We start from the raw sequence: 137,249 nt of genomic DNA on the forward strand, positions 1-137,249 counted from the left end.
TCTGGTCTGCATTCAAAAAACGAAGAATGGAAAGTCTCGCGAAGAACATCATATTAGCGCAGTGAAGCTAAAACCTCTTACTCCGTCTAGAATTCGTGAAGATCATACGTTCAATCTGGATTGACGATAGGCTACCGGACTGGTTGGGACACTGGGACTAGCTTTCACAATTACATTACGTAAGAAGCTATCATTTACGACGACGAACCATAGGAGAATATCTTCCCTGCGATGAACAAGATGTTACAAAATGTATGATTCCGGCGTTTTTTCTTCTTTTTTTACTTTCGAGTTTCTGCTTTGTCAAATAAGAAAACCTGAAATCTACATAAACAAAACGCTCGACGGAAATTGCACATTCAAAACCACTGCTATCTGGTGCTGGTGTCACACATACTGAGAGATTTTGACACATCGAAAACGTTGCGAGTAGTAATGCAAGGTTCTTCTTCATTAGTAAATGAGCTATTGAAGGGCATCTGAGGAAGTCACTCAACTCAGTTTTTATGTTGTTCTCACCCTCTTTGATTTATAACAATAGCGGTAGAACAAGAGCACAGGTGGAATCACGGTATTATCAATAAAAAGTTAAGTGTAGTGGAATTGAAAGAAAAGTTAATATAGCGACGTAATGAACTTTCTGCTTGAAAAGGAGGTGCATTATCGGGCTTTATCACGACATTAAGTTCATGAATTAGAGCACCATAGCTCCGAAGCCAATGTATTCCGATTTCTCTATCCCGCGTCAATGAATGCCACTGAATGGGCTCCACACGCGCTCACGAATCTCAACCGATTTTGAACTCAAACTATCAACTCAACAGTCAAGTCAGACTTTTAGGAGCACCTCTGAAGCAGCTGATCAACAACTTAAACTTTATTCTTTATTTTACTAATTAAGTGCTTTATTTTAAAGCTAACGGCTTATCATAAAATTGCAAACAAAGAAAAGCAAGAACGGCAATTCTTGATTATTTTTCCCCTTTTTTTGTCAATTGAGCTGATGTCCGATCCATGACAGCCATGCAACTACTACAGGCCGGAATTTGTCTTCCAGGCAACTGAATAACATTTCTACCTCTAAACACACAGAAATCACAGAAAAATCTCAATCAACACTCTAGCTTGGTCGATGAAATATCGTCTTTTCAATGCCTTTTACTCACCGACAGTTGTCGCAGCTGGAACTAGCTCGGCTGTGTTGTCCTGAATAGTGAGATCTGTGACATCGTTTGTTGGGCTCTTATAGTCGTAAGATGATGACGATATGGGAGGTGAACTTAAAGTAGAAAGAATTTAACTTTACCAGAGTTTTAAGGAACAACCCATAGTCAGTTTCTAATGTTATTATTAATTTTTCCAGCTACTAACAAGGGAAAATGGTACCTTGGGACAGGTGGTGGAAGAGCCGGAGACGAGTCATCGAATGTGACAATAGAACTATGGTCTTGCGCGTCAGTACTGTACGTGTTCTGAAACTGACGAGTCCTAACGACTGCGGCGTTCTTTGTACGTGATTTCTTAGGGCTTCTAAGAGTGCAAAAATTTTGGCGCCTACAGACTAGCGTCTTCTTCCAGAGAACTCAAAACTAAACTTTGACCACTACAAGAGCAAAACGTATTTTTACGGCAGAGAACCGGCATCGTTTTGACTACTGCAATAAGAAACAACCAAAATGATTTGAGATAAGAAATATGTCTTTCCCTCCACGTGCTCCGTTGTGATCCAGCACAGTTACTTGCCTAAAAAGCTCTCGATAAAAGGTCCTTATTTTAGGAAGTATGTCTCTGACCATGACAACTCACATTTCTGGGAAAAATGCAAGTGAAGGAGCACTCGAAAGTTAACTTGTAGCCTTTTTCTAGCAGGCTTTTTTTTACGTTTTCTGACAACAGAAAAGAAACTATGTGTTGGACACAAATTACTGCAGTTCAGAAAGGCACGTATTCTGTTCTTGCGAAAGAATTCCCAGTGAAAAAAGATAGAGGTGCAAAAATTTAAGATATTAAGAGGTCATTATCGCCTCAGCATTATGATAGCATTCAAGAAACGGATATGTTCATGTAAGTTAAAAACAAGATCACGTCTCAACGGAAACTCTGAAAACTTGCCAGTGTAGCTGGTGTCGACTTCAGTGTTGAGTACTGACTTGAACCTGACCCACTGCAATACATACAAGATACAGGTGAAGTCTGTAATATGTTATATATTGTTCAACGTCACCTACACATCATCAATAATGGACACTGTCTGGACGGGACGAATTGGCTGCACAGGATTATTGTAATGAGACTCCGAAGCAGTGTAAGCGGCTGTTGGTACGGGTACAGAAGGATAATACACCGGTTGCACCGTCTGGTAGGCAGAGGATGAGGAATAGTACGTGGGATCTTGGGATGGTAGTGGTTGAGGAGCGCTAGCCTAAACAACGAATTCTGCAGGCAACACTGAGTGTACGAGCGCCAATATTTGTACAAACCTCAGAAGTTAAATAGGTCGGGACTGGAAGCAGCTGCTAAAACAGTTAGATTTCATAAGAATGAAATCCACGTATTCCAAAGAAATGTTAAGAGTCAAAGAAATGCTTGACACTCCTCTTTTGGACTTCCTGATGTTCATGTGGCAATTCGAAACTCTCACCATGTCATTAGCACGAAACTTGGACTCGTAGTCTTCGCTTAAATGATACCCTTCCCAGAATGTAAGGCTTCACAAATCTCATCTATTAATTTTGTGTATTTACTCAACAATCTTCGTGAGAGGTGTCTTTTTTCACAACTATTTTTACGACTTATTGTAACTGACAGATGTGAAAGTGAAACAATACGTACTTTGCAAAATTTTCCTCTTTATGTTTTCCACGAATTTTTACAGAAAAGTACATAATTTCTGAGTTTTGGGCGAAAGAAGGAGCGCACTAGTACTCACTAATGCGCATCTTCTTTTTGCCATTTTCCTTTTGCCGTTGTGAAGATTTTCCTCTGCTTTTTTCAAAAACTCATGTAGTATACAGACTGATTTTTTCTGATTTTTTATAACTCTTCTGCAATGGGACGACAATCAGCTAGTAATTTTTGGAAAATCATTCTAAGGAAGCATATATAGAACTGGGCTGCTGCTGTATAAGAAAAAGAGATAAAAAATGCGGACCTGTTGAGCAGCAGGAATTGCAATTTGTTCAGATACCGATTGGGCAATGGGTTGCGTTTGGTGATATGTTCCCTAAAAATTACGGCATTTGTAATTGTTGTGGGGCTATTCATGTAGGTAACCCTCGCCTGGTAAAACGACTCGGCTGGAGTCGCAAGCACAGCGTAGTTTGATGCTGTAGGACAAGGTAACGGAATGGCGCAGGCTGGCGTTGGTGGACAGGTGGCAAGCTGCGGACATGTAGCACATTGGCATCCACCACCTCCACCCACAGGGAAGAAGAAAGCGGCCGATTGTCCAACGAGCAGCAATCGTAAGATAATCATGAATATTACCTATGAAATGATGCAATAACTGGAAAATGTAAAATAACTTCAAGAAGTAGTTGCGAACCTACGGTGTGAATAAATCATAATTGAACGTTTATCCCTCACTTTCTAATAAGTAACATATGTTGCACGTTTTTACTATCGAGCAAATTGAGCAAATTGGTTCACGCGCGAAACAATGACGAAAGGTACGCTGCAGTGCAATGACGAAGGAGTATTTGATACTATGATAGGAGAGATGTGATGGAGAACTAAACGTGAAGCTAAAGATAATGAGGAAAGCGGCAAAATTGAGAAAGAAGAGAAGAGTTGAGGAAAATGGTTGCATCATTTACCGTATTACACTAGCAGAACAATTCTGTGCGTCTTTTTTCCAGGCGAAGTCGACTCTACTTGTTTACTTCTAACAAATTGCGGTGTACTATTCATAATCTCTTTTACTGCTTCACGAAACTGTTTTGTCATTTTCATGGAATTTAGTTGTGCTCAATTTTCAACACTAAGTGAGGAAGTCTGTAAACACAAAAATGATCATTTTCGACACCCCGTTTTCGACTTCAGCTTGAGGGGATTCTGCCAAAGCAAATTGCGACATCACAATCTTTAAGCGCAGATTAAGTTATTCCAATCCTAACGCTGAGAAATGCAAAGAAGTTTTAAAATCAATGAAGAATAAATTACGGCAACTCTAGTCCTCTTTCCTAAAAAGTAACCGTACCAGAAGAGAGCAGATCAAAGAGAGTAAAGAGAGTAAAACTTACTCAAAATGGCTGTTAGATTGTTGCTCGGAGAAAGTTAGAATTTGGATATCTTTTTTTACTGCCACCCTAAAAAAGCATAGGGTTCCTGAAACCTTCGTGGAAAGTAAGAGAAAGCGAACGTGGGAAATTGAAAAGGCGCCTCGGCACTTAAATGTGAAATGAAACGGTGAGATAAGAAATGCGCGTCAAGACTTGCTAAGATTTGCAACAGATGATCTTTCCGATGAAAAATCAACGACGGTTATGGATGCTTTTTTGAATTTGTTTCCATCCGTGAACATATCTGTGTTATATAACTTGAAAATGGCGAGGGAAAACTTTTTGTCGGTTTATTTCTACCTTTATGCTATTGGTTTAGCTCACCTTGAAGAAAATAAACAAAATTAAAAGAGCTGGAAATCGAAGGAAGCTATGACCCAACAGCAACCAGATACAGGAGGATTAATTGCTACCGTCGTACTTCTTATTCATCCTTCTCGTACCGAACTCCCACCACGTAATTTTGAGTGCCTGCATCTAATTGCATTGGATACGATGTAATTGGAAAAGTTTATTGTTTACTTATGATTTCATCACAAGAAGGGTTGGAAGAAATGAGTACAAATAAGGCGGTGCTCAGAATCTGCCCAGATGGACAGATTAAACATAACCTATAAGGAAAACAGGAAGTGAGAAATGTTGTTTTGAGGCCATTCTCAGTAAGTGTCCGTCAATGGTTCGATAGTCAATCGGAGCGAGTTCATAAGTTCAAGTGGAAACAGAGCGACACGACGGACGATTCCACCTGAGCGTGAGTTATTGCAACAATAGTCCGGATTCTACTGTGCACAACGGTGGATCCGATAATATAGGTTAAGGCGGATTTGTTTGACTCCGACATTTAAACTGAGGTGGTGCATCTAAACCGTCGTGTGAGAGGACGGATTAATTTCTGGACTGACTTCTTTTCGCCTGCAGATTTTCTGGAGTAAAGAGTGGTAACTTAAAATTGTCCAATCACAAATGTACGTCTCGAAATGTAAAATGTACGACTTGTAAAACACAAACCTCTATATATTTTCGTGGGGGAAGATCTGTTTCTCGTAATGCGATGCAAATTTACTCTTCCCTCCTGGGAACGTCAGTGAATCGTTGATCCCAATGCATAGGATCTATGTATACTGGATGTCGTTAAAACCGTGTTAGGTTTCATACTGCACACATGGCAGAGTAATTCTCTCAAGGTCATTTCGTTCAAACTTTTACGTACACTTTCGTCAAAGATTAAATGAAGTTGACTATCCTTCAATGCAAAAAGGATAAAAAATAAAGTTTCTGGCGTTAATTAATCCGCTTGGGATGCGCCTCCACCCTCACTTCAATTCAGAATCGTTTGTTTACGAACGTGTAACTGGCCTATACAATCACTTGCGGTGGCCGGCCGATGTGTCAACTCAGTGTTTCATCCTCCCAGACAAGTCTGGTACGAATTTATATACTCCAGAGGGATGAAGAGTTTGGTGAGCACTAGAGCGGATTCGAACCTCCAGTCGATCGTGCGGGAAGCGGAACCTCTCACCGCTACACTACAACCAATAGTGTAATTTGCTGAATTGATAACATACGTAACTTGTTAATTGTTGCCTGCCTGCTTAGTTCAATCCTGAATCAAGGTTTACAAGAAAAATCTTTTGTTAGTGAAAAAGCAGCTACCGTTCATTTTCACTTTCTGAAAGCTTCGAACTGCATACCCCCTGTAGTAATAGTACCTTGTGGCTTCTATTAGCGAGGAATTTCTATAGCTTTATATGATCTCATAAAAAGGGAGCCGATATGTGTATACCTGAAAACTGAGTCAGAAGTACGATTTCAAAACTTCTCTGTCCTGCAATCTAGAGATTTGAGCCGCTATCAGCCCAAAATGAGCGGGAAATTTGCCAGTTCCTGGACTTAATCGTACAAACATCCGTGACTTATTGATGTCCAAACGAGTGGTCCTCGCTCCGCTCCCGTCACTAAAAATTCAAAGCAGATGCACTCTCTGTAAATTTCTGCCGCAGAATTAAAACAGTCTCGACCTCGAGGTCCGCTCAGATCTCTCACACATAAAAGTACATTAAGTGGAACTCTTTCTTTCGGTTCTACTCGCTCAATTCTTTTCTTTTCAGAACAGAAGGGGCAAAAGGGAGAGTTCTCAACACCACATTTGCGTCCGTTTTCACAGCATTTTTCTGCATTTGATCGAGACTGCAAGGCCATTGAAACTGATATTGCTGCTATTCGTGGAAAAGGGCGATGCTTGAAAGTAACGCTCGTCGTTTGTCTTCAAACATTAATTTTGTGGGTTTTGACGTTGAAAACGGAGCACACAGCGGACGGGATCAATCGTAGCGGGTTGAAGGAAAACTCCGTCTTCCCCTTTTAAAAAGCAAACAAAGTTTCAATTTCATCAAAATTATTCTCTCCAGTGTTTTTCATTCCTTCGTTTCAACAACATTATATTATCCATTAATTTTTGCTTCTTACTGCTTTTTCCACCTTTTCTTTCGTTCACGTCATTTTGTTCACGTCATGTCTTTTTTGTTCTTTTTTTTCATCCTTTATACGATGCTCTCCAAGCACAACACAAATCTCACAAACAGCTTTATCACCTCTACTAATTGCAAAGAACGGGTGGCGAAAAAAGGGGTATGTGCGAAGGAGATGAAGTACGTTGCGGCAGACGAGTACCGCTCACCACGTTGAAAACATTCGTCTCCAATTACATGAAAGCGACGAAAAAAGCCCTAATGCCTTTCTTCTTTGATGAAAATTCCATCAAATTAGGTGTGTAGTGTGGTAAAAGAATTTCTATTTTCACCGTCCGGAACTATCGTGTATGACACTATCTTCCCATTTTTATTGCTGAGCAGTTATGAAAAATGTAGCACAGTGGGACCTGCGGAAGACCGAGATAAATGGGAAGATATTTATTCCTCAGATTTAGCTAACAATATATTCCCTTCCTTCTTCTTGGAATACCAGCTCCAGATTTATAGTTCCAATGTCCATAGTCGTTTTTGGCATCTTTGCGTTCGTTATGTATTTACTGGGAAGAATGAATGAGACCTTGCGGCTTCCAGGCTAGAAAATAACACTGATTCACCAAATGAACTCCACTATTTCATCAGTTAACACGAGCGAAAAAAAGCGTTCTGGCGGAGAGAAGATCACATAATCACATTGAGTTACCTTCGGTACTCCCCCGACCTGCGTGACATCATTGCAGTCGTGGTAGATTTTCAAAACGGGATCAATCTGTGTTGTTTCTGATGTTCCTCCTGATAGCATGAATTCACCCTTGGCATCTGTGTAACCTTGGCTGAGGAGGTCGTCTGGTCGTCCTTGAAACAAAAAATAGTTCTCGGAAAATCTAGCACTAGAAAACATCATTATTCCAATAAGTGAGCTAACCAGTGTCAGTATCCCACAGTTTCACCCTCACGTTCGATGCCGGTGCAGTTCCACACAAGAGTCGTCCTTTAACCGCAATTGACTGATCACGTATTGCTTCGCACACTGCCAGCAAAGTGGTGGCAAGGACCACACGATACATATTGGAAATGGGATGAATCTGTAATAGTTACTTCCAACTAAAACAATGCACCTTTGCGTTCGTTTTCTTGAAGCCACTGAACAAAACGTCGACAAAGCTGACATGACCACAAGTCTCGTCTGAGGACTAACCCAAGTAAGTTATGTAAGAACCAGATTTATGGATATGTCAGCCGTGAGAGTAAGAGAGCTAATTGATGGCGAGCGAGCGAAATTGGAAGGTATTCAGTTTGGAAGCGCTATTTATCGACTCTAGAGCTATGAAAAACCTCCTTGAATTCTCACAATTATTCATTCCCTATATGACTAACGAAATAAAAGGTACAATTTGAAAGGGCACAATCGTTATGAAAGAGTCGTTCTTCTCATTTTGATGTTAGCGCTTTAATAAACATGAGTCACAGAAGATCCTGATATTTCTCACTGACTCATCAAAGAATGTACGGAATAGTTGAGAGAGAATATAAGTTCTGTAGAGTAGTTCTGAACCCGAAGGAAGTTGTTTCTCGTCTATACCACACTTTTATGGAATTATAATTAAGCAAGAGTGTAAAGTTGCTACAGCAGACTATGATATGCGAAACTTGTTCCTTGTTTGTGAGGCTTTGGATAAAGCCTATCAAACCAGAGTTATTATAAGTGGAAAACCTGCGTTTTGTGGTGGCATTTATCATGCGCATTGTTTGCAGGCAGTGTTTGTGGCTTCCACAAATGGCCCGCTTAGTGGGCACCATAAACAACGTTTTCATATCATGAAGCAGACAGTAATCGTTGCACAAAAAAAAATTCTTCTAGCATTCTCGCGCTCATATGTACATGCCGCTAAAATGGATTGTGTAGCCTATGACTCAAACGCAGGCTGAAGAAGATTTTTGCGAGACCACTCAACATTTCGTTGCGTTTTTCGTTTCGCCTGGATCTGTTTTGATCATTGCGATGTTGTCATACGTTGTTCAAACAGAGAGAAGGGGCCGTTCGAAAATCAGCACCATTTAAACAACGATGTAGAGGATAACCGTTGTACGTGATTGAGTGATCTGCTTGTCTCCACAATTGTGTACGAAGCGCGCCTCCTCCGTTGGGTACCGTGGTGGGGACGCGGGGATGTAGCATCTCGAGAATGTCGCAAAACGTTCTCCACTAAGTTTGTTGTGATACTAAAACGCATTGGAATCTGCAGAAGGTGATATCAAATAGCACACAGTAAATACAAGTTTAAAGTAAAAAGCAAAGAATAAAGTGCTCGTCGTTGATCAACCCTACGAGTATGCGCCAACGCGTTCGACATCAATGTCATTTAGAAGGCGTGTGCATCCTTACAATGTCTTGTAGGGGCTAACTGGTGTGTGAAATGAGTGTTCTTATTCTCCCAGGGAAGACTACATCAATTCGCGAATCGTACAAGCAAAAGAAGTATAAAAAGCTTGTTTGGCTTTAGGGCCGATTCAAACCTCTGATCGATCACGCAACCTCAGCGGAATCTCTTGGCAACCGCGCCAAACCGCCCCCTTCGGTAATGATTATTTAGAGAAAAAAGCTAATTGGGGGAACCAAATAAGGTTAATAGGTTAATTTGTAGAACATATTGTAGAAAGAATTAAAAATGGTGAGGCAATCTTATATAATCGGAATATATATGTCAACACCTTGAATCTTTATACTTTATCTACTTTTGGAACAAGGCATATTTCAGGGCCGAAGAACCCGGCCACCGAGAAACCACCGAATGAGTTGGAGGCTCTGATCTTTCTATAGAAAAAGAAGTGGAAGTCTGGCAGAGAATCACGACATTGTCGATATTTCGTTGTTCATTTACGAGTCGCGAGATGACGAACATCATCCATATTTATCGACGAAAGAGAGGACAGCTGAATTATAAAGGAACGTTGTTATAATCCCCCTTCATAAGACACAGAACCAAAGAACAGTCAAGCAATTCTGTTTTTGTATCTAACATACAAGCTTTTAGGTCCCACTGTTTTCTGGAGAGTCCATCAATCATTGCGAAGAAACCTCTCGATGAGCGATGAACAAAGTAGCTTTTATTTTGCTCGATTTACGAATAAAAAGGTGTTTTTTGTCTCTGCTTGAAGAGAGAAGTGATCGTAGAAATCAATGGAGATGTTTTTTTGAGCCTCGATGTCGTTTCAAACTCTCTTCATCGAGGTTTGTCAGCGCGCTTGCACTGATGAAATCTCAGGGTTGCTGGTCTGGTGATTGACGGCATGAATCAGTCAACTGCTGCGCTTCGAACACCAGCCAGATGTAACTCAGTGTTCAAGGAAAATGATGGAGCAAGAGAAGGAACTGTATATAAAGCCTTCCTGTTGAACTCTGCATTCGATAGCATCATGCGGAGAAGAGTTGGGCCGCTCTTAGTGTGATGGTACGAAGGTCCGCTAATATCGTCCGAGCACTGTCAGAACGTTCACTGGTTGATTTCGTGAAGGGCAATTTTCACACAAATTTCCTCACACGAAACTGCTGCATGTTCCCAACAGACCAAGGAGTCTACTGACTACTCCTCCATCACAATGAACTTGAACAGATATTTCCTCCTCGAAACCTTCAGCTGCACCAAAAGCAGATTGAAAGAGTGAGTCAGTTTTCTAATGTAGGGTACCGCAGCGATGAGTTATTATAGTTATGTCTGCTAGGACCAATTTGGTATTCTTCAATTCCTCAACGAAGTGTCCTTGTTCGATTTCTGCCCTAACTTAGTGAATGTGTGAGCCTATTGGTCCGCTATTTATCTTGAAATGCGCACGACAGACACATGACCAATCCACGTTTAATAATAACGCTCGAAGATGCTGTTTAGATGGCTTCATGGCAACTACGGTTGTTTTCTATGAAATTAGAAATCAGGGTTTCATGCAAAAGTGGATTCTGTGTATTAGTGGATAGCGCATAAAAACATCAACATCTTCTTTCCTTCCTCATGAAAATCCTTATGAAAAACCGCATTTTCTTTCTGTCACACTATATGAAGACTATCAGGTGAATCTGCTTAAAGGCATCACCCCACGAATCTGAGGTGGTGCAGATTTCAGGTGGAGTATTCGTATACAGGATGGGAGACTACGGAGAGGCGGGTGATTCCGTCCATTTCTTCCTAATTGCCGTAAAAAACGGCCCGGAAGATACGGCTTCATTCGTTTTGGCGCACCATTTTGTACAAGCGGTTCGATTGGAGCGCGCCAGTCTTGTGCGGCGCCGCATCTTCTGGGCCGTTTTTTACGGCAATCAACAAGAAATGGACGGAATCACCTCCCTCTCCGTAGTCTCCCATCCCGTATACGAATACTCCACCTGAAATCTGCACCACCTCAGATTCGTGGGGTGATGCCTTTAAGTTTCTCTGAGAATACTCTCATATCAAAGGTAGATAACACCGACTGTTCGTAACTGGAGATTCTCTAGAAGAAGAAGAAAGGACTTCATGTATTGATAGAGCGAGGTCGTCTTTTCTGCAGATGATGGAACGATTAAAAATGGATAGACTTTCTTTGAGCTCTTACCGTAGTTTTAAAAAGATTTGTTCGGCTTTGCTGAAGGACGATATACTTTGGCAAAGATGATGGCTTTAGATCGTAACATTACACGCCGATTCAGTCAAGTTGTGAATACATCTCTACACGTCACGCTACACACTAAGGAGAGGAACTGTATGATAGTATATTTCTGTATATTTATGTACTACTAGAACAAAATTTATGTAGTACAAGGTAAAAAAGGTGTAACTCCTGCTTGGTGCATTCATCTGAAAACGGGATAACGAAGGTATGATTGCGCATCTGCGCCCGACGGCACTGAGACGGGTGACTTCAACGGTGTCAAATTATTTTTTTGGGGCCAGAAAGCAGTAAACCAGAATGAGGCGGGTTCCACATCATGAATTAGCGTGCCTGAATTAGAACGCATTGAGGCAGGTTTCGCGTTCTTAGGATTGTGCAGCAGCACCAAAAAGATTAGAAATGGGATGGTGGTTTGCGTTTAATGGCATTTGGGATAAAAAACAATGGAGTGGAGTGAGATCTGAGAGTCCTATAGCATCACTTTGAAGCACAGAAGTTGAAAAAAGTGAAGCATGTGCCTCAGAAAGTAAAGCGACTAATGAAACCGCTGAACATTGTGTGCCGACACTGGAAGGTGGAATCGTTGACGTTAGTAATATGCCATAAAATAGAGTCAAATAAGTTGTAGAGGGAGATGAAAGGTTAGTAGGAGCCTCACATGCATCCAGGTGTCCCGATGAAAATACCACCAGCGAAAAATGCGACAAACGTAGACAAAAAAGAGGTAGAGGTTGAGAGCACATGAATATCATCATCGGAAAAAAACAGAAAGCTTATTCTGGAAGCTCTAAATTGTTATTCAATGCCTATTATCATTCGTATAAGATTTTTTCCCTTTTGATCCCAATGAAAGTTTAGAACAGTCCATAAATAATATGGCACCATTCCGTGTTGTCCCACAGGATTGATGATTCAGTTTGATGTTTCGGGCGACAATACAACACTTACACCTTTGAAGAAATGTATTTCATTATAGTAGCTGAAAAAATAGTTATATTCATACACTATGTCGTTTTTTTGTACATAAAAATCACATTTCTTTGACATTTAGAGAGAAGAATTGGATCTAATAGTCTAACAAACAGAAATGGAGAAAATATGGATAGGACATGGGATTAGCCCGGCGTCAGTTGAGTCGTTATAGCAGCCATTGTAGGTGGCCTGGGGGAACGGTAAAGAGGGTCCCGGCGGATTCTTCGCGAATGCCTCCGAGACGTAACCTGCCCAGTGGATATGCTGGCGGATACGCGAGCATCTCGAAGAGGTCACGTTCCAGTCGTTCATGAAGACGCAGACAACCGTCATAGATGTTCTTCTACCCACAGAGACGCAGAACACTGAGCAGTTACGAGGAAATATGCAAAGAAGAGTGGTGTGAGCTGTCGAAATTAGCGAATAAGTCAAAGAATAATAGTGTTAGATAGAAATACATGGGACTTGTATGGTGATCTAATGAAGAAAGAGAGTGAGTTTGTCTTTATATCGCCTTCAGAAAGTCTAGAAATCTTACGAAATTTGAACTCTTTTTCTTCCTGTAAGTTCCGAGGAAGTCAGAGATACAGAAGGTCCCTCTGTCCAGAAATAAATTAGGCTACAAAAATGCTTGGGAGTTACAGGATAACGATAATTCTCATTACCGTTACTTTTGAAACCTGGAATGTTCCTTCTAACGAAAATTTTTATGCACGTATTTTGAACCTATTAGATACATCCTTATCTCATATTTCACGTGAGGATTTCTCTGGTACGATTACAAAATTGAGATCACCTCACGTCACAAAATTGCAGCGAGTGTGTCTGATTCTCCAAAACAATTTAGTAGATAGTGAATTATATCCTAACCGGTGATGCAGCGTATGATTAGCGGTAGGTAAGCAGAGTCAGCTATTTAGGTGCTAACGAAAGTGAATATCTTTAGGACACGCACCATCGCTAATTGCTCTGACGAGGCATGACCGGGGCATGCTCGAAATCCCGCCGGGACCCTCTTTACACGCACCCGGCGGCCTGTTCACGGCGGTTACATGGTGCCTGAGTAGGTTAGTCCACAAAAGGTCACCACTGGGTCGATCACGACTCAAAGCCGAAATGACAGCTATCCCTGCAGCATTTACACGTCAAAATAGTTTTCTAATCATATTATTGCACATGGACGCTATTTCGCCCAAAAACTGATGTCGGAAGATGGTCAGAACACATACAAATCCAAAGATTTTGTAGGTAACATATCCATGGATCATAACTGTTAAGTAAGAATAGAAACCAACCCGAGTATAGTGAAAGGGAAAACTTCGATGAAAAGAAATGTGCTTGGCAAATGAGTGCAACATAGCTGCGAAAAGGCACCAGTGCGTCTGATCCTTACATTTGATAATAGGAGGTTGATCGTTGCTCAGAAATAAAAGAATTGATTGCACATGTGAAATTACTGTAGTTTCCTTTGTCAAGTTATATCACCGCATTTTTTAAAATTAATAGATAGTGAAGTACGACGTATCATAGAATAATTTGGGAGTACTTCAACGTTAACATCTGCAGCACTGAAGAAAGAAGTGCAGCTCCTCTTCAACAAATATGACAAGAGAGATCTCAGAAGCATGTTAAACGCTCTTCTAATGCTCTCCTCTCTCACGTTATTGGAAAGTTGTAACAGGAAGAGGAAGCAAAGACTAGCCAACCCAGACTATTGAGTAATCTAAAATTCTAATCTGGCATCCGCTGGATGTGTGTGTCTTCTAGTAACATGTGGCGAAACTTTTCTTTGTGTGAAATGCAATGCAGTTTCCAAAAGCATACAAGTTTTCAATGAAATAAATAATAAGTATGTCAATGCAATGGATTGTCAGTCTGCATCGTTCTTAGAAACATAGGTTCAACAGAGATTCAGATTGCATTATCGAGTGCTTGTCTAATGGTAAAATAATCCCTCCTATGGGCAAACTTTTTCTGCACAACGTCATTAAAAAATGTGCATAGAGATTATGGAAAAACTTTGGGTCTCGCAACCACTATATTGTGTTTTCGAATAGTAACGGATTTTTTAAGGGAATTAATTTCACACGAGTGAAAAAAAATCGATTAGATTTCACCTCGAACAAGACTGCCTAAAGAGTTGAAGAAAAGTGATTTGAAGCAAAACTCCAGTTTTATCAAGCTTTCTGTTCTTAGAACACACTGAGTGTCTAGTTTCTGAGGACAGTAAACTCGATGGTGTGGTGAGTCAGTGGTGAGCGCGCGAGAGAGTGAGAGGAACCGCAGTTTCCACCTCACGAACGGTGGGTGGAATCGGATCGCAGACACTCCTCCCGGTCAGATGAGTGCAGAAGTCTACATCTGAAAGTGGAACGTGAAATGAACAAAAACCTAGATATTAGTATGAGAAGGCTCGAAAAATCCTTAAATAAGTCAGACACACGGCCTTCCTATAGATTTTCTTAGAAGTCTACAGATCACCTTATAAAGTGCGAAAGTTCTTTGGCACATGTAAAAAATGTGATTTGTGTATGTAAAGTCCGTAAAAAAAACATTAGCTGTTATGTTTCCACTGACCATGTAGCAAAAATGTGTCGATAATTGTCTGAAGTTGCATCCAGCTTTAACGGTGCAAGAGAAGCTCAATCGTTGTTTGAAGCAATGTTCCACGACTTTCTCACTTTGTTTCGACCGCTCACTACAGCCCTGTCGAACATGTTGCTTCGTCCTCTCTTTGAATCTCTCTCAAATCTTATCACGGTCTCTTCCCCGAAATCACTCTGCTGCGACGTACGGCGCCAGCTTGAGGCCTTCAGCGGCCCATGGTAGGTCATGCATGTTGGAATTGGTGACGGACTGGCGGACAATTTTGTGCTTTTTGTATGTAACAGTAAGTGTGTGGTGTTTTTGTGTCTCTTTTTATTTATTGGAGTTAAGGGTCTTCGTAGGTCGTCACTGTCACAACTTCAACATGCTTCAATTCTGTAGCTCATGTGTAGTCTTCGAGATTGAACCTAAGACTTATAGCATACTACCAAGATCAGAGGTACATTCCTCGTTCTGAAGGCTCTCTCTGGATCATATAGATTCTGCAATCCTTTTCTTTACGAACCAAACACAACAAGAAGTACGTGAGTGGATTTATTCAGGTGGTTGCGTGAAGTAACATATTATGTTATGTACATATAACCATTAGGCTGAACGGAATACAGATAGAAGAAAATTCGATGGGGATTTTGCTTACTACCAATTCTAGTCAACAATGAATTCACGTCCCTCGTCTTGGAATTCTAATTCGAGGTTGATAACGCCAATATCCATCGTCTTCTTGGGAACCATTCCATCACTGATGTATTTATCCGGCAATGAGAACTTCACCTTCCGGCTCCCAGGCTGAACATGTGCGTATTCGTACATTCAACTAAAATTTGTCTAAAACCGAAAACTAAAAGAATAATTCTGCGTCACCTTAGGGACACTTAGAAATCCGGTTACGTCGTTACAGTCATGATAAACTTTTAAGACTGGATCGATCGGAGTCGTCTCTATGGTTCCACCTTGAAGTTGGAATTCGCCGTTCGAGTTGGTATAACCCTGGTCGAGCAAGTCATCTGGGTCCGGTCCTAAAAGAATAGCGTGTGAAAATAAGTATTAACATTTTGGGTTGCTGTTGTTGGATTATGGATATTATTCATAAGTATTCTTATTCATACGTATATGTACGCTTGCTAAGACATTTTTGCCCTGTGTTGAACAAACTTCTATTTCTTCGCGCAGGTCGCCGCTGCTAGAGAGAACATCCCATCAGCAAACAAAGCACAAAGTGCAGTAGTTTGTCAATGCATCTCCACTAATGAGGGATGCTGGGTTTTCTCCTTTTTTCAAAGCTCGTCTTCGGTATTTTAGCAGAGTACTGAGAATAGTAGTGCGTAATAAAAAAATATGAGTAGAGTTGCAGAGTTATTGAAATTCGTAAATGCTAGTGGAAGATCAAACATCCAATGAAACAGGTACATTTGAGGGAAGAATTGCAACATTTTTATGTCTTTGTCGCTTTGAGTATTTTCCAGTTTTCATTAGGAAAGAATAATTGGGTACACAGCTGTAGGAAATAGATCGTCTGCGACCGCGGAAGAAACCTTTTTCCAACCATTTCCATCCTATTATCATAACTGTCTAACTAAAATGAGGAAGCTTCTAACAGGGAACGAGAGAGGGAACGTTCCCTGAAATCACTTTCGAAATCAACAGTGTAAGACACTTCAGACTGATTCCTAAGTAAACTGAGCACTATCTTGTCCTTCACTGTTTAGTTCTTTTTTATTTAATCCCCAGTGCTTGTAGAAAGGATGGAAAACTCTCAAACTGGTTTTTCCGCAGCTCATAGTCGTCAGCTCGTCACATCAATCTCCTCACGATGACTCACTCAATAGCTGAACTTTCAAGGATGGGGAAGGGGCCAAAGTTCACCACTGATTCTTGCGGCCTATGATTCATCCTCAGAACCTGGTTAATCTCAACAACTAAGAAGTGTAGAAGAGTAGCCCAAAATATTGGGAAATTTGACCTGTGTCCTCCTCCCACAATTTCACTCTGACATTTGCTGCTGGTTGTTCGCCACATAGAAGTCGTCCTTTAACTGCTATTGACTGTTCCCTTACGGAAAGGATCAATGGCAAAAGTGCGAGTGACAACAATAATTGGAGCATTCTGGAAATAAATACTTCTTTAATCTGGTTTTAACCAAAAAAGGCCCAGAAAAGAATACGAACAAGAGAAATAATTTGGCGATGAAAGAACTTTTGAGTGTGTTCAAACGAAATCCCGATAGTCGCCATTTTTTGTGAAGCGTCCGTCCTGCTAAACGTAGGAAGCAGCTGCGGAGAATTGTGAATGAAGAATACTAAAGCTTTTTTGTAAAAGAACCAGAATTTTTGAAGGGGAAATTGATATGTGACATGGAGAGATCGTCACAGACATAAATGATATCGTTTGGCAAAAATCCATGGCGGCTCATGTTACTCTCGTAAACCACCGATGTTATGAACCTGACGGCGACTATATATACACATGGGATAACAACATAATATGACGTTAAATGATTACTTTAAGGACAACATTCGATGAGTCAACTGTCTACTGGAGAAGATGAATGGATGAGAGAAATGTGTTTTCAATGAAAGAAGGAAGAGCTCGCGTGTTTTCAGCAGGTGCATTGTCTTCTTAGTGGTGTTATTTTATTGATGTTCAACGGGCATGTGTCAATAAATTCCCGATTTTGCGAAACGAATTCTATCTATTAGTCATAGTTGAGCGTCACTAAGATAGATAAATTAATTGACAAGTTAGCAAATGAAAAATGAAGTGTCATGCGTATCGAAACCGAGCAATTACTTGCAAATCATACACTTGGAATTAGTTACTTGTTAGTCATAGTAACTAATTATAGCATACTTGGACATATATTTCTGGAACAAGTTCATGAAAAAGGTGTTGTAGATTTTCCGCAGGACGATAGAGGGGGGGGGGGGATAGAGGGATGAAGTAAGTGTGGTCTGACTAGTCATATGACAGTAAACTTTCGTCGTGGAGAAAGGGTGGCCTCCTAGGTTCAATTTCAAAGATGACATGTTGTGCCTAAGCTTAATTCCTTCGTTGATGGGATATAGTACAATTAATTCTCTTTTATTAAAATGTCACAGAAACCTAGGAAATGCTAGAAATCTCTTCCCCCCCCCCCAAAAAAAAAAAAAAAAAAAACTAAGACTAGAACTTGTCAACAAATGGAAGTGAAACAAATGGAACAAAACATCGTAGTTGCTTCCTTCCAGCAGCGCAAGAAGGACCTTACTCATTGAACGACCGTTCACTTCACGCGTTTTCCACCTTTTCGGGAAGTACAAGGCCATCTTTTCGAGAAGAAAAAAGCTCCGATAACATAAAACATTTTCAGGTACACCTAGACCTCGATTTCTTTTACTTTACTTAAAATGGAGAACATTAGCTGCTACTCTTAAAATTTACCTTAATGTGTTGCATACATATGTGCACGTACTGTGCATTTTCTAATTCAAAGAGGGCGGGGTGTTCGGAAGTGGGCGGTAAATAAGGAGATTCATGCTACTACAAAAAAGTCGTCATTGTTAATTTCTACTTTAGATCACACAACAACTTACGCGTAACCAAACAGAGATCCGTTGAATGAATGTTTTACGAGGCCGATGATAACATTTAAACACTGCGCCATCTGAAGATCTGAGTGATTTATAGAAAAAAACTATCTGCGTGAACTTTAACGAAAAACTGGCTTTAGAAGGTTTTAACGAAGGCGAAGGTAGATATGGAGAAGATTAAACGATCGCTTAAGATATGATGTACATACATATGTGCGTATGTACATACGTAGCGTGATATGTGATGCACATCCATCCATAGAATCCACTCGTTAAACCGGTACGTTTAGCCGCGTTGATGTTTATGATCATCGTGCGTGCATACAACACAACACAACTATGTAGGTTTATCGCAGCAAATCACCGACAAATGAGAATTTTAAAGTCAATTCGTTCCATTCTCGTTGTATGCCTTTACCTTGGTACATACGTGCGATTCCGATCCAATTCATGGAGCAGATGTGATTTTCTGTTTGAAAGATATGTAAAATAAACAATTAAAATATTATTGAGTGGACAGCTTCGCAACCAATTACTCTTTCTAGTGTTTCTATCCAACGTTTCGAGCAGATTTTGAGTGAAGTTGTGCATCCCGGAATGTATTGTTCTCGTCAACAATGCGTTTCCCACCGGAACTATTCAGGATATCTTGGTTCGATGTGGACTTCAAGGGTATTCCAGTTTGCATGAAAACAAGTGGAAAGAATGAGAGACTTTCTTGTGGCTGAAAGTGTGCGTAAAAGTAAAATGAAAACGGTAGTGCGAATGTAAACAGAACATCAGGAAGTGCTTGGCAAACGCAAACAACACTATTCGTTATTACACGGTGCGAGCCGACACGATCAAGGACAATGTAGAGACCTGACAAGAATACATTTTCATTGTTACAGCGACAATGTGTTCGGTGTTTAACGACGGTCAGATGGGGGAGACTGAAAAACAAACCGGAAGGAAGCAGAATATACTTCTCCGTTCGTGACTGTTTTCTTTTTTTTCTGAATTTGCATTTTGCCACTTTTATGAAACGTTTTCTATTTGAATTAGTCATGGTCTGCAGGAAATAAAGAATGGTGGGATGGAAAATGTGAACGCATTTCTTCGAGAGAAGTTGAAGAAGGTCCGAATGTCATTGGTCTCCTCGTCGTTACCTCACGCAAACAAAGCGTATCCTTCAAAAACCAGATCCGAATCGCGTGTAGAGCCAATTATGTACCTCCAATTGATGATTCAGACCTCACCGCAACGCCAGCAGAATCATGGATAGTTTCGCTGATAGACACTGACGATGGAATCCCGCGGTAAAAAATGTCAGATGCTTTCCGTAACGTTTTCCTACAAAGTTGAGAGAGAAAATAATCATAAAGAAATCAGTAAAAAAAAAGACTGAAAGAACATTATGAAACGAAGGAATATGCATGGCAAATATTCTGCTCTGTTTTCGTCAGTGGGTTTTCACCTCATTATTGCATTCCCAGAGAAACTGTTCCATCAGTCCTGTAAGGGTTTTATTCGTTTCAGGTGATAAAAATGAAAACGTGTAAAATTTCATTGGAGATTAATGTGTCCAGGTGGTGAGAATTCGCCATTCCTCTGTTGTTGTGCGATTGGTTATCGATTAGTTTCTCCTGCTTAAATTGGTATTCCATGAGAATAATTCGGTTCTTAAAAAATTTTTATACATGGAAATATATCTTTAATTACCACAAGTGATCGTATCGTAATAGTTCACAAACAATCTCCTCAATTTTAAAAATGAAAAGGTGAAGTGCATTATTTAAATGTCCAATTAAAAAGTCATGGAAAAGAGTTGTTCGCTTCACAAGATGGTCTATCCTGACTTTTCGATCTTGTTGATTTTTGCAGTAAAATGAGTGCCAAATGGGCAAACCAGAGCATCTCCTAAGCGTTCTGCTTTCTGCATTTAGTTGAGGCATTAACTCATGGAGAGCATCGAGGGAAAGACGAAAAATCAAAGGGAAAAAAATAAAAAAGGAGCTCAAGGATTATTGAAACTCGGAGCAAAAACAATAACGGAAAGGGAACTATTGATTGGTTTGTTACAGCATTTTTTGTGTTTAAAATAAATGTGGAAGAATACTTATGAACACTCAGTGAATCATAGCAAGTTGCAGTTTTTCTCACCTCTTCTGTGTTACAGAATTGTCAGTTAGATCTAATTTCCTTGTGATATTAATTTTATCTTATTAATTTTCCTTGTGATGTCGCCGAGTTCCTGGCAGCTTATCAGGTTTTACAATCGACGGTAGAATGTAATGAAGTTGTGCTTTGTTTGGAAATTTGCGGTTTTTTCTTTGGTTTTTTGTAACTTTCTTAGACTGCGTTCTTTAAAAAACCAATGCATGTAGATGGCAGTCGTGGTTCTGTGCAGCTTTTGTTCTTCAGGGGTGCGGGACAAGAGGTACCCGTGAAAACCGGCTGAAAAACGACCTCTCCTGCCCTCCCTTCAGCACCGCACTCCTCCGCTTAATTACGGCTGCCTCTCCACCAGCTAGACATTCTCCACGACCGCCTGAGATCACCTACGCCCCGCCCCCTATTGCCCCCTGATCAATGCTGCGCGCGACGTTCGCGCCGCGACAAAGAGGTGGATAGTGCGAATTTTAAAGGGAGGGGGAGTAAAAAACGAATTGCCGCAGCGAATTCTGATGTACGGATATAGTAAACTAAGCGCATATTATTGGGAATAAAAGCGAAGAAGTAGATCCTTCTCCGCAATGTAACTTTACATAAGCAAACATTATCTCAAAAAGATGCTCCAGGGGAAATAATAACATGCATATATTTTCACACATCTCATTATTTAACACATTCTATATAAACTAGCAGTGCATAAATATGCCATCCTACGAATTCGTGTTCACATTTCAACTGCAGCAGCTATAATAACAGCAACTTTATGCGCTTATTACTTTGTATACATTCTTTAAACTCCTTTCTTCATTTTACCTTTTCAAAATTTTGCTTAGATATAATGTTTATATAAGGTGCATGTCTAATATTTCAATACTTGCTTGTACGTTTTATACAGTTTTATATAATAGAACTTTGTATGGCTCTTCAAACTTCTTTCAACATCGTTTTATCGCTTCGTGTCTATCTATTCTCTACATAAAATCAATATGACAAGTTAGGCGTATTAGTGGCGAACAGAGACCTTTGTATCTTCGAGATATACCTTTAGGTACAGTGTATGTCTGCGAGGCATTATTCGCGCCTCGTTAATCGTTGGATGCCAGTTTTACCCAGCTAGATAAGGAAAAAGAAATTCTTAGAAAGCGCAAAAAAGTAAGGAAGTTAACATAACACCGATCAGTGAGACAATTTTTGAAGCATCTCTTAAATTCCCAGAGAGGAATGGGTGTATTCCACCTAACAACTCGAAACTGGATAATTTCGATTTCACTCGCATTTTCAAATCGCATATCACTTATACAAACCTATTTCATTCTTTCCTTCTTTTATATTAACTTTATGTAGACCTTCGAACAACATCTAACACCAGGTACTTTCCTTTCCGTTCGATTTTAAAAGCGCATCATAAGAGCTGTAGACGCAGCAAAGTGGGAGAAAGGGTGGTGTGGGCGGGAAGTCTTGAAGACATAGCGCAACAGGAGCAATCAGGCTACTGTAGCGATTATGACGGTATCAGGAGACGCGCCGTGCAATTAACGACGCTCATTAGCCTCCCGGATATGCGGCGGCACATCATACGGGTACCTCTTGACCGTTCTCCGTTCTTCAGGGTATAATTGAGAGAGAATCATCTCCAAAGTCTATGCAGTTGGCAGCATGATTCAAAATTTGGCAGGAATTCTTGAATTTTGTAACAGAAAGCAATACAGCGTAGATCATAAGGTGCTGATTACGTCTGCTTTTTTTAAGTGGGCGCGATTGAAGGAGCTTGTAAGAAGGTCGGGAAAATAAGCGAAAGCGGATTCGCGACTATTGCTTAAAGGCATCACCGCCATCATCGCCCACGAATCTGAGGTGGTGCAGATTTCAGGTGGATTATTCGTATACGGGATAGGAGACTATGGAGAGGGGGGTGATTCCGTCAATTTCTTCCTAATTGCCGTAAAAGGCGGCCCGGAAGATACGGCGCCGCACAAGGCTGGCGCGCTCCAGTCGAACTCCCTGTAGGAAATAGTGCGCCTGAACGCTTCAAGCGCGGGGCGATGCCTTTAAACTCATAACATCCCACTGTCTGGACTGGATGATGTTCGGTGAAGAAAATTCTCAACGTTTGGCACGTACATATGTAACTCATTAGTAGCTGGCATCTTGTCAGCTACGTACGTATCTACATAGTGGTCTGAGGAACCACTCGTGGAACTATTTTTCCTACTGAAAACTCCAGAAAGGAGTGAAAACTAATAGTAGGATATGATATGTTTCAAATTTCTTGTATTTCGCCCTTTTAATAACATTCTTCTTTCCTCGAATCACTAAGATGAAAAAAATCAAGAGAATTCAGGTTTTCTCGACAAGCGACCAATAGTTGGCCGGCGTGTGAACCTCCTTTGTGGTCAAAACTCCTATTTTTGAAATGGGAAGGTCAACGGTAGGCACTTCGTTGGAAGACTGTCCTCCCTTCATACACAACGCGATTCTCAGCTTTAGCGACCTTATCTTCTCGATTGAATACAAGAAAAAATAAAATGACCTTCGCGTAGCAGTTCGAATGTTCTCTTGTCTTGAAACCTCGGCATATTCTGTCTATGTTCTGTGATAGTGTGCCTGCGAGGTTGTAGACGAAAAGAAGACAGCGAAAAAGCCGAAACGTCGGGCAAATGGAAGGTTCCATCTAAAAACCTCGCGGGCACACTATCAGAAAAATGACCTTCCTTGTTTAGTTGACTCTCCATATCAGTTATAAGATCTAAGAGAGCAAGAACTGACAAAATTAGAAAAATCTTACAGTTCTTGTAGATCGAAACATTCTGTATTAAGTGGTATACAACATTTTGACTACACTTCCTATTTCTGTGTCTTAGGCTTGAAGGCAAAGGCCGCAAAAGCTCGAAGAAATCCATCAAATTCGACCAATTTAATCCGACTGACTTCTAACTCATCGCGCTAGATTTTTTCCGAATCCGAGGAGTTGACAGGTGTTGTTTCTTTGATAGCTGGTATTCGGAGCACAACAATACGACCGTTACATTCGTTGTGCATGCCTAATTTTGTGGGTCCGCATCCATGGAGAACACCTGTCGAAGTGTTGTAAGCAGCCAAACGGACTGCAAACCCAAAAAACACCACACCGGCCAGCGCTTCACTCCATGCGAAAAATCTGGTGATGCAGCAGATCACCTCGTACCACAACTATGAGTTGCAAGGGTTCCTTTAAGTAACCTTGCAGACCCACTCGTTGATCAAATCCCAGAGAGGTCTTGATATGAGGACGGTTCTTTTCTGATCGCAGTGCAACAGCGAAAGACAAACGGCTAATAAGGAAAAATCAGTAGCGATCTTCGCTGCACCTCAAGCAAGTCAATGAAAAAAATATCTTCTTTTGACATTCATTCATCTTTTCGAGTTTGATGGTTCTTTCAAACATTTGTGAATTGAATTTATTCTCTAGACTTTTCCAATAATAAACAGAGAAAAATATATTTGTAGTAAAAACAAATATGTTACCGGTGTTTGAATAATTACAAACTCACACATTCAATTATTAATATTTATTGAACTACTTCAAAAACTGACGATCCGTAAATGTGAACTGCATCCTGAACACTTCTCGTATATCACAAAAGGTTGATCACGCCAATGTCGACTATGTGTTTTGCTGCCTAAAATTTAAGTGTGAAGCAAATCACTGAGAGTGAAGACACTGGAATTTTTAGTAGTACGATTCCATTATTCACTGGATGTCCAAAGTGTTGTCCTTGTAACGAAAAAAGAAACGTGTTTACACACAGCCGATGTCAAATGTTTTGAACCGGGTGAGCACTGCGCTGCTTCGCAAGAAACGCTTTTTCATTGCGTGACGACACGCACTCTCTAGATCTTTCCGCTGCCGCACCGCACTCGTGTTCATCCGGTTGAACACATTCGGCGCGGACCCTGAACAAACAGCACCCACTTTTCCCCATTCCACCTGCGATTTGGCATTGGGGAGTTTCACTTTCTGAGCCTGGAAAAAAATGTTTTGGCAACGAACAGGTCCTCAAATTCAGTTGATTCAACCGTTTCTATTTATGTATTTGTTAGAGAAAAAATGCTGATACATGGAACCTAGACTTAAAGACAAAGAAGCAGTAAAAAACCACTTCTCAAATACGCCAAAAAGTTGTCATTTTAAGTTCCGCAAGTTTTAAGCTACTCAAATGTACAACGAAGTTGTAAAGTACTAAAGTAACTGTTGAGTAACAAGCAGAGTTAAAAGATAGAGAAGGAGAGGTCATCATCGAAAAAAGTAATCGGTTGAATTAGCAGCGAATATCGGTGCGACGGAAACAAGGTAACAGCTATTTCAACTCAAAAATTTAAAGTTTAAAATTAAAAAAGAAACTTAAAACGCTCTATTCAAGGCGATCACTGCTCCGAAAAAAATAAGTTAAAACCTGATAGGTGTTCGTTTACCCGTGCACACCTTAGTGATGTGGAACAGAAAAGTATACACAGGAACGAGTAGTTGTGTCGATGATATTGGAAGTAACCTATGGAAATACTTTATAGAATAGAAGGTAAAAGACATGAGTCATTCTGAATTTGTGTTCGCGTTTTTCTTCATTGAACAACACCTACATAGATCAGTAGCAGGTACAATCAAACATTAAGGCGTGCCAAAACTAACGAGAACTCCCAACATCTATTTTGTTGTTGTTTCCAAATAAGTATTTTGTGTTACCTAAAGGTATGCATAATTTTGAAGAACCTTTGTAACTTCACTGTAACGATGTTGCTGTGACAATTTTTTGCAGTCGCTATTGCTTTTAAGATCATAGAAAGAAAGAAACAATCCGAAAACTTCTGCGGAAGCAAGACGTAAATGCTAAAAAGCTCTCTAGTAATCTTGAGCACATTAATGTTGTACGCATCACTGTTCCGTATACGCGTAGCCCTTGTCAGCAAGGTGTTACTGCACCAAAATAACTCCCGAACCATATGGATTTACATAGTACTCAAGCAAGTGATCTCTTTTTTCTCTTCTCTGATTTTGCGCTCTCCGACTGCATTTCGGTCTAACTGGTGCCCTCTTTTCGCCAATGTTTGGTTACCTTCATGAACTATGGATGTAGACATTGCGGCCAACGAGTTATCAGCTTCGAAACCTCTGGAATGATATATAGCCGGTGCCTAGATTATAGAACAGAAGATCAAGGTCTAGATATGTGGGAAATTTCTTGAAGATTAAGTTGTTTGTGTCTTTGTCACTGCTTGTAGTTTTGCTAGAGAAGTTCTCTTTAGTTTTGATCCATTTTGCATTCAGGTTAGTTATTACATAGGACACCAGCACATATTAGGAAATTTCCGAACCCGTGACGTACCCGCCCTTTGCAGTCACTGTCAATGTGCAACATTGGAGAAATCGGGAGAAGACGTGATGTGGATCCATTCAAGTAAAATTCACCATTAGCATCTGTTTTGTTCGATACCATCAATACATCGCGTAGGGGCGCTTTTAAAATAGCTTTCAGATGAAAGAGACGAGGAACGATCCAAGGAAATCAGGAAAATGCTTCAGAGATCAAAATTACTCACTTTTTCTCTTCTCATAAAGGTGTACCCCCATGTTACGAAGTGGGGTGGTTCGGCAACGGAGAACACCACGGATTGCAACAGATTGGTCCAAGATAGCATTCAGGACTGCTGAACTAGTGAGCACCAGAAACAGAGCTCTGTGCATAGAGTGGACTTTCCTAAGAGCAAAGAACATTTCCCAGTTGCAGCAATGAAACAAGGCTATTTCGTAAAGCATGAATTGATGGAGCTAATGGGAAAGAACGTGTTCGGCGGGAAAGAAGTTGATATAATCAGTCATTCGAACATGTAATTTGTCGGATGAATCATAAAATGCAAATAGACAGAAGAAAGTGCATGAAAGGCGTGCTGGCTTGAGACGTCGGCTGTTCCCCGGCCAATGTATTACACTGCGGTGGCAGTGTTGTTGTATGTGCGTGTCAAGTAATCGGTTGTGTTTGCGTACTCAAAAATGAGTGGTCAATTCCAGTCACAGGATTTTGCGGAGCTTAGTAGAAAGAGCACGGTTTCTGATCCTCGGTTCGGGGATCAAAGCGTTGGTCCGCACCCTGCAGGTGAGAGTAATTGTGCGATGTGATTGGAATAAAAGTAGGGAGGAACGATAGGAAAGAAAGTATCGATAAACAAATTCAAAGAGAAACACCTCGCGTGAAAACGCATGGCAGAAGTCACTTTAAAACGGTGGGATATAACACCGCTGATAACTTAATCGGTTCCAGACGCAATAATTCGTCTCAAACCGCCGAAATCCATGGAATTGGGCGATATTAAACTTTGAGAAATCAGTTTGGAAGTAATTGAACGGCTGTTTTGAAACATGATTCCGAAATTCGGTTTCGAGAAATGTTTGGCCTGAAAACAGGCAAAGTTTCAGCAACATCTGTAAATTACTTTTACACTTCCCATTTCCGTCGTATTACATCTCCATGTGACGAAAACGCGTTCGAGGGAAGGTGCTATTTTCTCGAAATTGAACAAAAGTTTCCACATATTTGTAATGAGGAGGCTACTCAGAATAGTTAGCTGTCCCATATCACATATGGACTCGAAATCCCCATTGTCTTCGGGAATTGACGAAAGTGCCACCTATACACCCAGCTGTCAAGAACTTATTGAGAGAATTTCTCAGCGAACTATTTGCTCCCGACATTCTTTCGAATTGTGTAAGTTTCTAGTTCAGAAAATGCTTTGTTTTTCGATGTCCAACTTAGAACTTTGTATTCGACACTTGCTCTAATGCGTTATTTGTTCCAGTGTTTGAACAGCAGTCTACGACCTACAATGAACGCTTGAAGGCATCACCCCACGAATCTGACGAGGTGTGCTGTCTTTAAGTCGCGAGTATTCGACATTTGCTTTAAAAAATGTCGGCTGTTTTCACAGGAACATGATTTTCGCACCTTCGCACCTTAAGATAGTCATCTCTTCTAGGAGAGAGACAACTTTCTCAAATTCACTTCGATTTACAGGATTCAAAATTTCTATCCACTGATGCATACATATATTTTTTATTTACATGCGCATGGAGATGTATCCTCAGGTTATGCCAATTGCAGGTTTGCGGAAGTGTGAAAGTAATCAACGAGGATTGGCGGAACTTCGCCTATTATCGACTCTGTCTTCACGTTGGTCAAAACTAAAGTATTTCTGGAACCAGCTGCCCACCACTCCCATTCGAGAGTTATCTTCCAGATCTCATTTCGCCCACCCCACAGATCCCAACTGACTAATCCGTCCTCTACGTCACAGAAATTGTCAAAATCATGTTCTTAGACATTTCAATATTTATTTACCAAAAAAAGACAAAGGTTTTCCTTTTTTGTTTTCTTTAAAAGATGGGGAGCTAGGTAAGTAACCAACTAAGAGCAACATTTAGCACCCGCATCTACATAATGGGGTATAAAGGGAAGGACTGTTTTATGGCTTAATACGGTCTATAATAGTGTTGATATGGGTAACGTGGAAAAGAAAACTGATAATTTTTCCTTTTGCGCGCAGAACTGGTAAGCAAGCACTGCGCAGTCCTTCCAGCCTCCAGCTCTGTGGAAATGATGCTTATTAAGGTGACAAATCATCAATAAGCCGTATGCTATGTATGTTTGTATGTTTCATGGGGATTTGAACTGCAAGGATGAAGATCGATTGCTCCGAAGCCATCTTGTTAAAGCTGTGGAGGCCGATTTAACTCTTTTTTTCTATTGATGATCCCCTGAGTCCATACAGTGTTAACAGCCATCGGTCTCCTATTTCTGGATCCTCCTGGAAATACCCTGTTCATGATACTGTAGCGAATTTTGCACATTATAAGCTTAGAATTGCGCAGAAACCTTGAGCGCTCTGAGGGTTCTCATCTGTATTAGCATATATGACAAGTGGCTCAGTAAGGACTTCTGTTCATAGCTGACAAAAGACTGCCTAACTACCCATACAAATTTTAGAAATTGCCTAAATAAAATTCTATGGATTGATTCATAGCTTGGTACTGATTTATTCCTTTTCGATTTGAGATGGTTCAGAGATTCACAGAAATCTGTCTAATCTTTGTGCCGTATAACACGGTTGTCGGTGATGCCCTAATTGCAAGTGGTGACACAATTCTGCTTCATTTCGACCTACTATCTTAGGGACACTTCTATTAGGGTAATGTTGATGTTTACTGTAGTTTTTTGGTTTTAATGGGCCAGTAACTTCCAACTTTCGAACTATATTTCTAATCTCGTGTATAGTCGTGTGGTGGGTAGTGCACGTCGCTTCACCGAGACATAAATGTGTCTGGCGTCTGAATCGGGTGCGTGTAAAGAGGGTCCCGGCAGATTTTCGACCATGCCTCGATCATGCCTCGGCAGAGCAATTAGCGCTGGTGGGAGAAAGAGGTTTACTTTCGTTGCTACCTAAATGGCTGACTCCGCTTACCTATCGCTATTCATACGTTGGATCACCGGCTAGGATATAATTTACGAGCACTTGATAGTTTTGGAGGATACACATACATACATACACATCCACTGGGAACTTGTGATTTGAGATGACCTCAAATTTGTAATCGTAGGAGAAGCAAGGGAAGTAACCAAAGGGAGGCTAAAAGAGCTTCTAAGACGGTTGTCTGCGCCATCATAAACGACGAGAGCGTGACCTCGTCGAGATATGTTTGTGTATCTCACGGGCATATCCACTGGACACGTAATGTCTCGGAGGCATTCGCGGAGAATCCGCCGGGACCTCCGGGATGATTGTCAAACTTATACGTATCTGGTGTATTAACATTCAAAATGTGTGATCATCAAGGTCTCATTGAATCATGACTGTGTCCGAACAAGCACTAAACGACCCATTTCTTCTGCCTGTTGCTGTTGTAGAGACCCTAGTGAAGATAAGAGAAGTCGAATCAGAAACATAAGTGCAAGCAGTCTGGAACAAAATCTTGTAAACCCCCTACCTTCTCAAAACGTTGACCCCATAACACGTAAGCATAACAGGTTTATGCGCAAAGAGATGAACGATTCCAGTTTTTGGGCTGAGACAAATCTTTCGGAGACCAACCCTGTAGAAACCTTAAGACTCGCATGGATCTGCTACTTACTACTACTTTCAGTGTGGCATTTTGTAAGTTCCAGAATACAGCGGAAATCTTGAATCCACATGCGATGAGAAGAACCAATATATTTTATGTAACATTCTCACTACAAATATATGAAAACTTCTCTGGAATTTTGAGAAGCAAAGCGGAAATCTTACGAACGCCTCTTTGTTACGTGGAGATGTGGCCGCGGATATGCGAATGGCAGGTTTGCGAAGATGTGAAAGTAATCAACAAAAGTTGGTGAAATTTCGCCTGTTTTCAAGCGACACATTCGTCAAAATTGAACCCTTGAAGTCTCAAACTCTGCTCAAATGCTTTCAATTGGTATTTTTAAAACAAAACCAGCAGAGAAAAAATTTAACTAAGAATGATTCTGCCCATTTGCCGTGAGTGAATCTTTCTTTCTTAAGTTTGTTTCATTGTTTGTTGTTTCTTTCAAAGTTAAACTAGAGTTAAATTTGTATCTTTGTTTGTTTGTAAAATAGGCTGCCGATAAGCTAGAGCAGGATATCCTGGATTCGCTGTGATCGGTATTCGTGAAAAAGAAGACACTGGAATATTTAGAAAAAAATTATGAAGTAAAGATTAATCATTCCTGACATTTCTCGCAAATTGTTTTTCGGAGTGGCAGAAAATCGAATGAGAAGAGATAATATCTTCGTTTCATTAGTTTTAGTCTACCAAAAAGTAAAATATTTCCATCTTCATAAATTTAAATGGTAGTTAGCATCTTATCGCCACTACAAGCTCTTGAATTCCTTGTTAAATCTACTTAATTGAGCTAGTTCGATAAAATGGCTGGTTCCTAGGGCAGGAGCAGTAGTGCAATGCTATAGTGAAACTACAGGCTGACAATGTGGTAGAGATGATTTCTAGAGATCATCACTCAGCAAAGAGCCGACAGAAATGGATGTGTTAGCTACAATTTGATGGAGTATAAAAGGCTCTTCAAAGTGTAGGTTAACAATTACTTCCAGTTTCGAGCCAGTTCCTTTCCTGCCACCATGCCGCGCAATTTCAAACTGTCGTCACTCCATCACCGCAATGTCATACTCTTTCTCCATTTATCTGGCCAAGAACCCGCGGATATCGATGGACGTTTAAACGAAGTTTACAAGGAGCACACCTTCGCTAGAAGTACAATCTACAAGTGGCACTCGAAACTCGCGTCGGGTGACTATTCCATTGAAGATGAAGACCGTTCGGGACGCCCGATGGTGTTGGATTTAGTCTTGCTGCGGAGAAGGGTGGAAGCCGATCCGCTTCAAACCACTCGCGAACTGACAGCCGCTCTTGGGATGAGTCAAACCACAGTTGTTGGCGGATTGAAGTCAATCGGAAGGGTGCGAAAACTAGGTCGATGAGTACCACATGCTCTGACGCAGTATGACGCCGTGCTGTATGGCACTTTCTCTCCTCACGCTCAAGCGCAAAGACACTTGGCTTGGGCATATAGCCACCGGGGATGAGAAGTGGATTCCCTATTCTAACATTCTCAAAGGTACTGATGCAGAAGACGTCCGTTAAACGCAACATACACGCCAAAAAGGTTATGCTGGTGGAGCGTACACGGCGTCGAATACTGGGAGCTGCTCGCTCAGGGATGTACAGTGACCGCAGACGTCTACATTGAGCAACTGAAAATTTTGAAGACCAATCTCGAAAATGCACGCCCGCAGCAGCGCGAAGTCTACTTCCAGCACGACAACGCTCAACATTGCAATAATGACCAAAGCCAAACTGATAAAATTTGGTTGGACTATTTTACCACACCCACCGTATTTCCCAGACCTGGATCCCTCGGATTACCACCCTTTTCCATTTTCCTTTTTTTTCCTTTTTTTTTTCTCCAACGTCATCTGGATGGTCAAGACCTCCAAACAAGCGACGACATCAAAAAGGCACTCAAGCAGTTCTTCAAGGAGCAGTCGCCAGCGTTCTGGAACAAGGGCATCTACTATCGGCAGAAGACCATCGATGCCAATGGAGCATACATCAAATGATTTACAGTTATCGTTAAGTTGTAAAATAAACAAAAATATTGTCAATTTGTCCGAGAACCTTCGACTCAACCTAACAACGGCTTCGGTATTTGTCTTCTTTTAATTTTCCTTTTATCTTCTTTCATTTCTGTATTTCTTTTTACTATATTTTGGTTTTAATTACCGGAGTTTGGGGGCTGGATAAAGTGCTTGCACCGTCGCGTGAACGAAACCACCGAGCCATCCGATAAAAGGTGTGAGTTCTATGTGAAACGCGCCCTGAAAATGCCAACGAGCTCGAATTCCAGTCAAAACGCGGTGGTGCATCGCAAACGGATTAATAGGAGAAATTATTGCTGAAGCCGCGCTCATGTAACTGAAGCAAGCGTTCTAAAAAACTAAGTAGGTGACTTCGCATTGTAGCTAAATCAACATTTTCAGCAGCATTTTGCCTGTAATATCCACCTGAGCCCCTCGCCTGGACAGAGTTGTGCGTTCGATCAAGACGGAATAGAAGAAAGGTGGACGTATAGGTGGTGTCTTGTATATACATGTGCATGTGTGCCGAACAGAGTTGAGAAGTCTCTTCTTGCCTTCTTTGCTCTCCAGGATTAACTAAGGCTGATCTTTGCAAATACCAGTAAACAGTAATATTGACAACACTCTGGTGTCAATACCAATACAACTAATCCAAATCTTCTTAGCACAGTTTTCAAAATTGTAGTGAAAGATTTGGACTCATCTCTCACCGCCCATCTTCTGGAAGTGCGAGGACTATTTATCGTGAGCAGTGCTGTTTTCACATCACAATAAAGAAATCAGAGAACCACAATCCAGTGGAATAAATAGTGTATAAAGTCTATTTTCAAAAACAGTGCTTTGCTGATTGAAACATTCGAAATAAACAATTCGAATGTAGAGTGACCATATCATTAATCCAGATGGAAAAAAATGGTTTGAAAGCGTGTTCTGTCTTTCTTGCAGAACTACTCTCGAACATATACTTCACCAAAAAAAAAACCATTTTACTATGAAAAACCCCAGCCAATCAAGAAGGAGTACGATGGAGTATTTCTAGATTCTTTTGTAGAGTGAAGAAACCGATTCTGCACTATCTAATGAAATAATGACGCAAAGAATAATAATCCAGTGAAGAAACCCAGTTTTTATCCCAGCTGCTAATTAAAACGGGTTAGATCTAGCTATTCACCTTTACATTATATTATTGCTGAAGCCACGCCCATGTAATTGAAGCACGCATTCTGAGAAACTGAGTAGGTGACTTCGCATTGTAGCTAAATCAACATTTCCAACAGCATTTTGCCTGTAATATCCGCCTGAGTCTCGGAGAAGAAAAGGCTAAGGATAAGGCAACAAATAGGAATCAACTCAACTAGTCCAACTAATAGCCACCCGACCTGTTGAGAATGTTGACAATTTTGCAGAAGTCCTATTGCCCCATTAAACACCAACGAACTCGTTTACGGTAATTTTTTAGATGCTTAATCTTCTAAATGGTAAAGGAACAGATCTGGAAAGGGTGGAAAGGAAAATGGAGAATTTTGGTCAGAGGCCGAAAGCACACAATCCATTTATCCACTCAAGTAAATCACACAGTCACATACATAGTTTCATAATCATTTCTGTGTAGGAAGATCTATTGGTCGATGGTGCCGCTATCACACCCGTTGACATCTTCCACAGCTGTTCTTAGGATCGCACCCATGGAGTGACGAAATAATTCGCTGACTCATTTGTAGCTCTCTTTATGTAATTCACGTGAAATGCATAGATGCAACCGAGGAATACTTCATTGGTTACCGACAAACGACAAATGAGTTGCTACTCAAACGCGTAGCAGCCAGTAAAGGCCCTTAGTATCAGCTAGAAGAGTGTCCAACAATTATTATATGTGTACAAGTTCAACTTATGGAAACAGTGATGCATGGGCGGTGAGATTGTTGCGTAATAAATTATGTGTTCTTGGGGTAAGTCATAATTGTATAAGGAACGTATCGACAACTGCGTAGCCAACAAGCATGGCATGCACACTTTTCAAATGACTTTTGCTTGTTAGAAAGGAGAAAAGAAGGAAAATAGCCTTGGAGTTAAAAGCACTGATTCCCGTTAAATTATTTCCGCACATTGACGGCGCTGGGCTGCGTTCGCTTCAATGTTCTCCGAATCTCATTTCTTCCCTCTGTCTCACACGCGAATAGTAATCGAACGAGTCTGAAAAAAAAACATCGACAACAACAACACACGCCTTGCTACGTAGCAAGCGATTTGTACAAGACCAGGAGCTCGGCGTCTTATGCACTTTTCGTGTTTCCTCTAAAATGAGGGACAGTTTTGCCGTAATGACAAGCAACTACAACATTTAAAGATGCGGCGCTACCCCAGTGCCAGTTGGCTCACGGTGATCCCGGAATTCTAGCCTTAGGATCAAATTGAAAAAAAATAGTCCAAAGTTCACATTTTTGAAAAGTTCTAAGGACATTTTAACCAGTGAATAAGCTGCATTGTTCCTTTACCAAGTGTTCTTCTTGGCTGATGCTATTCAACGTAGCATTTAAGAGCTGAATTCTTATACCTTGACATACTGATTCCGAACTTTCCACTGATTTGTTAAATATTTACGGCTCATTGTAGAAAATCGCCTTTCTAACGCGTCCATAATTGATGATGAATAGCTTCTCGAACTGCTACCTGCACCTGTGCAGGGCGAGTGTGGCGCAGTCGGTAGAGGTCCGTTGTAGCCACACGTTCGAGGGTTTGAAACCGTCCTAGTGCAAACCAAGGCCTTCATCCCTCCGGCGTCGATAAATTTACCAGACTTGGCCAACACGCGTTTCAAGACCTCAACGATTACGAATTCCAGTAAAACGCGTTGGCGCATCCCAAGTGGACTGATACGCCAGTGACTTTATCCTTTTTTAATGCAGAGCTCTTCTGAGTTCTTAAAGTTTTTCGAAAACTGCGACCTACATAGTTCAACATATCTTGGAACCAATTCTATTCTCGATCTCGTACACCTTTGTCGCCTTGTTTTCTGTTTGTCTGTCTGTTTTTCGTGGTTTGTCTTCTTTCTTCCCATGTTCAGTTTCATCCTTTTTTCCATCATGTGATTACAGAGTGATGAAATTCAGGGTTCCTAAGGAATTGTTGAGTGAAGGAAGTGACTGTATTGTCATTAACTGATTTTCACAACGTTGACTAGATTGGTCTCGATAACCACCTTGGTTATGATTAACATTGACAATTATAATCGACAATTTGATCAGTATGAATCATCGTTTTTTTTGGCGCGTTATGTATCATGTGTTTTCGAAATTTGTTCCACTGAAACCCGCTGAACACCATAGTTCCCGATATCCACAACATAACTGCTATTTTCTACTACGGAAGAATCGGTTACTCATGAACTTTATGTCTCCTTTGTCGGATATCCAAAACAAAAAAGGTTTCGTTTGATCCTGATTACCAATTAAAAAGGTTTCATGCAAACCCTGAAGGAGTGCTGGCAAAAAAAAAAAAAACCATTTTCCAGATTTTGCTTTTCCTATGTAAACAATAAACTCAAATACGGAAATATGTGTTGTTTTATCTCTGACGAATTTGGCAGCACACGTATTCATGATTCCGACGAACCAAAAGCATTTTGTGAGTATTTTGCAAGTGTGGCTCACGCTGCAATTATTACAGTTGCAGGATAAAGGTGAAGTACTTCAGGGAGGAACCCGTGTCCCCCTATTCCTGCAGTATACAGCAGATCTACCAGCTTTCCTTAGAGCTCCACTTAACATCACACCGCGAATATATGAAGAGTAAGGTTTGCTCTTATCTCTGTAGTAAATACCGTTAAGAAATGCACCCTTTCTGCACTCAACCGTAATCAAAAACTGTCTTATAAGCAGGCATCCAAATGAGGCCTCACTTAAGAGTGACTTAAGAGATTGATGGATCTTTACTGAAACAATGCAAAACTACACAGGATTTAAGAGTTCTGTTTGGTTCCTCGCTGAAGTTTTCTGATCACATTGATAGTATCTTAACGAAAGCTTACACAGGACTGTTTACGTTCATAGGAGATATTCGCTGCGATGATCCAATAATCTTGACGTTGTTGTGCAAAATATTCGTTTTACCTCACTAAGAACATTGCTTGAAAATCTGGAATATATATATATATATATATATATATATATATACGTAGCTAAAATTGACAAATTGACACAAAAAAATCTCACAAGACTCGTTTTTTATAGAATTGGTTATTCGTGTAATAGTACGTCCATCAATTCTTCAAAATATGAGGATTTCGATAATTTAGCAAGGTTTGAGCAGAAAAGTTTCCAAAAATTCTTCAGTCGAATTGGGTTTGCCTCCTTTCTCTGTACGGACTTATTGACGAAAACAGTAAAACTTTCAAAAGCAGACTGAGACAAGTTGATTGTGTCCGTTTTCTTCATCTTGAGACCACGTAAACGGTTCTACTTTACGTGATTTCAGCATTTCTCATTGGAAAATTCAACTGAGCTTCTACAAATAGCGGTTGTTGTGAGTGCAAACCAGCGCAATCCCAAGTTTAACTGCTTTTTCTCTTCGTCTTGAAGATCTTCTGAACATATTTCTCAAAATTCAACTGCCTATCTGCCCTTCTAAAGGTATCACCCCACGAATCTAGGGAGGTGGGGGTTTTAGGTGGTTTATGCCTATACAGGGTCGTAGATCATGGGGAGGAAAATGATTCCGTCCATTTCTTCTTAATTGCCGTAAAAAACGGCCCGGAAGATGCCGCGCATGTAAAAGGCTGGCGCGCGCCAATCGAACTCGTAGAAAACCCAGACTACCACAGATTCGTGGGGTGATGGCTTTGAGTCTATAATATTTCCGTTTTATTGTTTTGTTTTATAAGAAAATGCTCTGGCAATTAGATCTTGTTTTGGCCCACCAATACGTTTAAATCAAACAATTTTCTCCCCACTTTATACTTTATAAGGAGGTATTAGACAAGCACGCTATTATTCTAAAGCTTTATGTTTGAAAAAAAAATGACTTCAGCAATTTCTATGCTACTTATTTTATTAGCGAGCCTAAAATATTAGCGCTTCCATTTCTACACACTGACTGAGCTGTGAGCCGTTATGCCCTTTTACCGAACTGCCGGTGTTGCGACTACGACATTGACGAAGAAGGGCATCTTGCTGGCTCATGACCCTAACACCTAAACCCTGCTATACGTTGACACTTCAACTGCTCTTAGATATTTAACTTCCCTACGTAAGTCTAGCCCACTGACTGGGACCTCCCCAGCTGGGACATAAGTACTACGTTACATCGGCCAAGACGGAACTGATCAATGCTCATTGCATTTTTTTCTTCCTGTCTTCCATCATGTATTAGTTGTATGTTTGCCCCTGCAACGCACGCCACTAAGCGTAATATATGCATAAATAAATTTGAGATTTTTTTTTAAAATTTTTTAGAGTGAGGTTTCCACCCACGAACCTGAGTCATCCGATTCTTCTTCCTTCTGCCTGCGTCTTCTCGATACTATCAGCTCCCGTTCTTCCTTAGGAAAAATAGTTTCGAGATTCAGCACTCCTATGATCGTTGTTATTTCACATAGGTCTAAAATACTGCGAAAAGAAACCCACCTATATCGAATTCCTTTTTCGGTGTCTTTCCTGAAGTGATGTAGGATTTAGGTAGATAGAACTTGACCTTGCGTTTTCCGGGCTTAATATAGAGGATCTCAGTATATTCACACTGCATTAACTGCTAGCTGAGCTGAGCAGCTAAACGAGATCTCCAGGTCTCTGAGTAAAGAGGAGAGTTCAAGTGAATTTCTGGAAGTATGTTCTCCATGTCTCTCTATATGTGTATATGTGCTGCATTAGTAGGTATTGATAGAAGGGTTGTTCACAAGTATGACTCACTATTGACCAAACTTAATGGAAAAAGGGAGTTGGCCCAAAAGAAGCAAAAAGTGTCATATTGGCTACTTCTTGAACTCTAACGGTGAAGCATCACTTACTAGAGTAACACCACATGGTGCCATTAGGATACCATTTCCAAAATCTTCATGTGAAAACAACGCCAACACCGGTGTCATAGTTGTCTAGAGTAGGCATTAAATTTGCAATCGAACCACTGGGTTTGCGCAGCTTCTGCACTCGCTCGATGTCCTTAAACACCTCCGTAGCCATCTTTAATATTAGGGATTAATCAGGGCGCGGTGTGGCGCAGTCACGAAGAGGTTCTGTTGTGAGTGTACGATCGATCCAATTCGAAATCGCTGTGGCGCCTTTTGTCCCTCAGGGACCAATAAACTGGTACCAGACTTGTCTGGGAGAAAAGAAACACTCTGCAAGTCGCTGTATAGGCTAGACATGCCTTTGTCAACATCGAACTACTCCAAGCTGAAGTGAAGCAAGATCTGAAGCTATTTATTTTTTAATGGCTAGATAAGCAGGTTTCTTGAGTTCTGATCCATTAGGCAGGGTTTCCTGGGTCTAGCAATTGCGTTATTTGGAATCATTACCTAACACCTTGGTTTGTAGCATTCGATTTTCTAGCGCATCTTCAGCGCTCGCTTTCGCCTGTTTCGAGACCTTACAGGAATTCCCACAGATGGGTCATAGAAATCCACGAAACGTTATAGGTTCCATAGTAATCCACGATTAGCAAGCCATTCGCTGAACTCTTCCTTGGACTTTTTACAGGTCCCAGCCACATAGTAACCAGAGTGAAATTACGAAGAGTCTGCAAGTTAGGAGCAATTGGAGCTGCATCGTTGAAGAAAGAAAGAAAGCACAAGATTTACTAAACATGCATTTTCCTGGATTTGTGGTGATGGACTGAGGTGATATCTCGCGTATTCGCGAGTTTGATTAAAACGGTGGACGGAGTTTAGGTCCTAACTAGGCTATTCACATCATCGTCGGGTTATGTCGTACAAAATACATTTAAGCAAATCCTCTCAGCTAGGCTCGCAAAGAATCTATCCATCCGTCTCTATTCCATTATCGGCGATAATTTACGCTTCGATTGAACTGCCTGTCAACGCCAAATATCCAAAATCTCCCTTTACCACCTCGTCCAGAACTCTCTTTCATGACCAAAAGGCTTCTTCCATTTTGGATCTGAAGCATTCTCAGACAGGACGATCAGATGATCGCATTACGTGACCAAAGAATCGAGTATGGTTCTCTATGGCTGCTTCAGAAGGCCAGGAAAGATGTTGATGTTTTCTGTGTCATTCTCCGGCACATCATATCCACTTCCGAGTAAAGTTCTTTGTCATGGCAAACCACAGGTCAAGAATAGCCTAACAGTCGTCTAAACAGTGTTCTCTCCATGCAGTCAAGCTTCTTCATCACCATCGACAGCACTGCACAAGTCTCCAACCGGTACATTATGAAGGGGTAAAATGTGAATGGGTAGATTCCTAGCTAGAATTCGTTGGCGATGTGCGATGACACTTCGTTAAAGATTTATACGACGCCGCCTTCATAAATGTAAGCAGATGTAGAGATCTTCGTCAGGAATTAGGGTGAACGAACAACCATGCGACTTGTGGACGAGTTCTTGTTATTTGAGGTGCATGCTGAGATTTCGTTAAAGGGTTGAATGCAGAACTAGCGTATCTTTGCTGAAAACATTTCTATTAGTTGCCGTCGTTTTTCAGCATACACTTCAAAATGCTACAACTCGTTCACAAGTCCACATGGTTGTCCGTCCACCCTAATTCCGTTCACGGTCTCGACGAGACTTATCAGGGCGGAGTGCAGGCCGCAGGCTGCAGTTAACCTTGATACACAGACCCGAACTTACGGCTCGATCGTGGTTCCTCACCAACCAGGCTGTACATTGGTCGTTGCACATGCCGGAGTTCAGAGACTGATGGCATTCGTCAATTCAGCAAGACATTGGCGACTTCGTTGGCAGTGTTGAGGGCAAGCAAACACCTTTTCTTTTTGCTATACTCGCTTAGCACACTTAGGTTTCTCTCGGGTTCTTGTCCTCACACTAATTTTCAAAACTATTTCGCTCTTAAAATGCGTTCGTTCCCACAATCACGCCTCAACTGGCGGCGCAAATTCATTCTCAGACGCTTCGCCTGGCTGAAGTCAAAGTAGTGCGGGCTACACATACATAATTGAACGTGGGTCCTGTCTCCGCAGATGAAAGCTCAAATTTCTTTCTTGGTTTCAAAACCGCAAACGTTTTCCTTGCAGCATTCTGAATACATTTAGTGAAAGAGTCAGCATCATGCACTCACTTCGCGGTCCGTATTTTGACACACATTGGCGGAACTTCTTTCTGTATTCATCGTCTTTAAGACCTACCAAGTCGAGCTTCGGTTGATGTTGAACTGATCGGAGTCGAATGTCCCAAACAGCTCTAGGTTTTCGGGTGTCTGAAAATGGATCTCAGAACATTATCGAGCTGAAGCTTAAGAGTCCGTGTTTTCCGCTTTCGCTGCAGTTTTGGCGTTAACTGGATTGTCCTCTGCCATGTAAGCTGATGACATCGATGATTACTTTTAAACGTGACAGCAATGGTGAGCTGCTCACAAACGCCTACCAGACGTATTCGTTTGTCCTATATTTGCTTCGTGGTATAGTACCATTTTCCAGTACATCGTATCCTTGTTCAGGGCCCATCTCTGCATCTGCATCAATTTCGACGATTACTGCCAGCTGGCTAGGTATGCCGGACATCAACGCGTTGACTTCACCATAAAAAGCGCCCTTGTTATGATCTTCCTCGGCTTCCATATGTGCGTAAGCACTTACAATCCATACGTTAATTCCTCTGCGATCTCACAATCGTACCAAATCGCGTTTTGACGACGATTACCCTTACTCTTCCATCAGGTTGTAGTCGTTCCTCACAGCTATTGCGCAGCCTCCTACTTTCTTTTCATCAGCATATTGTTGTAATTATCGATGCTGATGATTATTATGTGTTTCCTGCAGTGCATTGGACGGTGCATACAGATGCCGCAGCAATCTGGACAGAGCGGCTTGTTGGAGTTTACTTGCCAGCGACCAGCAGTTCAACCTTACAAAACAACGTTCAAAGCGAAGGTACGACTCGGGTAGCTCTACAAGTTTTATTGCAGCTGCTATAGCATGTGATCATGAAAAGCGGGTGCCCCTAGAGTAATCGATAAATCGAGTTCAGAAAATTAGAGCAGTCGATGACAAGTACGTTTATATATTTACATTTCGAGCATGGATGACAGATGATGCACGTTGGAATTTTTTTCTGGAAAACTTCCAACAAAGATAGAGAATTGGGACTCTGTTGGTAATTTTTTGGTCATTTTACAAAAACTCTCGAGGATGTTCAACACGATAGCCTCTGCATATTTTTTGTTGGTCAAATACCATACGCTAAGCTCACCAGCTAGATGCAAACTGGTGTGCCCTGATCACCGTTTGTTCTTCCTTACCGGGTTTTGAGACTATGAGGTTTAGAAAAATATTTGCGCAGTGAACAACAACAGTGCAATAAATCCATTAAATTGGGGACCTACAGCGGATTATGGTGGAGCAAAATCACGCTTTGAGGGGAAAATGAATCGAGTTACCGAAAACACGAAAAAAAAATCGGGTGGATCCGCATTTTTTTCGAATTACCGTAGTTAATGTGCCAAACATTTGAAAAGAGCTGTAGGCTTTTTATTTCTTCGTTTCCCACGATTTTAAGCTGACAGGGAGAATGTTATAAATCAGTTCAACTTTGCCTATTTTAAGGAAATACAATTTTAAGTGCAGCAATGACCTAGTTTTTACAGATGCCAGTTCAGCTGGATAGTTTTTTGTGTGGTTTTTTTGGGTTCCATATTGAAAACCGCAAACTGGCTACTGCTGCGATGATCGTTTTGGGTGGTTCTGGTCGAACAGTTCTCTGAAGTCAATATTGTTCTGTTATCTGCAAACATGGGAAGTTACCTTACAAAAAGTTCCATAATAGACACATTTGCGAAAGAATATGTGACAAAACGATTTAGTCATATTTAGAATGTGCATCGTATACCACATAATGCACTTCTGACTTTTGAAACTCTGAAGGGATAGATGGGCCTACCTTGATTCCATCATCACAGTCGTGGTAGACCTTAAATACCGGGTCAATTGGAGTCAACTCAGCGGTTCCACCACTGAGACGGAACTCGCCGTTGCCATCTGTGTAACCAGAGTCAAGAAGGTCATCGGGATCTGGTCCTGAAAGCAATGAACTATTGTATTAGTGGTTTTTCTTAATTTCCTTTATCTTCCAATTTTATTAATTTCATAACTTAGAAAAATGGAAGCCAACGAGAAAGCGAATATTATTCTTGTTATTGGATGGATTTTTCTCCTATTAGGTGTCGCTCACCAGTATCCTCTTCCCATAATTTCACTCTAACATTAGAGGCAGGTTTTGCTCCACAAATAAGTTTTCCTCGAATTGCTATCGACTGATCTCGCATTGCGTGGCAAATGCCAAGTAACACGACCAGAGTCAATATTCGAAGCATGTTAGGATTCCTGAAAGGTATTCGAACACGGAAAGTGTTTCATCAGAAGCATGTGACACAAACAAGCCAAAACTATTGGGTTCGAAAGGAGAAATGTCGATGTTCCTTATCGAGGTGACAGGCATTGGCAGACTGACACGAGCAAACAAAAACACGTTGATCAACGTTGACGCCTCAAAACACAACTTCTGATGGAGTACCTAAAGGGCGATTTTTGGTGCTCGCGAGGTTTTCCCGTCTACGACAAAACTCGGCCCATTTTTTCGAAATTCTAATTTGTACATCTTTCAAGAGCTTATCTAACCTAAGTTGTAGTGGTGATTTCGTAAGGAGCAGAAGTGGAAGCTTATTAAGAGGGCAGTTGGTTCTTTTCTCCTGCGCACAATCAGAGAACCAGAAGATACATTATCTCTCAACTCCCTATTGATAGCAAATGTGATGAACAGACATAGGATCTGGTATATGAAAAGGGTTTGAGATATAGAGAAGGTCGTACCTTTTCTCAAATCAACTGGGCCATTCAGAAATAATCTTACTTTAGGTCATCAACAGACACACTGCAGTCAGCCGATTTCAATAATATCATGAATTCGAGAAGATTTCCTTCTTTTTCCTGCAAATCACTTGAACGCAAAGTGACTGACCGAAGTGACGGCTTTTTGGCAGTAATCAGAAGTCCAATAGATAGGAGATATGAGGTCGAAAACGAATGTCTATGTGAACTAGAACGTGAACGGAAAAATTCAGTACAGTCGAGGTCAACTAAGCTAGCTTAATTCTTTCATACCGAAGGTGAGCAGCGGAGCTCTGATCGTCTGATGCTAAGGGCGCCTGTAACTATAAGTGCTCGCTTCAACGCGGACGTACTTTGTCAGCCTGATTGAACATATTTGTCATTAACTGAGTGTTGGTACCACAACGTACAAGTGTCGCGCATGTGGCACACCGAGAGACCGCAACGTGCTTGTGTTTGCTGCGATTCTGTGAAAGCATGTGTTGCGTGAAGGAGGGATATTGATAAGATGTACAAATTAGAGAAGAACGGGTTGGCTCTGCAGGGCAACATATTTTCTCTTTCCCAGACTCTGATTATTCGAGGAATCCCAACGTATGTTGAATGAGTTCCCATTCCTCGTTCATCCTTTCATTTATCACGCTCGCATCCAATTTTATGATGCAATCTATGCGATGAAATTAGCTAGGTCCTCGTGAACTCTGAAGGAGTTCTATTACTTCTCATCTTTTACTAATAAACCACCTTCACAGGTGAGTTAGTCTACTAGGAATTTCCAAGAAGCCTGCGAGAGTTAAAAAAAAGAAATCGAAGTCTACCTTTGCGATCACATTTTGTTTTTACTGCAGTGCGAGAGGCTTAAGGTCTATCAATACTTTGAAAAAGGATTCCATCGTTTCTCAGAGTTCACGCGGATCTAGTTCCGCGAAATTTGCGTATTTGCTCAAAGAATTCCGTTGTATCGTTCACGATAGTTTCTTGATTTATTTTGTGTACTAGAATCCAGGACCCTTGAAATTGTTTAAGCTAAATCCAAAGAGCAAGAGAGTGAACTATATTGAGATATTATTTAAATCATGCTGAGTTTGCTGCAAAATCATTGGCATATAGTAAGAAAATCTCTCTATCGTCCCATTTGGCTTCCATATAATCGTTTTCCCCTACTTGGGCTTTTGGTACCTAAAGATTGTCCGACTCTTTTTCGATCTGGTACGTAGAGCTCCTACAAAAAGCAAGTCACGAATAATAATTGTTCAGAAAGCAATTTTCGGCGAACAGAATTGTTGGTCGTAGAATAGTTACCTTATCATTTCCCTCCTTGTGAATCAAATCTCGCTACTGAATTGTAATAATTGGCAGGTGGATTTTTCTCCGAAACATATTTAACAGAGCTTTATGTGTTGAGTCAAACGGACTAGTGCAACCACAAATTCTGGGATTTGAATCTCATCATCAAGTCTAAGGCTTGGGTTCAGTGGGTCCCTGTTTGATGACCGCTTTGCGTAAGAAGAGACCACGTGACGGCAAATTCCCAGAATTCAGAATGGACGACAGGACATCATCATTACAGTGTAACTCTTCTATATTACGGCAACTGTTTCACCCGCGATGGTAAGATGACAGATGAAAAGCAGTGAGTTTCGAGCGCTTACTTCCGCAATTCCTTCAAAACGAATATTAACAGAAATTGCTCCTTTTCGCTGAGCACTCTAAATTATTGCTGCGAAAACCTTCCTGCAAAATCGTTCTGATTACCTCACTTTTTGTTTACCGCTAGCTACCTACTATTTGCCAGCCGCACACTCTGTAAGGGCGGTAGATGAAAATATTTTGCATCATATCTGTCGAAGTCGCTGGGCTAATTCAACATGAGGTGGAGGACTGATTGAATGCAAGGCATACCTGATGAGTAGAAAGGGAAGAGAAGTGGGAGGGAAGCTTCGTTCTCTTTAGTTTTATTTCCATCCTTCGACTATTGTTGTTACACCGTTTGTTCTATGTACACCCAGGATCATGGATCATTCTTAAAAAGCATCGAAATGTATAGATTGACAGTTAGAGCTCAGCTATCAATAAAACTCTAAGCCGGGCGAGAGCCGTTCTTCAATGGCACTTGAGAATGAGCCGTTTGTCCTAAGGTTTATTTTGGACCCTGCTTTTTAACGCAACGGTGATGACGTGCCTTCTAATTTCCCTGGGTTATCGAACCATGGTTTTATTTTGGGCCTCTTATAGTAAGCGAGCTGTACTGCCCCTTAATATGTTAAAAGCAGTGCATCGCGAAATGTAGGAATCTACGTCTATGTCGGAATCCCTACAGGAGTAGGCGGCGGCAGAGATCGCTCCCCCAATCCTCAAGCGTTGGAAGAGACCTCTGCCCAATCAACCTTACCGAAACGGATAAAATATATACCGAAACGGGCAGTCCGTATCATCTCTGTGATTACACAGGTAAGGCTGTTTCTGCCGCTTGTTTGGCGCAGATGTTGGACGCCCTAGGGAGCTACTCGCGTTCTACCGCGTAATAACTTGGAGACGCAATCACTGCCTGCGCTGTTCTGGATTTGCGAAGGGATGGACTCCAAGGTGATCTCTTTATTCGATATTTGTGCCCCTACCCCCTACAGGTACAATCCTACAGGTGCAAGGATTCCCGCCACATCAGTAATTTCGTGATACGCAGTCTTCAACTGAGTCTCCCGCTACTGAGTTCTATAGTCGTTTCAGTTCACCCAACAATAGAATATTGGAATCTTTTTAGCTTGCGTTTCCAGGCATTATAGTTCTGCGACTGGTATCGCCGTTTGTCTCCCCACGAACGAAAATTAATATGTTTTCCACTTGCACAACTGTTGCATTCGCGAAAAAAAACATGAGCAGCTTTGACGCATTTGTTTCACCTTTCCACTGCTAGCTACCACCAAATTTACTTAAGTTTTCCAAATCAGAAATTGCCTCTTTGATCGCTCTTCTGACTGCCGTATACGTATGTGTATGGAGCATGCATTTATCAGGAGACAAACCAGATTGTGGTCGAGGTTGCGCAACCATCATTATTTCGTCGGGTCCTACTGCAGAACTCATTCCATACGCATGTCCACATTTTAACTAATCGAGCACACTTTTCAAAACTTTTCCTGAGCGTTTTAGTTATTCACTTGTAGCTGGAAATCCCTTCATTCATCATCTTCCTCAGTTCATTCATCAAGTTGGCCTCTTTAGCAGGATGAATCTGAATACCAGTAAACTGCAGCAGTGGAAAAGCTACATTGCAAATTTTCAAACACTCTCTTACTTTCATGTGTTACACTGAGAGTTATGACAGTGAGGAGGAAGAGGGAAATTTTAAAAATGTTCTTTCTGAACCAACTCCAACAGTTTTTTTTTGTGAATCGTAGCAAATTAATTTTTTAGTTAGTGAATTATAATACGAATTTTCTAATAGTTCATCTATGCATGGCTACGCAGGGTCTATAGTTTTTATTTTACAAAGGTTCTGGTAGAGATTCTAACTTCTCAGTTCTCAGCATTGGTTAATGTATAATTGCAAAATACAGGAGATATTATTGAAAGAAGGTACGAATCTGGTTTGCGTTGGTGCTGAAGAATGTGAAAAGAAAATCGTTGAAAATGAGAAGATCGCGTGAATTGGACCTACAGCTGTAAAGTGTACGAAAACTATTGGCATACGATTTGAAAGGCTTTCTTCTGATTCGGCTCCTATCAGTTAGAAAGGTCAGAAGTTGAAGAGGTTGTTTGTAACTAGTAATACGGATTTAAGGGGAAGGCTTATCGCCTTCTGTATCATATTTGCTGTTAACTACCAGTTTCTTGACAGCATTATCTAATCAGTGGTGTTTCGCTCGCATTTCCTTCTCCTTCGTTTCTTGTGTATAGCACCATCTCTTTCCTCTCTAATAATACTTTTATGAATTGCAGAAATTGTCACAGGAGTCTCTGATATCACATTTAAGCAAAGAAGTAATGTTAAAGTCTTCTTCTAATTTATCAGAGTACCACTTTCACGGAGCAAAACTGAAGAAGAGGATCTGTGCGATGACAAAAAATTAACAAATAGTTCCAAGATGTTCTTTTTTCTTTAGTCATTATCTGGAGGTCTCCTCTGGAAAAATATGCAGAGCTTCTTTTTTTATTTCCAACCGATCATTGTTTTCGAATAGCTTCTTTTTGGTCCGATTCTTCGCTTGATCAAATACGCTTCAGTCTATAGCATTTTCTTCAGCGATGAGATACATCGTTGTTGTCGCTTTGTTCGGTTGCACGTTGGCGATGCGGCAACAGGCTGTGGCTGTTTCCGGAAAGCTAATGTGTGGAAATCAACCAGCTGCCGGAGTAAAAGTCAAACTGTGGGATGAGGATGACGGTTAGTGTTGTCAAAAAACGCGATGTCACTTTTTGACAAACAATTGCAACACAAAAATAGTGTATTTAAACCATTGCCAAGGATTTGGATACAAAGTTCACGTTAATCCAAAATTTTGCCAAAGAAAATTCCAATGCCTTTTCTAACCAATGATACACTTTTTCCTTAATTTCTTTTTCCTTGATAATTTATTCTTTAACACATATAGGTATTTACTAAAACCAACTCATTTTTTGTGATTGCTCAATTTATAAAGGGCATTGCATGGGATGAGCATACTTACCTCGAAATGCTGTGCACAAAATTACTAAAATAAAAAATAGACACAAAATAAAAACGAAATAATATAAGTAGTAAGTAATGGGTAATTTAAAAATAATATAACATATAAGTTGAAGAAGTTGAGGTTTCATTAGGTTCGTACTCTTTGGGATAGTAACACCTCCGTTACAACTTCAGTACCTCAGGGGAAAACCAAGCACGGAAATCGTACTACAGCAATAGTTGATAACTGTTTAGGACCTGACCCAGACGATGTGCTGGATGAAGGATACACGGATTCCAATGGCGCTTTCCATCTCAAGGTAATGTTTATTTGTGCTCCTTTTTGGCTCATTTCACACAGAATTTCTAGTCACCAGAAAGAAGAATTTCTTTTGTTGGGGAGCTTTTTTGTGTGCAAAATGTGAAAAGAGTTCCTTATTACGTCACCTGCATGCGCATTCATTTAGGATAGAAAATTGCGGTGCCATCTCGATCAAAGGGGTGTGGTTCACTAAGGCGAAGTGCAATAGAATTTCAGTGAATACCCCGAGATGAACCAGCCTAACATAAGTATCTATGGCTTAATTTAAGTAAAATAAACAAATGAAAATGACGTATCTACAATCAGCAAGGAATTGAATCAATCTTTTTTGTTAAGGGTTCCGAAAGAGAGTTGACGAACATTGATCCGGTCTTCAAAGTTTACCATGACTGTGATGATGGCATCAAGGTGAGACGAAAAACTTTTTGGACATAAATGAAGCTATTTTTGGCTTGGTCCGTGTACTGTATGAACGCTTCCATATATTAAAGGCATCACTCCACGAATCTGAGGCGGTACAAATTTCAGGTGGAGTATTCTTATTCCCGGAGGATGTGGCGCGCGCACAAGGCTGGCGCGCTCCAATCGAACTCCTTGTAAAAATAATACGCCGGAACGCTCGAAGCCGTGTCTTCCGGGCCGTTTTTTACCGCACTTAGGAAGAAATGGACGGAATCACCCTTCCCTCCATAATCTGCCATCCCGTATACGAATACTCCACCTGAAATCCGTACCACCTCAGATTTGTGGGGTGATGCCTTTAAAGGCCCATTCTATGTAAGAAAACCATTGTGATAATTAGTCCATTTTCTTCAAAGGCTGCAATTCTTTTCATTTAGCCCGGTCAACGAAAAGTCAAGTTCCGCATTCCTGACTCCTACATTTCTTCGGGAGGAGTAGCGAAGAGAGTCTTTGATATTGGCGTCCTCAATCTGGAGACAATATTCCCTAAAGAAGAGCGCGATCTTCTGTAACTTGATTCCAAAACGGCATTGGTGTAGTTCCTCAGTGTACTAGTACAGCTTCAGATAATCTCTTTCTTGTTATGCGTTACGCAGGCCAACTGTCAGTTTCTAGCTTTGAGCGTATGTATGTTTTTATGGTGAACATGTGATTCAGATAAACATTCGTACTTAACACAGCTGCTACTTGCAAAAAATGAAAAATTGCTTTCCTTGTGTTCCACAGCACGCCAGCAAGTAGCTGATCAAATGTTTGGAAATGCTAGCGACCTTCACATGCTCCATTTCAGAAGTTTGTTGAATAATCCTGCCCCCCAACAAAAGTTCATCATATTTGCTCTTTGACCATCCCAATGAGTTGACGTTTTAAATGACACATAATGATCTAAACATACACCACAGCATACTTGGTAATGTACTTTTCAAAACCCTCATACGCTCATCTAACTAGCTCTCACTTACTTATTTACCTATTTTTTATGACTCGCTTATTTGTGATGGATTTTTCATTCAATCCTCAGATCATTTTTACTATCCCTAGGACAGAACTCAACAGCTGTTTTGTGGGTCACAAACAATAAGAGCAGCTGAGAAGGACTACTGTTTGCGAACTACGTTTTTCCATTTTCTGCCGTTTTCATCTGAGAACTGATCAGTTAACAACTATGTATGTGTCTTAAATATTCTCGTCGCTCGCCAAATTCCTGCGAACAATTTTTAGTGAATTTATGTTTTTTGATGGAGAGGGAGAGAGTACAAATAGAACAAAATGGTTGAGATACAGTGAACTCTTCACTCCTTCATGTGAAGTTCTTCGCTCTCAACTTTTCCAAGTCACTCATTCCTTCGCCGTCTAATTCACCATCTGACACCCAAACGCGGAAGAATGAAGGCTGGGAATAACGTTCGATACTAAGTAACGATTGCATGTCGGAATTTACCATTATCCATATTTTGTATACAGCAGATACTGCCAGGTCCTTGCTCCATTTCCTGGCAAACTGTTCACCATCAAGTTACAGTACAAATAAATTAGAGTTGAGCGAATACTTTTCATTCGCCTCTGCCTTGTCACATGAAAATTGCATGGAGGGAGGTCTTCGAGCAAGCGTCCTGGGTGCGCAACCACTCAACCATGTCATATCACTCAACTTAATTTGCGACATAGTCCATGAAATTGAAATGGTACTTCGAAACTATAAGACACTACGAAATAATCAGAGTTATTAAATCCCTCCGTTTTAAGGATCATATTGGCTCGACATGAATCATCTTACCAGCTCCTACAACAGAAAACCTCCACAATTACATACAGAGTACACGTTTTCTGCATTTCATTCTCAAAATTCTCGTAGACCATATTTGTTGTCGTCACGGTAGAGAAAATGCCCATTAGCGAAAGTAGTTTTTTCCGCAAAAGATAAGACGAAATCTTTTATCACCTACCACTTTCCTGTCTTTGAAATGGGCTCTTCATTTCGATTTTTGACTTTTCTACCACATACATAGTTTAGTCCCTTCTTAAATTCCGTTTGATTTCGACTAGTTTTTTGCTCTCTTATCTATCTACTTTTATCTGTTCTGTTTCAAATAATTTTTTTCCTGATTTTGAATAACGTGAACCTTTGATTATGTTCCAGATCCTAAAAAACCGAAAAAATAAACGAAATCGAAAAGCTACATCCTCTTCCCATCACTTCAAAACATAACATAGATTCTAAAAATATGAGAACAAGGGAGGAAATCCTTTCTTTGGATTTCTTCCAAATATAATGGACACTGGAATAATCCTATAGTGAAATTGTGTTCGTGAACTCGTTCGTTACGCACTCGGCTCACAGATTTGTGGCAGTTTCTGGTAGACTTCCAATTCTCGTTCTCCGGTGCAATTCTATCGTGAAAGCGCTTCAGATATGAGGGACATCGTCCTGCTGTTGGCTATGGTCGGACTTGCCTCGGCAATGCGGCAGCAGGCTGTGGGTGTTACTGGTCAACTGATGTGCGGGAATAAGCCAGCAGCTGGGGTGACCGTTAAACTGTGGGATGAGGACGACGGTAAGGTTTTCAGCGAACTTTAATCAATTCCCGTTCACCCTTGAGGCACTTAATGCTGTCAACGCCGAATGTGTTCAGTCGGGTAAGCGCGAACGCGTTTGTAGCAAAGCACGCTCTTTCCCTCCTGCGCACGTACTGCATCGTAATTTTGCCACGCTTTTGAATACTCATCGCGCTCGCTCTATGAAACCCATCCACTGTAACTATGCGTTTAGGAATAGATCCTGATGACCTTCTAGACGAGGGATACACCGACGCAAATGGAAAATTCACCCTGAAGGTGTGTTGTACTAGTTTGCAGCAATCGAAAATCGCAATACTTTTTCGGATAAAGATTTGATAGAACTGGGTGATTTTGTAATACTCGCCGTTGGAGAAAATGTGAAGCAAATCTCCTGCACCTTAAAGGCATCACCCCACGAATCTGAGGTGGTACGGATTTCAGGTGGAGTATTCGTACACGGGATCGTAGATTATGGAGAGGTGGGGGGGGGAGGGGGAATTCCGTCCACTTCTTCCTAATTGCCGTAAAAAATGGCCCGGAAGATGCGGGGCGTGCACAAAGCTGGCGCGCTCCAATCGAACTCCTCGTAGAAAATAGTGCGGAAACTGCATCGTCCGGGCCGTTTTTTGCGGCAGTTAGGAAGAAATGGACGAGATCACCCCTCTCTCCATAATCTACGGTCCCGTATACGAGTACTCCATCTGAAATCCGTACCACTTCAGATTTGTGGGGTGATGCCTTTAAAAAAGAAATATTCATCTCTTTTCAACTGAAACGAGTATTGTAAGGGCTCGGAACGCGAACTCACCACCATTGATCCAGTGTTCAAAGTGTACCACGACTGCGATGATGGTCTTAAGGTAGTGTTGATTACATCTTATGTTACATTTCCTTTCGTTTTTTTTTACCTTCTTCTAGAGATAGTATGTTTAGCCGGGGCAACGAAAGGTGAAGTTCCGCATTCCAAACTCATATATATCTCCTGGAGGGCTACCCAAACGCATTTTCAATATCGGCACTCTCAATCTGGAAACAGTTTTCCCGAAAGAAGAACGAGACTTGATCTGAGTTAGCTCTCTTCGAAGTATTACTGTGTCGTTTTCATGAACAGGATGATTATTTCAATGAATGAACTTTGAAAATGTATAAAATAAATGTGCTACACCGTACCAACATACAATGCGTGCAGAAACCCATGGTCAGCATTAAATATTCTCAGAGAATGGGCGCAGTTCGCATCTGAAGAGGGCCGGCTAGAAGAAAGAACGAATATAAAACAGAGGAAAAAAGTGTTTTGCAGCAGACACGTCGCAACTGAACAAAATTGGCAGCAGGTCGTGATTTGTTTCACTAGCAGACAATCACGATTTCGAGAAAAAGTTCAACTTCTGAGAAGGGAAAAAGATTCGAAATTTGACGAATCACTAAAATCACCACGACCTATTAATTAGTAATTAGGATGAAGCTGCGGGACCTGACGAAGCTTCTTCACCAGATGACTGTTACTTAAGCTGTTGTGAACTGTTTCTTACCTTACCCACTTAACCAGCAGTGTCCATGCACAATAAGACACAAATTCACAAATTATCTTGCATCGTACACTAAAAGATAGCTGCACGAAACCAACCACATGCAGAAATTCCTTGCAAAATTCATTCTACTTGAAAATTCTGCAATGCGAGTGGTAAACGAACTGCAACGCAGTCCTGTGTGGTACATCATATTTCGTACTTTGTCACAAAAGTAGGAAAAGTTTATCTGTTCCAAATCTGTTCTTCTTCACATCACCACAAGGTTCCAGTTAAGATTTCAGCACTTTTGAATATTTTGACGAAGACCTGGCGTCAAAAAATGTCTCACCAGTGAAGTCGTGGATCCCCAAAGTGACGCTTTCTCGTTGTTGTACCTCTCGTATTCGTGTGACTTCCTCCTGCACCTCTCCATTATCGTATTCGTATTCTTTTGCAACTGAGTAGTTAACAGCAATGAAAAGCTGATTCGGACATGACTGTTCCAGTTCTGAGTGGTTGCGTGAATAGCGTCTGTTAACGGTTCTTTCCAAAAACCTAAGAATATCTCAGATAGACATTCTGAAATACACTCAAAAACTCATGAAACACTAAAATTATCAAAAGTTAGCCAGATGCTGACATGATGTAGAACCTATCTAGTGTAAACTTCCTGAAACTTCATCAGTAATGACGATTTTTGACATATGCCGCTTGAAAGAACCGAATGATAAGAGAGAACTACCCGTTCCTTTTTTTCTTAAGTGGACAACGTTATATAAAGCATCTATATTTAGAAAGCGACTTCAGTCACCTGACGCACTCAAGAAGGTGGAGGCGGTTGATGGTGGAGGGGCCTATCGCTACCTCGACCCCGCAGCAGTAGTGAGTTAAGACGTTGTACTTCAATTGTGCAACAGCGAAACAAATAAATTCTATGAAACTCGTTTCGATGATTGAGTTTGCGTCTCCAGAATGAGATATTCGCAACTTCATCCTTATTCAGTGGATTATTCCACGCGGATAACCCACACCTTCTTCAATGATCCGCAGTTCTCAGGGGGACAACAACATCAATTTCATTTTCCTTATACCAAAAACGCCTGCAATTTAGGAGACTTCAAAATGTCTGGCCTGAAAATCTAAAGAAATGAATCGGCTTAGACGTGATCAGTATCGAACATATGGCATCAATCAATCAGTAGAGAAGAACTAAAGCATGCATTCACAGTTCATGGAAGTGTGTAATGGGTGGACGCTCTCGGTCAACATGATAAAGTACAGCTCAGTCAGAAGCATTCTAACTGCCGATCACCTGTTCGCATGTATCAGGTACGCTGTGTTATGTTTCTGTTAATGCACGGGCTCATTTCGGCTATGCTTATCCATATTCTACTGAACAGCTGGAACTTGAAAGAAACGATAGCATTTCAATGTTGCAAGAATTAACCTATGGAAAGCGTCTGAAATTCACTCTGTATTTTACATAACTCCAGTGCACTACATTGTAGTGCACTGGAGTTAATTAATATGCAGAGTGGATTTACGATGAGCAATTTTTTCAGATGAGGTTGCTTATCATATTTGCTCTTGCTATATGCAGCTCATCAATAAGACAGCAATCCGTGGCCGTATCTGGCAGACTGATGTGTGGAGATCGACCAGCAGCGGGAGTAAAAGTGAAGCTATGGGATGAGGACGACGGTACGTCAGTGAACAGCATAACAACTAACTATGAATTCTCTTTTCGAAGGAATTTTCGATGATAGAGTTTTGACCCTAACAGGCAAGATTCAGTAGGTAGCTTTCAGTAATAGGGTGAAAAATGCACAACACAACTCCCGCAAATTCTGGAATTGGAGGTTCTGATTCCAAAAGGCAACATCGAGAGTTTCTTCGAATGCTCTTCTTAGGACGAAAAACTCTGTTCCGATGTGACAAATCTGGAATCTTGTTTATGCTCGTGGGGTCCCTAGGTAGAACACTAACTGTGGCCGAGAAAATCGATTCCCTTCCAGGACCCGATCCAGACGATGTTCTCGATGAAGCATACACAGATGAAGGTGGCGCATTCTTCTTAAAGGTATTTTGAAGCACCCATTCAAAAAACGGGTTGGACCTGCGGTTCAAAATTCGATCTCTTCGCAGTTTTTAAGTGGATCCATGAACATTCGAAACTTATCTGCTGTTGAAATAACAGGTGTTTAGGGCTCCGAACGAGAGCTAACAAACATTGATCCGGTGGTCAAGGTGTATCACGACTGTGATGATGGGATCTTGGTGAGAAATTTGCTGTTGTTGTAGAAGTATTCAACTGTGGATATGAATAGAAGGTTTACGGTTTTTAAAAAGAGGAAATTTAGCCTGGACAACGCAAAGTGAAGTTCTACATACCGGACACGTACATCTCTTCCGGTAGTACTCCGAAACGTGTGTTTAACCTTGGAATGATCAATTTGGAGATTATTTTTGCAAAGGAAGAACGAGTTTTCTTCTAGAAGAGGTGACACATTTATAAATATGTATTATTTCGAAACTTGGTCTATGGTAGTGGGTTGCAGAAAGAATGTTCCTGCTATCCGGAGGTTTAGTGCTTCCGTATATTTGCAAAGATGTTTATATCTCACAAAGTGGTGTCTGTTGGGCCGCGTACAAGCCAGGCTGTTGCCTGCACGCAGTAGCCATGTTTCCACTACTCGCAATCAGGCATTTGGGTGTACACCTTGGGAGCGAAAGAGCAGCACTGTTACTCTAAAGCATTGCGGAAGTGTGCTGTCGTCCAGCCTTCTGCCACAGGCCACACAGTGATGGAAAAAAGCAGGAAGAAGCGCGATAGCTGTGAGGAACGACTACAACAACCTACATAGTTAGGAATTAGGCTCAGCGCCGTCAAGATACGCATTTGTACGACTGCGAGCTCACAGAAAACTCAAACTTATGCGATTCGTAAGTGCTTACGCGTGTATAGAAATTGCTGAAGACTGTAACAAGGACTTCTACGTTGATGTCCATGATACAAAGGAAACAAAGGAAGCAGGCGCTATTCGTCGGAATTGATGCCAACGAACCGATATGCATAGAAGATGGGCCCGTCCTCTGAGGCAAACATCAAGCAACAGTAGTCATTTGGTAGACCTCTGGAAGCAGACAATTCTCATCTTTACTCCTATGTTTAATAACGAGTCATCGGCGCCATCAGCATATCCCTACCAACACTGTATACTCATCAAATTCACGATGGAGAAACCTGTAGAAAGCTGGTTGGCTTACTTTAATGTGGATATCTACTTACTTGGAATGGGGTATGAAGACTGAGTGACCGAAAACTCATAAGCGAAGAACGAGTGAATTGCGATCAAAACGAAGCCATACCGAGATCTTTGCGAGGTTTGACCTGTGGGGCAGACAGTTAAGGTCCCTCACGAAAGCCCTTGTTGTGATTAGTAGTTGTGTCCGTAGTCGTTATCATTACATGAGGTAAGCACGTAGCCGATATGTTCGTCGCTGTGTATGTGAAGCGTCTAAAGCCTTTCTGATGAATGATGAGGGGTTTGAGAGGAGAAGTCATTTCTGGCATAGAAATTTTCCCAGAGTTAGACGAGCGCGGTAACCCCGAAACGTTAGCTGTTAATAATATCAATCTTGGCTGCAGTTCAAGCAAATCAATGAAAGCTATGTATTCAATGTAGCAAGATTTAAGGACCGTCGAACATAGGAACTAAGAAATGTTCCTTTATTAGAGTTCTTCCGCATAGTAACTTATGTGAAGTACCAAATGCGTAAGCATGCCTTGTAGTTGTTTGAAATTGTGCGTAAAATCCTGAAAAATAATGAACGACAACGATCGCATTGCTAAATCGAGCACGTCTTATTTCGAAAACCCAAGTGTGTACAATCGAGTCAGAACAACCTCTGCGGTGCAACTGCATGGGCACTGCGCTCGTAGTGGATCAGTGGGACCGAATCCGACTACATCTAACGAGTGTCCCATCGCATCGCACACAGTTGCACAACAAGTCACGTCTATTTGATCAGACTGTATATATGGGCGTAATTTCTGTCCAAAAATCTTAGCGGATGGCTCGATTACGACGAAACTTTGCTGGCAGGCATAATCCATACGAAATCCACCGCAATAAATTTTATTCGAAGACAGTTTCCGAATGTCTATTCTGTTAAATGGAAAGCGAAGGCAATTTTTTTTTTGTAATACGCAATACTTCTCACAATATTTCCAAGTGTGTCTAATAAATAACAGCAAATTTCCCATTTTTACTCACTTCAAATAAGACAAACAGGCACAGCAATCAAGTACAAGAGGAAGAAAACGCAGAAGAACACCCTGCGCACAAGATACACCGATTGTGATGTTTTAGAGATGACAACCTCGTCCTCCGCTGGAATGGGAGATGGTTGTGTATTTGGCGGCACAGGTGATAACGAAATAACAGTAGACGGGCCTGAAACGAAAAATGTACTCGAGGCAAGAAGAGAGGGAGCAAAGTAGTAGTCCTCACTTTCATTTTCCATAGGGATTAGGGTTTCACCGTCAGTATCTCTCCTTTCGTCTTGTTTACGATCGTCTTCTTCCAGAGCATTCGTTGGTTCGATGGAACAGAGAGGGGAGTTGAACTCTTTTGGATCCTCTTCTTCAACGTTATAGTTCAACAACCTGAGATCAAAAGATTACGAGAACATGGTTCGAAAATTGGCGCAGAACTGATTTTTTCATGCAGTCGTTGGTTACAATAATTACAATAAGAAAACGCACATCTGGGAGGTTCTCAAGGTCCTCTATCGAAATAATCGCGAATTTATCTAAAGGTCTCAAGCCTTCAAAAAAAACAGACTACAGGCAATTCTGTAGAGTAAATGTTTAACAGCAAAAGCGGAGAGATGGAAATTTCCACCAACAACACATGGATAGTCCACTTGTAAACTAATGTTTTAGCTAAGTTACGAAACAAAACCATATTTCAGAGTGAACTTTTTTATGAGTGAATGAACAAGTCTACTGAGGAATTCACTAAATAAAAATTCCCTTCTCAAACAAATAACTTACTGCTGTGGATCAAAGGAAAGTCCTTTCACCTGGAAAAGTTGTGCTAGTCGTAATTTCTCTGGTAGTGTTGAAACCTTAATTCCATTTGAAGATAAAGACTTTTAGCTAGTCATATCTGGGAAAAGCATATGTCCGAACAAATAAACAACTCCTACCACTTCAGGCAATTCTAGATCATCAGGCAAGACCGATTCAAAGAATTGCGCAAGAACGTTGATCACAAATGCAAGTGTTGTCATGGACAGATTAAAACCGTAGAGGGTCACTAGAAAAATGACAGGATGAAAGACGAGCCCAAGATAAATCACAGAACATACGCACCAATTTTTGGGACGCTTCCACTACCAGGAGGCAGCTCACGAATTAAGTCCCATCCAAACAGGCCCTGTAGTAGGACATTGAAAATCACCAATGCAATGGCCATTGACGGTGTGTCTATCCAGAATGAGCACAAAGTCAGAAAACAGGTAATTATCTGAAAGGGTATGATTATGTACTCATGGTACAAAAATCTTAGAATCTTCAAAAAAAAAATCCAAACTACGACAATATCCAACTATTTAGATTATATGCACAGACATTCCTAGAAAGTTGATCATTTCATCATTCGGAGCGTCGCACGCAAAAACTTGGCCATGGCAAAAAGACCGTATCTGTTCTATCCAACGGAGGAGCACCCGGCTCATTGGGTGGGGTGGTCCGCCGTTAGAGTAGAGTAAACTCAAGTCAACCGCCACCTTTTGACCGAATGTCTTGTCAAGAAGATATTGCCGTGCATGTGATCTGAGACATCCACACTCTTACGAATTACTGAGGCCGAGTCAGACTGTCAATTTCGAGCGTAACAGCAACCGCCTGCTCGCTTTGAACGAATAATCGGGGAGAAAAGACCGCTTAAGGAGTACGACAGGTGATAACGTTGCGTGGGAATGCTCGTCTTCATGTCGCTGTGTCGAAATCACGAACAGAGTTCAAAATGATAGTTTCCTCCACATTCAACTGAACCCACCTCTTCGGATGAACTGTATCAATTCACCGCCTGTAAATATATGCAATGCTACTTGACTCAGAAGCTTGTCTTTAAAGGATAAAGGATAAAGTCCCTCGCGTTAATGAATCCGTTTCGGATGCGCTTCCACGTCCACTTCAATTCAGAGTCGTTTGAGGTTCACGAACGTGTAACCGGCTTATACAGTGACTTATACAGGAGGCGAAACAATGAATCAAGTCAGTGTTTTTATCCTCCCACACAAGTCTGGTACCAATTTGTCGACCTCGGGAGAATGAAAGGCTTGGTGAGCATTAGGGCGGATTCGAACCTCCGATTGATCGCGCAGGAAGCGGAACCTCTAACCGCTACCCTACAACCGCCCCTAAGCTTATCTTATGGAGGAATTATTTTGATTAGTGAAATTGTGTTTCATTCTAAAATAAATGTTTAGATTTTCAACTTAGAAGATGCTGAAACGTTTGTACACACCTAGATGTGAAATAAAATATTATAATATATCACAAATAATGTTATAAAAAGCAAATACACGTAGAGACTAGCCACGGAGAAACTTTTCCTTGACTAGAGTAAAATCGTACCGTAGGCATAATAATTGTGAGGCCAAAATATGGAGCATGTCGTCTCAGCTTCACTCCAAACTCCAGAAGCGACCAATACCATTCTGGCTGCAAAAAAATATGTTCGAGATTATTCAAGGTATCAGTATCCCAAAATAGAAGTTCTATAAGGAAACGGTGCAGTTAGCTGCAGACGGACTGCAAAGATGAGCAAAGGGCCCATCCCGATCGCAGCGGCGCCACTTCAAGCGGAGTCATTTATGCAATTACGCCGCGTTTCAGGTGACTTTAACACGGGAATGTCAGTCCAGTTGAACATGCTCGTCGTTAACTCCATAAGCATGCAAGGTTGTGCAAAGCTTTAGGACGAAGGTAACTTTCGCATGATGTGTCACTGCCAAATAAACTAGCTGAGACCTGAACTCCGTGAACTTGGATTCACTAATAGAACTGCTGCAGTATAATACAGTATGTAAGTGAGAGATATACCCAATAGCACAAACAGAAATGACACTTTCACTCAAAGACAATAATTGCATTGGAGTCACCGCGATTTATGATGGTCCCTGGACATTACGAAAGGCTGCATATGGTTCTTGATAGGGTGTGTGATCACCAAACATGCTCGGTAACGTGCCCGCATGCAGGACGCGAGGTTGGAAGGGAGGTAAAGCGCTACAGTCTACGGTCGCGATGTCACACAATCGGACGTCCAGCTTTCTGTTCACAACTGGGGAGATCTCTTGCAACGTACTCCGGCACTTCCGCTCATTTCCACCGAGTTGTTAGTAGAATGCTATGCTCCTTTACCTATCTGGGCTCTAAGTTTTGTACACCACTGTATGACCATTACTTTGTGATTATATATCAATATCATCACAAAGTCAAAACTTCGTTTTTTGTCTACGTCAACTAAAGACACGCCTTAAAAACCATGAACCTTAAAAACATTAAAAGTGCACATAATAGAAAAAAGCCAGATTGGCTCCTGAAATTTCACGGTTTGATGAGCTGCGAAGAATGACAATTCGGCACCAATACAGCGACGGAATATTTAGCGTCCAACATTCCATTGGGTGCTACTGTTCTCCTCTGGCGAGATTTCTTTCACATTTGCAATTATTGAAGTCACAGTTGGTGCCAATCATTTATCAAAGCGGAGCAATTCCAGCCTAATAAACACTCCTTTTTTTCTCTACCACCTTTTCCATCCCTTGACAATTTCGAAAGTCTCCGTCACAGCGTTACCACATCCTTTTCTTCTGGTTGTACTCTACAGTTTTTTGTGCAGTTTAAGGCGTATTTGCAGCATCGTATCTAGCAGCATTTGCAGCATCAAAATATGAAGAGGAAAATGAGGTTTTAGTCTCAGGTTTGGACCAGCCAAGAAATGCAATCACTAATCTATGTGGACCGACCACGGAAGTCTTGTTAATCTCTTTCTAACGCTCGATGACACTCCTGAATCATAAGCTTTGAATCGATCGCTAACAATCTCGGCTCATTACTGGTTCAACACCGAGTCGGCGTACTACCTTCAAGATGCAGATTTCGTACACCAACAACAGCATCGACAAAAGGTTTCGCAGTGCGGCGGAATCGCCGCCAAAGATGATTTCTCAAACAAACTTTGCTGATCTAAGTGGAAGTGGAAGGGATGGCTGGCGACCGGCGACAGCGACAATTCTTCAATGATATTTGAAGATAAATGGTAAAAGAATGTCTTCTTACAAGCTGACGACAGCGTGTATTTTCAAATTTCGCAGTTTCGAGACAGGAACTCTTCCTACATATTTTTGATCTGTCACATACGATCGAGTCGTACTCTCTTCAACAATACTACTTTGTGCAAGATAAATGTTTCATTTTAAAGTGCACATACTCGGTTGTTTTTTCCCCATACGTAACAATGAATGCAACCCAAAGGTGGGTCGTTTGTTAAAGAAAATATACCGATCTTTATACGTGTTGAAGAAAATATACCAATCTTTATATTTTCATATACCTTAAAATAATCGGAGAGCAAAATCAACTTTATCGCAAGTAGTAATGTGACTATAATGCGCCTCGAGTACATACTGAAGTTAAGCTGAGAGTGGCTAAGTATTTATATTTCATTTGCATTGTATTTGCACTTGCAAATGCAGTTGAGAGAACAGTCATACATTTAAGAACTAATCTCCAAGGGCTGTCCGTGTAGTTCATGCATATTAAGCGATACTCTCTCCATTTTTCCCTTCCATTAGAGATGTGCTCAGAACATTTCTAGTTATAATGTTAAAATATTCAGCAATTATTTAGAGAGGAACTAGGAAGAAAGATGGGAAATTGGACTGATGCAACAGGAGAGGGCGAGAACCTTTTTCAAATTTGTGACTCTGTTGTAAAACCTCGGATAATTTGGAAAAAGTTAATGAAAAATGGAACGTTAGATATAGGTTTGAATGTTTTCCCGTTTTCTATTTCAAAATTCGCTTAGTTATGGCTTGTTCATCTGCAAGCATTAACTTTCATTCAATAGGTTTGTATCCATCAGGGCTAATCAAAGGCGTATTCACAAGCGACTGCTGCCGTTATCTGAGACTCTTGATTTCCAGTGGATGGCGAATCAGGAGCAGTAGAGGTTTTCTGAAAGATAAGGAACGGAAGCGGTCACAACAACAACAGCCGATTATGGCATGCAGACAGAGGTGGGAGATTGGACAACGTACAGGTGGAGCCGGTAACCATGGGTAATTGCGTCACGCCGCCTAACACAGCGTGATCAAAGGAATAAGTAGAAACCAGGGAGCTGGATCGTCCTGACTTGTGGAGGTACTTGAGAATATTTCAATCACGCATCCATTCTACTGTATAAGTAAATTCAAAGTTGATGAATCGAACAAAATAAATCATGACAACGAAAACAAAGTTTGTCATGCTATATAATAACGAGTTTAGTTTGTCACGTGTGTGTGTGTGTATGTGTGTGTATGTGTGTATGTGTGTGTATATGTGTGTGTATGTGTGTGTATGTGTGTGTATGTGTGTGTGTGTATGTGTGTTTACGTGCGTTTGCGTGTGCGCGTGTGTGCATATGTGTGTGAGAGAGAGAAACGAAATTCCAAAAAGGGGGTGCGATGGATCCCATAGCGTCGGATTGGTGCGCCGGCGTCGTAGAGCGGTAAAGGGGGACGATGGAGAACCTCTTACCGAATATTACCAGCTAGATTTTTCGGAAAGTTGTGGCGCATCCGCCTCGCAACGAAAATATCGATGAAAAACCAAGTTGGTAATAATTTATTACTCCATATTCGTTTACGGAGGACCGACTGTAGCATATTTATTGGGAAATTTCTCCCCAATGTTAGAGAATTACGTGGTCCTTTGCTACGAGTTATTTACGAACGAAGGACCCAATATCGTTTTCAGACGAAACGAGACGTAGTTCCAGAAGTACACAAAATGACGACATCTAAGCATAACGGAACTTATTATGAAGTGAGACCAGGTAAAATGTAGTTGGGGGACGGAGGACACTTAACAGTGCTTTAATTGAACTGCACTCGAACAATTGGGACGCAAAAAACAGCTCCTAGAGTACAAAAATCGTTCTCAACTGAGCTCTCAGCTCGGAAATAGAAAAGTCATCTCTCGGGCTATTTTCACTTTCGCTAAAGATAGCACGTGATATGGCTTAGTTACTCTTTTCCACTAAGTCTGTTTAAAGAGTCTTTTAAGTTAAAGCATTAATGGTTCCAACTCTATGTTCCCTTTTTCTCGTAGTATGTAGCTTTAGGCTACACGTCAAGGATCCTCGAGAACTAATGCCTAGGTTTTAGTGACCCAACTGACTCAACTACTCACTTCCAGTGATGATCTGTCGAACTATAAACTATCGCCTTCTCAACTGCTTCTCAAACGAGAGAGCCATTTGAGACTTAAGAGGGTTTTTTCTCCTCTATGGAAGTTTTTGCGCTCAAAAGTACAGTTCAAGGAGTGTTGAGTTCTCCCTCATCCTTCCTCAACTACACTTTACCAATGAGACATATATGTGCATCACTGATAACATTATTGCGAATCGCTGCTTTTAATGTGTTCTATGTTGAAGCAAAGCAAAATAACTATTTGTGAGTTCGCATTGGTCAGATAAAAACCACGTCGAGTGCTATACCTGTAAACGAAAAAATCATAAACAGTTCGTAGCAGAAGACCACGCAAACGTCCACGTTTATAGCGGAATTTATAAGAAAAGAGGTATCCACAAAATTTTTTGCAAAAATAATTTTCACAAAAACGCAAATCTGAGGTCGCTTTCCAATTCATAAGTAGAGGATAAATCAATCTAGAAAACATCTTTTGGGTAGAATTTTTTTACATCCATTTTTCTTTCTCTAGAATGCAGCCAGATTTCACCGTGCGTTTAAACTACCAAAATATCCAAAATTTCTGAGAAAAGAAGAGCGTGTTTTCAAGAAGACACTGACTTCTTGCTATTCCTAAATAGATGTCGAAATTTTCTCAAAACTTTTCCAAATCAAAGACGGGTGACTAATTTTCTATTTATTCCTTTGACCAACTCAACACAATGAAGTGCGAGACGACTGTCACTTGGCAACCGATCAATCTACAATTATTTAAAGGGGAATGCATCCATTTGCGTTTAAAGACAATTCTGATCGATCTGGTCGAAATGTTTGTACGTTTGTGGGATGAAAAGGCTGATCGAGTTAGATAGAAATTTCAAACGATGTAAAAAAGAAAAAAAAAACAAGACTTATAAATTAATGTCAGTAGGTAGAAAGCAAAAAATTCCATACATAATTCTCAACCAGGAAAACTAAGCAGAAACGCTTCCAGAGTCTGCGACTATTCTTCGAACAAAATAGGACTTGACACCGTTCTAGGCACACGGTACAATCGCTTACTCCTCTTAAATCACTATTCCGAAACAAGGATGGAATCAACGTACTATTTCACTATGCATACGAGTACAATGTTACAGTAAGCAATAGTTACCAAATCCTGAGAAACGAAAAAGCTACAAAACTAGTGAAGTTTACCTGCCCGTCTGGTAGCTCTTCCTTGCAGCCGCTAGGGCCCCAGTAACAGTGCCGCCTCCAAGTGTCGAACACTTCCCATCCTGAAATGGGATCTGTTACCATCATCCAGATCAACACCGATCTTAGATTCGTGGATTTCTTCTCAAAGCACTACACTTCTGAACTTACACTCAGTCATTTCAAAAGTGTAAAAGAATTTCCCATGCGTGTATTTTGTGAAAATAATAGAAGATAAAACATTGAGATAGGATGCTAAATTGCAAATTTATGGTATTTTTGCATGTAGAGCCTGCAGAAATATACGAAGACTAACAGCCAACAGAATTATTCCCATTCTGCACGTCAAAAGTGACCATTGTTGCCTTGTATGCATTTACAGAGGAACTATTGTTGTCTGTTGGAATCGTCTTCCAAAATCACTCCGACTGGACATCCAAGAAAAATAATCAGGTCGTGAATAATGCAGTAATACGAAATATTTAACACTATGGAAGATTCTGGGACGAGGGGACATTACTGTTCTTTTTTTTAACAAGAATGAAGTGCTTGTGGAGCGTTTGCTTTTTTCATTAGATCCATTCTAATCCATGGAGGTTGATTTACGATCAGAGCTGACGTAGCAGAACAAATTTACGCTTTAGTTCACAACTACCGTTTATTCTTCTATTCGTTGGAGAAAGAGCCCGACTCTGAGATGATATTTAGAGGCTCTGAATAGAAGAAATAAAAAAATAAATAATAAACAATAAAATAAAACGCATTCAGATGTTTTGAAAATTTTCAAGTACTGTTTTGCTAACTCACTCTTGTAATCGTCGGAATTGGGGAATCTCAACAAATACTTTCAGGAAGAGAGATTTAAGGACCTTTTTGGGTGTTCCAAGCCTTCCTCCCTCTCACTCTCTCTCCACCCCCGCCCCAAATCGAGCAGCAGTTTCAAGGGAAGCACTGTACTTCCTTTAAAAAGGATCTGAAGTTTCGAAATCCCTTCGTTTTCTGCTGTGAGACCTACACAACTCTCTTTCGAATCAGGTATTTCATTAAGGCACCTTTCGATTGTTCATTTTGTTGCTTTAAAAAAGTTCCGGAAGGAAATCGAGAGTAATTCCAGTACAATTTTTTCTCCGAGTTTTATGTCTTCTGGGATTCCCAGAGTTGTAGTCGAAGTGGGCGGAGTTTCAACAGGGATTCACAGTGAGACTTCGAACGCTGTTTTCTTGCGACGAGGATTCGTGCGATGCTACGGAGTTGTATGCGAGCTCATGTATTTCTACTTGCTCTTCTTTTCAGTGTAATCGCAGTAAATTGTGAGCAGCACAACACAAATATTAATTCTCGGTAGGTCACTAAACTTAAGTTGTTCCATTTTGATGATAACACTGAAAATAGCCTCTATTCTCTATCAATGAATACATTGAGATTGCGGATTATGTTAGAGATTTTTCAGCTTCAACCACCGACAAGGAAGATGGTTTAGCTGGAATGTACCATATGAACTTGTGGAGAAAGAGTGGTGAGTTTAGCTCTTTTACGAAAAAAACTAGTGATGACACTTAATCATCTTGATTGAGATTGGGAAGATCACATCAACCTTGCCTGCGAGGTTCATATCCAGAAAGTTATGAGAGAGTTTAAAAAAAAGACTCGGTTTAAATCTAGGCTAGACAAATAGTCGCTGATAGCTTCGCAAAAATGGATGATTAGAATGCAGATCACGCCCTTGCAAATGATTGTCAAATTGAATGGTCAATCGGCTTAGTGATCAGGTGTTCCTCAATAGTCCTTCAACAAACAAACTCAAATTTTAAATCGAATTAGACCTCTAATTTCAAGTTATGTGCTTGACTACTTTTGGCGTACAGTATGCTACAATGACGATCTGTACTCAAAAGTGAATTGGGCAGCGACCAACAAGTGAAAAGTACCGACACCTTGTATCACCGTCCAAAATAGAAAAAACCGTCTTCGCTTCTTCGATCACATTGTGAGAAGACCAGAAAAACCACCTTGTTCAACGCGACAGAGTCGAATCAGTGTCGAGTAGAGCAGTTCTGAGGACTCTGTTGGGTTCAAGTTGGAGAAGATCACTTAGTCAAAAGAGGAAGTCTGGACTGATGTGGTGAAAGAAGAACTGACAACAATCAGTGCCGATTAGAGCAGTCCAGGTGAGACATTCAGGTTTCGGATGATATGGAACAACGACGGATCTTTGATCTTGTGTAAGCTCTTGCATAACATCGAGAAAGCTGCCGCCCTTGAACATAGCAGAACTAAAAGGGAACTGCCGAGATTGTACTGCACTACTGCCTAGATGCGGGAATTCGCGTCAGTGGATAATACCAATCCCTGATCATGTTAACGGCAGCATATCACGATTTTGACTTGGTGCAGAACCCAGAGCGAAAGCGTAGAGTTTGGGTAGCAGATAGCGGAACTCAGCGTGGTTCCGCCCATATCCCAATAATCGCATAAAAAACGGCGTGAAAAGCGTCACCTGAACAGGCTAAAGAGAAGACATCAATGATTTCCGACCGATCACACTTGGATGGCGCTCACCAGGTGACGCGTTGCGACAGAATTCGTCGACAGAAAAATGGCGTTACTGGACCGTCTGTTTACAGTGGTCCAGGAGAGATGAGCGGAACCTCTCCAGTTTCCACAATCTATGACTCCACATAGAACACCTCCATGAGAAATCCATACAGTGTCAGATTCGTGGTATGCCACCTTCAAGGGCGTCTCCGCTAGATATGAAATGTTAAGTAAAATTGGCGAGTTCTGCGCTCTGAATTTTTACTCATACGGCCATATGAATTCATTCATTCTCTATCCCTCTCCTGGAATGTGGAAGCGGTATTTAATTTGTTTAAATGACACAAATTTAGAACCGTCATCGAGAGACATCCTAAAAACGGCGTTGGTCCACCTTAATTAATTTCTAGCACAAGAAATGAAATAAAGTATAAATTAACAAGCAACAGATTCACTCCCCATGCCAAAGGAGTTCAGGAGGAAGGAGATGATTAATCAACCACGTTTCCATCAATGTTTCATAACCTCAGCATCGTAAACAACATCTCATTCCTCTCCAGTTTTTCTCGACACGAAACAACACCTATAAACCGAGAATCCGAGAGGTTCTTCACAACATCATATTATCGTACCAAATATTGAATTTATTCATTTTCTTTTTCGTCGTTCTCTGTAATTCGACCTCTGCAACTGACACTTCTCTTTTTTGTCGTTTTCTGTGCATCAATCAGTATTTAAAGACACTTCGTAGATGTTGGAATAAAAATAAAATAGAATAAAAATGAAAACATTTCAACAGCATTTCAGCTAATTTGTTTTTTTACTGCTTGGTATTTCTTCGCTTCTGTCAGCTACCGAATTTCTGCCATTTGTTTCTCGCGTAATTTTAGACTTTGCGTTTTCGAAACGCGAAATTTTCAACATATTTAATTGGTTGCAACGGAAGAATGTTGCAGTAACGTTGGAGGGGAGAGGGAGGGACGGAGGGACGGATCGTATTCAAGAGGCCACGCTTGACCCTGAGCGCAGATTGCACGATCGATCGATGGTCAACTTTCTTAGTGCCAACCAGGCTTTTCATTCCTCTGGTATCTGTCCTCTGGTATCTGTTCATTCCTCTGGTATCCTCTGGTACCAGACCTCTGGGAAGATAAAAACACCGACTTGGCACAACTATCCTCTCCTTGAAGAAGCTGCCGGATAATTGAGGTGATTCAAAAGGCACTGTCAGATTTGGACTCTATATCCGAAACATTGAATAACACCATGTTGAAGTCAAAAACTGTAGAAACGAGCCAATGAATGATAATTCAATCGAACGAAGAAGCTCACTAACTAGATTTTTCACGAAAACAGCCACAAAAATTGAATTGAACCTAACAAATAACCATTACACTAAACGAATTTCCTCCTTGAATACCAACCTCTTAGTCTACTCAGTCCACTATAAGCATATCTATTTCTGGAGTTAGTGATATCTGCAGTCGTCGGCAGATGTGCCTTCGGTTTCTTTACTCCTTTAATTAAATTAGCAATATCTGGCATACGTTGTTTACGAGAACCTCGAAAAGCGCACATGGATTCTGAATCCTCAACCACTGAGAAAGTGGTTATTGAATGAATCCTGTGTTTAGTCACTCTATATAGTTCTCTTCATAAAGCAGTGATACTGGAAGAAGCGCACAAACGTATCAAAAACAGCGCATCACGAAAATGAAGATGTTGGGATATCTCATGGACATTATTGGGTTCGAGGAATAAATTACGAGTATGACAATGTTCACGCTTAATTCTCCCTAATCGTAAAACGGCGTGGAAAACGGCTCCCGTGCGCTGGGAGTGCTTGATGGCGACGCGTTATAAAGTTAGAGTTTATAAAGTTGTTATGAGGACGATTACGGGAAATTGAGCGTGAGCACGCTCATGCTCAAATTAATCTACAGCCCAAAACTTGTATTGTCTAGGAGAGATCCCAACATCGTGATACTCTAAAGGCATCACCTCACGAATCTGAGGTGGTACGGGTTTCAGGTGGAGTATTCGTATACGGGATCGTAGATTAAGGAGAGGAGAATGATTCCGTCCATCTCTTCCTAATTGCCGTAAAAAACGGCCCGGAAGATACGGCGCGTGCACAAGGCTGGCGCGCTCCAATTGAACTCGTTGTAGAAAATAGTGCACCGGAACGCTCGAAGCCGTATCTTCCGGGCCGTTTTCTACGGCAGTCTGGAAGAAATGAACGTCACCCTCCTCTCAGTAAGCTAACATCCCGTATACGAATAATCCACCGGAAATCCGTACCACCGCAGATTCGTGGGGTGATGCCTTTGAGCCAGTGCTCTTATTCTTCCACACAAATCTTGCACCAACTTACCTTCATTTCACTAATATGACTAATCTTTTTTCCTATCTTGCTAATTGCGGAATTACTTGAGAAGATGTAATTTGATTTTCTCCTCCGGTCGAGACTGAAGGGGAGACGTTGTTAATCCAAAGGAAAACTTTCCAAAATAATACCTATCTGATTCCTTTTTCTCATCGGGTCTACCCATGTCTCTTTTCAAATACTTTAAAAACCATGCTTAATTATGTATGCGAGCTCTACCCATCTTGCCATAACTACCACTGTTTAATTAAGTTATCTACGTAAACAAGCTGAAGATGAGGTTTCTTCTTTAAAAAAAAAAGAATTTGCCATCTTTTATGAGAATATACGCCCATCCTGTGTTTTAACCATTTGTTAAACCCGTGTTCTTATCTTCCCAAACAAATCTAGCATGAATTAGCTAACTCCCAAGAGAAGAAAACCTTAGCGGCTTTCACAAATTCTAACAATTCTGAAGTGAAGATGAACGTTTTGGCACGTTCTCGGAAGGATTGGTTTATGTCAAGCACTTCGTCCTTCACCTAAATCCAACGAAGTGACGGAGGCCCCAGAGTTTTGCATGAGTGGAACTACCAACAGAGGGATGATACGAAAATCCTGAGGAGTGAATACTTACCTCCAGTGTCTAATTTAACGAATACCAACTCCTGATATTGCAGGTTCGGATGGAAAGGCCTACCAACAAACGAGAAACACGTTGTGCAGAGCAGAAGCGACAAGATGGAGAAGCTTTTCGACGACTCGTTGCCCTCTTACGACAACCGATTCGAGTGGCGTTTTAACCGGCTGTGAATCAAACTGAGCATTACAGCAGCGTTAGCAACAAAGAACTACTTCTCCCTTCAGCCGTTTCCTTGATTTTCTCTAGTAATTTGTGCACTTATAACAACAACAGCGCCGTATAAAGATTTGAGAAAAGTGTTCCAATAATTCAGGCGCTAGTAAGAATACAGTGAAAGTACCTAAAGCAGTGAAACATCAATCTCTTAGGTTCAAAAATGATTTCTGAGCTTTTTTTTCAAATGACGTACATAAAATGTGAAACCGCGCAATAACGAAAATGAGTTGCACATATGTAGAATGACCTGCGAACCACGAGTACGTGAAACTGAAATGCTATGAATTTTCCTGTAAACATCCACAGTCATGTTGATGCCAATCCCACTTATGGGCTACCCGTTGGCATCTGCTTCGTGCAACCACGTGCGATCACATGCACGAACGCAAATACATGTACCACAAGCGAGGCAAAGAGGGGAAGGATGCGCTGTGTTGCAGTTGAAAACACTAGACATAGCGCCCGTCCAATGCTATTCGTTTGGAGTTGCTCCAATAATTATTTTTATTTTTGGAAAACATCTGTATATTAGTAGCTTGAAAATTGGATATGTACTCCATTCTTAGAAAACAGCCTTGTCCTGGAAGGGTACGCAGTTCGAAAAAAAAAACAATTATCTCGACAGAGAACAGCAAAGGATCATGATTCTTGACAGATGATCATCAGTGTGCGCATATAATAGTTATCATTTCTAAAAAAAATTCACAGAATTACAGTGCACCTATGAAATAAATCATGCAATTCTGGTATTGCAGCGGTGAAATCATGTTCTCGATAGTACAGAAAGTAGTAAAGTGAATGCAGTGTCATTCGTCTAGGCCAGAAATTTCGGGATTTTGGTGACGAGTACCTCCTGACCGTTCTACTGACGAAGTTGTCCGCGTTCTATCGCGTAATAAATTGCATCGTTTGAGTACCACAAAGTGATGGATATTAGCAGTGAATCGTAATGAATAATGATCATAATGAATCGTACATGGTTCCTGTGGCGCAGACAGCTGGATCCTGGGTACGAGTTGTCGTGATCTTTCAGATCTTGACAATTACAATGTCCCTTGCGTCAAGACCATTGTCCATTTAAACGCAGAATACCATGAATCTGACGTGGTGACGGAATCCGGGGAAAAATCTTGAGTTAGAGTTGTAGATTGCGGGATCAGGTTGTTAGGTGATTCCGCTCATTTCTCCCCGATCGTCGTAAACGTCGCGGAAGACGTTTCTTAAGATGATTTCAGTTGCAACGCGCCGCATCAAGTGCGATCGGTCGTAGATCAGTGATATCTTATCACCAGCATATTCAAGTAAAACCAACGAATGCTAAGGGGACCGGAACGTGTGCACAGAGCGTTCTAATGTACCTTGTGATGACCAAAGTGGTTCCCACGGCGTTTTTACGACGATTAGGGAGAGATGAGCGGAGCTACGCTGGGTTCCCCAATCTACAACAGCTATAACTAGCTTCTCCCGCAGATTTCCTCAGCATTTCAGATTCGAGGTATGCTGCCTTTAAATTGCACACGTGTTGAAGTTCTCAAGAAAGCAGCTACAGATCTCACAAGGTTGATTCCGCTATCAAAAACAAACCTGCAACGTGCTTCTTCTCATCTTGTCGGAGAGGGTCGTAATTGAGACGAATAGATGGTTTATTCCAAGGAGCATCTCCCTGAGGGTCCGAGAGGTTGACACGGGACAAGTCGTACACCCAATCGGCTATTACAATAGGACACTCCTTGAACGAAAAGCAAATAGGATTGATGATGATGAATATTATGAACACTTGAATAAGTAAAGATAAAAGAAGATTTATCGATTTTAGAAAGATATGTGGTGGAATAACTCGTCCAAACTTGCTTATGAGTAGAAAGATGAAGTATGTCACTACTGCAAAAGTTGTAGGAGGTTATAAGAGTGTAACGATGACATCGCTTAGCCGTAATCAGTCAGACGAGGTGATTCCTTGCACACTTGGATCCACGCGCTTCCTGATCTTGGGTTATGTTGATCTTGATAACTGTGGCCATTCGATGCCTTATCCTTATAAATACACGTATTCCTTTTCTTCAAGCATTCTGCTCGAAAGCTCCGTTAGAGATATCGTCGCAGTTTTTTTTTGCTTCGGCTCAGTTTTTAACGTTGTTCAAGTTTAGGGCTTTTCGGACGACAGTTAAGGAAATACTGGGAAATATGAAGGAAGTACACACGGAAATAAAAAGATCATATTTTCATGGCTAGCTAAACCACGTAGAGAAAGTCTGAAAAATTAATGCACCGATGCTGTAAATACACGTCAACACAACGTCAACAGATATTACAAAGAAACTTTCAAAAATCTTACTTACGAGAAATAAAAGGATTCTCGCTTACTTGTTCATCGTAAGGCCAGGACGAAAAATCGAATCTGCAAGTTACATGGAATGAGAACGACCCACTAGCCCACACTCTGCCAGTATTAGTGATCATAGCGGGCAGGCCATGCATGTATAGGTGCCATGAATTGCCTCGAGCACTGAAACGTTCTTCATTCTAAGGGGTGAGTGAACCGCCTCGTAATTATTGATTTCTTCAAAAACTGCAAGGCGCAGGACCCGAAAAAAATCCAAGCGCAAGTCAAAGCTGAATTCTATTCTGCAAAAATATCAGAGGCCTGAGATTACCCAACGATGTAACTTTTTGTATAATTGGTGTTAACGAAATGCAAACACATAAAGAGCGCTAGTAGCGGAATCACCAATCGTGGAAACGTTGGGCACTTGTATGAGTGACGAAATACACCTCAGCGATTTCATTTCTGTGCGTGAAGAGCTGTCTCGTTGGGAAAACTGAGAACTATAATTTATGGGCTTGTAAGAAGTGTTCTGCTTTTCTTTGTCATTGCTCAAAACCATGCCCCCATGACATTCAATCTTTGCCGTCCATTAAACGCATCATTCCACAAATCTTGAGTGGTGAGGGAAGGTTGGGACCCCTTGTGGCGGAGAGTGCTAGGGATGTGCTTGTAGATAGCGAAATATGAGGGGTGGTCCCGCTCACCACTCTCTCATCGTCCTAAAAAATGGCGTGGGAACCGCTTCAGATCCTTCGAGGAACGTTAGAATGCTCCTCTATGTTGTGGTCCCTACAGCAACTTATTCATTGATTTCACGTGAACAGGCAGTCGAGGAGAACTCACTGGCTTTCGACCGCTGCGCAGCTGGATGCGGAGCATATACAAAGGTGGCGCAGTGCGACTGAAATCGTCGTGAAAAACGGAGTCTTTGACGCCGTTTTTTTTTACAACAATTAGGAAGAGATGAACGAAACCATCCATCGTCCCGCAATCCACTCCGGCTTGTCCAGTGGTTTCCCTCACTAAAGGCATCACCCCACGAATCCGAGGCGGTACGGATTTCAGGTGGAGTATTCGTATACGGCATAGTAGATTATGGAGAGGCGGGTGATTCCGTCTATTTCTTCCTAATAGCCGTAAAGAACCCGAAGCCCGGAAGATGCTGCGCGTCCACAAGGCTGGCGCGCTCCAATCGAACTCCTTGTAGAAAATATTGCGCCGGGACGCTCAAAGCCGTATCTTCCGGGCCGTTTTCTACGACAGTTAGGAAGAAATGAACGGAATCGCCCTTCTCTCAATAATCTACGATCTCGCACACGAATACTCCACCAGAAATCCGTCCACACTAGATTTGTGGTGTGATGCCTTGAAGTAAGTTTCGTGGTGTGCTGTCATTAAGCGAGACCTTACCTATTGTAGAGAGCGAGAGCTGGTTGCCAGATTCTCCAAGAATCGACGTTGATCTTAGAGGTGCTATTGTAGTCCTTCGGATCCCAAACCAGATACTCATCAAACCATGTTGCCCATAAGTGACCATGCACCAGCATTGTTTGCTCATGCTCGTCCTGAATCTTTTGCCTTTTGCGCATTTCTCACGAATTCTAGGAATGGATTGAACCGTAACCAAAGAGCAGCTATGTACTACGTCCTAGAAGCTGATCTTCGCGTTACAACACTAAAAAGATATCGAGTTTTTCGCAGCTGTCAACTGACCACTTTCTCCACGTGGCTGATACCCATGTAGACGCTCACTTGAACTGTAGTCGATTCTTTCTTAACCGGTCGATGGCGACTGTTGTAGTTCTTGAGTAGAGCATCCTCGAGTTTTTTGTTGTAATCCGGAAGGTTCACACCATAGCATAAACTCAGTAGCACAACTAAAAATTCGTATCTAGTGCAGAGAAACTGAACATGACAAACCTTCTTAAACAGCTCCAAACATTCCGAATGTCATAGACCTGTTTACGTAAACTTTTTCAAACCAGAAATGGACCACCACCTCTATCAACTTTTTAAAAGATAAATAGGTTCATTTCTGGAAGGTTATCCAGTATTATTATTTCGTCATTATTTATTACTTATTTTTTCTCATTATTTATTTGTTTGTATATTTTGTATTTAGGTCATTATACTATTTATATATTATATTGTACTATTGTATTTGTTATAGTATTATATTTATTTGTATTATATTTATACCGGGGCGGGTGTGGTGCAGTCGGTTAGAGGTCCGTTGTAGACACACGGTCGAGGGTTCGAAACCGCCCTACTGCAAACCAAGCCTTTCATCCCTCCGGAGGTCATTGGTAGTTGGTACCAGATTTGTCTGGTAGGATAAAAACACTGACTTGATCATCGGCTGCCTCCGCAAGTCATTGTATATGCCAACATGCGTTCCAAAACCCCAACGATTACGAATTCCAGTAAAACGCGTTGGTGCATCCTAAGTGAAAAAAAATGAAAAATTAATACTAGTGGCTTCTTTTTGTGAGATTAAATTTCTATCTTTCTAACAACGCTTTTTTAATTTAAAGTAAAAGCGAAAGATTTCATAGTTTTCTTCATAAACGTATCAGTTCCACATTTGGAAAACATTCAAACTTCACCTTCAAACACTCCTTCGATACCAACATAATAAAAAAAAACAATTTGAAAGCATTACTCGAAGCATGGGTTTTCCTCCTGTTTTCCCCCAACAGTTATCACAGGGTGATCTTTAATGTAAAATGACGTGAACGACATCATCATACTGTCAGAGATAACGTTCCACGTCACATCATGTAAACTGTTTGGTACTATTTAAGCAGTCGTTTCCATAGGTGTTTCCACCTTCTGAAGAAGATATACTACCAACTTGAAGCAGACGTGCAACGAAATAGGCGCGCGGAGGAGATGTAGAGGTGAACCGCAACACGTGCAGTGGCCATGGATATGAAGCGGCTGCAACGTTCCATTTACCTTTTTCGGAATGCACACAAAGTTATTGTGCACGAATTCGACACCTTGGGACCTGTCACATACCATTTTATAGCTTCTTTGTTTCTGCACACCAATCCGACGCCTGTGGACCCGTCGCACCCCATTTTATAGCTTTCTGGCGCCGGCGCACGAATTCGACGCCGGTGGATCCGTCGCACCCCCCTTTTCAATTTTCAAGACAAACACACACACACACACGTGACAGAATAAGCTCGTTATTACATAGTAAGATCATGATATCATATTTAAATTACATATATTTATATTCATTTTTTTGTTATTTAGAATGCTTTTCAAAGGGAGTTTAATACCAGGCCTCCGCGGGTGGACGGGAGAGACAGCGTTAACCGCCCATTTATCCGCTTGCTCGAGTGCGCGGCGCGCACGCCTGCGCTCGCTAATGTTACAATTGTTAGGTGCCGTCGGAAAATTCCGTCGACAGGGCCGTTTTTCACGTTGTTTTTCAGGACGATTAGGGGGATAGCACTCAAATCCAGGATTTTCTTGATATGTTGCCGTTGGGAGAGCGACTGAAAATTGATTAGTTTTTTGTAGGATTACTACCAAAGAACCATAATACAGTCATTGCGGTTCTTTAGCAGTACCTCTGCGGGAGACTTCACTTCACCTTGATCACCTTGACTCCCGTTGATCTTCGAACTGGTCGAGCGGGCGCCAGTAATTCTTCCATTTGTCCCGATCGCGTGCCAGAGTAGCCCAGTGGTTCCTCCTTTCGCGTGGGACACGAAGAGCATCATATTTTTTTTGAAGGACTTCGTGAAGAAATCTGACCATCGGGTCGGCGGTCTTCCTGTAGTGCGCTTAATATCGCGGGGAACCCAGTCGCTCACGGCTCTGGTCCAACGGTTGTCATTAAAGCGCATCACGTGTCCGGCCCACCTTATTTTACTTTCCTTGGCAAACGCGGAGCGTCTCTAATCTTCGATCGCTGACGTAGGAGAGAACTTCGAATCCCGTCCCTCACTTGCGTGAAACGGGATACTCCTAGCATCACTCTCTCAATTGCGCGTTCAATGACGCTCACCGCGTTTTCTTCCTGCTTGCGAAATGCCCAGGTTTCCGAAGCATAGGTCAAAGCAGGAAGTACGGTGGTGTTGAAGAGGTGAGCACGGAGCCGGGTGTTCCTGGTCTTCTTCACTACATCCTCGATGCTCTTGTACGCTCCCCAGCCGCTCGTTCCTCCTGCCCAGCTCGGGGTCAGGTCGTTCATCATGTTCAGTTCCCGACCCAGATAAACGTAGCTGGTGCATTCGGATATGTTCGTTCCGTTGAGCGTGAATGGGGCATCCGAGACCCATCCGTTCCGCATGAACATCGTCTTTTGTAGATTCAGCTGAAGACCGATGCATCCACATGTTTCGTCGAATTCGGTCAGCATTCGTTCCGCTTGGCTGATGCTAGGTGTTACCAGTACGATGTCATCAGCAAAGCGCAAATGGTGTAGCTGCCGACCATCAACCTTCACTCCCATGTCGTCCCATTCCAACTTTCGCATTGCGTTCTCGAGGGTGGCTGTGAATATTTTGGGTGAAATTGTATCACCCTGTCGGACCCCCTCTTCACGTCAATGACGATGTTCTTGTAGAATGGCGAAATTCCGGTCGTGAAGTTACTGTACAACTCTCGAAGTACCTTTATATATTGAGTAGGGACGCCTTGGTTGTCCAAGGCTTCCACGACCGCTTCCGTCTCAACCGAGTCGAAAGCCTTCTTTAAGTCGATGAAGGTGAGACAGAGCGGCATCTTGTACTCTCGTGATACCTCGATGAGTTTCGAAACAGTGTGAATGTGGTCAATCGTGCTGAATCCTTTTCGAAACCCTGCTTGCTCGCATGGCTGTCCTTCATCCAAGACTTTTTCAATCCTATTAAGGATTACTCTTGTAAAGAGCTTGTAGATGACGGACAGTAGGCAGATTGGGCGATAGTTGCCGATGTCATGTGGATCTCCCTTTTTATACAACAACACGGTCTTGCTGGTCTTCCACTGTTTAGGAACCTTGCATTCCGACAGATAACGTGTAAAGAGCCTCGCCAGGGTGTTGATGAGTACTGGCGGAAGGCTCTTCAGGTGTTCTGGTCTTATTCTGTCGGGACCGGGTGCCGTACGATTTCTTACCGACATGATAGCATGTCTATTTCGGACGGGAGAACCTCTGGAATGACTTGTCCATCTTCCCTCAGATGGTGAGGAGGCAAGTGGACATGGCTGTCGAAGAGATCAGAGTAGAAGTCGTAGATGATTTTTCCACCCCTTCTCGATGCAATGGCTGTTCCCTTTGGGTTCCGGAGAGCAGTCATCCTCGTCTTGCGACTGGCGACGTCTCGGCGGGCATAGCGGATGCTTTTCCCGGCTCTGCAGCCTCAGCCAGCACTTCTGCTCTTCTCTCTTTAAGGTCTTCCTTTATCGCCTCTCGGCAAAGCCTTGCGAGCTCGGACGTGAGTTCTTGGTTCCCTGCGGCTCGTGCTGCTCCACGCTGGCGTATCAGCTCAAGAGTTTCAAGAGACAGACGCCTCTTGGTGGTTTTAAAACTCTCAGCCTTCTTCGCGCAGTCGTGAAGGTGTTCGACAAGCCGGTCATATTCCTCGTCGATGTTGTCCATTGCGGAATCTTCCCAAAAGCCGGCTAACGTAGCGAAGAGATCCCAGTTGATGGTAGTCCTGGGATTTCTTTTGCTGAACTTGGCGGCTTTCTCTGCTCTCCGCGTGAGGAAAATCTTCCTCGGAGGAGGCGATGGTCCGATCCCGTATAGAACTTTGGTACAACAGCGACGTCCGTCAGGCAGAACCTTTTATTGACGATGATGTGGTCTATTTCATTACGGTACCCTCCACCGGGTGACTCCCACGTCCAGCGTAAAGAAGAGGGCTTCTGAAATTGCGAGTTCCCATGGATGGTCTTAGTCGTCATGATGAACTCGGAGAGCCTCTCTCCCTGGTCATTCCATTGTAGGCCGTGGGTCCCGATGTGAAGTTCCTCCGGCGTTCTTCTTGGGCCAACCTTAGCGTTGAAATCGCCAACTATGACCTTGTAGAAGGCATGATCTTCTTGGTAGAACTTCTCCAGGTCCATATAGAAAGCTTCGACTTCTTCTTCTTCGTAGCTTGATGTTGGAGCGTAAACGACGAAGATAGTCAAAGCTGGTATTGGGCCACATCTTCTCATCCGCAGACGTCCGATTCGGGTCGTAAGTTGTTCAAAAGAGTCGATGTTCTTTGCCATACTCGTGTTGACGAGGACGCCAACTCCACCAACACCTCTACTGTCGCATGTTCCTAAGAACAGTTCTTCTCCAGTTTCATATACGGCGTTGAGAGGGTGACGTCGTCTCGTCTCGGTCAGTCCGATGACGTCGTACTTGATCTTCTTGGCTTGCATCATCAGATCTTCGATGGCCGCTTCCGATGCAAGCGTACGTGCGTTATAAGTACAGATCGCCATCCTAGTCCTTTTCCGTTTTGGTAGCCTACATGACTCCTGCAACCCCGTCCTACCTGGCGCTACCGTACCAGGCTTTCCTCCGGAATCAGGAGACTCTTTTCTATTACTGTGTTTTGCTTAAAATTTTAAAACCCATGGGCAGGTTGCAAGCCTTTAGTCCCATGAGTTTCTGGGAGAACTTTCGTTCTCCCGGTGTGGACATGTGGAGCTTATTTGTTGGAGGCGACTCCAGACCGCCTCCCTTGCACCTCCCAGTCACTTGATTGCAGGCTTTTGGCCGGACCGACGTGGGATACAAGGATGTCATGAGTCAGTCCTGGCTCAGCAGAAACAGGGAGTCCATCCCCTGAATCCACCTGCGTCTCTGGGCAAGCGCAAGGTCGCTTTTGGTCCGCGTTTAGCTCCCTATCCGCCACCCGGGGACGCGCCACGTAGCCTCGCGACTAACCGGCTGTGATCCCTCTAGTGAGGGAGATCCGTGGGACTTCACTTCAAGAAGAAAAAATGTTCTTGAAATGAGTTACTAAAGTCTAAACACAAAGGAAAAAATAGAAGCCGTCTTCTGGCTAAGTACAGAATGTGGGCAGGTGAGGAAGTGACGAAAGCCATTCAAATTCAACTATTCACCTTTACATAGATTTTTGTGCAGATTCGCATGCTCTTGATGATCTCATTTAATTTATTATTATTTATTATTCCATTTCATCTAGAGTTCGATTTTTTTTTTTTTTTGAAAAAAAAAATTTCTTTGAAAAAGTTCGAAATTATGTGAATATCGAGGAAAAATGTATGTAAGTAAGCACAAAATACAATGTATTTGGAGTTATTAGCTAGTTTGTAGTAAGATTTCCTGAGCTTACTTCAAATCAAACCGTACGCACAACAGGAAATAACATCAAAAAAGAAAACTTCAGAAGACAGAATTGTGAGTGAGGCACTCGAAAACAGCACAAACGAACTCAACCAGTTACATTTTACTTCAAAAGAAGTGAAATATTAGTCTACTTCAAGGTTATGAAAAACGAGAATCTTCATCACTAGATTAATATTTCTTAGGAGACGCTCCATCTTTTCTTCAGACGTTCTTATGAAATTCTGATAGGATTTTCGGTTAGAAATCACATCTGAAAAGGCTACACAGCGTCTAGACGATATCAAATCAATTAAGATGATTACGGTAAGCTCCTCTGTGGGGACCTTTCCCTTGCAAGGAGCAGCAATATGTAGCGGTTTTTCTCCAACACAATTAGTCCGCGTAAAACTTGCAATATCGAGGTGACGCGGTACATCGTCGGTAAAGCACTGAACCCTTTGTTGTGGGCAAGAAGCTCCTCAAACCTCTTTTCTTTTCGTTTCTCGTAGTTTTTTTTTCTTATTCCTTTATCTTTGTTGTTCCTTCATTGTCAGAGATCTTAGTTTGCAGGGACTCAACTTCTGCAACTTTTGTGTAGTTGTGTATAGATAGCCTTCTTCCATGACACATTTTGGGACTCTGCTAATACGGTCACAACAAATGGTGATTGTGAGCAATTACAAAAAAGAAGACAGAATTTGAATCTCTACAAACGGAAATTTAAGAGTGGGGCTAGAAACAAAACAAACGATAAAACTAATGGAAAAGGACTTCGCTAACATCGTGTAATCAGATCCATATATTATTCTTTGAGATAAAATGATGAAAAACTATAGAAGGCAAGAGAGAAAGAGGTCCGATGAGCTCTTCGCCTACTGTAGAGATACACAGTCCAGTTTGAAGGCCCCGTCGCGGTACCCTGATACGGGGCTAGCAGACGATGCTTATTTTTTTATAAATATTCGAAAATTTCGTCTTCACGGATACAGTTCTAAACCCACTGCTCAGACTGAATTTAAATATGTAACGTCAAGTCCACTTTCTCTGTTTTTGGATTCCTCACCAGAAGTCACTACTGTTGTTTTGTTTTTCTTTCAAATGACATTAATTTCCAAAAAAATAAAACACTTTTTGAGTACGCGAATCTGCGAAAGGACATCCCTCCTATAACATGAGCATATAATTTTTTTTCTTTTTTATTTTAGCACTAGATCTTCCAAAATTTGATAGTACGCATCGACGGATACCGAGCTTTTGCCTGCTCTTTACGCACATTCTTTTTTTGAAATAAACTTCAAAAATGTAAAATTGAATTGGTCGGCAGCACTCCAGCTGTGAATTGTCCTTCCGGAAGCAACCTGAACGCGTGAAATGAACACCACAGAGCTCCGACGATCCCGGCATCAGAAACCGTGCACCACTGAACAATCGATAAGCCTGTGTGACAGAACGGGGAGATAGAAAAACATTTCTTCGATCATTTTTAATGTCATGATCGTCTTACATTTTGGTACATTTTGAAAGGGTCAGTTGCGTAGGAAAGGTTTGGGTGTAGTATGAGAAGCAATAAATTTCAACTCTATACTCTACAGAAATCAAAAGTATCTTCTCCATTTTCCTTGTAGCCTTTTCCTGTGGTTAAGAAATCTATGTTGTTCGAGTCATCAATCGTGCAGTCGAGGTGAAGGCTCTTTCGAACTGCGCCACACCCGCCCATTAATATATACGAAAAATGGAACTAATTCCATGTTTTAACAGTTTTTTTTTTAGCAAATCTACCCAGAAAATAAGGAGTATGTGCTTAATAAGAGCATCAAACTGGATTAGAAATTGGCAGGAGTGAAAAGGTCATTAACTGGAGAATAAGCAGACTTCTTAAGACGTTCGATGAAATGGCAAGGGCAAGCTAGGCTAACCTTAGAACATATGCAACAATAGATAAACTTCCAAATTGCAAGAATTTTTAAGCTAGATGGGCAAAACACACCTGTCAGGCCAAACCGCAGCATGGTTCGCACTAGTAACACTTGAACTCCACATCTCACATTTCACATAAACTAAACAATAACGATCCCTGGTAAACAAATGCGTCAATGCAGGAAATTTCATTGACGAAGCTATCACATATCGGGTATATAACAAATAAATACATTTACATAAATGTATTTTATTCCAAAAAAAGTATCAGCAAAGAAAATGGTTATAACTCATTTAGAACACTACAACACCACCTATGCTGATACTGTATATTCTTCTTGGTTTGACCGGTATATAAATCAAAACTGAGCACGACGCTAGGTGCCGTGCAGATGGATTGGAAATGTTAAGGCAACCTAGAAAGTATGTCGATGCATCACAATATGAAGAAAAATAATTGAAATTTCTTACACAAGAGAAGTGGGAAATAAAGGAATTATTCCATTAGTGTGTGTATCAGAATACGAATCTTTGCGCTCTGGGCAACTCAGTGCAAAATTAGTTTTAAATATTTTGAGAAAAGAACTTATTATAACATGTGTCGTACAGATAAAACGAGAACGAAAATGAGCTCAGGGACACGTGAAATCGGCGAAGTGTTAGCGAAATTCAAAACGACAATTAAGCTTAAAAAACACTTGCACTAGGAATATATGAACAACTATTTCCACTGACCATCAGAGGATTAGAGATAGGATTTTTAACGAAAAACATTGACTGGTATGTTATATTCTCAGTTCTCGTGGAACTTCACTTATGAACGGATTCGAAGGGACTGTTGGACCAGCAGCCAGACGACTCCATTGGATGTCAAAGGGATCTTCAGCCCGCGAAACTGGAGTAACTGGTAAAGGATCCCACTGGACAGACTGACCGAAAGCGTCTAGGCCCGTCCCAGATCGAGCAGAAAGCGACTGAAAACGAAAAGTAAAAGGATAGAAATGAAATGTTCGGAAAATAAGTAGAATTTCTTAATTTGAATTACCGCTCAACGATGCAATGCTCAAAATTTAGCTCAAATTTCAAAAAATAAAGCACAAACGCCACTATGTGTCCTCAAAAGGAACCATTAGCTCTTGTACGAATAATAACGGATAAAATCTATCGCAAGGCACAAAAATACTTAAAATGTAGGCGGCGCTGAAAGAATTTTAGATTAACGGATTGAGGAAGATTGTTAACTAATGACTGTTAAATGAATGAAAATTGATATGATGCACTGAAGTAACTACTTCTTCTTTCCGCACTTCACGACCTGTTATTATCATTGGAGTTTACAAAGTATTCACAAATATAAATGATCAGAGGATCCATATTTAAAGGCAGGATACCACGAATCTGGGGTGGTACGGATTTCAGGTGGAGTATCCGTACACGGGGTCGTAGATTATGGAGACCGGGGTGATTCCTCATCTCTCCCTGAATCACTGCAAGCAACCGGCACCTGAATGCTGTTTTGTACGATGTCTTCTATTGCAGCGCGCCACCCTTGCGTAGCTTCCCTAACTGCCTATAGGGGCAATCCGAATTGATTTCCGACGAATCGCAGGGTGGATTATGATGGCGTCGTACAAAACTTCTGTAGGAGGCTGCTTGCAATGATGCAGGAAGAGATGAGCGGAACTACGCCCGTCTCCATAATCTACGACCCCGTATACGTATACTCCACCTGAAATCCGCACCACCTTATACTCGTGGTATGCTGCCTTTAAAGGAAAGTGATGAAAAACACCACTAATCTCCTGGCGAAAAGTCTTTTTTTCTGAATCGTGGTTGGTTTATAACACACTTTTAAAATTGTTATGCATGAATAAAGAGTTTTTTTTCCTCAATCACTGAAGATATAATGTTATACGAGATATAGAACGAAAAAGTACAAAAGTTTATTCGAGAAAATCCTAAAATCTAAAGGAAAAGAACAAAGAGAAAGACACGACTCAACTACGGGCTCCTGTGAGGAAATCAAGACTAATGACTGAGAACAAAAAAGGAGAATAGCAGTTTTCTATGCTGAAGCATACAGGGCATAGAAAGAACAACGAAAAGAAAATTTTCAAGAACACTACTTCGAAAAAAAAATTATGTTTATGTTACCCATTTAGGTATGGGAAATTAATGAAATTGGCATGAATGAAGTAGCAAAATGCAAAACTTTACCGACAAAGTGAACGTATGAGAAAACGAGTGCTGAAAACTATGAAAACTACGAAACACGTTAACTCGGCCAGCAACTATAAAACATCGTACATAGTCATAGTTTGCAATTTAAATAAACAACTTACTCCATTCACAACTACATCCTTACTTGGAAGAGGAGGTGGTGGAGCAACAGGTGGCGGGCCACTAGTAACAGGGCTGTCGAAAAGTGATTGATTTGATGTTGCTGTAAGGTGTTCAAGTTGGTGTTACGCAAGAACAAACCCAAGCTAAAAGAGCTATTGAAGATCAACAAACAAACTTTGCCAACTTTGGAAACCACTCGAGTCTGCAACTGGCGCATCAGTAGGAGGAGACATCTAAATATGATGAGATCGACATCGAAGACAACATTGAAGACTTAAGATCGCAAAAATTAACAGAATTAAAACAGAGCAGATCTCGAATGTGAATAGAAAGCTCTAGCTATTGCCAATATCAGAACTACATAAGTATGCTTTTCCAGAGTGCAATACTACCGACTACAACAACACTAAGTGGGACGTTGGGAATTACTGGTTTGCTTCAGAGCCCAAAACAATCGCATTCACAGTCGACGAGCTACAACCTCAGTTTTTTCAACGTCTGATACGCCACAAGAATGAAAGTGAGTGTTGCACACCTGATGCATAACACGAAGTTTTCAAACAAATGCTGAATCAATAAAGAGAAGAACTAACGAAAGTATTTGTTGGAGATAGAGGAAAATACTTCCTTCCTCAAAGGTGATTCAAATGAACTTCTTTGACAACATTATTTCTCCTCGGTTTGATTGCACTCAATAGTCAATGTCTCCTTTCTTGAAAGATGTTATTTGCGGTTAGTTACTCCATTACAATTTCATTCATTATGTCCGCCAACGATGGCATGCCCTTGAGGCTCTCACCTACGTTTTCAGAAGTCTTCTAATTACCATGAAATAAAAAAAGAATGATCTGAATGAAACACTTTCTTTCGTCTTTATGATGGAAATGTTTCATTTTTTGTTCTTGAGCACATGAAAGTGAGTGAAAACATGAATATTGCATCTATGAAAATCCTCATAATTTTATAACAGCAACATACCGGAAGTGGAGGAGAATTGATAGTGAGAGAAGTGCGAAACGCATCTTCCAACCATTCATCCGCTCTCGATCGAGATGAATATTGCGAAGTAGAAGCAGGTGTCGGCCTGTGGAAAGCAAAATACTTAATAATAGCAATGAACATGCAGAGTTTCCTCTACACTCAAGAAAGCACACAGCTGATGATCGTAATAAATTCTAAGATCAAAGTTGAAATACGAGAAAAAAGGATATAACACAGAGCAACGAGGGAAAACCTCAATTATTTTTTGCAGTTATTTTATCAAAAAAAAAAAGTCTCAAATCATTATTACCAATTAGTATTAACGTTGATTTGATTAGTGGTAACACCACTGCTAATTCCATTTGTCAGTGCAGTAGATGGATGCACAACCGTCGCAGGTGGAGTGGGTGAAAGCGCACACTGAAGAGGAGATGCTGCTTGATCCTTGTCAACAGTATAGTTGACAACATCAGCTGATAATGAAGTCGACGGAGTTGGTCCTAATCCAATCAAGTCAAAAACGTCAGTTGAGGGAGCAGTGGCTGAAGCAGCTGAAAACAAAGAAAAAATCTGACAAATGTATCATATCGATATATAATAGCGAGCTTATTCTGTCACGTGTGTGTGTCAGTCACGAAATTCAGTGTGTGTATGTATATGTATGTATGCATGTATGTACGCATGTATGTATGTATGTATGTATGTATGTATGTATGTATGTATGTATGTATGTATATATGTATGTATGTATGTATGTATGTATGTAGGTATGTATGTGTGTATATATGTATGTATGTATTTATGTATGTATGTATTATGTTGTATGTATGTATGTATGTTGTATGTATGTTGTATGTATGTGTATGTATGTATGTATGTATGTTGTATGTTGTATGTATGTATGTATGTTGTATGTATGTATGTATGTATGTATGTATGTTGTTGTATGTATGTTGTATGTATGTTTTGTTGTATTTTATGTATGTATTATGTTGTTTTTTTGTTGTATGTATGTATGTATGTTGTTGTATGTATGTATGTATGTTGTTTTTGTATGTATGTATGTTGTGTATGTATGTATGTTGTATGTATGTTGTTTGTATGTATGTTGTTGTATGTTTTTTGTTGTTGTATGTATGTATGTATGTTGTTGTATGTATGTATGTTGTATGTATGTATGTATGTTTTGTATGTATGTATGTATGTTTTTTTTTTTTTTTTTTTTTTTTTTTTTTTTTTTTTTTTTTTTTTTTTTTTTTTTTTTTTTGTATGTATGTATGTATGTATGTATGTTTTAGTGTATCTCACGAAACTTCAGAGTGCAGTGAAACGGATCCAGCGGTCTGTCGGGATAATGCCTCGCTCGGAAAACTTTAAAATGTGGTGAGACGAGTGCCACGGAGTCAGACTGGACTGCTGCACCACTGCACAATAACACCAAGTGGATTTGTCAAGAAGAGATGTTGTGAACAGTTTTGCAGCCGTTGCACGCATTTCGTTTCACACTATGTGCCTTCATCTATTATATTTCCTCGCACGTACGCGCAAGGTTGATAACATTGCTTGTTTAGAAATTGGAAAAATACATGCAAGCGGCTAACAATTTAGGTGATCCGACGAAGAACATCATATAAATGAATATGATGAATATCAGCATCATCATACCTTATAAGTATGATGATGCTGATATTCATCATCATACTTATACTTATCACATTCTGAGCTAAATGTTGCAAGTAAATAACAGGGGAAAACCCATATCTCCAGTAATGTTTGCAAATTGTGGAGGTATCGAAGGAATATAAGTGTAAAACAAAGGTTGAGTATCTCTAAATGTAGAACTGATAAACTTTGGAAGAAAACTATGAAATTCTTCATTACCTTTTAACTTTCTTAAGAAATAACGAAAAATGTGCTGTTGAAAAAAAAAAATCCAGCCTTAACTTAACAGAAGATGATACCATTTAAAACTTCACTTGGTCACCGAAAGCAAACGCGTCAACATCAATTTTGAAGCCCTATATATATATATATATATATATATATATATATATATATATATACATATATGTACATATATATATGTATATATGTATATATATACATATATACATATATTTAAGGTTTCTATTTGCTTTTGCACCGAACTCAGTTTGAAGCAGATGATGGCAAATGGCGCAGAGAACGTTCATGCCGAGATTCCGATGAATGATGATACTGCGGAGGGGTTCATTGAGCTACGTAGCTAAATTAATAATAATTTCGTAGAAAACAAGGTGACGTGGTTCAATGAAGCCCTTCGCAGTATCGTCATTCATCGGACTATAATTATTTTCTGAAATAATTAATCTGCACAAGAAGCCAATGAACTTACGTGAAAATACCTACGTTGTTGTGAAAATATGTACGTTAAAGCGAAAGTACATGAGGACCAGAGAAGACATTCAAGTACAAAATGCATTCCAATGAAAATTCTTAGTTATTCTGCTCAGTTCTTGTCGTAAGCTAACGGGAAGATTTTCTGCTCTCCTATGCGTGTATTTGCAGCGCTTTTACGTATCTTAAAGGCATCAGCCCACGAATCTGGAGTGGTACGAATTTCAGGTGGAGTATTCGTATACGGCATAGTAGATTATGGAGAGGCGGGTGAATCCGTCCATTTCTTCCTAATAGCCGTAAAGAACGGCCCGGAAGATGCTGCTCGCCCACAAGGCTGGCGCTCTCCAATCGAACTCCTTGTAGAAAATATTGCGCCGGGACGCTCAAAGCCGTATCTTCCGGGCCGTTTTCTACGACAGTTAGGAAGAAATGAACGGAATCGCCCTTCTCTCAATAATCTACGATCTCGCACACTATACTCCACTCCAGATTCCTGGTGTGATGCCTTTAACTTCAGATCGAAAAAAAAAACTCAAATTGAAAGAAATGAGTGAATTCGTTATCTCCTTTTTTCCCTTCGATGGATGTGAGGCTGCCGAATAGCTACTTGAATACGAAGAACACGCAATACGTAAAAGAAACTACGGAAGGCGACTTCTGGCTCATACATCGGAATTACACAGAAAAATATTAGCTAGAAGGCTGAACGATGCGAGGATGTTGTAAAAAGTATTAAAGAAACAGACTGACTAAGGTTTTATTGTATTTTTTCTTTGCAAAATTTGTGTCAACAAATAGGTTCCTCCGAAGACCAACTCTATAGTGGACCCAAATTAACAAAGATGATGTAAGTTCCCCTCAATTACTTCGTACAGCTGAATCGCATCACTGTCATGTTGGAAAATAATACTGCTATAAATATGGTTAAAATCGTAATACCCTTTCGAATGATGCCATTCAGAGAAATGCACTTCGTTGAAGTTAGTACAGTGAATTCATAAATGTTCGCTTATGTCAAAAAATGAACCCTATATTCTCAACTAAAGTTTGAGGCTACCAAATATCCTACATTGCTCTTCTTTGAAGTATTCATATGAGTGATTAAGTGCTGTTTAACTTCATCGGTAGGTGATTTCATATCGAGACCGATGAGAAATGAAACTATAAAGTTTTTAAAAAATGAATGGAGCAGTTGATTACTCAGAAAGAAAAACAAACAATTATTTCTGTAAGAAGACCGCAACTAAAAATTCATTCAGTTACTTCATTCACTCGTTTTATCAATCAGTCATTCATCACTGTTAAAAATGTACGAAATATTCAAAATTACGCAAAGCTTTATAGAGAAAAACAGCACAAGCATTCTGAATAACACGACTTACCTATAAAAGAGGAAGTTGTAGGACGAGGCGAAGTATTAGCATATGGAGCTGCGCCAGGACTTGTGGAGAACGAAGTCCCCATTTGAACGCTGTTTTCCTCTTCACCTTCATATATCGGCTCATTGTGCAATGACTGCTTGCCGAAAGTCTAAAAGCGTCGAAACAAGTATTTTAATTTTGAGCTTTTAACTCGCTGCCGTCGTCTGCTAACCAGAGGCATCGGTCTGTATAGTTGCAAGCGAAAGTTCGAATGCATTCGGCGAATCTGTTCGATTCTATTCAAAATTTCGTCCTTCACATCATCCTTCACCTTGTGCGTTAAAGCTAACAAAAACTCGATATCCACCATCTCCGGAGGAATAATACAGCGCATTTTGCAGGTGAGTATACAGGTAGATGACAGAGTTCCCAGCAACAAAAAATGACGTTTGTGGACCGATGTGTTACCAAACATGGAAACTGGTTGGTAAAACGATCCGCTTAGGGAAATCGACCGATACGAATAACTAATAAACACGGTTACGTATCGCCTCCATTTCTCCACAGTTGGTAGCCATGTTTTGAGAAGTAAATGAGTAGAGTAAAAGAATGAGTAAAATACTTTTATCTACGCAATTTACGCGTAAGCATTCAAAGTCTACTTTATTCTCCTACGTTGAGGAAAAAATGGATCGCTACGTACCGCTGTGTGGACTATCTGCTACAAGCTACTACTTTATTCCATAAGCCGTTCGAAAAAAGTTCAGAAACTGAAAATATTACAGCAGGAGCACAGAGAAGAAAAGGGAAGGAATTGGTCAGGTCGGTTTTAGACATTTTCATTCACAACCCCACAGCTTGTTCATTAGTGCCCGCTGCAACAATGAACAGTTCTTTAATGTCATTAAAAGTGGCATTTGGAAATGCATCAGTTTTTGTTTAGGCCATTTCGTAATGTTTACAAATCCAAATTTCCAGATGCAGAAAACGTTTTAATATTCAATGTGACACACCGGTTTCATTGGAAATCCATCCAAGCTCTGAGCATTAACGCGCAGCGAGTAGTTCCGCCGAAACTGAGCCGCGGACGAGGACTCGGGAGCGCGCAAAGAACCCTTCAAAACAATATGAATAAAATCCTTTTTTTTTCAAAAAAGTGTGTATGTTTAAAGTATCGAAAAGTGCAAGAAGGGGAGAACGCACCTGTCGTTGGAATAAGGCAGGATTAGGAGTTGGACGAGGTTTCGCAATACTTGATGAAGGTTGGTGAGCAGTGGATAGAGGAGCAGTGTTAACGATAGCAGACTGCGGATCCTGTAGACACAACAGCATGGAGGATATCCCTACACTTTAATCCCAAACTCAAAGAGTTAGACTACCTGTAACCGCTCGCTAATGGGTATTTGTTTACGGAAGGACTGATAAGCTTGGTTTGTTCGTTGAAGTGCAGCAGCGGCGTCGCTAAAGTAAGAAACGAATATGGGTAATGTACACAGTAGTTATAAGATATGTAGTATAAGATGGGTACTCTTTATCTTCCCAATTTGGATTCAGGGCTTTTTCCAATGATTGCACATTCTCCTCATCGCGCTTCTTCTTTCGTTCCAAGCAAATAGAAAAGGCACAACCAACAGCATGAGAAAGTCGTTCTCCCTGAACCATAGAAAGAATGTTTAAAGGACATTTAATTAAGAAAAAACGATAACCAACTGTTTCTTTCGTAGCGTGAAACCCGTGGCACATCCATCGCCGAGATGTACCATCCCTGCAAATGTATGCGAATCCCTTATCGTTGTTGCGATCCGGAGCACAAAACGAAACCTATATCGAAAATAAATGTGAAGGAGAAATAACACAGAATAATTTCGAAATGTCTACTTTCTCAATAGTTTGGTCAACGATTAAACCCCTATTGTTCTCCTGATCAACGACGCGAAGTCCATCTCCGGAGACGTACAGAACAGCCTTTATAGGTCGTCGTCTATTACTCTGCAAAACAATTGAATAAGGCAGCACGTTTGTAACCTGAATAAGGAAATAACTACATTAGGGCTTATTTCGAAATTAACAAGACGGGAAGCGTCTTTCCGAAGACAGAATAGCCAAACTACCTTCCAAATTTTATTAGGAAAGTAGCAAGAGGGCAAAGAAAAAGTGAGGAGAAAAGTAAAATCTTCAAAGAAACAAAAGGTGAGAACGAAAACAAAGAAGCACAGCAAGGTGAAAATGGAAACGCAAAGTCATCAGCTTTACAAAATGGTTTTTTTAAGAAGGTGAAGAAGAAGATAGCCAGGGAATTCTAACCAAGAATTAAGGTAGAAAACTACAGCTAATTAGAAAAAAGGGAAAGCTCTTGGTTAGCAAACTGTGAACACTTTTTGTATAGAGGCGAAAGCGTCAAAATACTGAAAGTGCTCATGAATGAGAATTTTAGAGGTGTCTTTCACTACAAACGGTTCAATTAACAGATAAACCTTGATGATATAATTCGAAGGAGAACGAAAATAACGTCTTAAAATGTAGTTGGAGTGGCGTCGCGCTCTTATTTCTGGAAGTAGATAACTAAACCAGTCGGAGCCCTAGGACTTAAGCATTAGTTCTAGAGGATCTATGGCATTTAAGCTAAAGTTACTAAGAGTAAAAAGGAAGTTAGAGTTTCCAAAAATGAGAGCGCGACTGAGCGCCTCCCCAACTAACGTCGTAAAAGACCGACACAAATGAAAAAAAGCAATAAGCAGAATAAGATGAACACAGGAAGATTCAACGCACCCGAAGCATTTTAAGCGCTCCTTCGCAAACTTGCATCCCACGAGATTCGTATACTTCTACAGATCCAAGATACTTTAAAAAAATACTGAGTGAGCCTCGATTATAAAACAAATAAATCCTGAAAAGACACGGAAACAAACCATACCTTGACACTAAAATGGCAGAGTCCAGCTCTCACAGCAGCTTCATCTGGTTGCCACTGTTCCTGCTTTTGTCCGTTGGAAACATTAGAAGCGACAAGTTCGGAGGGTACACTGTTTTCGGGACTATGGCGCCCTCCTCGCCGAAACGATTGTCTAATGGATCGTCGCAGACGGTCCATTGAACGTCCCAAAACAGAACTAAAAGATAGTTTTAAAAAAGATTAATTTCAAACGGAGAGGAAGAATTCATTCTGGAGAAGCAGTAAATTCATCAAAGCTATCAACGGATTAAACCACATCTTTAGACGCTTTGATAGGAACTGAGATTATTGGGAAAGTTCAAGCATTCGACACATGCACAACTTACAAATAGGTTGTTTTAGCACAACATAGCGAGATAAAGACCGAAAAAGTTTAACTTCCATTTTGGCTTTTGGAAGTAAAGGAAACGTAGATTGCTTGTTTAATTTCTGAAGGGAAATAGCATACTTGAGGAGGAAAACAAAAATAAATGTCCCAAGAGAACAAATACAGGGAAGCAGAGCAGCAAGACTGTCGCAAAAGAGGAATGAAAGTGATTGGGTTACTAACAAGTAGAAAATAACATATGGTAATAATAACAATAATATGGATGTTCTGCTGTTTGTATTCGGCTGTGGAGCAAATCCTTCAAAAATATGAATACTTGAGCAGTGAAAGGAAACTGAATTTATTCAATACGCGTCCTATAAGAAAAGACGAATAGCCGACGGCTTCATGAATGAAGGAACGCTATGGGAATGCAGCATGGATCACTTCGAAACGAGAATGATTGTACAGAACAAATCACATGGATCATTAAACCGTGATGAGTACAAGGAAGTATGACATATCGATTCAATGACACGGCCTGAACTGCGCTCAACGTCTGTGCAATCTTACGTAGGATCCAGTCAAAGCACGCAAAATTACGTCTTTCTAGGCTGCATGGAAAGGTGAGGGTAAAGGTTTGCCACACATAATTGAAGCCAGCAGCGAACAAAAAGGAGACGAAAGTCCCTTAACAATGATGGGAAGTGGATTGGGGGGTCTACGAATTTATGGCTAAATCGACCACAGGTTTGTATTTGCACTGGTCGGAGTCGTTTGCTCTTATTTTGATGTCTTTAGTTTGGTCCTTAGTCATGGTCGACGTCGCATTCACGAATGTGGGCTTCCACTTTGGCGACATTCCATGCATTTCTTTCTTCACAATCGATTTTAGAGACTTCCAGGAAAACTTTGGTAGGAACTATTGCTTGACGAAAACGCACACAAAACGACGTCCACAAACGTAACGCATAACGATTTTGGGTATTCTGTAAGGACAAGATGTCTCTTCTCTCTTCTCCTCCCAGTTCCCGGTATTAAATCCTTCGTTCAGCTTCCTACTGATAAAGAACTCATCTCTTAATTCGCTTTCTTTCCTGATTATGGACGAACGAAAAAAGAACGAGAAGTCTCAAAACATGAGGAAAAGGAGCTTATCGACATCATGAGCCACCTGCAGAGCGGAAGAACGCCAGTGCGCGCATCCGGAGGGGACGTAACGCGCCTTGTCAATGCAATACATTCCCCTCGACTGTACATTTATCACTATACACAACTACAAACCGCTAATGTTTATCGAAAATCTATTCAAAATATGGGAAGAAACCCGTCAGAAGACTGGAAACATTTACTTTTAGCTAGCAACTATTTTCTACAAGTCACTTGAAATTCGATAGAAGGCGTCCTCCCTCAAACATTCTCGAAATACCACTGAGCCGTGAAATCCATAAAATAATGAATGTTTATGAAAAAGTGTGGGCCATTTCTTTTTATTGCAACGATGGGAAGAGTTATTGCAAGGACTGTCGCGAAGGCAACTTTCATTGTAGACTAGGGTTATCAATCTTAATGTAGGACTAAAGAGGTACCGTTTTCTGAGCGAAGGTACGCAGATTGAACAGAGCTTTGAACCGCGAATTTGAGCACGTCAGCAGTGGAGGACTCTACACAACCTGTTGTTTCTTCGATAGATTTTCGTGATATGCAGCTAGTCTTAGTTCCAGAACGATGTCGCGACTGTAGCACCAACTGCACATCTATTCTATGAAAACACAACTGTTCAGGGCACTATAGCATTGGAATCGACATCAAGAACGCGGTCGCTAGTATTCCACTTTCTTCACAAAGATAACTTTATAGAGGTATAAGGAACGACAATGCTCGCAACAAAACAAGAACACGATGGTGTAGCTCTGGACAACATGCCTGCTATGTAGGTCGAGTTCATCCCTCGAAATAAAGAACGATAGAAAGTGGTAGCGGGTTTTCAACGTTTCCACTTATTTAATTTTATTTTTTATGTTTTTATGTTTTAATTGTGTTGATTTTATGTTAAAAAAGATGGGAAAAATGCTGACACAGTTACAGTTGAAGCTTTACTTGCATTTGTTTCTTTACGACCTCCACCGGCAGCAACTAACGTGATCAACCTAATGGGTGCGCCTCTCTTGTTCTCTTGTTTCAGTCCTCACGCTTTTTCTTTTTGACGCATATTCCCCTTCTCTTTGTTCTGCCTCAATCAATGGCCCATTTTGCTCGATCGCTCCGATACAGTCGAGAGAAGTACAGAGCACCGACTGTACGCAATTTCTAAAGGCAATATACCACGAATCTGTCGTGGTGAGAGAATCCGCGAGTAAAGCTAGAGATAGAGGGTTGCGGATTGCGGGATCCGGGGTGGTTTCGTTCCTCTCTCCCTGATCGTCAAAAGAAACGGCGTGGAAGGCGAGTTTTTTTTTTTTTTGGGACGATTTCAGTTGCAACGCGCCATCCTTGTGAACACGCCGCATCCAACTGCGATCAGTCGAGAATTGATGAAGTCTCTTGATCATCCTATTGAAATAAAACCAACGAATGCTGAGGGCATTGGAACAGTACATAGGGGAGCGTTCCAACGTACCTTGTAGGAAATAAAGCTATTCCCACGCCTTCTATTACGTTTTTGGAGAGATGAGCGAAACCCCCGATTCCCTCAATCTACAATTCCATCTCCAGTTTTCCTTCACCACGTCGGATTCGTTGCATGTTGCCTTTAAGGTTACAATAAATTTAATTATTTAACTAACTAACTATTTAATGTAAGCGCTGGCACAGGTGAATATAGGCAGCAACAATTTTATTTGCTCAACTGAAAGATTACCTTAGTTTAGAGCTTAGATTAGCTGGTGTATGATGGATTTTGAAGCATTCCCTGACAGTAGGATAATTCTGACGACAGCCATTGTGATCGTCCCGACTTTTTGCTTCCTAGTAAAATTAACATCTACAGTTATGTAGCTCCATTTTCAGATTAAAAGTTTGCTAAAAATTGGAATGTAGCTTGTCGAAATCATCCGAAGAGACATGGCAAAACTTTCGTGCAGGACTGTCGTACAAATTTGATACTGTTTTCTTCTTTTCTGGGCTATTTCTTCTGATTAACTGCCAAACATTTGCAGTTCTTCGATTGTCAAATTGAAACAAGACTCAAGATTGTTGACAAACTCTATTACGGCTAACGTTTCAGTGTCGCTCCCTTCGTCACAGCCTGGGAAGTCAGATCACTTGTAATATATCCTCTCAAATACCTCATCCAGAACAATTCATCATTCCCTAAGATGCTACATCCAAAACCGAAATCAAAAAAGTCCAAATCGTTGTCCTACCTAACTAGCCGCGTTGTCGTGATAATAGTGGACATCCGCGTGATAAAATCGCTCCGATAATACCAATTAGGACCGCACATGACCCCGTAGATCAGAACCCGCAAAGGTCTTGATACAGAACCATCTCCTTGGTCACGGCTATGCATTCTTCCTTTCTATTCATTTTTTTTTATCCAAAATGCCTCCAAAGTTCTGCGAGCTACAATTTCGGGTTCGCACGATAGGATCCTGGTAGTTACGCAGAAAAGAGCATTTTCATGACATTTTCTGCGATGAGTTCCGAAAGGGGTTACTGCGTTTGAGTGTTTCATCCTGTCTAGATGTTCTTCAATACGAACACAAAGGGGTCGCCCTGTTTCGCCAATATATTGTTCGCCATATCTTTTGCACGAAATTATATGAACTACACTAGATACCATGCAGTCGCCTGCCTCACCGAAAGGGCATATTGTACAGTTAGGAGTCAGACAGATGCGATCGTAAAATCTTTCGGATTAACTGCTTCTTGAGATTTGTGGGAGGTATTTTCACAACTCTCATTTGGTGTTCCATACCACACCTAAGCAGACTGGCCGTTATCGCCCTATTCAGGTCGTCGGCTATGAAAGGTAAGTAGAAATTGATCTTTTTCGAGTCATCCATATTGGCATAATCTCGCTGTGCAACAAGACCTGGCCTACATTAGCAATGTAACCATTAGAGGTTGCGGTCCGCTGCGCTAAGTTAACCGCATCGATCCGCCCCTGGGCATCAAATATCACCTTTACGGCCGTCCTAAACATGTTCTCAATGACTGATTTCTTGGTTTTCCAAGAATGAGCGGAAGGACAGTGAACTAATATGTTTTTACTACTAAGTTTTCAAAACCATCGTGTCTTCCACTTACCGTTGGACCGTTGTATTTCCACTTTAAGTAAGAACTGCCAATTTTCTCTAGGTTTGCAGTTCGATTGAGAGCGTTGCGATATTTTAGACAGCGACAGTGAGAGTGAGTATATGTCACTCACTCCATCTTTGAGAGAATCCGCAAATCTTACATGTTTAGCAGAAAAAAGGCATGGTAGGTGATTGCGGTTATCGTTACTATTAGCAACTATAAAAGTGCTGCAACGAAATTAGCTGGGCTTGAATACGTGTCTGACAGCCTTGACGTTGGATTAAGTTTTTAAGTCACTGCAAAGGAAAAGGGCGTGAACTCGCATGAAGGAAAATGACATTTCGTTTAGTCACGCAATGACGTTGCAGTAACTGCACATCTGAACGGGTTAAGTGCTCCTTGCGACGTAAAGTGGAGCGTTACGTTGATGAAAATAGTTTCATTTACTTTTGGACGATCCAGAATTGTAGGGTTATCCCATAAATAATGCAACTTGTCAGTTGTTATTGGCATTAATTTGTTTATCAATTATTATTTCTGGATACTAGAAAAGTATTTTTCGTTATGGACGGGTGTATTGTGGGAGACAGACATTGTAAGTCTTTCAGAAAGATGAAAGTGATTGCAGTAAGTGAAGGATAGCGTTTTCTTGGCCAAGAAAGGTTAGTTTGTTCCAATTTTTGGTAACTAAGGAAGTAAAGAACATCGCATTATTTATGGGTTGACCCAATACACATCGCATCTCAGTGGAGCTTTAGTCCTACACGAGCTCATAGACATTTGTTAGGATAGAATAAGAGAAGCAAACAATGCCGAAAAAAGGAGTAAACAAGAGATACATATTGACAATCATCATTATTGGCATCATTTTACTTAAGCAGTCATTATTACTACTACTATTATCACTGTTATTATTATTAGTGTTGTTAACATAGATGCGATAGTCGGAGCCGGTGCTCTGACCTCCTTCACTTTTAAACGGCTGGCGAAATTACCCCCTTCACTTGAGCTGCACCAAATGAGCTTAACCCCCTTCACCTGAGGAGGGTCCGGCTATCGCACCTGTGGTTGTTAGTAATGATTACGATCACTAATACTATTTTTTAATTATTGATTTTTGATTTGATTTTTTTGATTTTGATTATTTGATTGATTTTTGATTTTATCTCAATTTTGTGATTGTAGAATGAAGTGCTTGTTTTTACTTTAATTTTATGACTGTAGAATAAAGTGTTTGGTGCCTCCCAAAAGGATCGATGAATCCCACGGAAGCACCTTTGTCCAACCTTTTATCCCTTCAGGATCGATGAACTGGCACCAGACTTATCTGAGAGAATAAAAGCGCTGACTTGATAGTACGACTGGACCAGGAAAATCATTGTGTGCATTATTGTTATTATTGTTCCGACTACTACTACTATTATCATTATCATTATTATTATTACTACAATCGACTATAGCTAGGCTTGCATTTGGCAGTTATTCGTTCATAAGTAAAAGTTCAAACTTCTAAGTGCATTGGAAGGAGTACGGCGGAGTCGTAGTTATTGCAGTCAGTCATTGGTAAATAATCGCTTAGAAATAGGAAAATACCGAAAACAGGCGACAAGATAAGCATATGGCGACAAACGCGATAGGCCGGGTGGCTGTAATTGATTAACGTCGTTCCGTGGAACGTTCTATTGGGCTAAGCCAGGCACAGCGGAGGTCCGGATGTGGCACACTATCCTAAGCTTTTTGAGCTCCTCTCATTATCACTCCTGAGCAATGAATAAAAATTGTAAGTCAATCTTCTGAATTCACATTTTCAATTGAGTCATTCATCTGCCAAAGTGATTACAAACAAAAACATGTGCAGCTCTCCAAAATGTGAAATTAGGTTAACTGAATGTCAGGAATAATGAGTTCAACGAAAAAAACGACCTTTACTACCTCAGCCGTCAGAGCAATAAACTTAGCAGAATGTAACAGGAAATGAAATCTTCATGGTAGAACTTAATAGTCTCGATAACAATTTTCAACCCATACCAACGATTTTAGGCCCACACGAATTGGTAACTTTCTGGAATCTTTTGGGTCGACACATTCATCACTCTATGCAAGTTTGCAAAGGAATCGTTGTAGCTGTGCAGGCGGGTTGGGTCAGTTGTGCAACTGGGTTGGATGACAATTGTCGATTACGCGAACTTTTCTCGGTAAATTAAAAAAAAAAACTAAATAAAAGATCAAGTGGCTAAAGGCCGGACAATTAATTTAATATTTTAAGAACAATTAAGAGCTAAATAGTTTCCACAAAAACTCCCGTTTACGCTTTACATGATATCAGAGTAGAGGTAAAACTGAGTTTTGCTTCTTTTTTTGGAGAGAGAAAGGACATCGAGAATTACCACTCGCTGTTTGGAAAAACACATTAGAAATGGTCATCATACATATTGATCAAGGACAGCACTAACAAAACTATTCTCCGTTATATGTAGGTTCGCCTAAGATTTGATTATGCCAAAATCTACAAAATAAAAGCTTTCTTTCTCAACCAGGTGATTTCTAGCTTGAAATTTACAACGTACTCTCTTATAAGGTAGATCTGCAATATGTGCCATTTCTTCCCAAGATTTTTCATAACTGTTTCACGAGCAAGAGTTGTATAAAGTACATAGCTGATTATGTATGTAGTTATAGGTTTCTCTACTTTTCAGAATGTTTCTTTCCCAACGATTTTGTGCTTGCATGAACTATTTGTTTTGTCAGTGGAAGTAATTTCAACTAAGCGTAAAGGAGGGAGCAACTCTTCAAGAAGAAATTCAAAATAGAAAAAACAAAAAAATGACACGAGTAATAACGTTAAAAGTAAGTGGATTTACTGCACTGAATCGTGGAGATGAGAATTTTATGGTCGCTTAAGCAAGTGAGTGTTTGACGTGGCAGTAAGTCACAATAGTGAAAAGGCTGGGAAGAAAGCAGCCGTAGAAACTGGTTGATGAAAAGAGCGAGGCAGGAATTGGTAGTGCAACGGAAACGAAATTGGACCGTTTGACGAGGTGTAGGAGGAAGGCTGCTTCTTGGTGCTTATTCGTTATGCAAATGATCTAATTCATAGGAAGGAAGAAAGTAGAAAAGAAAATCGAAGACTGTCACCGTTTCAGAAGACGACAAAAGCCATGTATACAAATGGCAAGGGCAAAATAATGACGCAAGGGGTAGTGATTGAAGAGAAAGTAGAAGGAAAACAACAAAAAAATCTTCAGAGATATTGAAACAGGTTCCAAAAACTCTCTGAATATTCAAGGCCGGTCGATTAGAATGGGCAGTCGTATTACAACTCAGTGGTTAAGTCAGCTACGAAGTGCGAAAAAATTGGAAACACAGGCTAGACGAAAGGACAGGTTTGGAGAGCTCGAACTGCCCTTTGGTGGCGATGGGCACGAGCAAAAAGCTGCTGTAGTCAATTCCAGGAATTATACACAACATATGACCTCAGTGCTTCATAAACACACAACTATGAACAACTGTGCAATCAATAGGCCGGCGACACCACTCCTCTATTCTTCCAGCATTTCAAAGCTGCTCGTTAAGAAATCTGCATCCGGAGCAAATATCTGGAACGCTTAGAAGCGTGTCAATGAGGAATTACAAGGTCGCTAAACCTAGGAGAACCACTAAAGGTGCAGTTTCAACCTGGACCCACAACCCGAAAAGGGACTGCTAGATTTGGGTGAAATCATCAAGGTGTCATTCACTATAGTGTGGGGACTATCAAGGTAACTTTGAAAAGTTAATCAATTCAAAAAAAAGTGAGTAGGATAAAGTAGACAGCTTTCTTCGAACTGCTCAACAAAAGTGCATTTTTACAGATGCTCCAATTTTGTTTCGTGTGCACGTAAATTCGACTGAATTTGGCGATTCTATTTTGATGGCACCAAAATTTTTTTATTGTTTTATTTTTTAGCAGCTGCTCTACTGTATTCATTTCGAATATTATTATCCAACTTTGTTCCCAGAAAATTTTGTGAATTCCCATTTGTTCTCAGTATGGAGAAACGGTACATAGAGTCGAGTCGAAAATTTGAGATATGTGGTGCATCTGCACAGTCGAAGTAGGGACGATGTGCTGTCGCCAACGGCGAATTGATTTGGTATCGAATGAAAACGGCCGCGCCTCAGCACTACTCAACGAACGGAAACAGCGTTTTCGGTAGAAAACGATCCAAAGGAATCTGGAAGAAATTCATCTGCGAAAACATTTACTAATAAATATCAGGAGGAAAAAAGTCTAAACAAAGTGTTTTTGACGAATAGATAATGTTTTAGACAGGAAAGTTCGAAGTGAATGTGATTGTGTCTACCTTGGCCTGAACAAATACAACTATCAACGTAGTTTTTAATTGATTTTCTTGAGCTGTAGCCAAGATTGTTATTGATGGACAACACAACTACCAACTTCCTAAATATTTTTAGAGCAAAAAAACAAAGCAGTGTAATGAAGAAAAGATATGCCGAAAAGAAAAGGAAACAAGGTTGTTAGATCAACGTTCAAGTCGGCGTTCAACTTTTCCTTGTTGGAAATAACAAAGAGGGTATTATTAGGGTAAAAATATTACTGGACTGGAATATTACATTTGAGGTCCTGAATGCCGAGAGCACTGAATATATTGATATTTCCCATTTCCTCGTAGGCATTTCTAAGCGTTCGAAAAAACCTCGAATGTTCTTAGAGAAAAGGCAGCGCATCACAGTATCGACGTGGTGCGGAACCCACAGCGAAAGCGTGATTCGAATGGCAGGTTGGGGAACCCAGCGTAGCTCCGCTCATCTTTCCCTAATCGTCGTAAAAACGGCGTGGGATTCGTCCCAGTTTCTACGAGGTACGTTAGAACGCGTCTCCATGTACACGTTCCAGTCCCTCAGCAGCCCATTCATTTGTCTCTTGAATGGGCTGGCGAGGCGACACCATTAATCCTCGACCGCTCGCTTTGCACTCGGAAGCGGCGCGTGCGAAGGGTGGCGCGTTGCAACAGAAATCGTCGCGAAAACGCGTCTCCCACGCGGTTTTTTTTTGCAACAATCAAAGAAAGAGGAGCGGAACCACGCTGGTTTCCGCAATCTACTACCCGAACGTCAAAATCGTGATATGTTTCCTACAAGTCATGATAGAACACAGTAAACTTCATTGAGAAAACCAAGGAACTTCCAAAAAGGAATCCAGGAATTGAAGGACCTTTGATGAATGCTACATAAAAAGTTTAGCAACACTTCGTGAACACGCAAAAAGAAGAGATTTGGGATAATCCGGGCTACGCGCATTAATTTTTCATTGGACCTGCATGAATCTGCCAAAAATCGAGTAGATCACGTTTTGCAGCAAATCGAAATCGACTCAAGTGGAGTGGTAGCCACAATTTGTGTGTAGTGCGTTTATTAGCTATTTTGAACACTGCCATTTTTTCATAAAATGAACGAAAGAAGCCGACCCAATAAATAATGCAAATTAATGGAAAATAAATTACAAATGAAAATACAACAAAGTAATAAGAACTTCTACGCTTTGCTCCTTGCAACAGCGTAAAGCACTGAAGAAGGAAACGCGACTTTTTGTCGAAAATCAGCCTGTTTAAAAACGTAATTTTCATACATAATTTACATAAAGGAATCCAGCGAATACCTTTCTGAGATAAGGGATTTTGTTTACAAGGCAGCTCAGGTGCAATACTAGGTACGGTGACGATTACTTTGAAAGATTCATAGATTATTTTGATGTACAGTCGCTTGCAGAAAAGAAAGGGCGTGCACGAATGAGCGTACAGACGGTTTTTTTAGAGAGCATAGTTCTCGGACTACGACAGAAACCTCGGTAATAGGAATGCGGCAGTGACGCCTCATTTCTTCCGCCTTCAATTTCCTTTCATTCTTTTTTCAAGCAAAAACCACATCGGTTCGATTTATTGGAGAAAACAACAGTGCATCCCATCTTAGAGATATTTGGTATGGAAATTTCAGCTTAAAAATTACCCTTTTTAACTTACCTAACTACCCAAAGGACTCGTCCACTGAAAACTGCTGCAGCGTTTTATGTGAGGATCTGCTTATGCCAGAGAGAGCGAGAGTTTTTCTTTCACTCTTCAGTCACTTTTGTCACTCACTCGAGTCACTTTTGGTTTTCTGGATTTTTTTTTTCAAAAATAGTAAAAACCACAAAAGGATGAAGGTCATCTATTCAAATGACATATGAAGTGTGAGGAACATCGCTTTCAGAGGGAAAAAATTCTGGAGGACTGTATTCCAAGACGTGAAAGTAAAATCCAAAAAGTTGATAGAGGTGTCAGAATGCGATAGTGCATACTTTGACATTCGTGGCATATTTTCAAGAAAGAAACATGGTTCTGTATGAGATGCGTTGTACATTCTATGGACACAAGTCGTGACTAAGGAGCACATAAAATCATAGGGTGACCGACCTGTATGACCTGGAAAACACAAACAAATATTTTCTTCCTCTACGTATGTGCGTGTTTGCAAATTCCTCGTCAACCTATTTCCTTCTTTCCTCGCACGAATAATGGAAAAGGAAACAACGAGGTTCTTATAAGAAAGTAAATTGGGCGTTAAGAGGATCACTCATCGTATTTTCGGGGAAAAGGAGAGCTAAAGGAGAAGTCGAATCTAAATTTCTCAGCCTAAAACGCGTGTTGGCTACGTAGGGTGCGGAGAGAGAGCATGTACATAACTTGTAAGAATGTTCGAGAAAATGCCTAGAAAAATCAAGAATCGTTGACATATTGACCTCTTAAGTGTGTTTCCGAAGCAACGTGTTGTAAAGGACAATCTTGTCCTAGATTCATGGAACATGGAACCAAATCAAAAAGACTAAGAAAAGATGAATTTACAGTCAATGGCATTAAGAATTTTCTGAAATGGATAATGAAAGCGAATCCTTGTTGGCCTACTGGCTCGAACAGGACGACATTAACTTTTTTGAAGATGAAATTAGAATAATGGAGAATGGAATAGAAATACAGAATATTAGAATAATGTCAAGAAAGAACTGGTCTAGGAAGGATGGGTGCAATGGCTGTTCAAAGACATTATTTGATTTCCAGCAAAGATACCTTCGTATCACTCTTTCACAAACAAATTTTGATCTAAAGTCCTTTCCAGACCATATTCCCGAAAAAAAATGTGGAGCACAATACGTTTTGCAACTCTTCTGATCTTGTGAAGGGGAAAAAAGTTCACAGACGGCACATCACCCTTACACCACAGATTTGTAAGCTAGGCAACAGGCAACATTATTATTATCATATCTTGTGGGATGACGAGGCGTTTGAGAGAGTAGATCACACGTGTCTTTGATTTTTCCAGGCTCTGAAGAAGGCGACGACGCCGAGACGTTAGCCAGAATAAAGATCAATAACAATCTTGGTTCTGCTTAAAAAGTAGTACACAATCAAACATTATTATTGTTATTCTCCACATCTAGGATAGTCTAGTGTAGACCAGCTACAGAATTTCTCACATTGTACCAGCACAGGCAGAATCTCTCACACTGTATAGAGAAACAGAACAGGAATCATTCGGAAATGCGAATGCTCGATAAGCTCACTCCATAACTCGAATAAAATGAATTCAATGAATACTCAGAGCGGTTTTCGAGTGAATTTCTTGTTCAGCACATGCGTTATCCTAGTTTTGAGTAGAGTGTACATAAATGTATAGGAAAGAAAAAATGGATGGATGAAAAAGCATCCACATTCAGCGCCAATGGATGATGATTGCTCAATTATTGCGTGAAGTGCAGTATATTATAATGATTATGGTCTGAATTCAGAAATGAATAAGAAATTATAGGAAAACAGAAGGATCGAACCAAGTTTCGCTGTGAATTAGTCCCGATACAATTTTATTTACTAAGGTAGAGACAAAAATGTTTTCTTCTGTGGTTTTCTTATATAGACAAGCTTTGCTAATGCAGTAGCCTATGAGATTAGCATTAAACTTAAGATGTATTTCAAAATTGAAAGCTTTAACAAATGTGGCAACTTAAATTTTATTTGAAACTCAATATTCACAAAAAAAAGTTTCTGCCACAGCGGGACAGAGTTTAGAGTGGGGTTTAGAGTGAATTCCATTGCTTTTCTAGAGATAAAATAGAAAACAGCTTTTTAGAATTAAATGATCAAATAGCATGGGTACCGATGACAGAGCCAACCAGACCTTATCAATATGGCAATACACTCAGATATGATGGCTTCCAAGTTTCGTACCGTGCTTCACCATTTCCGTCTCCGATCAGTGAGTTTCCGGTGCTTGAAATAACGCAGAAGATGGAATAACATTAACAATACTTCATAATTTTTTTCTGTATTTCTTTTTGGCCTTTTCAGATCGAGGAAAAGCTTTGGGTTTTTCCACACTTTCCCTTGAAATTGCTACGGTAAAAAAGCGGGCAATTTATAGGTTGTTCTTCTTCAAGACATCGCCTTCGAAATCATTTCGGTGCACAGGTCGAGTTGCAGGAGAATAAGGAAAAACCTCAAAAATAAACATTTCTTTTAAACAATATGAAAGAAATGGCACGAAGCAAGTTCAAAACCCTCCTCCCCCGGAGTAAAATTTTCGCAAAAGCGGTAGAAACTTGGAACCATTTCCAAAAGATTAAAAAATTAATCATATATAGCTTTCAGCAGTTTAGACCTGGATCAAACAGGATTTAACAGCCAAAGAAACTCACAATCTGTGCACATCGCTAGGTCTGAAAGATCGAAAATAACTTCGTCGTATGAGGACCTACAGAAACACGTTGGGCGGCTGATTATACGTGGAGGAAGGCGCTACAAAATAGTCACATCGATGTTTTTTTGAAACCTTCTGTTTTCTTTGGGATTGAGATTGAGATTCAAAACTTTTCGGCTTTTTTAATCTTTCCTATCCAAATTTTGAGGGAACCAGATGGCTCGAGAAGGTGCACATAATTCTGAATGTGAGAGATTTCTTAGTCCCTCTATACGAATATATGGGAATCCGATTTTTGCTAGCTCCGAAAAGTGTATGTTCTTGACCGAAGTCTTCTAGCTCAGAACAATATTGTGCTATGCAGCTTGCAGTATTTTGTAACCGAAGATTTTCTCCATCATCATCCTGCCACATCGCAAGATTTCCACGGCGTCGCCGTTCTTCCAAATTTTTGATGGAAAAGAGACTAGGAGGTGGGAAAAAACAGCGATGTAACCGTTTTGTAAGGTAAACCTTCTTCTCTAAATAATCAATAAATTTTTTTCTTTTGGTCCTCCTACAACCAAGGTATTCGCGATCTCCCAGACCTATCAATGTGCACAGGGTCCGAGCTTTCTTGGCCATTAAATCCCATTGAATCCGCTTTTAAACTGCTGAGCGCTATACGTAATTGAACCCTTCATCCTAGAAGCGGTTTGAAGTTTCTATCTCTTTCGCAAAACTTTGACTCAGCAAGGTGTTGAACCTGCGCGAAATTTTGGGTCTTCATTGTTGCTGTCTCACGCGTTGAACTCAATATAATATTTCGTAATGTATGTAATTATTTAATATTATTTATTGTGATATTTTGTAATGTATTTATTTACTTAATATCGCGTAATATTTTATCCTGGTTATCAAGTTATGTTCCAATCACTACTGCTCACCGCACACTCACTTACGACCCCTTTCCCTTGCAACATCCTCCCTAAACGACACCCCGATGGAAAAATCCCATTACATGCTTGACCCTAAGCGTTAGTCTCAAAGGATCTATGGCGAGTAGACTAAAGTGAGTGAGAGAATAAGGATGATAGAGCCTCCAAAAATAAGAACCCCTCTCCCTCCAACTACATGCTCCCCAAACTAACAACTAGTAACAAAAAGAAAAAAAATGAAATGAAAATGAAGGGGACTCCGCAAACGAAAAATGTACCCGGGGACAAATGTGTTCATACGGCTGAAAGCAATAACCTTTGATTAGGGTAAGAGAGAAAGGGAGTGTCAGGCAGGCAGAGAAAGCGCTTGCGCTGAGACGCGTCGCTTTCATCCGGTTGAACACATTCAGCAGTGACTACACAAATGGTGAGTAGCAGTGACAGAAAGCTGCAGTGGTGATTCCGGAAAAGTGGACTACGAGAGTGTGAGGGTGCTACTTTACTGGAGGAGGAATGGGGAACGAAACAAAGCATTAAACTGAAGGAACATTAATGAAACAAAACGGAGTATTAGAAAGATTGGAAGTCAAGAAGCATAAATCTATATAAATCTATATGGGAAACATGATAAAAAACAAAAAATAAAACTGAGTCAAATTTAGTTTTTTGGTGGGTTGATGCCATAAAATGCAATGATTTTTTTTCACTTGTCCCCTTTGCCACTTCCAGACGGCAAAGGTAGTACGATCCAGTAGAAACAAAGCTGTTTCCGTCTCTTCTAGCCGTCTTATCGCCTCGTAAAGCGCTTCTTCACCTGTTATGGGCTCTTGCACACCTTAAAACGATGACTCACTGAGCTCAAACACTCGCTCACCTACGCACACGAAATTATACAATCCTAGTGTTTGACAGTGAGGAAATTTGGGGGGGGGGGGGGGTGGCTATGATGTTCGGTGATTTTCCTTTCGCTACCCTGTCCAGAAATGAAAGTGCCAACGCAAGCCTCAACTTCCGGCTGACCGTAGGAGAGTAGCGGGAAAAAATAGGCAAGCGGACCAAATAGAAAAGTTATCAAATGTGATGTGTATAAACACTTGTCGTGGTAAATCTGCGATAAATTTGCCAGGAAAATCGCAGCACCTGTAGCTGGTTTTCGCGAACTCAACTACATATTTGTCGATTGTTTTTCGTATGAACCCTGTTATTGAACCATTCAGAATATTGGTTAGTCGACAAAAAAGGTATTCGGGCGAGCAATGAAGGCTTACAAGTTTTTTTTTCACGCTTGCGATGCGATCTTCAAAACTTTCGAGAACAGAACTGGCAAGTGCTGTTTAGTGAATAGTAAAGGTTATATTGAGTTTACAAATCAAACTTCCTTATGCAAAAAGGACGCAGATAAAATATACAGCTAAGAATTTCGTCAAAGAATGTTATGAAAACAGTATGTACCTGAGTAAAATATCACCATGGAAAAAATCGAGATACATATGAAATCAAAGTCAGATTTTTAGAGTGTTGATTTAGGTTGACAGCTACCCTACGAAGACAGAAACAAATATGAAGATTGGGAGAATCGTAAGATAAAATGTACAGTGATGTGAAGAGAAGAAATAAAACCATCTGAAGAAGAATCCTGGAGTTTTACAAAGCGCAAAGAACCATTAATAACAAACATTTGTTGCTACAAATGCGAGTGGAAAATGTATATTGTTCTCGTTAAAAACGCTTGTAAAAGGTAGCGGATAGTAGCTGGAGAGTCACCTGAAGAGATGGTAAAATCTTTACGGAAAGTCTTGAGGAAGAAATGAACAAGGATTAGCTGATCCATTCGCTATGCTTCGAAAAACGCAATCGATTTCCGATGCAATTGCTGCTGAACACTCGATCTCGCATTAACCATCTCCACAACTAATTGTTGGGCAATTGTCGTGTTTATCTATATGACATTCTGTGCACGACCACATGACACACGCTGAAAAACTGACGCGACCACACATTCGTCAGAGGTTAAAACAGAGGATACAGTTGAGGTCACAGATAGATGAGTGAACAAACAAAGCATGGAAATGTCCGTCTCACTCTTGCGTACAATTCGCTGTTAAAAGAAGAAGTGAAAACTTTACACAGCAACATTACACCCGTACGAAGGACTCACGTTTTGATGGGTTGTGTCAGGTACTCGACATCTGGAGTCGAAACATTGGCGGTGGCTGCAGTACTGGGTCCTTGTTCCAGTGCGGCGAGGTTGCGACGTCGTTTTCTTCGTCGTGAGATCCGAGACAGGCCACGGGTAAAGACATTACCGCTGCTCATGATCTGAATCATTGTCGGTGGAACGAAGCCGGAGGAGGGTGAAGAACGATGGGCCGACACAAAAGAACTAAAGCTATTGATTGACGGTTGATGCGAGTACACGAAGTGTCAATAAATCGAGAGATAAGGAACAAATGAAAGCAACTGCACAGGTACTGGACGTCATAGAGGTAGTACTGGTACGTCTGGGGGAGTTTTTTCAAAGTTATTTGACTGATATACCAAGACAGGGGGATTATTGATCCTGGGAGTGGGTTGAGTGAGGAAAGCTCTGACCAAGTGGAACGTGCTGACAGCAGAATGATGCTAAACCTCGTAGCTGGAGAGCATAGTCCTAAATCGATTGCGGGATAACTCAACGAACGCAAACAAATATTCTTCGTTTTGAATGTTTCACATGTTCATAACACCTCTCCGAAGAGAACGCTATTTAAACTGTTGACATTCGAGATTGTCATGAGTCGTCACATTCTTTTCAGCTCTTACGGTCGCTGACTAGTGTATCAATATGAATTGAACTCAGAGGAACATTCCAGAGTAGGAGTGAACTGGTTGTTAGTCATACTCTGGACTAACCAGTAACTGCTCCTGTGTAATCTATGTGGGTGTTCTTTCACACATAATCTGTACGAGAAATGATTGACGGATAGTTTTCGCACGTCTGCAGAGGAAAATCATTGAAGAAATTCAGATTGAAGAACGTTGCCAAGATGGACGAGTGCTTTCTTTCCTCTGAATTCATGGAGTCTTTATAAGTGAATTATTTAGCGTGAGAGTAGATGCAGTGATAATAACTCTATACAAAGATTCCGGAAATTCCAATTCTAGATTTTCCGCCCATGTATTTTCTTCTCTAGAAGACTCGCATCCATCCTAATAAAACAACAAATAAACAATGAAATACTCAGTCCAGCTATGCGTTTGGAGAACAGGAACAAATTCTAAATGTCACTCTTAGGCTCAAGCGTGAATAATGATTTGAGGAAAAGAAAGAAAGGAATTGTTAAGCTGAGCATCATTGGAAAAGTCGCGCAAAACTGGATGCTATGTCAAATTCTCGCCTCACATACATGAATAGAGATATAAGCGTGGGCGTAGCAGTTGTCATTTGTATGATGGAGAATGAAAAACGCAAAGTTGATGAAAGAGTCGCTGAAACATGAAATAAAATTGCGGCAAAAGTTTTTGCTTTTGTTCTCAGCTCAGTATCCTGGAAATGTGTAATGATGACATATTTCTGGGATAATAGTGCTCGAATGTGGTTACATAGGTTTCTTTGAAGGCAATGGTACAAGCTTAGTACTTAATGTTTACCTACTTAAGGAGAAGGGTATTGCTTAATCCAGTAAATGAGACACTGCTGAATCTTGACAAGAAACTTATCATCCGAAAGTTCATTGGGAGCAATGCTTTAAAAGGGCATCTTTCTCCGATTCCACCCTGTAATTGCTTCAGTCTAGGTTAAGAAAAAATAAGAAAGCAGAAGTATATGTAAGTGCGTTCTTTCTGCTTGACGCACGCTTTCGTTCAGCGGCGCAGCGCAAATCGTAGCAGCATCGCGATGGCCCGGTTGAATAGTTCACACCGAACTCAGCGGTGTCGCAGCGAGGCGCCAATGTCACTGCTGTTCAGTAGCTTGGCGGAGAAAAATTAACGCGCATAGATAAATGCGGGTGAACGACACAGGACTAATCCATAGAAGGACCACAGTCTGCATTTAAATTAAAGAGGCTTTTCGAATGCAGGGTTCATTTCTGCATGGTTCTTTAGCGATGTAACCAAGACATTGATGTCCCAAAACATCACCGGTGCTGAATTCTGCTCAAAACCCTGAACTTTCAGATGAAATGATGTCGCATCGCAATCAAATCCATTTCTAATAAATTGACATCAAAAACGCTAGAGTTCTTTTTTTTGTCGTTTCATTTTGTTTCAATGCTTATTAGATTGCACCTCTTTTCTAATGTTGAGTTGAATCTGTAGTGCACGGGCAGATAAATTAGTAAACAAACAAATAAATATGAGTAAGCAAATAAACAAATAAATGAGCGAACACGAATCTTGCCACTTAAGTGTGAATATCGTACTGAAGGAGAATGTTTTCGAAGCACTAGAGCCTCGTACGGGAAAATTTGCCAGCGTCTGTAGGCAAATTAGTAAGTGCAGGAAGGAGGAAGAACTCTTCTGTGATAAACGTTCTCTCTTGGTGAAGTCGAAGGAGCGAGATTAAAACATTTACTGCACCCTCAGGAGCATCTCCGGCGAAGACTCATGCTTTGAATAAACGCCAATTAAGAGTGAAATAAGATTCAAAGTGCTCTCATTTCTTGAAGACCCGCTCTTCCAGTGGAGCAAAACTTTGCAGATAATTGCAAGAATAGCAAAGTTGTCGGATTCTCTTCACAGATGAAGACACGACAAGATGAAGTTTCGAAATTGAGGAGTATCAAGTTTGTGGTTAAGGAAAGCGGGATTTTTTTTTCAAAAAAGATCTTTCAGGGCTGTCCCGAAGAAATACAAAGCTGGGGTTGATGACTCCGAAACAGCTTACAATTTAGCCAAGAAGAAATTCTGATTTTTGGTTCTCCAATTGTTTTATATTAGCAACTTCTATTAAATATTTTGGATTTTATATTCTATCAAAAGTTGCTGCGCATTTAAAAATGGTAGACTAAATATTTTGAACTCAATTCTTTATATCCTACAGAGGTGCTCAGTTTAAAGGCATTACCTAACGAATCTGAGGTGGTACGGATTTCAGGTGGAGTACTCGTATACGGGATTGTAGATTATAGAGAAGGGGGTGATTCCGTCCATTTCCTCCTAATTGTCGTAAAAAACGGCCCGGAAGATACGGCTTCGAGCGTTCCGGCACGCTATTTTCTACAAGAAGTTCGATTGAAGCGCGCCAGCCTTGTGCACGCGCCGCATCTTCCGGCCGTTTTTTAACGGCAATTAGGAAGAAATGGACGGAATCACCTCCACTCCCCCACCCCCTTCTCCATAATCTACCATCCCGTATACGAATACTGCCCCTGAAATCCGTACCACCTCAGATTCGTGGGGTGATGCCTTTAAGATATCTTCAGACTAGAAAAATGAATGGAACGCTCATTACCTAGCAAATAAATACTGCAAAATGAGACCTATATAACCATACAAATTTCAGTGGAATTGAGGTATCATTTTAATTCAGCCGTTTTTACGGTTGCCCTAGTTATTTGGTACATGAAACATAACCACATTACTGCGGATTATGGATGTTTTACAATATGATGAGGGTCTTTACTAGAATACGGGAACGTATGAGTATCGCGCATGGCGGAAGTGCAGGGTTGTTTTGAACATGTGGATGAATGGATGAATGCTGGCGCTTAGTCGAACATTTTGTCAATTGACATGCAAAAATGCGCGAACCATCATCGTTATGTCATAAAAACGCTAACAAAGGCGAATGCAATAACTGTCATTGAGCACAGCAGAAACGTGGCGGTACTACAATCCCCAAAAAAGAGATACCAGTCTCGCTGGGTGCAGGAAAAGAATACCTGTCAAAGAAATCTTTTGGTAGAATTTTCACGTAGATATTATCTTCAAAATAAATTCCATCGCTAAATGCATGGGGCACCCTTGCGATAAATAAAGCTAGGAGCCATTGAGCTCACTAATAGAAGTGAAATGGATAATACTATCGAAGGAAGGAACGTCGTAACTGCTCTGAACTGAGAGTTCATGACGGCTCATGAATGTAGCGCGGAAGCAATGCTCGACAATGACCGACATGATAATAGACGATGATTCTGTTGATAACCATGAGTTCGCTTCAGCGCATCACGAAACTGACAAGGCCGGGACCTGTTCGAGAACAGAGAGTGCTGGGGGTGCATTTCATGAGTATATGCGGGAGGCACGCTCTATTCCTCTTATTCCTTGATGTGTTGAAAGAAGTGTAAAGCCTAGTGTGGTTAACGAAACATCTTACCATGCGATAGAACGAGGTCGACTTCGTCGTTGTCTGACGTCCACAATCCAGTTGATATCACTCGCGTAAGCAGAACCCACCCACACAATCGTAGACGCGTGCCGGATTGCTCACGTTCTAATACCCGTAATTAGTTGCATTGTTGGGGAAACGGGATCACACACTTTTTTCTGCACTAAGAGAAGGCATTGAGCGTCCTCCTGCTCATAGTGAACTACATCCCAACACCCCAGTATTCGTGGAGAGATCCCAAGACCGTCAGCATCAAGTCTTCTCCCTCATACTTACGACCATATAGAGAAGAACGCTCACAACCTTAACATACATAGAAAGGGTCATTCAAGGTCCAGGAAAGGGAATAACATGTGTGTAGGTAGGTAGTATGGGGAAATAAGAAAATCCAAAAGTAGAAATAGATTAAACTTGTTCTTGTGAAGGCGACTGTTCGCGTCCCCCCGATTGTCGTACAATATTTATGAAATTATCTATACGATGTACGGTGTAGCGCAGTTAGTAACTAGTCCCGTTGTGGCTGCAGCATAATCGATCGGATGTTCGAATCCGCCTCAGTGCCAGCCAGGCCCTTTATCCCCTCCGGGATTGACAAATTGGATACCACTCTGGAAGAACAAAAATACTAACTTTATTCATTGGCTAGCCCATAAGGTCATTGTAAGCGGACACACACCTTCATAAACTTAAACGAAGTCTGAGTTGAAGCTGAAGTCGAACGTATATGCGCACCCTATACGGATTGGTCAACGCCATAAAACTTTATCCTTTATGAATTGATAAAATCATTTGATCCAAAGAATATCATCAAAATATCATTGACATATGTACGAATTTCCACAAAAACAGGAAGTCCGTTTGTCTATTTATTCATCTGTCTGTCTCACTGACCTCTTGACTGTCAGTCATAAATCATTGCGTGAACATGTTGCACTGAAACAAGTAATACAGGCACCAAAGAGAAACATTCCACATGAAAAAGATGAGAATAGATCTTGATCTGTCATTGCGGAATATTTTGTTCCATAAAGGCATCACGAAATCTGAGGTGGTGAGTACGGGGTCGTAGGTTATGGAGAGGAGGATAGGTAATTCTGTCCATTTCTTCCTAATTGCCGCAAAAAACGGCCCGGAAGATGCGGCGCCGCACAAGGCTGGCGCGCTCCAATCGAACTCCTTGTGGAAAATAGTGCGCCGGAGCGCTCGAAACCGTATCTTCCGGGTCGGCAATTAGGAAGAAATGGGCGGAATCACCTTTCTCTCCATATTCTACGATCTCGTATACGAATACTCCACCGGAAATTCGTACCACTCCAGATTCGTGGAGTGATGCCTTTAAACCATGTGGAACGTGCAGGAGTATGCAGCACTTCCACTGTAGACTTTTTAAACAGAGAAAAACTGTTCAGCAATTGAAGTGTTCCTCCGGAAGGAGGACGTTAAAACAACATTAACACAGAAAAAAGCAAAGAAATTTCCGAACAAACTGGACCAAAATTTTTTAGATGTTCAATGCTCCCAGGAAGAAGTTTGCTAATGTTTTCGACAGTTCGATTTTTTCTTATCGTTGATACGGTTGCCTTTCATATGTTTGTTTTTAACCTGGATGATGCAAATAACTTTTTTTTATTCGAGAAATTCGTTTTGCGGCGGATCCTCTCTCATTTTTGCCATGAGTGACCTTTTGGAAAAAGGGATGAAGTTTTCTCCTGCCTTTTGCTCACTCTGGAAGGATTTTGTCTGACCGTAGGAAACAGATCGCTGATGAGTTTGATTTCTATTTGTAGTAGGTCACTATTCATACATATAACACACTTTGGCTAGCAACATACACTGACGAACGTCTTCGCCCCAAAACTCTATTTTAGAAGATTTAGAAACTGCTTATTTCTATGGCACTTTCTTGTCTTACGGGCGGATGTAGCGCAGTCGGTAAGACGTTCCGCTGTCTGCACGATCGATCAGAGGTTCAAATCCACTCTAGTGCTCCCAGAGCCTTACATGCCTCTGGGGTTGAGCCCTCTCAAGTCATTGTATATGCCAGTTATGCGTTCATAAACTTCAGACGATTCTGAATTGAAGTGAACGTGATGGTGCGGATTGATTTACACCAGACACTTTACACACACGCACACTTTTATCTTCCCTTTGAACTTCTGAAAACGAACTATTAAAGTACAGTCTTCTCCTGTTTAACTTTAAGTCAACTTTAAATTCCCGACTAACTCAAACTCGAGACTATATTTGTATTATTCGTCTAGTACTCTTCTGACTCCGGTTCTCACCGAAATGAAGAAATGCAATGATTTTTCGGCCAATTAAATTCAAACGCTCCATTTAACATATGAATTTGAAGTCTACATATGTATAACTCGTTATCTGCGTATGCATAACATATTAATTGAAATATGTTTTCAAAAAACTATCGGAATAGCTGAAATATTTGAGCAATTTCTGAACGTTTTGAAAGAAGTCTCAAGGTTCTTCGGGAAGATTCTCGTCGGAAACGAAGCACATATGCGATCAGATGATGAGCTTACTTAAGAACATGAACGATCCCATAAGCTGAAAGTTATGTGGGTCGCAAACGGAGGATCAATTGGAAAAAAATGTCGTCAACGTTCTTCATTGAACGGCTACAGCTGAGATGTTCAGCGAAACAGGAACCAGTACAGAGAACGATTGACTTGGGATCAACAAAATTTCCACTTGTAAAAAGTCTCAGAACAATTCCAGGAGACAATGAGGTAATGTAATGGAATTCGAAGACAAGCGGTACCACAGCCATTCTGACAAGTACCTGTAATTAATGTGAAAGGTTATGGGCTTTGGACGGTGCACCGCGTAAAAAAATAAAATATTTCCTTCAATTATTCTTGGGTACTAATTAAGCGACGAGAATAAGAAATGGAACGAATTTATCACAACACTACGTACCGGAAGATGGTTTCATTATTGCTTTGTTATTTTTCAACTCAAAACACTTGTCATTACCAGGCGGATTTAGCACTTACGAAAAAAAAATGCTGCGCTTGCGCATCGATGAGGGCCCCAAAATACGCAACTTTCAATCGTACGGTGAAGGTCTATAGTATTCTAGCGATGACCAGGAGGTAGTCGAAAATGTGTGCGAAAAAGAAAACTTGAACACATTCTTAAAAAGATGCCTGAAATCTCTGACATACGCAGAAGAAAAAGAAGAGGAGAACTGGACCATGACGAGGAATGACGGGCGCGAACTCGAAAACAGCAGCACACAATTTAGCTTGTGCTCAAAAAAGTCCCTTTAATGATGGAGAAAAAGCTGAAATCTATAGAGGCTGATGATGAAGGTCGGGGAGTATCTATAGAATGAACAAGTCCATAATTTATGTGGCACAATCAGTAGGCTGCTGAACAACTCAGTCACAAAACAAAATCACAGAATAAAATTACGTAAAACTTAATGCATGCACTTGCGAGCGAATGCGAGAGAAAACAATTATCTAATCTCTGAGGATTTGGTCGGCAAATGCGTAGTTTCTTAAGTGTTGACATCGAAAAAGCATATAAAAAATAGACAAAAAAATCCAGTCCAAAGTTGTGTAGCATGAATAGAATCAAAGAAAAGAAAGACTTCGTTTTGATCAGAGCATGTATCCAGGATCAAATTTTTTTAGCAGATGCGAGGTCATCCATAATGAATGTGATCAAATAAACAGATGAGGATAGAAATATGCCTAAAAATGTTTGTTTTGATTTGACGAGAAAACGACATCGCTTTCCTGCACGAGTCAGTACACACTCATCGAAGATGCTCGACGAGTAGAAGTGGGAGAGGAATTTGGTGCGGAACAGATGTGAATGGCATAACGACTTTTGACTGAAGTAGAATCCCGGACAAAACACACAACATATTGAAAGAAAATTCCTGACGACAGTGGCATGAGTTAATCATGCAGAAAGTAATACCTCGGATGAAAATGGAAAATAAACGAAAAGTTAGAGTTCCGTCGCACCTCATAGACTAGAGGCCCTGCGGAAGACAACGGGTCGGATGACGGAAATATCGATTGGGGTGCAGAATGACCGTAAAGGAAGAAGAGAAAGACGAGCAGTGCAGGATTAATCAGTCCGCAAAAACAGTCATCTTTCAGGATAGCAAACATGAGCAAGACGATTAACTGAGATTCGCAGAAAAGAACTGAAAGGTGGAAATGAGGACAACTGATTTGAAGTGAAAGATTTTTTCTCTGCTTGAAAATCATCTGAGCAATGAGCTGCGAAGTTGTCGCTCCATTATATTCATACGTTACCATAGAAAGGAAGTAAAGGAGAGGATTTGAAAAGATCCCGTAGGTCTCATTGAACCCGTTACAGAATTTATACATGGAGACTTTTTTGAGGAGTAAGCTCTGCTAAAAGGGAAGGAAGAGGATGCGATCACTGTGTACTGGCTAGACATATGGTACTATACGATGTCATTAAGTATATTGCGAACAACTCTTACTATTTTTTCGTTAGTGAGGAAACTTCTTCCAGTTCACCTTACATACGTGTACAGGTGCTATTGCGTCCAGCTGGACTATAGAGGACATCACAGCAGAGCGCGCAAGAAATATCAACGATGCGATCAGTTGCTGCTATCATTCGCACGATCGATATCGCCGAGACGACCTGAAACCTTGACGCAGCGCATCACTCATTCACAATACCAGTTTTTCGCGGAAGGTATGTTGCAGAAGGGTCCTATGCACAAAGAAGTACTAGTAGTTTTCATTCTTCAAGTGTCGTAGCTGATATCTGTCTTAATTTCTAATGCGTCGCAAAAAATACACATGAAACAGTAGGTGGAAGGTTTGGTAAAACCATAAGATTTTTGCCAAATCATCGGTGAAAAGTAAGCACTCGTCGATAAAGTCCAAAAGTGCAAACCGCAGAAAAAAAAAAACGAGCTTTTGTTGCTTGCCGTTCAAAACAAGTGATAAAAAGTTAAAGATTAAATGTGACAGTAAGGTAGTACAGAACCTTAAAATTCCCACCAGAGGGAGTAAAGTGATGAACATCCATTTTTGCGCTGTACAGAACTTCTTGCGACCTATTTATCAGTCAGAAAGCCATGCTGATTTTCTTCTCTAAGAAGTTAGGACAATCTTTGAAGCAGCAAATGATCCCTTGAAACTTTGAGAAGATCAAGGATAACCGTCCTCAGAAGCCATTTTGAACAGAAGCTAAATCAATACTGTCACATTTGCTTAGTCTGATCACACTCGGCATTCTGTTAGGTACTTGAAAAGTTTGCTGCACATAGTAGGAGCTTAATGTCCAGCATCAGCACTTCAAGTTGGAGAGGACAGTAAGAAGGAGTTCGCGGGAAGTACAGGAAAAGCTCGCATTACGGCAGACGCGTCGCTCTCTCGCGGCTGGACACAGCCGGCGCCAACTAGATTCTCCCTAACGTTGCATGCTGCAGCAGAGGAAGTAGAAGGAAAGGAATTCGTTGAACTTATTAGGTTAACTACTTAACAATTATTCTTCAGTTTTTTTAATACAAAGGAGTCAAACGTTTTTATAGGACAGAAACGAAAGCGTGAGAAGAAAACATAGAGGAGTCTAATGAGCCATTCTAATGGACAACGTTGCTTTTTGACCAAAGAGAATTCTTTTTGAGATATAAGAAAGGATTCTTCAAAGTATTCGTTTCATCACTCTTTGAGAGCTTTCGAAGAGCTAAAAGCAAAAATTAAAAAAAAAAGTAGGAAAGGAGAATGGTAGAGATAAATCCCAAGGAAAGGTGATCAAGAAAAGGAAGAAGGGTCAGTGTTGGGAACTTTTTCTTTATACATTTTAGTGTCGGAAGGAGCGTAATATATCATCTGATACACCTCTAGTTAAAGTTGTTTTACTACACATGGGAAACTTTTTGCCACAGAAGTAGAAAAATAGCCAGTCAAAGCTAAGAGTCTAAACTGCTAAGCAGACTAAGAATACGGGGCAGAGATACTTCTCTGCCATGGTACTGACTAGAGAACAGCAATTATGACGTTGTGACACAGGTGTAAGTTTGTCAACGACGAACAATTGCTGACAGAACTATAGTGATGGGGCCGAAGAGATCGGCTCGATCCGTGTTACTCCTATTTTGTTTGGTGAAAAACAAGAGGTAACAGGAGGATTTGCACCGGCTCGCTTCGCCAAAATCCGCTAAAGCCTGCTATTTGGAAGGCAAACACTGTGGAAGTACGATTTTTGGCCTTTGAATTGAGAAAGAAAAGATTACACCAATGAACACAACAGCATGAGTTTCTACGGTGTGGCACAGCACCGTAATCAGTGAATGTCAACTTATGTCTTATGGCAGTAGATAAATGTTCTCTGCAGTTCCACTTTTAGAAGTCAATAAATGGTGAAGTCGAGGTACTGATCGGAAGCTGCGCACGTTTTCTTTTATTTTCTTGCACTTTCCTACTAGAATAGTTGGGATAATATGTATGTATATTTATGTAAGACGGAGAGTATATAGACTGACTATGCAGAGCAATAATTGCGAACTCTCATTAAAGAGTTGTGAAAAAACAGAATCGTTTGAGGTTTACGAACGTTTAAAAAAACAAGTCTGCAATTCACAAGCTCAGATGAATTTTGGAATACTCGTTTCCTACCTGGCGGGTGTAGTGTAGCGGTTAGAGGTTCCGCTTCCTGCACGATCGATCGGAGGTTCGAGTTCGCCCTAGTGCCCACCAAGCCTTTCATCCCTCCAGGGTCGATAAATTGGTGCCAGACTCGTCTGGGAGGACAAAAACACTGATTTGACACATCGGCTATCCACCGCAAGACATTGTATAGGCTAGATACACGCTCGTGAACCTCAAACGATTCTGAATTGAAGTGAATGTGGGGACGCAGAAGCCAAGATTCATAGAAGATCTTGCAGAACTCAACCCTACGCTGGTATATATAAAATCTTTAAACGTGAAGTGGTGCGTTTAATCTTCTGCAGTCATTGTTTCTTTGAACATACTGTGAGATTGAGAACTGTGGCAAATGTTTAAAGTTATTGATTCTGATTCAATGGCAAGAAAGAATTGCAAGTAGTCGCAATATTTTCTTGTCGTGTAAAAGAATGCTCTAAATTATTAGTTTGCTGCTTTACTAATTTCAGCGTCGAAGTAGTGGACAGTTACGACATATCTTCAACCAGCACCAGAAGCAGATTCACAAAGAGAACTCGTATGTTTCACGATATTGGTGTCATTAAAACAATGATTGTAAGTAAGAAAATAGTGGAAAAAGAAGTCCTTTCCGTGTCCTTTGTCTACAGTTCATGCGGGGCTTTATGTAGTAGAACATATTTTATACATGCTGCCTAGGTGGATGAGATCGAAAGCGTGTCAGGATGGATAAATCTGACCACTGTAGGAGTGCGTAAGCGGACAAGAAACGGAATACCAGCGCGATTACGGACCGTTTCCAAGTATTCGAGGTTTCACGGTTGGATATTTTCACAAAAAATAACGCGTTCGAAGTTCGAACGAATAGGGTTGAATTATCCGATTGCAATAAGTACTTTCTGTGAAGTTCAATTATTGTGAAATAATCTAAATTTGAAGCTGTTTGAACATCGTAAAGCTGCCCCATATTAGGCATTTGATTGACGAAAACCTATGTTCCTCTAACCTTGCTCTATCTGTTGTGAAGGACTTGATGTTTTCTTTTCCAGCTTCTTCCCTGCTTAGGATCGTTTAAGTCTCCTCTTCTTTATCATCCTTATCTAAAAGGTATTGTTATATTGTTCGCTCTGAACTGAAGCAGCGTATTGGACTCTGAGTATTGTATTGGAAGGCGAAAAATACGCGTCTTCTTCTGCACAATTCGACTCAATTTCACCTTCATAATTATATCTGGGGATCATTAGATTTGTGAGCAAAAGATCTATCGAAACGGTTCGACTAGAACTCCTGAAACCTAAGGGCTTTGTGAAAAGAATTATCTGTGGCTAAATATTAGCGGAGCTGAGCCCTAGACGAGGCACCCCAGTGGTACGTTGTCTTTGACATGAACGGATTGTTTGAAAACAGAAATTATAATTATATATTCGTGATTTTATGGTATTTCTCGTAACTATTGCACTATACTTTTGGAGATTTTGAAAATTTGAGTAAAGTAACACGTTTCAACTTCAGAAACGACAAACATTAATAGCTGAAAAAATTTCTTATAAATTCTGCAAGAAAACTATTTGTTGTGCTATGCCCTTTCTTCTTGTTTTTCTACCAGAATAGGGTCTTCAGTCTATAGCAGTTAGGATTGCATCTTCAGTGTTTTCCATTATTTGATGTAATTTTTGGAAAGGTCGTAAGTCGTTAACAAACGTGTGCCTTCTGCCGGCCACACAAGTTTATCCAGCGGTTCATAACCTGTGAACTACTTTCTTTTTTTCACTATATGTTGCAGCTACCATCAATTTTGGATATGTAAGAATGGAAACCTTTTACGTGGTTTTATAATGTGCTTGAATTTTGCGATTTCTCCAAAATTCCTTCAAATATGAAAAAAATATATTGCTTCAAGAAGATTAGACCTTTTGAATAACATTAAGTCCAAAAATTTTATATTATTCATCTTTTCATCGAAGATTCCGTCAGAGTATATGGAAGGCAATTATCAGCTAGGCACGCCGGCCTGCTGGATATCCAAAGCCAAAGACCGGAGTACGATTAGTGCACTTGGAACTAGGACACTAGAAATGAAATAAAATTGAGCCAAATTAAGAAGAGAAAAAATCGGATCCTTATCTTTCCTTCTGCTAACGAAGAATTTCCGATTCTAGTGCATACGCTCTGAACACGAAGATTGTCTGCACAGCGATGTGGCGAAAAGTAAACGAATATTGCGCAGACGTGGTGTCGTTCAGCTCACTACAGAAGTCCACAACAAGTCAAGGGAAAAGCCTAGAGGGAGTATCTAACCGTTCTTTGACAGCTCTCCTTTTTTCACGCGTAACTGCAGGACATCTACGAGTGAGAGACTTAAGAAAACTCGGCATCGAAAGGTGATTTGGACGAGAAGTATAGAAGTAAAATCTCGCAGGACATGAAGCAGCGATGAGTGGGTGAAGTCCCCTTGCTGTACGTGAAGGAAGTTGGACGGAGCTATGTTAGATGATAACACACCTTCGCAAAGGTACGAGCGGTCGCGTCTGGCGATGATAGCAGCACTTGGTGAGGCAATTCGAAGTTCTGTGACTTGTTAATGGGTAACGCCTATTCGTGCTCGTAGATTGTGGGGAAGTGGCTGACTCCGTTCATATCTCCCTCTATCAGTGTAAACGGACGACCCCGGAACCGCTTCTTATGACGGCTTCTGTTGGAATGCGCCACCCTTGCGTTCTCCTGCCTGCGATTCGTCGAAGACCCATTCGGACGAATTGCACGGTTGGGGGCAAGAGCTGTCGTAGGAAACAGCTTCTGGGGTCGTCCGATTACACTGATACAAGAAGAGATGCACGGAATCACCCTCTTCCCCGCAATCTACGACCCCGCATGGGCATTACCCGCCTGAAACCAGTACCACCCAAGATTCGTGTGGTGATGGTGAATGTTGGGAGAACTTTGCATGTTTTCAAATCCATACTTTTGCCGAAAGTAGATTCTAGGAGTATATTTGAAATAAGCGGTTTGATTGCTTTTGAATGGTATCTTCAGAACTTAATTTTTCCCATTCATAAGGATTCCGATGCTTCGCGGATTAATCCGTGGGAAACAGATTTTGAGACACAACTTCGTAGCGATGTTACGCTTTTTTGAAGAAAAAGTGGATGAAGTGAATAAAGTGTCTGGTATGATCGAGGTATGGTATGGTATGTTCAATTCGCTTGGGATGCGAAAAAAAAAAATCGGTCTTCCACCAGTTTACTGACTCGAGAAAAAAAAAACAAGAAGGGTTGGTTGGGATGGTTTCGGACCGTCGATGGTGCAGTCACATCGGAACTTCATGCTGACTCCGCTTCATCCGCCCTGAGTGACTAAATGAATCAAGGAAAAATACTGCAGTGTTGTGTAATTGTCCAATGTCTTCGACTGCATTGCTTTGTGTTTTGTGCCGTGTTCTCTCAGAAAGAGTCAGTTAAAGAGGAATTACACATGTTTCCATTCGGAAATTACAGACATCTAATAAGAACTCCTGAAATTTTCAAATTCTCATCCCATATTCCACCCTTCAAACTTTTTAGCAAGCTATTATTGAAAATTTATATAATATGTCCTGTCCGCTAATGTTTAGGTATTGGTATGCAAAAACATTTCGTGACAAAATATAACAGAACTGGATTCAGAATCAAGATACGAAATCAGCGACACGTAATTTCATGTGACATTTTCCATCGGAAGCCATTCATTTCCAACTGTAGACTTTCATTTTCAGACTGCACTTGGGGAGTGCTTTTGCCGAAACGTAAAACAATTCATTATTGTTGTTATAGCCTTTGTATATCCAAGCAGAATTCAAAAGTGAAGTCACTCATATTATCAACTGAGAACTATAAAAGAGCTCAAATCCAGAGAAAGAGTGTTTTTTGTGAGTTTCGCCCCATTATACCAGCTTTCCTTTTTTACTTTTTCAAAAAAAAATTCTGCTGTCATTGGTGGTGCACAAGTACAGAGTTTATCATTATTTTATTTTATAATTCAGCAATTTTTATTCGAAATTTACAAAGGGACGTATTCTAGGCAATTAAGTTCACCATTTTTTCAATCCCAAACTTCTGACTGAGCATAGAAAATTTAGGAATATTCAGGTTCTTCCTTTGAAAGCGCGTTTCCTTCATTTCACTTTCAAACGAAGAAAATTTATGGTGATGAGAGAAAGAAAATAAGACAATGAAGGACTGAATCGTGACACGTACTTCTGCAATGCAAAATGCAGTGTCTGCTGAAAAATCGAATGGCTAATTATCGTCAAGACCCGCTCAATATGTTATGGAACTGACACAGAAATCTGCAAAATGATGACCACAGTTTGTTGTGATCGCAGGCTGCCAATTTTTCCTCTTGTGTTTGATAGGGAATCAGAAGCGCGAACTCTCATTAATAGCCAAACATTTTCCTCCAGTGTTTCGTAGTGGTATAGGTTTCATGGAGTTTTCTTACTGCACTGACGATGCTTGATCGTCTGTTGGGATTTCATACTAAAGATATGAAGTGTTACTTTATTTTAAAGGAACTATTCAGTGTTGATTTCATGCCTACATCCCTTTGTCAACGTCACAAATTGAAGAACTGTTCAAGGCCTACTTTCTTAACTTCTACTAATTAAGAATGATGTGATCAAAACCATGCCGACTAATACAACAATGTTAAATTAGATCACTTGCACAAATTATTGAATATTTGAATGTGTGCACGTGAGGAAAAAAATCCATTTCTTCGTTATATGTTGGAAGGAAAAAGTTATCAAACATTACTTCTAGGAGAAGTAAGTTCTTGATCAAAGTGACAATTGGAAGTTGTAGTGCAGTTAAAGAAAGCAATCTTATATCAAATCTTTTTCTCAACGTTTAAAAAACGTCTGAAAAGAAAAAGGAACCAGGACTGTTTTGATCCTTGTTTCTAGATGAGGAAGAAGCAAAAATAACGATTTTCCGATTTAAGTCCACAATTTCATTTTGGCAGTTAGCCAATGAACATATTTTAAGAAAGGAGAGCAGAAAGCGCGCTTTATACGCATTTATCATAAAGCGTTCCTTGACTTCTGACTGACTCGCTGAACCCTTCCTCTTGAGAAACCGCCTGGACATCGATAGTGGATACATGGATAGAGCATTGGCCGTTTTCTTGTCCAATATAGCTCGTAAAAATCGATTGTTTTGTGACAGCTACATAATTGATCATGCGGACCAAAATTCTGAGAAAATTTCCAGTCATCATGAGTTTCTGCTTCGCTTAACCATTCGTCTGTTCGCTCTCGCTACCTGACACCGACATTCTCTCATCAATTATTAAGATGAGGTCAAATTTGAAGATAAAGATCAATTTGAGGCGAGTTATGAAAAAAAGACGAAGAATACGCAGATTCGCGAAAGAACGATGACTATTGCGTGGTATAGTGCTACTGGAAAAATGAGGACTGATTTGCCTTTATGAAGGAATAAAGCAGAATCTAATAATCACATACACAGGTGAGGACGGATTTCTGTTGCACTTGTCCTGCCGACCCTAACATCTGATTACAAAAATGTTTGGAAGAGCCTAAGAAATCTGCTGGACTGGAAAAATATCCAGATGAGCAGTCCCGTAAAGAGAACTTCGCAGAACATATCCTTCAGTTCATTATTGGAGTAGCAGCGACACAACTCTTCTACCACGGAGTAGGTGAGGAGGCTCCGCTCAGCTCGCAAAGAACTTATGAAGAATTTTATAAATCAAACGATCAGCGGCGTGCAATCTGCTTGTTTAATCTATGTGATTGTCGCCACTTTTAAAGCACGTACATAGTTATCGTACTGGTTTGTTTTTTAGCTTTCCATCCCTTCAGTTTATCCTGTGGAGTCATCTTTTTGAACAAACTTTTCCCTGGTTTGAAAAATTCTGGTGGCGTCAGTGCTATTTAACTAACATTATCAGTGGTGATTATTTATGTTCAATTTTCAGACCCACTACATTCTCTATTTTGTGTAAATAAAAAACTGCCTCGAAAGATTCAAGAACAGACCTGCTTTTCCCCCAAATTGAATATTCTCCCACAAAATATCCAGTATTCCCTAATTAATTTCTACTTTTAAAGGAGATGTAACCAAGTCCTTCATTTAACATCTAATTACACTGCTTTGTGCTGTGGTTTAGCTGTGTGCAGTAGCCGTTTGTGCACTTCCAGGGGCCCGAGTGTTTTAATTTCTTCTCAGGGATTTCCGCAAATGTCAGGAAGATAGAAAATTCCAGTAGCTTAACGGTTGGTTCCAGAACCGTCTTGCTTGTTGCTTCATCTGCAGTTGAAATTACCGTATTCTGAGTTTCCAATTCTCTTTGTCAACGCACTCTATACAGTGAAAAAATAAGATGCTAGAAATGATTGAAAATGAAACTGTAGAAATGTCTCCAATTTGTTTTCCATCCGAATCCTATCCGAAAGCGGTGAGCACTGAGGGGCGGAGTCCCTTACGGGGTTGCATCGATCCTCCTCTCCTCGAGCTCAGTCGGCGGGCACGCGCTCCTCGCAATGCTTGCGCTCCTTCCTTTACTCGCTGTCCATGTTGTCGCCTTCGATTTGGAATCGGTGAGTGATCACAGTTTATGCCTTAAGGATCCTTAAGGAATCCTTAATTCCTTAAGGAGATTTTGGAAAGGACCCTTGAAATCTGCCATAGAGATGGGAGAGGATTATAGAGAATGAAGGGAAGTATATCATAATTGCGAAAGTTTGTTATCTCAAAAGTATCTACATCTGAAAAGTAAAGGAAGTATAGCATACCGCATTGTTTGTGTAATGAACCAATATTTGTGGTTATTTAATAAACTGTGATCAGTGTGGAGTTGCTTCAGAGCGTAAATTACCTTTCACTCGAATTAGCCGAATCTTTCGTGAGTGGTAGTAGTAAAGTAATGCTTCTCACCATGTAAACACAGAGGCCTCTGTTCAAAGTGAACAAAATCAGGGTAAATGACTTGAAAACCATTGTTCTGCTCAGCCTCGATCTCAGTAAGAGTAAAGAAATCCTAAACACTTAGAATAAATATTTTCGTTTCGCGGTTACGGAGTCTGGATAGTGATTTTCTTCGGAACTCTCTGGAAGTCACTAAAATCCAAAATTCCAAATCCACAGAAATTTCCAGGAATTGAAGCACTCAACGGGACTCCCTTGTATGCACATCATTCTCCTAGTACCCCTCACGTGACTGACTGTTTTTAGGCTGGCGACATGGCTCTGCTGCCATCCGGTGACTTCATCGACTTGATATCGCGAGATGCCGAGAACGTGCCAGGCCCTCTGGCATTCGGCAGCAAGTACATCACTGGTTAGTTATGAATTGCAATTTTAGTTAAGAAGAAGTACGGAAAACTGTGCTACAATTAGCATGCCGAGTGGGATGAATTCCTGATGCCTCTGGTGTATCTGAACAATCTGATTATTAGAAAGACTGCAAGTATTCAACGTGCGTATAATGTTTTTCCCTTCCGAATATTCCTTCGTAAGTTTCTGAATCCCGTCTCGCTGCCCTCATGACTTCCTGGGCCATTTGGATATCTGCAGTGAAAACGATACTGTAAAATTGCACAAGTGCACAAATTATGTTTTCTGTTGACCTTTAATTAAAAATGTAATGGGAACAACAAGTCCAATAACGGATGAGATCAACTTTTGACAGCACATCATAAAAGAGTTCAGATTTTTCCATCTTACTGCAGCGTTTTAGAGAAAGAGACATTTCCTCACTTTCTCGAAAATGGAAGAAAGAAAATGAAAGAAATTTGCTATAGCTGAAAGGTTTATTTGCTCATCATAGAACAGTTCTAGAGGCAGTCACAAAGATGTTTATGTCTCTCTGGTTGTCGGTGGCTTTTTGTATTGGCCACTGTTCAGTAGCTTCTTTTCGCTATAAAGTTTAAAATTTTGAGCTGAAATCGCTGAGTTGAAGCCAGTATCACAGCTACTGCGATTTTTGAGCGAATATAAATACATTCATTGTAGGTTCAGAGGTACATATTTGTACGGGCTGGACTCGGAACTTTACAGCGAATTTCGGAGCGCATTATTACGATGAATAGATTACTTTTGAGATGAATTTGTGGATAACGGATAATTTAATTTAAAACCCTCAGCTCTCTCTGTTCAGCCCTTTTTACGCAACATAGGACTCACTTCTAAAAATCACTTCTAAACTGTTCTCCCTCTAAGCTCGGAAAATTTTTTTGAAAGAAAATTTCGGCTCCTATCTGTTTCGGCGTTCATCATCAATATCATTTGTTCATTTGTGAGTTGTGTAGTTGCGTCGATCGTCACTACTAGTATTACTAGGTGTTTTCGTTGAATGTTTTTAGTAAGTCATATCTGACGATGTAAACATCACATCTGCGCAGCCATTTCAGAGTGACATTACGCTTCAAAAAAATCCTTATCAGTCCTGTATTTGGTGGAGCCATTTGTATGTTTCGAAATGAAGGTAAGAAAGAGAAGATTCGATACATTCTTCAGTACCACTACTACCAAGGTAAAATGTCGAAGCAGGCGGCCAAAAAAGTTTGTGCCGTCCATGGACCTAATACAGCAACGAATACAACAGCACAGCTCTGGTTTCAACGATTCCGTCCCGCTAATATGGACATCGAAGATGAGGCAAGTGTTCGTAGGCCAATCGTCGAAAATGTCGTTAAAACCATGTAAACCGCCAAGTCGGACCACCGTTTGAACACGTATTCTATTGCACAGGAACTGAGGATTAACCGGAAAGCATTTGTGCAAGGCTGGTTTCAAGAGGAATCTCGATGTATGGGTGCCGAAGATAATTTCCGTCCACACATCTTTAACGACGCGTAAGAAGCTCCGACACCTTCGGCGGGTGGTTATACCGCTCCCGCCGTGCAGTCCAAACCAAGCACCAAGCAATCTTCTTGATGGCGGATGATTTTCTTCAATAATTTCCTGATGGTACAAAACTGGCCTCAAGAGAAGCTATTGAAAATGGGGTGGCCAAGTTTTTTCGTGAATAAGGACGAGGACATCAAATGTGGAATCGTAAAATTGCCATCAAAATGGACTAACGTTATCGAATAAGACGGCGCATATCTGACCTAAACCAGCTAGTTCTGACTATGCTACTTTCATCGTTGAAATAATGCAGAAGAAAAATTTCACTTCAATTAATACTCACTAGTGATGCTGATTTGCGCTTTTTGTAGTCCTCAATCATTTCACTATGAAGCAAAAAAAAACGATTACTATAATTAAACTACAATGACCTCTATCATTTATCGAACCCTCTTGTCGATGTGTGCGCTAACAGCATGAGACGGCGTGGATCCTATAGAGTACAAGTACAAGGTAGAGTGGGAGAAGGTGGCACAGCTGATCGCAGTAGCTTTCATTCCTGACTATTTTGTTTTATGAGAACCACTAGTCAAACCATGCAATAGCTAGAATTGATCGGTTTATTAATTGATTCTAATGCTCTTTCAAAGAATAACACAGACTTATATTACTTATTGAGTGTTGACGTTAAACGCCCCATTTATACTAGAAGTGAGCATGCTCACACAATGACCGAAACCGAACGTATTTCCAGGTGGAGCTGGTGAAGGTGAACAGAAGCTCCGCGAGGAGGAAAACTTCCAGCAAAGACAAGAGGTATCCTTTAGCTGAGTGCAACCTCAACAAACAACGTTTTGAGGCACTATTTTCTTTCAGGTGAAGTCAGACAATGTCCTGCCTGCGTATTGTGAGCCACCTAATCCGTGTCCTGTCGGATACACTGCTGCCGATGGATGTATAGAAGAGTTTGAGAACAGGTAAGGTATAAGCAGACAAGAAAACAATTGAGAACGTTTTATTTGAAGCAAGTATTATGTTGTCCTCAATAATTATTCGGTTTCTTCCACTCATTTTTTTTATTTCCACGAAGCATTTTGAGTTAAACCGTTGGGTGTTAGTAACGTATTGGAACAGCGGCTTCGTATTTAGCTTATGATCCAACATAGTTAAGTTACGCTTGTATTCTGAATCTACGTTAACTTTCTTGCAAAGGGAGTATTGAGTCTATGTTATGTTTATGCTCCCCAGAAGTGCAAGAAGCACATGCTCCGATGCTAATGATGCTAATGGAAGGTTACGGAAATCCCCTGTAAAAACCTCGGTTGCTTAGATTGACAAGTATTTTCTCTTATCAACGCGATATACTTACAAAACTTTGTCGACTTCATTTTTGCAAATGTGCACTGGTAGCGATGTAGGTAACACTTATTAATATCTCCTTTTAAGTGTATCAGAGTTTTTTTATTGAGCCTCAACCTTCCTAGTGAGATCATGATCCTGGTTAGTGGTGACAAAACGTGACATTAATCATTTTTGTTTAATTTTAGTATACTTGATGTGACGCTGAAGCATGTATTTATGTACTTCACCTATGTATATTATACCGTACTATACCGTACTATACTATACCGCGTTCATATTGTTGGCAGCACCTATTATCAGACTGTGCTTCTCAACCATTTTCGTTGTTATTATCCCATCCTTCGAAACTGCTTCTAGATAACTGAATTCAGAGAGTTCTGCTATACTCACAAAACATTCTTTGGAGCACCTTTCTATGTTCCATATGCGACATGGAACACTGAATGTTAAAAAAAAGGTTGTGGAGGGCAACTGCTCACACATTTGTGTACTTGTACAAACAACTTAGAACCATGATAGGTGTGTTCGGTAAGATCCCACGCTTAATTGAAAAGAAGGCGACAAAAGTACTGTTTTTGATAAGTGAACACGTACTTCATAAGACTATAGATTTATTTACCATCTTTTCCCTTTTTTCTGTACACTATTCCATTGCTTTTACTTTTTCAGTGCGGAATTCTCGCGGAATTATCAGGCTCAACAGCACTGCATTTGTGATCAAGAGCATATGTTCAAGTAAGTAATATTTTCTGATTAGTTTCACAAATTAATTGCAAATTAAAGACAATCGAGAACATTCTTCACACTAGATTGGAAAAGAAACTTCAATCCCCCTGGATTTTTTGCATTAATTTTGAACTTATAAAAGGAAAAAATACCCAATTGAAGGGACATTATTTCGCTCAGGAATGTGGGTTGAGGTATTTCCTATTCGAAAAACATATTAAGTTGATAGGGAAGTCTTGCAAAGTTTTTTTTAAGGGTCCAAAACTTTCGATTCTTGGTCGATACCTGTATTATATTATGTTGTAATTGTAGAACATTCTCGAAGCTTCTCCGGAGAAAATATGCATAGTACCCTACATTAACATCAAGCACAATGCCAATTTCACGAGAGCAGCTGCTACCTATTATATTCTGTGAATGGCACGGCAGCAGGTGAACGAGTGGAGGAGCTTCCATCAGGAATCTCCACCGCTGATTCGCTCGCTTCGCAAGAGGAAACACGATCTTTGAAGACAAACCCCGGTCGAGACGCCCACGCTTGGATTTTCGCATTCCGAGCTGCCTTCTCAAGGACGCACTGTCACCCCTAGCATTTAAAGGCAGCATACCACAAAATCTGAGGTGGTTCGGATTTCAGGTGGAGTATCCGTATACAGGGTCGTAGATTATGGAGACGGGGGTAGTTCCGCTCATCTCTTCCTGCCTCACTGCAAGCAGCCGCCCCCAGAATGCTGCTTTGTACGACGCCATCTATTGTAACGCTCCACCCCTTGCGCCGCCTCCGCCCTGCAATTCGCCGAAAATCAATTCGGACTGCTCCGATAGGCAGTAAGGGACGCTACGCGTGCTAGGGTGCAATAGAAGACATCGTACAAAACAGCATTCAGGGGCCGCCTGCCTGCAGTGATTCAGGGAGAGATGAGCGGAACCACCCCGGTCTCCATAATCTACGACCCCGTATACGGGTGCTCCACCTGAAATCCGTACCACCCTTGATTCGTGCTATGCTGCCTTTAATTCAGCTCAAGAAGCTCGCGGAAGCTGTTCGAGAAAAGTCCTTGAGACAAGAGTTGGTGCATTTCCTTCAATATAGCGCGAAACCCTATATAGCTGAGGAGACCTGTAAAAATTCGAAGAGCTAGTCTGCCCATTAGGTGCAGCACTGTAGTGACTAACAATGGCGACTATATTGTCGACTGGTATCCACTCTATACTGAATAAAAATTAAGAAGAAACAAATTCTAAAACTGACAAGGCTTCTTTATTAACCTAATGCTTCCAGCTGTGCTGAGAAGGAAGCGTCAAATCTGGGAGCTTCGCTACAAGAATTATTGGACGATCAGGCACTTCATCGTAATATGATCGCGAAAAAGTTCCACGAGAAGAGAAGCGGAGACGAGGTGAGCATCGCTGTTTTTCTAGTTCGCTTTGCGTTGCTTTGGAACCTAAACAACTCAGTCTCTTGACGTGAAATTTGGTATAAATAGTTATAGAAAGATACAGGTTTGCTCGCGGTGCTAACTTCAATAAGAGTAAAACATAGTGCGGTGCAAACTCCCCGGTTCCTTTTCCACATTTCGCTGATTTTCATGCGCTGTTTCTGAATACGTGTTTCTTTAACTACTCGAAATAAAGAAATCGTTCGTTTTGCCTGCCACAGGATAGATGTTCAGTGAATCTAAAAAGGATTATTTCATTTGTCGCCGCTGCAATTTTGCACGACCATTCATTGACTTTGCTTGAAGCCAAATTACATTTCTCTTATCAAGTGGAAACCACGTCTCTTACAGTTTGATAGTGATGCTAGTTTTCGACTCTACGTTATTGTCCATATCTCAATCCTCTTAGTAAGGTAGCGTCGCTCAAAAAGTACTGCTATTAATCTTACACATTCCGCCTTTGTTCAATTTTTTTATCACACTAGAAGAGGAAGTTTGCCGCCAAGTTTTCATCAGTTTTCAAAATAATTCTTATCTAGTTGTTCCATATTTCTATTCTTCCATATTTACAGCGAAGGAAGACGATGGTTTAGGTTTGCACTTGTTTATAACTCCCGCTGCATAATTTTCTGGGATTATGGGATACAATATAGCTCGTAAATTGTTCTCGTGTAGCTTAACATACCGCCTCATCTAGCATTAACCAATTCTTTAGCTTTATGTCCACCTGCTACGCTTTGGGATAACACTGGCCGGTGTTTAGAGAGCAAAGTCAGAACATTTTACGGCGTTCAAAGTGTTCTGCAAATGCATCACGACTTAACGGACTTGCTCTAGTTACAAATCCAGTCATCCATTCCCCAATTTGTTTGCTGAACTTTTCTGGAGAGGTGGAAGCAAGTAGTGCAACCGCTGAGAGGTTCGGCTGTGACTGGAAACCGTTCTAGAGCCTTTCGTACCTTCCATGAGTGAGAAAACGAACGATCCAACTCCAGCGGTGCACCGGTGTTTCGAAGCGGTAAGGTAGGATGATGCGGCGTCGATTTGCTAAAGCACTGTGGAGGATTCCACGGTACGGAATTGCTGCGACGGCGCAAGGTATTTGAAGCAACGAGGTATTGGAGCACCAGCCCTGCGCAGTAGTCCACGAATTTGTGAGGAAGAAAAGAAGATGGTGTGAACGGTTTTTTGCCAACTGCGTGTTTCACCACAGTGTATCCGCCCGTATGTCTACTGTCCAATATGTTACCCCCAATTTTTCCTAGTTCCTTCTGTATAGATTAGACCAGCCTATGCGACCAGTTGCTTAAATATTAGTAGTTTACGTGAGTTGACATAAGACTCTTATTTCCATCTTTACAATGAAGTTTACATCGTAGTTTACATCGGATGTAGGTGTAAAATCAGGATTAAATGATTAGAAAGGAGACCTCCGATTCTCTCACCAGGGCCTGCATTCCTCTGAAAAAAATACAAAGAAGGAAATGTTGCAAAGAAATTTCCCTCTCTGGCAGAAATTTACAAAATAAACACCTTTATTTCAAATTGTCATTCAAATTGTCATTGTCCACGGAGGCGAGTAAAGCGAGCATCACAAGAAGTCTAAAGTTCAGCGTTAGTCGGACGTCAAGACTAGCGGATGTAAAAATGCTGGAAATAGTGCTGGCCACCGGTAGATAAAAGGCGAAAAGTGAATTATATATTTATGAGCATCTACTTAGAGGCGGATATTTTCAAAAATAGCTTTAGATTTTCGCTAGTTTCTCTCCCTACGTGTTCGAATACCAGCGTATCTTTTCCTGGTCACGCCAAGTAACTTATGGATTTCGCAGCTGCCACCCCGACGCAAGCGCTCAATTCGACATCATCCACCTCACCAAAAAACGAACCCGTATCTGCAGGGCGAGGTTCTGAAGACAGTTGTGAAGAAGAACGGCAGAAACGCATGGTAGATGACTCAACCATCCAGTATTTTATGATCTCATTCAAAACAACAGCGGTTTTCATTGTATTGATGCCTGTGACTTCCATAAGACCAGCACCTGAATGGGTCTAACATTTAGCGAGTACGAAAATTCTATTCTGTTGTCTCAATAAATCTTTGTTGACATACCTTGGTACTATTCTGAGTCACATTTCAACATTTAAGTTTCATTTCATGGACATGGCAGAACTTCTTTCAGAACAGAACTGGACAGATATTAACGACACAAACGCGCATTACTCAGTATCAAGTTACAACATTCTCAGTTTTTGGTTTCTTACTGATATGATTAGTATTAAGGAAGTTAGAATATTCATTTGGAGTTATAACGACCATCTAAAAGTTATGCTCACATGTTCGACATCCAGTACAGGATCCGCACTATCTAACGCAGCTCTGGAAAAAGTCGTTTCATGTATGTTAACAAGGGATGCTTTTCCCTACTCATACCTGCCCGTACCAAACCTGATCTTGAGTTGTGGTGTTCGACTAGAAGAGTAAGCACAAAGTCAAAAACTTGCAATCTCTGAGCTTCGTTCTATTTCTTTGGATGGACCTACTTTACGTAAAAGTAAACTTTACGTGCGTACTTTACGTAAAAGAACAACTATGGTAAAAGACTGAATAGATGGTAAAGAAGTTAATGAAAGTATGAAAATTTAGGATGTATGCTCTAATCTTACACCTCTAACGCGGTCGGCGACTCACGAACTATTTCATTTTGAAAACGTCCAGCTAAACCCTATCGCACCTGCAATTGCGAGTTGCGCTCGCTCCGCCTTGTTTCAGAATCGGAGCCGTCCTGCTCTACCCAAACTTACATCGCCTCCCATTTGTTACCTACCGCCCGATTTCTGTAATGACAAGGCCCTGTGTGCCGTGTTCTCGATCAAATGTAGTGCTGAAATGACAAATGTATTTTTGCCGTGGTAGGCAGTTTTGCCACATGGCTATCGTCAGAAAACATCTTCAACCTCTGTGGATTAGAAATCACCTTGGGAACTGTTTAGCCGAGACGGATGAAATCCTTGCAAAATCACTTTTGTGCACCAAGACGGTAATTTATTGAAACCGTGCACTAATAAACTGATTACCAGCGATCACTTGTCAAACGTTAACGATTGGTCTAGTTATTAATCATACTTACATGATGGTCTCCACTCGGACATGGATTGTCTTTTTTCCTCACTTGCTGGTTTTCTTTTCGCTTCAAATTAGCTCACCAGACCAGAATTCGTATCGTAGCAAAGTATCATATGTTGTCATATTGCAGATAACCTCAGAGGCGTTAACGTTCATGTCAATAATATAGCACATTACTGCAACATGTAAATCACATTATTGTCACATTCAAATAAACAACTAATAAATTACTTCAACAGTAACTCCAGACAACTGCTATGTCCCGTCGGCGGTTCCGACTGAGCGGCAAGGATCGTTTTCTGCAACGTTTTGTTTTTCGGTCCCTTTCAAAACTAGCAGCGGATTTGTTCCACTTCATTATCTTTGATATATCATTCATAAAAATTTTCCTCATCATTCGTTACTTTCGGTAGATTTAGATTTCCTTCCATCTCTTCTTCATTCTCTTTGAATGGGGACTCTACAGCTGTAAAAAAAGTTCAATTCTCCTCTACCGACGTTATTTAAAGGAACCAGTTTATACCAGTAGGCGTTTGTGCAATGTATTTTAAAAGGATTATGTGACATATGGAGAATCACGCATCATAAAACATAACTGAGAACTACTTTCTTCGTATACAAATAGTTAAACTTGAACATATGGCTTACTATGAATAAGAAATTTGCTTCAGCGAAAATTAAATTGGTAATTGTCAGAAGAAAGTCAAGAAGTTACAATGCATGTCGACTTCTCGGTTTTGTTTTGGAAAAATTGTTCCAAGGTATGGATGCTTGCCTCATGGATGTATTAACGTATTAACAGAAAATACATACTATCAATTCTTTGCCTGAGTTAGCTATCTCTGAACTAGAATGCGACCGAATGCTATGCTTCATCGGTGCTCGAACATTTACTAATTAGATAAGAGTCGATGTGAGATGAGAATTAATAGTACAAGTCATGACGTCGTTTTGCCGGTAACCAGATGGAATAAGTGGTACATTGAATGGATAGATTTACTATTAGAAATTTTTTAAACACCTGTCACCATTTAAATTATAGCATTTACATGAAATGCACTTATTGTGAAATGGTCGTATTGTCCAGTCTATCCTTGAAAAGTTCATGGCAATGAAAAGTCTCTACTTGCTCAAGGTTTGCGATCATATAACAGAAGTTTCAGAAAAAAGAGTGAAAATGTAACATTGACCGGGCTATACAGTAGGATCGCTAATTCTTCGACAGAAGACGAAAAAGACGCGAATCCGCGTTTTTTCGTCTTTTTTCATAACTCGCCTCAATTTGATCTTTATTATAAGATCTACTCATCAATAGTTTCGTAAGCACGAGCTCTACCGATTGAATGTAATTAGAACTTTCAAAACCTATCAAGGAAACAGTTCCTGAAAAAATTACCTGCGGGTACACATTAAAGGCATCACCGCGCGAATCTGAGGTGGTGCAGATTTCAGGTGGAGTATTCGTATACAGGATGGGAGACTACGGAGAGGGGGGTGATTCCTTCCATTTCTTCCTAATTGCCGTAAAAAACGGCCTGGAAGATACGGCTTCATTCGTTTTGGCCACCATTTTGTACAAGGGGTTCGATTGGAGCGAGCCAGTCTTGTGCGGCGCCGCATCTTCCGGGCCGTTTTTTACGGCAACTAGCAAGAAATGGACGGAATCACCTCCCTCTCCGTAGTCTCCCATCCCGTATACGAATACTCCACCTGAAATCTGCACCACCTCAGATTCGTGGGGTGATGCCTTTAACAAGGCCGAGATAATTGCGCCCCAAGGATATATGATTTTTGACATGAACATATTTTTCGAAAAGTGAAATGATAGTCACATATTCGTATTCTACGTGATATTGCGAACAATTTGATATATCTCACGGCTATAACTCCATGGCTCTGAAGATTTTTTTGCAAAATATGCAGGAAAACTATTTGTTGTAGGGTGACCTTGTCTCCTGATTTTCCAGCTCAACAGAATTTTATGCTTTTTGCAGCTAAATTTACAAGTTCGGTATTTTGCATTTCTTACTCTGAATTTTAGCAGTTCGAAAATCGCTAACCAATTAGGTTTCCCATCTGGCAATCACAATACAGTACAAAATACAAATACACACAAACATATACATACATGAACAAAAGCGAAAAAAAGACGAAAAAGACGCGGATCCACGTCTTTTTCGTCTTTTTTATTCTGTTTGTTCTTATTATTATTATTATTATTTATTCTTCTGTCAAAGAGTGAGCGATCCTACTGTATACATGCGCTGCAATACAACAGCAGAGCCTAACCAGTCAATCACCATTGAATAAGCAAAGCACGTGAGGGAAAAACATGAGTGAGCTTGTGCTTCAGTTGTCTCCAATGGACGCCCGGCATCTTCAACTTGCGGGAGCTCTTCCTTGGGTTGGTTTCACTGCTAAAAAGTTGCATTTGATTACCTCAAAGGCATCACCACACGAATCTGGCTGGTGCGGGTTTTAGGTAGGTAATGCCTATGTCGTAGATTATGTGGAAGAGGGTGATTCCGTCCATCTCTTTTTAATTGCCGTAAAAAACGGCCCGAAAGATGCGGCTTCAATCGTTCAGAGGCGTTATATCCTACCACGAGTTCGATTGGAGCGCGCCAGCCTTGTGCACGCGCGCATTTTCCGGGCCGTTTTTTACGGCAATTAGGGAGAAGTGGACGGAATCACACCCCTCTCTATAATCTACTTTCCTGTGTACAAATAATCCACCTGAAATCCGCACCACCTCAAATTCGTGGTATGCTGCCTTTGAAGATTTAGTTCAGTTATGAGCGAATTTTAACCGTGGTACGCTGGTAACAGGTTCGCGTGATATCGCTTTGGCGAACTACACTAGCAACCATTGGAGAATATGTGCATGATGGTCCAGTTCTGCACTGGTTCTCATGGGAATGAAGAAGTGCTCGATGCCTACGCGTACATTCCCTTAAGCTTGATACTGTTATCAATACCTGATATTAGCTAAATGTTATCTCGTTATTAGAAGTATTAGGTAAGTATTAATTAGAAGCATATGAGGTCAGAAATGCTAAGGGGAGCGGAGCGTGTACAAGGGGACGTGTTGTAACATAACTCGTAGGAACAAACACCGTCCAAATGCCGTTCCCACGTAGTTTTTCACGATTAGAAGAAGTTGAGCGGAGCCTCGCAGGGTTCCGTAATCTACAGTTTGAACCCCGCTTTCTACTACCACTTTCTGAGGTTCC

At 40.8% G+C, this 137,249-nt stretch overlaps 16 protein-coding genes across 26 annotated transcripts in view; 6 read left to right on the forward strand and 10 right to left on the reverse strand.

Moving 5' to 3' along the window:
* The window catches only part of RB195_014424 (uncharacterized protein), a gene marked incomplete at both ends in the record, with an annotated part of 3,893 nt that extends 416 nt beyond the window's left edge, over window positions 1–3,477 (reverse strand). The window contains 8 exons of one of the 2 annotated variants that reach the window (XM_064204689.1): window positions 992–1,080; window positions 1,167–1,279; window positions 1,387–1,472; window positions 2,113–2,164; window positions 2,229–2,422; window positions 2,481–2,516; window positions 3,152–3,223; window positions 3,280–3,477. In XM_064204689.1, coding sequence (XP_064060571.1) covers window positions 992–1,080; window positions 1,167–1,279; window positions 1,387–1,472; window positions 2,113–2,164; window positions 2,229–2,422; window positions 2,481–2,516; window positions 3,152–3,223; window positions 3,280–3,477 — 840 coding nt within the window. Of the gene's footprint in view, window positions 1–991; window positions 1,081–1,166; window positions 1,280–1,386; window positions 1,473–2,112; window positions 2,165–2,228; window positions 2,423–2,480; window positions 2,517–3,151; window positions 3,224–3,279 lie in introns of those variants that run through there. The other variant, XM_064204690.1, reaches the window with a different exon arrangement.
* Window positions 3,478–7,202: 3,725 nt separating this feature from the next.
* RB195_014425 (uncharacterized protein) lies at window positions 7,203–7,815 on the reverse strand (the record flags this gene model as incomplete). Its single annotated transcript, XM_064204691.1, has 3 exons — window positions 7,203–7,343; window positions 7,452–7,603; window positions 7,674–7,815. 3 exons carry the CDS (start codon window positions 7,813–7,815, stop codon window positions 7,203–7,205), a joined length of 435 nt encoding a protein of 144 aa, XP_064060572.1.
* Window positions 7,816–15,616: 7,801 nt separating this feature from the next.
* RB195_014426 (uncharacterized protein) lies at window positions 15,617–17,580 on the reverse strand (the record flags this gene model as incomplete). Of its 2 annotated transcripts, XM_064204692.1 has the most annotated exons (4): window positions 15,617–15,757; window positions 15,833–15,987; window positions 16,932–17,074; window positions 17,471–17,580. In XM_064204692.1, the coding sequence occupies 4 exons, from the start codon at window positions 17,578–17,580 to the stop codon at window positions 15,617–15,619; spliced, it is 549 nt and encodes a 182-aa protein (XP_064060573.1). The 2 variants fall into 2 exon arrangements, with proteins under 2 accessions (XP_064060573.1, XP_013295703.2); XM_013440249.2 differs by lacking the exon at window positions 17,471–17,580 and having other exon boundaries at window positions 16,932–17,073.
* A 6,725-nt stretch (window positions 17,581–24,305) lies between these two features.
* RB195_014427 (uncharacterized protein) lies at window positions 24,306–26,410 on the reverse strand (the record flags this gene model as incomplete). Its single annotated transcript, XM_064204693.1, has 4 exons — window positions 24,306–24,350; window positions 24,644–24,694; window positions 26,052–26,182; window positions 26,266–26,410. The coding sequence occupies 4 exons, from the start codon at window positions 26,408–26,410 to the stop codon at window positions 24,306–24,308; spliced, it is 372 nt and encodes a 123-aa protein (XP_064060574.1).
* Window positions 26,411–30,849: 4,439 nt separating this feature from the next.
* RB195_014428 (uncharacterized protein) lies at window positions 30,850–31,209 on the forward strand (the record flags this gene model as incomplete). Its single annotated transcript, XM_064204694.1, has 1 exon — window positions 30,850–31,209. One exon carries the CDS (start codon window positions 30,850–30,852, stop codon window positions 31,207–31,209), a length of 360 nt encoding a protein of 119 aa, XP_064060575.1.
* RB195_014429 (uncharacterized protein) lies at window positions 30,977–31,381 on the reverse strand (the record flags this gene model as incomplete). The annotated part of the gene is made up of 1 exon (XM_064204695.1): window positions 30,977–31,381. The coding sequence occupies one exon, from the start codon at window positions 31,379–31,381 to the stop codon at window positions 30,977–30,979; it is 405 nt and encodes a 134-aa protein (XP_064060576.1).
* A 2,616-nt stretch (window positions 31,382–33,997) lies between these two features.
* On the reverse strand, window positions 33,998–44,900 carry RB195_014430 (uncharacterized protein; the record flags this gene model as incomplete). 2 transcript variants are annotated; one of them, XM_064204697.1, is made up of 7 exons in its annotated part: window positions 33,998–34,059; window positions 37,339–37,434; window positions 37,488–37,569; window positions 41,932–42,068; window positions 42,223–42,374; window positions 44,781–44,825; window positions 44,884–44,900. In XM_064204697.1, the coding sequence occupies 7 exons, from the start codon at window positions 44,898–44,900 to the stop codon at window positions 33,998–34,000; spliced, it is 591 nt and encodes a 196-aa protein (XP_064060577.1). The 2 variants fall into 2 exon arrangements, with proteins under 2 accessions (XP_064060577.1, XP_064060578.1); XM_064204696.1 differs by lacking the exons at window positions 44,781–44,825; window positions 44,884–44,900 and having other exon boundaries at window positions 42,223–42,364.
* Window positions 44,901–44,984: 84 nt separating this feature from the next.
* Window positions 44,985–48,822, forward strand: RB195_014431 (uncharacterized protein; the record flags this gene model as incomplete). Of its 2 annotated transcripts, XM_064204698.1 has the most annotated exons (6): window positions 44,985–45,016; window positions 45,199–45,329; window positions 47,122–47,262; window positions 47,782–47,846; window positions 48,185–48,256; window positions 48,688–48,822. In XM_064204698.1, the coding sequence occupies 6 exons, from the start codon at window positions 44,985–44,987 to the stop codon at window positions 48,820–48,822; spliced, it is 576 nt and encodes a 191-aa protein (XP_064060579.1). The 2 variants fall into 2 exon arrangements, with proteins under 2 accessions (XP_064060579.1, XP_013305604.1); XM_013450150.1 differs by lacking the exons at window positions 44,985–45,016; window positions 45,199–45,329 and having other exon boundaries at window positions 47,124–47,262.
* A 1,901-nt stretch (window positions 48,823–50,723) lies between these two features.
* On the forward strand, window positions 50,724–51,937 carry RB195_014432 (uncharacterized protein; the record flags this gene model as incomplete). Its single annotated transcript, XM_013450149.1, has 4 exons — window positions 50,724–50,865; window positions 51,081–51,145; window positions 51,658–51,729; window positions 51,803–51,937. The coding sequence occupies 4 exons, from the start codon at window positions 50,724–50,726 to the stop codon at window positions 51,935–51,937; spliced, it is 414 nt and encodes a 137-aa protein (XP_013305603.1).
* A 1,763-nt stretch (window positions 51,938–53,700) lies between these two features.
* On the forward strand, window positions 53,701–54,875 carry RB195_014433 (uncharacterized protein; the record flags this gene model as incomplete). Its single annotated transcript, XM_013450148.2, has 5 exons — window positions 53,701–53,709; window positions 53,943–54,081; window positions 54,396–54,460; window positions 54,586–54,657; window positions 54,741–54,875. The coding sequence occupies 5 exons, from the start codon at window positions 53,701–53,703 to the stop codon at window positions 54,873–54,875; spliced, it is 420 nt and encodes a 139-aa protein (XP_013305602.1).
* A 1,783-nt stretch (window positions 54,876–56,658) lies between these two features.
* RB195_014434 (uncharacterized protein) lies at window positions 56,659–77,256 on the reverse strand (the record flags this gene model as incomplete). 3 transcript variants are annotated; one of them, XM_064204701.1, is made up of 13 exons in its annotated part: window positions 56,659–56,837; window positions 56,895–57,049; window positions 57,440–57,513; window positions 57,595–57,704; window positions 57,761–57,914; window positions 59,030–59,116; window positions 64,051–64,130; window positions 71,391–71,535; window positions 72,171–72,312; window positions 73,543–73,697; window positions 73,846–74,037; window positions 76,157–76,675; window positions 76,765–77,256. In XM_064204701.1, the coding sequence occupies 13 exons, from the start codon at window positions 77,254–77,256 to the stop codon at window positions 56,659–56,661; spliced, it is 2,484 nt and encodes an 827-aa protein (XP_064060580.1). The 3 variants fall into 3 exon arrangements, with proteins under 3 accessions (XP_064060580.1, XP_064060581.1, XP_064060584.1); XM_064204699.1 differs by lacking the exons at window positions 71,391–71,535; window positions 72,171–72,312; window positions 73,543–73,697; ... (1 more) ...; window positions 76,157–76,675; window positions 76,765–77,256 and adding an exon at window positions 64,354–64,384; XM_064204700.1 differs by lacking the exons at window positions 56,659–56,837; window positions 56,895–57,049; window positions 57,440–57,513; ... (3 more) ...; window positions 64,051–64,130; window positions 76,765–77,256 and adding exons at window positions 71,227–71,336; window positions 74,410–74,575 and having other exon boundaries at window positions 73,846–74,009; window positions 76,157–76,627.
* Window positions 65,288–69,760, forward strand: RB195_014435 (uncharacterized protein; the record flags this gene model as incomplete). Of its 2 annotated transcripts, none has more annotated exons than XM_064204702.1 (3): window positions 65,288–65,388; window positions 65,498–65,563; window positions 69,628–69,760. In XM_064204702.1, the coding sequence occupies 3 exons, from the start codon at window positions 65,288–65,290 to the stop codon at window positions 69,758–69,760; spliced, it is 300 nt and encodes a 99-aa protein (XP_064060582.1). The 2 variants fall into 2 exon arrangements, with proteins under 2 accessions (XP_064060582.1, XP_064060583.1); XM_064204703.1 differs by having other exon boundaries at window positions 65,303–65,388.
* A 172-nt stretch (window positions 77,257–77,428) lies between the features above and the next one.
* On the reverse strand, window positions 77,429–77,734 carry RB195_014436 (uncharacterized protein; the record flags this gene model as incomplete). Its single annotated transcript, XM_064204704.1, has 1 exon — window positions 77,429–77,734. One exon carries the CDS (start codon window positions 77,732–77,734, stop codon window positions 77,429–77,431), a length of 306 nt encoding a protein of 101 aa, XP_064060586.1.
* RB195_014437 (uncharacterized protein) lies at window positions 77,429–78,573 on the reverse strand (the record flags this gene model as incomplete). 2 transcript variants are annotated; one of them, XM_064204705.1, is made up of 2 exons in its annotated part: window positions 77,429–77,792; window positions 77,921–78,573. In XM_064204705.1, 2 exons carry the CDS (start codon window positions 78,571–78,573, stop codon window positions 77,429–77,431), a joined length of 1,017 nt encoding a protein of 338 aa, XP_064060585.1. The 2 variants fall into 2 exon arrangements, with proteins under 2 accessions (XP_064060585.1, XP_064060587.1); XM_064204706.1 differs by having other exon boundaries at window positions 77,758–78,573.
* Window positions 78,574–82,128: 3,555 nt separating this feature from the next.
* On the reverse strand, window positions 82,129–107,881 carry RB195_014438 (uncharacterized protein; the record flags this gene model as incomplete). Of its 2 annotated transcripts, XM_064204707.1 has the most annotated exons (17): window positions 82,129–82,317; window positions 83,686–83,786; window positions 83,862–83,919; window positions 84,665–84,770; window positions 84,978–85,218; window positions 88,429–88,576; window positions 89,421–89,522; window positions 89,611–89,721; window positions 89,787–89,868; window positions 89,936–90,060; window positions 90,118–90,228; window positions 90,286–90,396; window positions 91,177–91,248; window positions 91,322–91,517; window positions 94,528–94,634; window positions 95,713–95,806; window positions 107,712–107,881. In XM_064204707.1, the coding sequence occupies 17 exons, from the start codon at window positions 107,879–107,881 to the stop codon at window positions 82,129–82,131; spliced, it is 2,124 nt and encodes a 707-aa protein (XP_064060588.1). The 2 variants fall into 2 exon arrangements, with proteins under 2 accessions (XP_064060588.1, XP_064060589.1); XM_064204708.1 differs by lacking the exons at window positions 94,528–94,634; window positions 95,713–95,806 and having other exon boundaries at window positions 107,712–107,869.
* A 17,173-nt stretch (window positions 107,882–125,054) lies between these two features.
* On the forward strand, window positions 125,055–132,841 carry RB195_014439 (uncharacterized protein; the record flags this gene model as incomplete). 2 transcript variants are annotated; one of them, XM_064204709.1, is made up of 7 exons in its annotated part: window positions 125,055–125,111; window positions 125,746–125,851; window positions 128,117–128,178; window positions 128,239–128,339; window positions 129,394–129,459; window positions 130,733–130,850; window positions 132,722–132,841. In XM_064204709.1, 7 exons carry the CDS (start codon window positions 125,055–125,057, stop codon window positions 132,839–132,841), a joined length of 630 nt encoding a protein of 209 aa, XP_064060590.1. The 2 variants fall into 2 exon arrangements, with proteins under 2 accessions (XP_064060590.1, XP_064060591.1); XM_064204710.1 differs by having other exon boundaries at window positions 132,791–132,841.
* Between the last annotated feature and the right edge of the window lie 4,408 nt (window positions 132,842–137,249).

The sequence above is a fragment of the Necator americanus genome, chromosome V, assembly GCF_031761385.1.
Source record: "Necator americanus strain Aroian chromosome V, whole genome shotgun sequence".
NCBI classification, from domain to species: Eukaryota; Metazoa; Nematoda; class Chromadorea; order Rhabditida; family Ancylostomatidae; genus Necator; species Necator americanus.